This window comes from Anopheles stephensi, chromosome 3 (genome assembly GCF_013141755.1).
Source record: "Anopheles stephensi strain Indian chromosome 3, UCI_ANSTEP_V1.0, whole genome shotgun sequence".
NCBI lineage: Eukaryota > Metazoa > Arthropoda > Insecta > Diptera > Culicidae > Anopheles > Anopheles stephensi.
In genome coordinates this window covers 69,533,542-69,672,219 of record NC_050203.1, presented here as the reverse complement: position 1 = coordinate 69,672,219, position 138,678 = coordinate 69,533,542, and the positions used below count along the sequence as shown (strand labels likewise).

The window sequence follows — 138,678 nt, the reverse complement described above, 5'->3', positions numbered from 1 at the left end:
CTTAGGGCACCCAGAGTTAGTAGGTAGCACGGTAGTTCTCGTACCAGGACATCCCAGGACGCGCGGATAGCAAAAAGCGAAACAACCCAGGACGTGGAGCGTGGAGCATTACCGCTAGGCGCCACTCACACACCACTATCTCTCTAACCCTACCGTACGGTTCCAGTTCCGATGACGCCGATCATCGCCTTCGAGCGGCTGTTCTTCGCCGTGTTCGGGCAGACGTCGCCGGACGACATCAACTCGCAGCGCTCGTCCCGTCCCGAGTGGACGGAAAATTTGTTCAAAATAGTATTTGGCATTTATATGTTAGTCTCCGTAGTAGTGCTCATTAATCTTCTTATCGCTATGATGTCGGATACCTATCAACGCATCCAGGTTAGTTCCAGTATGTGTGCTAAAGTGCTGTCTCTTCTCTTTTCTTTTCTCTCTTTCTCTCTCTCTTTTCTCTCTCTTTCTTCTCTTTTCTTCCCAATTTTTGTTGGATCAAACAACAACATAACAAATACAAACCCCCGAATGACGCATGCCGCGACCCACACACACACTTACACGCTCACACTAAATTGGCGTTTAACATCGTGGGACTGAAACGGGGGGAAAGCAAATCAAACACCAACACTTCAACTCGAAACCTCAAACATACTTAACCTTATTAAACATGCCAACCTCAACACATAACCGCAACCAACAGTGCGCATGAATCCCATACTGTCATTTGAGCTGCTCTTTTTCGCTGTATTTGGTCAAACTACCACCGATCAAACACAAATTGATAAAATGACACCGAATACAACACGAACGCAACCCTATTGGACTGAGTACTTGTTTAAAATTGTATTTGGCATTTACATGTTGGTATCAGTTGTTGTACTTATCAATCTGCTCATTGCTATGATGTCTGATACGTATCAGAGAATTCAGGTATCATTGTCAATTAAATGTTCAAAGTGTTTCAACCCTACCACCCCTCCCCCGTCCCCGTTCTGCTCCCGCACCCGACGATCCCTACCTAACCGTGTGCTCCTTGTTTTACGTTTACTCCCTTCAAGTAGAGTCCTCTCCCTCCTTCCTTCCCGGTCCGATCCTCAGATAGATCTTCCTTCTCACACACTCACACACTCACACATCAAAAGTCCCGGTTTTGAACATTTCCGTTTGTAGTTTATTCTGGTAAGGGCGCACACGCTCTCAATGCGATGGGGATGGATGGATGGAACCGGGCAGCATCCGGGTCCCGATCCATCCTGCCACGTCGAAGGTGGGCGCGTTGGTGAGTCGGACGGCGCCCGTCGACGTTCCGAGCCGCCCACGTGCCCCGGAGGGTGTGCGTGAACATTGACCAAATAGAATTGTTTTTTTATATTTTTCCGTGTGTACGAATCTATGTTTGCCTAATCGCTTCCCGCGGCCACCATCGACTGGCTTTTTTTTTGCTGGATGGCGCTTGACACGCTTTGTCCTTCGAACCCCTTTTTGTCCAACATTTGTTTGCCATCATTTAATAAAAAAAACACACAGATAATATTAAACACAAAGACATAGAATAACTCCTTTTTGTTTTTCTTTCTACCATTCAAGTTGATCCGGTTTAGTTGGAGGTTTGATTGGATAGATCCGACCTTAAGTTTTGTTTCATAATTTACCATTAACAAGTGTGACAGAACACACTGAACCCCCTTTTTCCCCAATTCAAAGAAGAAAATAAAAACAGATTGGTTTGCGTCTCATACCGTCCTGTCTAACGTGCTCTTCTCTCACCTCTTTCCTGCATCGTACACCATCGGAACGTTTTAGGCACAATCGGATATTGAGTGGAAGTACGGTTTGTCGAAGCTGATCCGCAACATGCATCGAACCTCGACGGCACCTTCGCCGATGAATCTCGTCACGACCTGGTTCGTGTGGATTGTTGAGAAAGTGCGGGTAAGTACGGCCAGCTGGTAGGTACCGCTGGCAGAGATCATTCGACACACGATCATTATTCGCTCTCGTCGGTTGATCAGTGTGAGATGGTGGTAGGTAAGAATATTTGCGACCAGTTTTGATTTGAGTCTGATCGAAAACAGCATAAAGTGCTTGTACATTTTTGTAAGATAAAACCGAAAGACTATCTGATCATGTTCATTTACCATGTTTTGAAAATTTAACTGAGCAGGAGGCTTATAATTTATGGAAGGGTACAGGAAACCTCATTTCAACTATACTTTCTCGCTTTGCATATATTACATACATTAATATAGAATATGGAAAAAGAGATGTGATCATGCTGAACTCCAAGCTCAGCTCTGCTTTAACGTGTGCATTAAAAACTAGACTTGTAACAGAAAACTCAAGTTTCATCCTAGACTTCCATCTGAATCATCTCTAAAAACGCATCGAAGACCTATGTGGTGGCATTGCTGTACTCTATTAGCAAGTTGTCCCTAAACTGCTCCTTCTCTGGCCAAGAAATTGATGGAGCAGATCCTCTGTAGCAAGTTTCGCAGCTCGGTTCAACCTAAACTTGAGCATTATTCCCTCGCATTATTGCGTGAGCTTCGTCTGTTGTAAGCAATTCAATTTCTCAGACGATCTAGATCATATAGCACCTCCTCAGCTATTCGTTGTCCAAGTTGTCCAGGAGCAATGTGTATCTCGTCCAAGATCTGCTTGATAGATTTTATCGTTGATGATCATCAAATGGAAGAATCATTTTGTGTTAAAGATCATGTAAATTAGTCCCTGTTTTTTTAATGCACACGTTAGAACTCGCCCCACAATCCTACACAGCAAGCAGAGCTTTCGGAGTTCCGTTGTTCACATCTGTTTCATTCACACTCTGCTGCATGAACGAACGGACTTGCTTTAGCTAGGGAGTTACGTACCTACGTACCTACGATGTCGCAATCACGATCACGCCATCAAATCCTTAACTTCTCTATCCTCAACAGGCACGTATTGTGAAGAAGAAACGACCGTCGCTGGTGCAGATGATGAATCTTCACCGTGGACAGCAGAGTCCGCGCACCAAAGCCGGCGCCAAATGGTTGTCGAAAGTGAAGAAAGGTCAGGTGGCTCCTAAAGGTGTGCACAGTAGTGACAGCATGCGCTTGTCTGGTTTTACTAGATTCTATTTCGTAGCTGTTTTATGTTTACGTGTAAAAGTATTTATAATGCCTTTAAATTGCGCTTCGAACGTATCCTTCGAATGTGAACGCGATGCAAGTTCTCGCTCGAAGCTACATCGAGGCCATTCCGTTTTTGATTTGCGGACGAGCAGTGATGCTGTTTTCTCCCGCTCCCATGGTGGCTTTTTTATAGTAAATATAATTTTTTAGACCTTTAAGGACTCTTTAAACTACAAGTATCTTCAGTTGTAAGTACTAGTGTATGTAACGCGTGTTGGAGTATCTTTGAAGTGTGTTACCGTCATCTAGTGTGCTGTCGAGTGAAATCATTCCCGATCAAGGTGGCCAGATCGCTTAGACTTAGAACGTAGTTCGTGCATCGTATTGAAGAAACTCAGTTTCATGTAGAACTTACGAGCTGTACTAACATAGTTCCGTAGTACGTCCATTAGAAGTTGCTGGTTGACTGAGTAATGTGTTTGAGATGAGTTTAACAAAGTTGACAGCACCAACAACGATACTCTAGCGAGCCCTTCTAGCTCGTGATCTCCTCTAGATCCGATATCCACAGAAGGGCCCGCTTCCCTGATTCACCTAGCCAAACAGACATGACTTACACGGGGTTTCTTTTGGATTCTTTTCCAACTCTCTCGCAACCGCGTCATATCAACCACGTTCGACTTGGCACCGGTCAGCAGACTCGACAGCCCTTTCCGTTATGCATCTGTCTCCTCTTGGCTCGCAAGTCAGTTTCACCACTGTCAATACGACCCGAATCGAGAACGTTGCGGACTGGGAAGCGATTTCGAAGAAGTACCGTGCGCTGGTCGGTCACGACTCGGAGGACGGTGGCTCGATGAAGGACTCGGAGGGCGATAATCACTCCACCAACAATGGACCGGGCGGCAACGATCAGCAGCAGATGGGTAACAATGTCAACGCGAACAAGGTGTAGTAAGGCGGGCGTCGTCGTGTTAGGGCCCAAAACCAACCAAGACCACTAACACTAACTGCCAACCTGACACATAACTCTCGTAACACTCCGAATCGGTGAAAATCGGTGTAGACTATAGGCAGAGACCGTTGAGTGGCGCAGACAGGCTGCAGGAGCGCGAAACTGTAGAAAGCGAAAACTGTAGATAGATAGCGAATGCGAGCGAATTGGAGCGCGTCACGAACCATCGCGTCGGCGAATTGGAGTGGACACATTTTGTCCTCGGTAGATGTAAATATAGGTTCGATTTTATACCACCCATCGTGTAATAAGGCGATCATGGAGCGACCGGAGTTTTGACCGTGAGACCGAGAGCTATGAGTTTTTTGTAAACCGTTTCGATTCCGTTCGCTGTGTTTTATAACCGTACTGTGGTAAGGTAAGGCAACGACGCTACCTAGATAAGGCTACGCTGTAACAAAAGACAAAGATTGCACATGCGGGCGAGCGTAATTGGCAAGAAATGTAAGGAAAGGCAACAAATATTGCCCTTGGTTGTGTTTTATTCAATGTAGATAATTAAAAGGACAGATTCGTTTGTTTGGTTCGGTTTTTCGCTATGATAGGTAGAGGCCATCAATCGATCCGGGTCGCTCTACTCATTCGATGACGCAATGTTGTGAATGGAACATTATATGAGAAAACAACAGATGGAAAATATATTTTCTAAAATTGTAGGAGAAGCGTGTTTATTGGGACATGGAGTTGAGATATGTATGCTTTTTGTGTAGTTCCATTTTTTTGTTTGAGTAGGTTGTTTTATTCGTAGTATTAGTGCTATTTTGTTATGTTTTAATGTTATGCCACAATTATATTATTTTTGTATCATTGTTATTGTTATGTATTCTTAGCACCACGAAAATACTGACAATCTGATGGATAGACCACAGCCTACGAAGATGCACCAACAAAATTGCATCATCAGGAGAATTGCTTAATAAGAGTTAACGATTTGTTTGCAACTTTGAACCAAAATGTTCTAAAAATGAGTTAAACAAGTCTCATAAAGTTTGGCTTGAAATTTTGTGTATCAGTAGTTTAAGAGTTGTTCTAAAAGCAACACAGGATTGCATACCACCAGGGACATCCCATCGCGCATGTTCTAAAGTTGACATGTAGGTGGCGCTACTGCTTATGGTAATATTTTCGTTGTTAAGCTTGGTACGCTTGATGATATTCATAGAACAGGGTTTTTTTTAATGTTATTTATCAAGTGTTAGTTTAAATATTATTTAAATCACATTTTTTGATAATTTAAAGAGCAATAAAATTGCAGTTTTGAATGTTTGCGCTAAGTGTCTTCACTATTTTGCACTCATATGCTAAAGAAATATGTTTCAATTCAAGGGGTAATCTGTGACAAAAATACTCGAATTGGCTGTAATAATCAGATTTAAATAATCAAAAAAAATATTCATTCGACTAAGCTGCAAGACCTGAAGAACTGTTCACAAGACGTTCCATATAACATGCAATCCATCCAGTCCTCAGGTGGTAAGATTGTGAATTGTACCGCCGCACCTTGACGGAGGGAAAGTCAGGAAAAAGCGAGTGTTCCCTGTCTTATCTTTCTCCTCTTTTTCGTTGTCAAGCTAAAAACAATTCACCATGGTGGATTAGTGGATAATTGAGTTGATGAACCAGTTCATGGCGAAAAGCTTACCTGTGGAACAGGACAAGCTGTGTCCCGCAAGTTGTTTTTCTTTCGCCAACCTTAAAAAAATCAAGAAGAACCAGACATATATATATATATATATATATATATATATATATATATCTGATGCAAGTTTAAAAAAACTTCTAATGCTATCAGACAAATAATATAATCATCTCCGAAAAATCTCCTAAAGATTGTAAAGGTGCTGGTTCTAATCAGATTCGCTTCCGTAGACATGCTCGATCCGGAGACATCTAACGACAGAATGCGTTAAGATGATTGTCCCCATCATGCAGCTTCCCCCAGATTAATTCATCTTCAAGCACAACACAAACAAATCTTCAGAACATAATGTCTACGTGCGTCACCAGACCATACGTCAGCCCACAAAATCTTCTCGCGATTGATTTGTTTTGTTTGATTTCGTATTGACCAAACCCCAACCGGTTGGAGGCTTATGCCGGGAACAGGTTTTAGTGGAATGTGTTTGTTAGCGTCTAGCAGTCAGCTTCAGTCGGAGATGTCAACTCATCACACCGACAGTTCTTCTACGACACTCGTCCATATTGCGCCGTATCATTTTGCACAGCTCCTTAACACAATGAGTGCAAGGTTTCTGGCATGGATAGTGCTGCTGCTGGTGCTAGTGATCAATCTGTTCGATCCGTCCATGGCCCAGGGTAAAAAGTTTGCCTGCAGCTACTCTCCACAGAAAGCGAACTCGATCGGTTATCAGCCGGAGTACATACCGCTCGAAGTTTGCACACATGTGATCTTCAAATCGTTTGACTTCCCCAGCTTCGTCGGCCGTCAGATGCTGTTCAGTGTAAGTTATACTCCGTGTGGTGTTCACCGTTCCGTAGAAAGCCCTATTATACAGACTTCACCTTGCAACAGGATAACGACAAGATAGCATTCAGCCGGGTGCTTACAAGTGTACGCAAACGATCGAACGACGTTCGAGTGGTCGCGTCCATCGATGGGTCCTCGCGAGCCTTCACCACGACGTCCGGTACGCTTGCACGGAGAAAAGCGTTCGTGCAGGCAGCGACCGCGTTGCTGCTTGAGCTGGACGCAGATACGATAGAGCTTAACTGGCGTGTCCGCCACTCGTTGGATGTAAGCACGGATCGTGTCACGATGATCACGCTACTGCAAGATCTACGGCAGGCGGTGAATTCTGCCAATCGGAGCGTCAAGAATCGGAACCGTGAGCTGTGGTTACGTGGTTCGCTCGATCCCAACGCCATTCCCGGTACGTACAACGTGTTTGACGTCTGTGATCTGGTCGACCATGTGACGCTCGATCAAACCACGGCTGATTCCTTTGAAAATACACACGCTCCGTTGTACGGTACACCGATTGTGGTGTCCAAAAAAGCGCCGGAATTTATAAAATTGTTAGGAAGTGTCATCTACCCCAACACAGGATTGGTAAGGAAAAGAAGTAAGACAATGGTTTGGAGTGTTTGTTTACTCTCGTTTGGTTTTTTTTCCTTTTTCAGTATGAAACCACTCAGCAATGGCTTGATGATGGATGCCCTCCGAAGAAGCTGCTGCTCGGCATTGGCTTATACGGTGTCCGGAAGGAATATTCCGCGAGGCTGAGAGCGTTGGTAGGCGACAGTGCCACCATACGACCTGCCAAAGGAACATATCTGCAGCATTATGAGGTAATTAGCTTTCACTGGGTAAGTTCTAGCAGAACTAATCTTGCATTGCTCTGTGGATTGCAGCTCTGTAAAACGATACGTGAAGCGGGATGGACTGCTGGGTGGGATCAGTACGCATACATGCCATTCGTGACCAGAGCACTACAAAATGATATGGAGGAGCACATCAGCTATGAGGATCTGAACTCGTTACGCTTCAAGATGGATCTGGTGGCGCAGAAGCGCTTCGGTGGTATCTTCATCGATTATATACACTCGGACGATATCTATGGTAACTGTGGACAGGCGTATTCGCTGACGGGCTATCTCTATAACAGGGTGCGTTCGATCCCTTCCGATATTGGGTTCGCCATTGAGTGGAACTAAAACGGGAATTATGATAAATAGATAGCATTGAAGCAATATGTTGGATTTTCACTGATCGTGATTGGGAAGGAACTTGTGATATCTGCGCTGGTTTAGTCAATCTTGTGTTGCTCGCTTGGCGTTCAGTTAGTCACTGTATATTCGTTGTCCACTAAACATAATTCATTCGTCTGAGTGCGTCTTACCATTATTTCATACCAATGCCTAACGCAAATTGATGTGAAAAGCATATTAAAATTCCATCATTCCGTCCACCAAAAGGTTTACCTTTTCTAATTCACGTTGCTCTGGTAGCCGTAGGTTAATCCCCATCAGAATTCGACTCCTGAATGTAAACAATCAGCGTGACGCATCCGTACTTAGCTGCCTCATCTATCGTTGTTTACATACATTCATACCGCGTGGTTAGTGTTCCGTACTATTCTGATTGACCTAAGCAAAAGTGTTCCTTTAACCGCTTAAACCATTCTGCTCCTTCCGTGCGTAGCGTAACTACGTAACTTTGGCGAGTACTATGTGCTGCTAAAAACGCGTTTGTGGTGAAATCGCTCACTCACTCTATCCGAATTATTCTGATCGCGAAACGAACGTTCATCACTCATAGTCCTGTAGCGAAATGATGATCCCAGGACGGTTGGATGCATCGCACACTCAGATGGGCTTGGCTGCCCGTGCCGGCCACCAATACGCAGCATGTTCCTTTGAAGGAACCAACTCCGCTTCGAATTTCCATTGACACTTTTCCCTCGTTTTAGGTGGTTCCGCTCTATCTCAATGAATTTCAGTTTAGCGTCTGAAAACACGAAAAGAGAGGATTAATCTTGTCATACTCAGTAGAAGCTATGACCTTTGGTGACAAGCCGTTCACGCTCGCGTGAAGCTTGTTGTCACCCTCACAATCCTTTACTGCTGGAGGATCCAGCCTACTGTATGACACTGCTTGTCCGATCGTTGCTGCTGGAGGATTCAGCCCGCCGTGTAGAACCGCTACTGTTGGAGGATCCAGCAAGCCATGCGAAATTCTTTGTCTTTGTTTGAAACTAGACAACCGGTGAGTCTCATGCCGCACACGTTCCCCGCTCTCCTTCTCCGTTCGAGTGTCTCCGATCCGATGTTCCGTTGAAGTCGTCGTTGTCACATGATACAACCGCAAACTCGATGCTGATGTTTGGGAAGTATTCCCTGAGACTGTCCAGCCAAACACAGTCTCAATCAGCCATGGTTCACCCTCTGCAATAAATTTCTTTCTGCCACCGGTAGCTTCCAGAATGCATCGCCACCAATCACTAAATCGATCGTTCCCGGATTGTGGAATGTCGGATCCGCCAATGGGACATTTGAGATCTTCCATTTCGCTGTATCGATCGGTGCTGTTGGGATTTCGCTTGATGGTGTATTGAGGATCACGAAATCCATTGGCGCGGAGAATTGTTCTGTCTTGGGTCGTACGGTTGCTGTAATCGATCCTCTTACATGCTGTTGCGATTGCCCAACACCCAGCACAGAAAAATTCACTGGAGTAATTGGCGTAGCCAATCGATGCGCCAGTGATTTGGAGATGATGTTGCACATCGCATCCTGAATCGAATAGTGCTCTTGCCTCGTGCGTGTCACCGACGCCATCTTCAACTACGAGTGACACCGTTTCCAACAGGACCATCCTTTGCTCCAACAGGACCATCTCGTCCTTTGCTCGCACAGTCATTGCTGCTTTCGACTCCAAATGTAGCAGGGTATGATGACGAGCGTTGCACGTAGTGCAACTGAAAGTTGATTTGCACTCTCTCACTTGGTGGTTTCGTTGAAGGCAGTTCCAACACAATCGCTCCCTTGCGGCAATCTCACGGCGTTGTTGTACGTCCAAACGCTCAAACGCTGGACAGTTCCGTAGATTATGAGATTCCGCACAACCTATCATACACGATTGTTGTGTTGAAGCGACGGGAACAGCCCTTAGTGGTATCCTCGTACCACTCTCGAACGTTGTTACTGCATTCATTACCACTCGATCTCAGGAATCCGCTTGTTGTTGCCGGCCACCATTCACAACCCTTTTGCTGGCTTGAAAACTAAATGACATTCATTTTAAGGTTCTTTCTCCAATTTAGTTGATCAGAACATCATAAATAAAGCGTTTACAGTCTATCTGCTATCAAACCATGTTTAGTATTATATTCTAGCATCTAGACGTCGCTAAATACACAGTATTCAGCTTTGGGAAATTTCGGTCAAACAAAGGCAAAGATTGACTGTCTGTCTGTGATGAATGGTTAACATATTTACTAACTCAATAAGACAAATAATATAATCATCTCGGAGTATGGAATCCAAACAATCCCCTAAGGATTGTGCTGGTTGTATTCAGATTTGTTACCGAGACCATGCTCAATCAGGAGACATCTAACGACAGAATGCGTTAAGATGATTGTACCCATCATGTAGCGTCCCCCCAGCTTGACTCATCGTCAAGCACAACACAAACAACATCTTAGAACATAATGTCCACGTGCGTCACCAGACCATACGTCAGCCCACAAAATCTTCTCGCGATTGATTTGTTTATTTGATTTCGTATTGACCAAACCCCAACCGGTTGGAAGCTTATGCCGGGAACAGGTTTTAGTGGAATGTGTTTGTTAGCGTCCAGCAGTCAGCTTCAGTCGGAGATGTCAACTCATCACACCGGCAGTTCTTCTACGACACTCGTCCATATTGCGCCGTATCATTTTGCACAGCTCCTTAACACAATGAGTGCAAGGTTTCTGGCATGGATAGTGCTGCTGCTGGTGCTAGTGGTCAGTCTGTTCGATCCGTCCATGGCCCAGGGTAAAAAGTTTGCCTGCAGCTACTCTCCACAGAAAGCGAACTCGATCGGTTATCAGCCGGAGTACATACCGCTCGAAGTTTGCACACACGTGATCTTCAAATCGTTTGACTTCCCGAGCTTCGTCGGCCGTCAGATGCTGTTCAGTGTAAGTTCTACTCCGTGTGGTGTTCACCGTTCCGTAGAAAGCCCTATTATACAGACTTCACCTTGCAACAGGATAACGACAAGATAGCATTCAGCCGGGTGCTTACAAGTGTACGCAAACGATCGAACAGCGTTCGAGTGGTCGCGTCCATCGATGGGTCCTCACGAGCCTTCACCACGACGTCCGGTACGCTTGCACGGAGAAAAGCGTTCGTGCAGGCAGCGACCGCGTTGCTGCTTGAGCTGGACGCGGATACGATAGAGCTTAACTGGCGTGTCAGCTACTCGTCGGATGCAAGCACGGATCGTGTCACGATGATCACGCTACTGCAAGATCTACGGCAGGCGGTGAATTCTGCCAATCGGAGCATCAAGAATCGGAACCGTGAGCTGTGGCTACGTGGTTCGCTCCATCCCAACGCCATTTCCGATACGTACAACGTGTTTGACGTCTGCGATCTGGTCGACCATGTGACGCTCGATCCAACCACGGCCGATAACTTGGAAAATGCACACGCTCCGTTGTACGGTACACCGATCGTGCTACCTGCGGTAGCGCAGACATTTATAAAATTGTACGGAGGTGTCATCAATCCCAAGACAGGATTTGTAAGGAAATGGAGTAAGACAATGGTTTGGAGTGTTTGTTTACTCTCGTTTGGTTTTTTTCCTTTTTCAGTATGAAACCACTCAGCAATGGCTTGATGATGGATGCCCTCCGAAGAAGCTGCTGCTCGGCATTGGCTTATACGGTGTTCGGAAGGAATATTCCGCGAGGACGAGAGCGTTGGTAGGCGACAGAGCCACCATACCACCTGCCGAAGCGAAATATCTGCAACATTATGAGGTAATTAGCTTTCGCTGGGTAAGTTCTAGCAGAACTAATCTTGTCTTGCATTGCTCTGTGGATTGCAGCTCTGTAAAACGATACGTGAAGCGGGATGGACCGTTGGGTGGGATCAGTACGGATTCATGCCATTCGTGACCAGAGCGCTACAGAACGATATGGAGGAGCGCATCAGCTACGAGGATCTGAACTCGTTACGCTTCAAGATGGATCTGGTGGCGGAGAAGCGCTTCGGTGGCGTCTACATCGATTATATACACTCGGACGACATCTATGGCAACTGTGGACAGGCGTATTCGCTGACGGGCTATCTCTATAACAGGGTGCGTTCGATTCCCTCCGATATTGGGTTTGCCATTGAGTGGAACTAAAACGGGAATTATGATGGAAATAGGATGGAAGTAAATGCCAGTTAAAATATTATCTTCATTTTGAAAACTATGCATATTAGACGATCAGAACATCATAAATAAAGCGTTCTCAGTCTATCTGCTGTCAAACCATGTTTAGTATTGTTTTCTAGCATCTAGACGTCGCTAAGTACACACGATCCAGCTTGGGGAAATTTCAGTCAAGGATCCAGAACTGGCAGGACAAACACTTTTCCATATTTCAAAAGCCAAAGAGGAAGTTCTGACAGGATTATCCCAACCTGGAAAACTGGTTGACCTTTCTGCGACATTTTATATGAGGGAGTGATGTATAGACAGATTGCTGGGCCTTGAAGTCGTCCGAAACTTCACCCCTCTGGGATCAAAAGTCAACGTCTACGTCTACATACGTCTCTGAGACATTTGGACCCTGTCCAAAACTGCGTTCGGGAGGAAGATGCTCAGTTGAATCTGTGGCTTCGTATGTATGGAAGGAACATGGAGGAGCAGTTACAATGATGAGCTTCAGGAGCTGTTCGATCGGTTTACCATGATAATGGCAGCGAGCTATTCAGCCCTTAGAATTCTATTAATTTCTCCTCGCGGACGGCAGAGGCATGGTAGCGCCTAAACGGCCGAGACGGAGTAATGCTGCTGATGCGTCCAGTCCAGAATGCACAGAGTAATGGCAATCTGGCAGACGACGACGCTTAACCGTGAGAGGCAGGCAAGGATTGTTACGGCAGCTCGTTCATTCCAATTGTTACTTTATGGTAACGACGCGATCGTTGGAGGACGGCACGCGCGCCTATTGTCAGCTTGTGCTACCGGCCGCGAGGGGGCGCGTTGCTTCGGACGAAATCGGCGGACGGACCCGAAGCGAAGGATGACGTGTTCTGGCGTGACTATCGATATAACGAGCAAAGGATCTTTCTTTTTGATCCTGACCAGCGGGCCAAGCGGGCGAATTTTTAATTTCGCTGAATAAAGTATACTAAAGAATCCACTCGCCTTTTTTATTGCTGGTCAGGGGTTGCAATTCGCAACACCAGTACAGTCTTGTTTACTATTTATTTTGATAGTTATTTAATAGGATTTGTTTAGCTTTGAACAGGAAACAATGTGAAAACGCGCATTGAACCTTAGGTTAATTAATCTTAAATAATTAAAATTAAAAATAGTAAAGTTAAACACAATTAGGAGCTTTTATAAATCACACAACCTTTGACCTATCGTCTATCTTCGGGATGACTGTCAGTACCGTGCTGTTGTTTAACATGTTTTATTCAAAATTTTACAATTTGTATGGACAGGAAACTCAATCGCGCAAAATGGCCCCTTCCTTAATGGCATCTTTGCATCATTTAATTACCTCACATCACAATACCAAGTCGGCGGCCGTTTAAAACAGCACGTGTGCTACGTGAACGATTTTGCATCAAGTCGATGGTCGACATTTGAGCTAGAACAATTATGTAAATGCAATAAAATAGCACATTAAAAGGCAAAACAGCCGCGAGAGACACGAGAGCTCATTAATTTTGAGATTTTCAAAATTACACCCCCCGAAAGTCCTCCCCTTCCATCGAAGAAACTCAAAAAATCTTTCAACTGACCACATACTACCGAGTTCTGGGCTTTCCGCAGCTGTCGGGGACGTTTTTTTTCCCTTCTTAATGTACAATACGCTGAGGAACCCGGCTTGCGGCTGATATGGAATGGTCATTTGGTGGGAAATTAGCAGCAATTAATGTAGCAGAAAATTAAAAGTATAAAGCAAACAGCTCGCGTGCACGGTGGAGTTGAGATTCGATTCGTTTTTTTCGCTCGCTCGCTCGCTCGTCAGAGGAGCCATTTTCTATCAACGGTCGTTGGTACTTTGGCCACCAACGGTATGTTTAATTATGCTCGAGCGATAGGAAATTGGTCACCCGTTAAAAGAAGCTCCGAAATAGCAAACACAGCTATATTTACGATCAATCGCAGCATTGTGGGGCTGCACTTATGCTGCTGATTGTCTAGAAATGTGAAATGATTTTATTTCGTTTTCCAGCGATGCAATTACGTGGTTGGCAAATTAAAGTCTTTTCTTATGCTAATCGAAGCTTCCCGGCTACTAATATTTGACACAAGAACTGTGACAAAGACTTTCCTTCTGGTAATAAACATTTAATCCCACTCCCAATTTGCATACACAAACAGACAATCCTGAATGTGAGGCCCGAACTGACAACAGCAAACAAACAGTCTGCTTGAGCTAATTGAGCTCCGGTGTGCGCCATTACTCATCTAAAGCGAAACTATTTTACTCCATATTAGCTAAGCACCAGCTTCAGACCCATCTCAGTGCAGCCCTATCCGATGCAGCGAGTGCGGAATAAATCTTCCGCGGTTGCAAAAAAGCGACCATCGAAGGACACACCATCTGACGTGCCAGCCTGAAACAGTGTTAAAAATCGTATTTACGGAATTGAGAATTTAATAAATTTTATTCAAATTTCATAATCCACCAAGCGCCGGAAGAAGCGGAAGGGCCCACCGCACACGAGCAACAATGGTACGGCTGTGTGAGCATAAATAAATGTCGTCCTTATGTGTCGTCATCGTGCACACACACACACACACAGAAATAAATCCCACCCTGGTAGGGTTCGGGGTCACCACCCCAAAAAACGGCCTGTGTATTTAGAGCATGGATTCACAACGTGGCACCAGCAGGCCTGGCTTGCGGACGGCTAAAACACCGGGGTCTAGGAAGGGTGGTGAATGGGGTGCAGGGAGGTTTGGCGAGCGGTATGCAAATTCCATCCGATCCGATGCCTCTAATTTGCCTAAACAAACATTGATTGAAATGTCAGCTTCCTTCCGCGCGCGTCAGCTCGGCTCGGAGCAGTTGGCTGCGGCAACTAGGTCTTGCCCCGTCACACCGATTATCATTGTCTGCGCTGGCTTCCGAATCGTTTTGTAGCCCAAAACAACAAAAAAAAGTTTGAAAGCAGCGAAAGAGAGAGAGAGAGAGAAAAAGGCCCTGAGTAATGACTTATTACAGAGATATTTATTTATGTATGCAAATTAATCAAAACATAAATTGACTTTGCTCGTTCGGAGTCGGGCTTTGTGGTTGCTGTCGGGTGTTTTGGGTGGATTTTGTGTCCCAGTGTCACACAACACATGTCGACGTGAGACTTTGTGTGCTGGTGCCGTTTTGATGAAAACGTAATGGACAAACATTGACTGCTATGTGATAGGAGCAATACGGGATGAAACGGGGATGGCATTTTGACACTAGGGAAAACAAGTTGTCATAAATAATCTGACTAAATAGTAAGATCTTTTTTTTTGGGTGTGTGTTTTGAGACAAATAGAAGGACATATCCAAGGGTATCGACTGAGCGTTCTGGTTGTTGCTTCCTTTAAGAGCTTTAAGGGTAGAACTAACAGAGTATGTTTGTTGGCACACTGTCATAGACGTCAAAGAGACTGGTTTCAAATCTCATCCGCGCTGTTCTTCCGTAAGCAGAAGTTACTACCCCGCTACTGGCCAAAGAATGTTCATCATGGCAGTGCTGCGTGAAGCATTTAAGGACCTGACGACAGGCCATGTCAGCTCGAGATTTTAGTTGGGTAAAGTCCACGCATGGGGCAGTCCGATGGCAAGTACTACAGCAGCGCCGGTCTACACACGACAGGAACGGGCTTTAAATCCCATACAGAAAGCTTCACTCCAGAATCCAGATATTATCCTTGGAGGATCCAGAATCTTCTCCGCACGCAAGACTGACTGCCTTGCTACGGGTAAAATCAGTCAGTCAGTTCTTGAGCAGTGCAGATAGTTTCTAGACAGTTTCAGAGTGTGTCAAATCTGCTGGAAGGACTATATGAGTATCTCAATATGCCGTCTAGACCTGGCAACAGTACAGTAATGTGATTGTTACAGGCTCGATACAACTCAATATGATGATTAAAATATATTGGTAATTTTAATGCTCTACTCAGATTTTAGTATTAAACCCCAAAACTTCAATACGAAACTCAGAAACTCACAAAAAAGACACAAAAACATTGCATACAAGTTTGACAGCCTTTCATTCAACATTGCATACAAGTTTGACAGTCAGGTTCCAATGGCGGTGAGGGTTTGTATTTTCATTATTGAATTACTGTATCTTGATGACCAAATTAAATCTTCAATTGAGTCAAATTCAGATAAGCGTTATATATTGACTAATCACTTAAGATTATGGATAGATTCCTTATGAGATTGACTTCTAAATTCCAATACCTTCTCTGATACATCAGAGATCCAGCGCTTGAGCCTAGCGTAGCTAGCGAAACCATTTCATTAGGTTTTTTTTAACTTCATATACAATTAAAAATCATTCATATGAAATTACCATCGTGTTATTAAAATCTAAAATTAGCAACATAAATATTTTGGGCAGTAGTAAGTATAAACAAAGTTGTATAGAGTCTAATAAAGCTTTTTACTTCAGATAAAATAGGTACAATTGCTGTGAACTCTATAGAATAATAAAACAAATCATAAAAATCCCAATCAAGTTCGTCAACAGCTTCAGGAAAAGCAGGAGCTTCATTATCCCTAGAGACTCTCGTTTCAACGTCATCAACACCGCACAGCACCATATTGGAGGATGAGATGGAACGAGTGCAAAAGCGCCTTCTGAGCTGGTAGCACATGGATCTGTCGAAAGGGTAGTAAAAGAAGACCGGTTTGATTGTCAACAAGAGTCAGCGAACCTTGCTGATGGAGGGAAGCGCGGATGAGTCTCCATAATGCCGGACAGCGACCTGTCTACAAACAGAAGCCCTCATATATTTATCCGTTCAGTGTGAATAAAAATGTAATTGCTTTACAAAATTGTCTTAAAATGTGTTAAATGTTTTATGCTTTTACTTTAAATATCAAAGTGTATTGAGGAACCCACCATAATATTATTTACTCTGTGAGGTGTCAAAAGCAAATAACCCCAACCCTCCAATAACCAATCATTCTGATTTTAACACTTCAGCACGAAATTTCCCCGTGGAAACCCCCTCGTGGTAACGTTCAGCGTGAGTCATTCCCCACTCACCACACTTTCTCACCCTCAGTGAAGTGAGGGAAGTTTTTCCCGTGAGTTACCCCTTGAGTGACCGCTTCCAGTGAGACAAAGACAAATGAGACGCAATCTCCCGCTGTGAGTGTTGCACCACACGCGAATGAGCACCGGCAAAAGAAGGAGAAAACAAAATGGATGACCACGCACAGTAGGCGGAGCTAGGTGGGAAAACCAGTTTTTTCCTTTAACGCTTTTCCCCTCTACCGTCGTTACCCAACCGGGTGTGTGTTGGTAGTGGTGTGATGCCGATGAGGGTTTTCGCTGCACTTTCTGCAACACGGCGAGGTGGTGGTGGTGTGCGTGTGCAGCTAGAGCACCACAGACGAAGCGTGCGCGCCAGTTGGGTTCGAAAGCTCATTCCGAGAACTCGTTGTTTGGGCAGCAGCGCGCTTGCATCCATCGCTACGCACGCGTTGAATTGTGTAGCCGTTCGGGACGAAACCGGGGCGGGGGCCAACGAAAAACGTCACCGCGATAACAATACGACCTACCCGCCCCACCTTCCCCTTCCCCTAACGGTCGCGTCCAGAAGCAACATAGCCAGCATAAGGAAACACAGGTTTCAGAATTAGGCCTCACTTGCCTTACGCGTTAGTGAATGAAAACGTTAAAATTTTGCTAGTTGATTCCTTTTCCGGCAAGCATTAATCGGCAGTGTTGCATAGTTTCAGGGGCTAGCAAAGGTCGCCGAGTGCAATGCGTTCGTTCCTTTCGGCCACAGTGAAAAGTGCGTATCATTGTTGTGGTGTTTGAAATGTGCCGTCGGTGTTTTCGAAAAACGATCGCAGTTCGATAAGCATGCCCGTGAGGCTGTGGTGAACAGTGTGTTTGCTTACGGATTTTCGCTCCCTAGCGAACTGTCAACGGTGAACGGGACGCGCAAATCAACCGGCAAAATTGAGAGACACAAACGCAAACGTCGTGACCTCGCGAGTGCGGTGCCGGTGACCGAGAAGTTGAAGTGTGCGAGACGCGGCGGCGCGGGTAGTGCGGGAGCGGCCGGTAGTCCCGCGTCGACCCCCCCTTCCCCACAGTCCGGTTCGGGACGGGATCAGCAGCGGCGACCCGTGGCCCGAATGCTGTTGGATCCGGGACCAGCCAAGAGTGTGCCGACGGATGATGGGAGACCACCGGGTGGTGGTGGCCGGGGTGGACCACCGGGCATGGGGTCAGGGTCCGTCAGTACAGCTGCTGCTGCGGCCGCCGCTGCCGCCGCTGCTCTATCGGCTGCCAAGGGTGCGACGGATTTCTCGATAGCGGCGATCATGGCACTGCGGGAGGGCTCCAGCAGGAGCCCTCTGGAAGCAGTTTTCGTAAGTGGCAAGTTTGTTTTCGATTTTCTACCATTCCACCATCCCTCACCTGTTTGGTTATTCTTTTGCTTAATCGTTAGTGGATACAGTTGAAACAGGCTTGGCTATGGTCGGGTTGCTGCGGGGATATAGAATTCCGAGAGGATTGATTAATTTTGTTGTGTCTCAAGAGTGGTTGCGTCTAGGGTTAGGGTGAAGTATTCGGCAGGTTTGCTACAATGTCCTGGAAGGGGCTTGTTGAGTAAATCAACTATTTGCATTGACGTTTTGCGGTGACTGGAACGAATAAAAAAAGCAGTCTTCTTGTATGCACAAAGCCTAATCATTACAACGATTTATCTTTAGGTTGAATTTATCTGTCTCATTGATATTAATTAGTTGCCAATAAATCCGATTATCTACAATAGAAAGACAGAATAAACACATAAAACAAGATCGAATTAAAATATATATTTAAACGGAACGGTTAAACACAAATCAAATAAGAAAATAACAAATTACACCAGACGTGGACATAAATCAGCTAAATGACTTCACACCCAGCAGGACAGATTGTCTGCCCACAGGAAGATGATCCATTACATTAAAACGCTCGAGATAAGCATTCCATTACATGATAAGAGAATGTGTCGTTTATGGAGGGACAGAAAAACGTGGCAGAAGTCTCAATTATCCCCGACAGCCGGCCCAGGAATAGCAATGCTATCACTATGCTCTAATTGGCGTTGACGTGAGCGTTTTGACAGATTACTATTATCCCGCACTGGACCAAACTGACTAATGCTACAACTAAATAGGATGCTGTTCATTAAACCTCTCATAGAGCAGCTTTAGGTTCGAAGCCCTTTTTTATAGCTGCAGCTGTTTACTAATGAACCTCATCCAAAGGGGTTCTTTTTAATGTGCCTGTGGTCCGGAGTCTAAACGTGGTCGGGGAGCAGGGGGGGGGGGGGAGGTCTGGTTTTTGGCGCACTTTAATCAGCACCAGCAACCTACCACACAAACTGTCACCGTACGGCGAAACACGGACAAAACATACCTGAACCGCCCCCTGTTGACAGTGGCCTCAGCCTCTTATAAGGCGCTGAATGACGCCTGAGCCGGGCCGTGGGTTGAGCGAGAGGACGATGGCTTTTGCAAATTCCAACGGCAGCAACAACGAGGGGGGCATTTTAAACCATTGCATAACAACGCTGACGTTCCACGTACGTGCGTGTGTGTGTGGGTACATTTATGTTGCAATAGACACCTTAATTGAATTGCGCCAGTCTGGTGGACGGACCACCCACGGTAGCCGGGTGGTTTTAATCGAGCCGATAATCTATTTAAAATTGATTTATACCCCTACCGTGGTATATGTTTATCGCTCTGTGTGTGTGTGTTTGGAATTTGCAGTACACGCGTGAGAGATGCAGGGGACCACAGGATAATGGGTGGTGGCGTTGCTGGGTTTGGGAAAGAGAGTGATATGCAAACAACCGGACAGTAGCCTGTCATAATTCAGGTTGCAATCAGCAGCACCAGCACCAGCAAACCGACCGCCCTAATGTTGCGGAATGCGGTGAATGGTGTAGGGCGCGGAAAGGCTCTAATGAACTCAGCGGGTGGATTTGGTAACGGTCGTCGATTGGTGGCTGTACACGGTGGCCGTGGTTTTGATCGAACGGCTTGTGTACGTTCTCGGTGGCGGTTGGCGATACCAAAAACTCAATACGGGGGTTTGGAAATGTGAGGAAATGTGAGGAAATGTGAACCTAGCGCCCAAGGGTTTTTTGCGCCTACCTTACAATATATTTACTCCAAACATATTAAAAATGATTGCAATTATAATTTCGTAGGGCGTAGCACGGCGATGAGAGCTAATGGAATTTATTATTACATTCCTTTTAAAAAAATATTAGAGTTTGTAAGTTTTAAGCAGTGTATTTTTATACTGGGGTGGTCCGATGGCCGAGGTTGTCCTTACACTGCAGCACCGGGGTTCAAATCCTATCCAGACTAACTCCACGTACGCAGGACTAACTATCCAACTATGGGTAAGCTCATGTCAAAAATACCAGGCCGAGACATCTAAAGGGTGTAGAGCCGAAAAATGAAGAAGAAAATTTTTTAGCTCGTTGTTTTACATGTAAAATTGTACATGATGTATTTAAATACAACTTGAACTCAACAAAATGATAATATGGTAAGACTTAGACTATTAGAACCTTTATATGGACAGTGGTGGATCAAGCCCCTTGGAGGCTCTAAGCAGAATGATAGTTCACTTCAGCAGAATGATGATAGAATGATAGACGCCAAATCTGCAGTTTGGACTAGAGCCTGAGGCGAAGTAGAGATATTATGCGAGACCCCTTTATAGAGTTCGGATCCCTCAAAATAAGCAAGGCTCTCAGGACCCAATAGGCTTATAGGAAGATACCCTTGAAAGCTCGAGGAATCAAGCATCTGCTTAGTTTGTTGAAGAATGATAGAAAGGGGGTGTATCGACAAGAAGAGGAAAAGTAAAATACAATTGAAGTTTGCTTCAATAAACAAATAATCTAAATATGAGTACATTGAGCAAATGATGCGAAAAGATTTTCATTAAAAGATATGAAAATACCTAGATAATTTGACAAAAACTTAGATTAAAAAAAACAAAATTGTATTAAAATACGTAACAAGTAGTAAAAATCTCAATTATAAAAACAGTATCACAACATTTTATTATAATATGATCTGATACACTGCTTGGTTCTAGATATGATATAATTACTTACTGTTGCTACTGTAATGTCTCAGGTTCTTAATAACACTTGACATTTTGGATAAATTTCTTATACAGCGAATTTCACACAAAATTTAATACCCAACCTCTTAACAAAACCTCCCGCAGCTCAGCTCCGGGATCCGTTAGTATGCTAAATTCACACTCATGGCACTGTGCGTGCCCAGCACACTTCACGCCAAACTTTACACTTAATTTACTATGGCGAGTTTACCGCCGAGTGCGATGATTTCTCTCCCCACCCGATGATGGATTTGGTAAGATTTTATTAGAATTCTCACACCTTCTGTTCGCTGGGAGGTAGGGAAAACGGCACGCAAAAACCTCGCCCCCCGTTCTTGCTGCTGTCGGGATCTGCCGACAATCGAGAGGGCAAACAACCCGTTCGAGGTGTTTGCTGCATGTTTCCAACCCATTTTCCCCACCGATGTTGGTGCGAACAATTCGCACTTTACACAGGTGCCCATCATTATCATTATCGTAAATCGTTCGGAGACTCCCGAAAGAGTGCGCAGAGTTACCTCGGACGCCACAATGTCTCACGTCTACCAAACAAAGTTACTAATACGCTGACGCCAAAGAAACAACAGCAAAAAATGCATGATAAAACACATTTAAAACCTACATACGGCCCCTTTCCAGAGGAAAAGAGGTAGAAAAATAGGAAAAGAAAATCAGATTCGATTTCCTTCGGCCCCGGGAAAGGGTTTGCCGGGAAAAAGAGGGAGTAGGGGCACAAATGCCACCCGTTGACAGGGACCAGTTTTTCTTTTCCATGCGTGCGTGCCTTCTGGTACGTGCGTGAGCGTATGCGTGTGTATGCTGAATGGGATTTTGGGCTGGAAACTAAATCCTGATTCTTGAGGAAATGGGAAACGATCGGAAATGGCCCTCCCCACAGTTTTCCACCAGCCGAAGCTGATGAAAGCCACCTGTTTTTTCGAAGGACGTCCGGACTGCCTGCCGTTGAGTGATCAAGTGTTGAAAAACTTTCGATACCGGTAATGCGTGGAAACTTACCGAAAGGGGTTCCTTTCGCGAGTCATTTAACGTGACTCTAACCGACTACGCCGTACTTCCAGTAATGTGTTGAAGGATTGTTGGGTCAAAGTGTTACAATGTTTGCCCAAGCCGCTGTTGCGTGCGGGGGAAAGCTTACGCACAATTCCGGTGCAAAGAATGAACCTTCGGAAAAATGATTCCTTTGCCAGCGCGGTGAACTTCACCTGCCAAGCGCTAGTGTTAAGCTTGTCAATTAAAAATGAGTTGTAACGTCGGGGGGGTTCGGGATTTAACTCATTGACTCGATATGGATCATTGATTGTGTAGATTGGTGGATCAATATTGGTTGTTTTTATTTTTGTGCCACAACTCCATCGTAACGAGCGAAAGTGTGATGAACGGTGGGGCCTCTTTGGGGACAAAAAACAAAAACAAAAAAACGGGTGATAAATGTTGTCGCTCACTGATCGAAGATGGCATTGGAGAGAAACTTTTGTCCGGCTTCCGGTTTACCACTGGACGGCATTAATTTTCACCGATCGAATGTCGATTTACACTTGATTGGGTTTTATGGGGCACACATACACACACACCTTGCACCTTCCATACAGGATCCATAAAATTCGCCCGTCATAAACTGGCTGAAATGGAGTGAAGTTCGTTCGTCGTTTTGTGAACGGCTAGAGGAAAACAAAACGGAAACAATTATTATATAAACACATGGTCATTTTATTGCACTTTCATAAGTTTCACTGCACGGATTGGAAGCGTTACAAAGAAAAAAGCAAAAGTAAGATAAATAATAGGAACCTGGTTGGAATCGGGTGGTTCCTATTCCTGTGTTTAATGGCATGCTTCGTGCTGTCCAGCGTTGAAAGTACAATTAAAGTGTTATTGAATTGAATTTTAGATTGTAGATTTTTTTTTAATTATGGCTTTTGTGTACGAAACTGAATAGATGATAGAGAATTTTTCACTTAAACCCTAGCTTCTGTCTTATTTTATCTCTTGCGTCCTTGTGTAAGAAGGTCCTTTCTATGGCAAAGTTATTTTGATGAAGACTTTGAAAATGAAGCTTGAACGTTGCTACTTCTCTCATTTCAAGGCCTCTCGGTAAACAACAATCTATTTACTATAAGGTCTCTTGATATAGGAAGCTTCTTGAACGACTATGTCTATTGAATGATGAGGTTTTTAAGAGGAGACACCCTTGACTCTTAGGATCCTTGGTAGATGAGGTTTTTCCGACTACAAATTCTATTGGCAGTAAAGGCCTTTTAGATTCCAGCTGTGTGGCTAAGGAGCTGTTTTGAAGTTCGCAATCTTGTGGTAAATGACAAATTCTCTACGATCATACCACCTCTTGGAATATGAGATAACTTGGACGACGACGTTCATTGGAACACGTAAGCCTCTTAGGTCCTTTTGCCTGTAGGTTCCTGGGTAGATACAGTCTATTCGGCTTGGATTCTTTTCCGCAGTAGAGGCCTCGGCTTTTTATTTTCTTTTTCTTGGCCTTAAGGAACGAGAACTTTTGGTAGAAGAAGATCAAATTATAAAGCCTGTAAGGTTATGAAACCTCTTGAAAAATGAGGTCTTATGAATGACTATGTTTCTTGGATGATCAATTCCAAGAGATAGCAATAAGCCGTCTTTGATGAATAAAAACAATCGAAGAGACCCTTTGACTACTGTGCCTCTCGGTAGATGAGGTCTATTCATCTACGCGATTGCTTGGTCTCGAGATCCTTAGGATTTGAAACCCCCTTTGAGCTATGCGATCTCGTGATAGACTCAAAGTCTAAGTCCTTTAGACTAATAGGACTTGGAAGATAAAACTTCTTGATCATCTTGGGCGTTGTGACAGCGAGACTCCTGGAAGTCGCTTCGATAGTAGCAAAACTCCGTCCAATTAATATTAATTCAACCCAAAACTAAAATACCTGTTAAATGCAGTTGGTTTTATATGTAAAGAATTGGAGTCAAAAATGTAGCAAAATAATTTTCATTACCACATCAGAAAGAATTTAATGAAAGACATTTAAAAACCCAAAAATTAGATTGTCCAATTTCAGACCATTACCACCGTCCTCAAAGCTGAACAATTGTTGATTCTGAAACGATAGTCTTAATAGTGCATTTGGACAACACTGTACCTAGTCAGCATTCAACCCACAAACACCACACAAAAAAAAACCCATATTAGTACAAATAATGGAAATATGAATCTCGCCATAAAGCATGTTTTGTGCTACCTTTATTGCTCAATAGCTTAGCTGCACCATCACCGAAAGGGTAATGTTTACCAACTAAATCCGTTGTGAGAGTTTTCCATGCAAAGGAAAACCAAAACAACAACAAAAAACCCCGCCAAAACATGGCCATTTTTATTCAATTAAGAGATGACACGATTTTCGGCAATAACCTACAAGACAAAGCTCCGTTTATCTTTCTGCACTACTGCTGGATGGAAACGAGAATAAAAGGGCATGCTTAGAAAATGGACAACAAATCTCTCGTCAAGCATGGAAGCATGGTTTGCATAAATACATTTTGGCCAACAACACAAACCCCTCACGGGCCACCCTCCGGTTGGTCCGGGAATGGTAGCGATGAATATTTTGATGAGCAAACCGGTTCACCTCAGTCTCTGTTGTGCTTGTTAAGCGAATGTTGATTTTATTTATGCCGCTGTTTTTTTGGGTGTGTGTGTTTGCTGTTTGCTAAATGTCTCTATTGTTATCGGCCAGGCTGAAAAGGGGTGAAAGAGAAACAGGCAGTACGCGCGCGTGTGTGTGTGAGTGGGAAAATTAATGTGGAAAGCTCTCCCGAGAGAGCTTCGACAGTCAAACCCGCTGCTGCAGGACCCATCTTCCGCCGCCGTCTGATGATTTTTCTGACCCGAAGCGCGGAAAATGCAAACCACGCACCACGGGCTGTGGGGCGTATTTTGTTTTTTATTGTTTCACGCCTAATTTAATGTATTTCATTTCCATTGGTGAAACGTTTCAATTGCATACAGCGGTTTCGGGAGGGCGGATGGATGTATCCTTGCATCCACATCCTCCACCAGCGCGGCTTAACGCGAGGTGAGCTGGGGGTGCGTTTTTTGCTCCCCTTTCCGGCTCCCCAACGCGTAATTGGAATTAATTTATGCGTATTAATGTTTGATTTATTAAACAAGCCGTAATCGCGGTGTTAATGGAATATTTAATTAGCTTCAGCATAGAACACACCGTTGGTGTGTTTCGTGTTGAGGATACATGAATGGGTAATGGGTACGCTTGATGATAATTTAAAGTAATGTGCTTTAATAATGTGTATTGTAATGTTTTAATCCCATGCCTCTGCTCTTTCCCTCCAGGCTCCGTACAAAATGCGTCCGTCGATCGGCTGTCCGAGGCAGACGATGAGGTGGACGTGGATGTGGAAGAGTGCAGTGATTCGGAGGAACCCAAGTCCTCCGACAGTGGCCGTGTGACCCACTCGCGTACGACCGAAACACCGAACAGCATATCCGTGTCGGACGAGGAACGACTTTCACCGGAACCGGCACAGGTAAGCAATCGCCTTCAGCTAGATGATCGTGGCGTCCTTGTGAGTTTTCCTTGTCTAATGTTTCTATTGCGGTCGTCGTTAGAAACGACCAACCATCGTAGGGTCTTGCAATTCGGACGACCTGCGGCCGGTCCAGTGTCACCTGGAGACGAAGGAACTTTGGGACAAGTTCAACGAGCTTGGCACGGAAATGATCATCACCAAGACGGGAAGGTACGTACAAATGAGGGATATTCATTCTACTCAGAAACCCAGCTCTTTACACCCGGGCACGATCGACCCGAACGCTGATCGTTATCGAACTAGCCCAGTGAAAGGAAGTGTCAGAGGAGTCATTTTCCGGGGGATTGGATTAAGGGCAATAAATCTTTAGGCTCAACATTTTTCGTTTCCATTACGTTTTCATGGGACGGTTTGGGTGTTTTTCCGGTCCGGGTAACATGAAGTCGCGGGAAAGTAAGTAGAATCGGAAGTGAGAGAGAAAAAAAACGGTGTAAGTTTGGTTAAAAGCTACACAGCTATGAATTGGTCATTAGACAGCATTATTAGGAGTGGAATTAGCTTGCACACATGCAGCTCCGGATTATGTCGCGGAGCGTGTGCAGCAGATGGAGCCCTGTTTCCTCGCTGGACACGCGCTTCTTCGAGGGCTTTTTTTTTGCTGGAAGCGATTACAGTAATTATGAAAGTGGTTAGGGGAGGATGTAATTTTGCTGCTGACGAATTAATCTTCGCTGCTGCTGCTGCTTGGGAGGTTTGCGATGCGAGCTATTTACAGCCCTGAATGCTCGCAGTGCTTTAATGATGCTCAAGGAAGCTTCAATGTCGCTGAATATCCTCAAATGCATCTAAATGATCTTTTATGATGATTCAAACTTTAAAAATGTATTTCTTGAAGTTGGATTCATGTTATCCGTCAACTTAAAAAGGATAAAGTAAAACCACCCTCATCCTCAGGAATTTTTAACAAGGCTATTAGGGATGGGAAACCTGGAGTAGAGTGATGATTCCTCTATAACTTTGTCTATCCGAGACAAGCCAGAATATCTCTCCGAATGCCTCCAGAATATCCGGAATATCTATTCTAGCCTATCAAAATTATTAAAAAAGTTAAAAGTACTTAACATTACCCTTAAAGATGGTCAAATGAAAGGACTGAACATCCACACCCAACTCCCGGAAAAATATGAGGCACACAATTCTATTGGTTTTGTGCTAATTTATAGCACAAAGCACCACCGAACAGCTGCCATCCATTCTGGTGCAGAAACGCAGAAGACTAATGACTGGCTGACTGACTGGTTGAAAGTCCGGAGAAGCACACACACACACACACAATTTTCCCCATTTGGCAATTTGTTTTCAATTTGAAAATTTAATGCCTTGTTTTTGCAGTTGCGATTTTCAATTACATCCAGCAGGCTGGGCTTTCATTCGTACGTGATTCGCGTGATATGCGGCCCTGGGAACGGTTCCACATGGAACCGTCCGTTACACGATGATGACGATGATGGGTCGTTGCGTTGGCTGCATTGGCAACGCTGTCACCCCTACTATTGGATGATTTAGCTCCATTTTCGACGGATGGCGGCTGTTTTTTTCCCATCCAATGAAGCGTTCGGGTTGCATTGTTGTACGCCGGCGAAAGAAAAATGGTTCCAGCAGCAGCGTAGGGGTCCCATTTGTCCAAAACACAACGAGCATCGACGAAAGTGTCACTCGAACAACTCCATGTTGCTTGTTGTTTTGTTTTCGAGTAAGATTCATGTTGAAGGGTGTGTATCGGTTTCTGTTAAAGTTGCTCCCATCGTTCTGCCCTCCAGTGCCGTTTGTCAGTTTGAATAACTGTACGAGAGTTTACACCCAAAAAAAAGCCCTTTTTGGGGTTGACTAAACAGTAAGGGTGGTTGCTGACAATGCACACAGAAGGAAGATCATTCTTCATCAAACCGAACACCAGAAATATTGGGGGAGGGAAGGGATACACACACTCAAACACACCTCGTTTTACTGACTGTTTTTCTTTTCCCCCTCCCGTTTGCTCATACATTGTATCGGATGACAACTCTTGTGTCTCTTGTGTCCTCGTAAGGGTGAGTCAGTGACGAATAGAAAATGGACGACTTTCTCGGGTGCGTTCTCGTGGTGGTGTGATAAGGGAGCGACACTGTCTCTAGCACATCGCACGTGATAATTTATGTAACAAACCCCACGGGTACGATTGGGGGGCCAGCTTTCGATTGAATTTTACCTTGCGTTCACGCGCCAAAGCGCCATGATTGACTGGGCACATGTTTGAGTGACATTAATGCTTAATGAGAATGGTGGCCGATGACGAATGAAGTTCGCTTTTCAATTTACGCATCAACAGCACCGGGCTGGCGCTCCCGATAAGCGCCCTGTAACCGAATGCAATTAAACTGCCAGCCGAGCTTTGTATGGCCGCGTTTCGCTGGCTTTCGTTAGCCTTCTGACCCAGAAGTTCACCCATGGAGCCCGCTTCTTCGATTAGACACCTCCGACACTAGTCGCCGGACTTGGACGAGGTGCGTGATTCTTTGCTGGAAGCTAATCAATAGTACACGGTAGTAGCGCCGAGTGTTTGTGCTGGAGTGAAATATTAACGCGGAAGAAAAAAGTGAAGCTCTGGGAGCTCTCATTCTGGAGCGAAAGATATATAGCGCCATAAGGTTACATTCTCAGACCTGTCGACATGTTAACGTTGTTTGCAGCGGGGCATTAAACGTCATTGGCTTTATTACAAACAGAGACGTGCGAGAGGGGAAACGAAAAAAAAACAGCGATCCAACTAAAGCCGTAACATTCATCAGCCCATGGCCGATGGACCAGAGTCCACCACGGCCAACAAAAATGGTAGTGTATAGCAACAATAAAACCCCCGGGCACACGGATGCGTTCTTTGCCACCCGCGGTGCACTTTAGGCTTGGGTCCTTAATTAGGCAAAAGGTGTTTATAATCGAAACCCGCGAGCGGACCGCGCCCGCTCCGGTGGGACGTTGGATTTGGATTTTAATTTACGCTACCACCCACCGTCCTTGCCACCTTCGAACCTCCCAATGTGTCCTGTCGTGCGGTCGTGATTGTTTCCAACGACTCCCCGGGTTTCTTTTTTCCTCACCTCTTTCACTCGCCCATCGTAAAGGCACATTATTTCAAGCCTGGCTGCCTGGGTTCGCCTCGAGAAGGTGCAATAAAAATTAATAAGATTACATTTATAACGCGCTCGTCGCCAGCCTTCTGGCAGGAGCAAGAGCCAGTCCGACCTCAAGGTTTGTCACCTGAAATTGCTGATAAGCTTCACGGATTTTTATGATGGTTGGGCAGTAAATTTAAATTTAATTAAACACATCCACCCGATCGCGCAACGCGGGGCCCCAGACGAGCCTTCCGTGTTGGAGTTTCGGCGCTGGAGCTGCTTTCGAATGCGCACCATTAGCCACCGAAGCAACCAACCGCACGGCCACGCACGGATCACGGGATTAGGTTTTATCGAATAATTTATTGCCTCTAACAAGAATTAAAATCAAAGTACCACAGCTCAGGTGCGTAAGCGCATTTAAATTAGTCAAAATGGAGATTCCTTTTCGAAGCTTGTCGCCACAAGGCTAGCCTGATTTTGACCCTTATCGGTGTCCGGATCGGTTGATTTGAAATATCTAGAAGAAAAAGGGTTTAACGCGTGTGTAATTGTATTGTTCTCACTTTTCACTTCCTTGATTAGAGTGAGGTGTGATATTTGATGATAAGCAGTTAATAAGGGGTGACCCATGTACTGTGTGGTGTGTGGAATCACAAGGAAGACCTTTTATCTTCTTGCTTTGTTTAATGTTGTCGAAGTGAATGTTTTATGGTGATTTGATGTACTTGGGGAACAGTTTGACGTATCAATTTAGCTCTTTTTATAAACTTACCATCAGCGGCTTTAACAAATATAGTCTCTTCACAAATAGGTAAGGAAGAAGTGTTTTGGTTTAAAAATGAGATCATCTAATGAGAATCAAGAAGGCAAATACAGATAAAATCAAGTCACAGGAAGTCAGAAATGCAGGCAAAGACAACTCTCGAGGTTTTGAAGTGCAAAGTCAAAGAGCAAAGTATACTATCGCTGAACCAAGATTTTTTAAATCAAGGAACTAATCACTTGCTATCTAATTATCCTGGTTTGATCAATAGTCTAACTCCAGCCCTTAAAAATTCTTCTATGAAGCAGATGAAAGAAATATGATTTCAGGATTTCTCTGGCATAATGCAATACGACATGAACTCAGAAATAGCTCAAAGGTTTCTTTCACAACGAGCAGTTAAAATAGTAAGGCTGTGTGCTCCATTAGCTATACTTCAAACATATTTTCTAAGTTCGTTTAACGAGAGGTTGTCATTCACAAAGGCTCGAAAATTATTATAGGAGACTTGATTCGGTGAACAGTGCTTTGGGCCTAGATAATCGAATCGAAGAAAAACTGACTGATCAACTATAAGACAGTGGATAAAGGCAATAAAAGAAGGATTTGCATATAGCTGAACTGGGAATACCTGAGAATGGTTTACAAAAGAAAATTAAAATGATAGTCATTATCTCCAGGAAACTCCAATCAAGTAGATAAAAGAAGTTTTTGAGTGTTCTGGATTTATGTAAATAGAAATATTTTAACGTCGAAGAAATCTTCAGTTTAGAATAAAAGGGATGATCATAAACAGGTTTGAGACACTGTTCAATTTTTTGTATTTGATATCTTCTGGTAACATTTTCAATATTGTTCTGTAGGATACACAAGATACTAGCTTGAAAGGAACAGTAAACTTCAGCTAGGCAAAGTTGCGTACATACGATGAAAGCTTCACCACACATATCCCCACTTTATCACCCCTTTCAATATTAATCGATATTTTATCGATCACGATAGCCCTCGCCTCCGCATCGCCCGGCAAGAAGATAATCAATCGCACACACTTTGCTCGGATCCACATTAATACGACAATGCGGCTTCGGGTGTCCGTATCATCGTCGTCGTCTACTAGCTTCCTAATACCATCCACGCCAGCAACTAATGCTCACTCGCGGATCGCTATCGTTAGACACCATTTTTTATGACTCCCTCGCGAATACCGCGGCTACCCCACGACGTCTTTTTCGCGAACGCCAAAAATCCGAGCGGCAGCAGCACGAGCAGAAGCAAACGGGGACGCAAAACGGTGGGCCCACATAACGAACCTGGAAGCTTGATTTATGGTCCATGGACACCGGCCATTATCTGCCAGGTCCCGGTGTATCTGGTGGGTTTGGTAGGTGGTATCGCCCGGTGTACAACACCAACGCAACGAGGTGTCTCTTCACATCCCATCCTCCGCCTTTCGTTCGCCTCGCTCATACGCTCATACATAAAACATACATCGTTGCGTCCCGCGTGTTCGATGGGTCCCTCGACACCCCATCGGGCTGGGGGTTCGGGAAGAAGCACGGTGCGCGTTTTATCGTGGTTTAATTAATTGAGATTAGTTTACTGTCGCCGAAATGAATCCGATCCACGATAAGCTTCCAAACGATGGTCGGCCTACAATGTTCGATAGGGACGTTACCGAAGGGGAAAGATGGAACGACCGTTGTCCGTTGTCTACAGTTTTCGACCGGGTCCGATTACAATGTTGGACAGCGCGAAGTATGCGTGTAGACAATTCGCTCCAAAACCGTTCCAGCCACGGCACCAATCCGGTGGGAGTTAAAGCCGGAAAAATTATGCTGATTGAATTGTTGGTCCATAAAATGAGCAGCTGTGGTTGATCGGATTTTGGAACTGTGCAGAAAAAAGGTGTCTAATAAACGGCGCCTCAACATTGCATCCTTTCGAACGGAGCTCGGGACGCGAACTGTGCGAGATTAGCGTTGCAGTCTCGAAGTCGGAACGATCGAAGCGAGGAACGAATAAGACATTATCCTTTAAATGAAGCCATTCCCAGAGCATGCTCCTGGCGCAGGCAACCGATCGACGAATCGATCGTAAATTAATTCAATTGCAGTAGGCTTATTGGGTCGATCGGTGTGTACGGGGTTTTTGGGCGATTGTGCTCTGGCACACAGGCACTACCGAACTGCCAAACCACACACGACTTAACCGCGGGCGATGGAAAGTATAAGCTGAAAGAGGCTGATGCAGGAGCAGAAAACCAATATCTACACTTCGACATTGATGGCCGCTTATGAGGCTTTTTATGCAAAACGACGCATAAAGTCGATCGTCTGGCAGCCTGGACTTGGAACGAACTGCAGCCTGCCACAAGAAGCGATTTGGCGAAAGATTTAGGAGACTCGATTGCTTTACGATCGACTCCCGCACGATCGATTGATTGGGCGAGTTTTTGGATCTTACGACATTAGAAGCATTAAGTGGCGTCCGATCGCGCTTCCTGTGCTCGATACGGTTCGAGACAAATTAGCAGCAGTTTATTGCTTTACTGAAAAGGTGATGTGGCTCGAGACCGCCGTGCCGTTTATTGGGGGGTTAGCAAATCCCAGTAAAGTTCAGAAGCGAAAGTCATTGGAATGGACAGTTGTATTCCATGTATCTTGATTGGTTTGGTCTGACTTTGAAGTTTGCAGTAGTCTCAAGTTGCTTAGAAGTTTTGAATATCATAACCGAAACATCAAAGAAGCAAACATAATGATTGCAAGTGCTTCTATTCTACTGTTCGCTTCTCTTCGCTTCTTCAAAGCCCAGCTAAAGCTCACCATTGATGCTACACATCAATCTTCTTCCAACCCTCGAAGACAGCTTAATTAACACCCTTTTTGTGCGACCAGTCGCCAGCCCTGAATCGACAAAACCTCGGAGAACGAATATTTTGAACTTCAAATTTGTTCAATCCATATGCCGTGGAACATTGGCCGGGCCCCAGTGACCCAAGGGCTAACCTCGCTCATCAATTACTGCGAGCCATCGGCCAACAGCAGAACTGGCGATGAGCCCTTAAGCAGCAACTAAAAACCTGTCCACAATGCTTTATGTTTCTCACTGTCTCACATGACTCCTCTTCCGAAAAAAAATCCTCGAACCTGATGACTGTTGGATAATCGTTTCCAATAAGCTGTCGATGAAAGTGTGAAAAATCGTAGCCTCTAATCGTTAGTGTCACCGATCCGCGGTGGAAGCTGGGACGATGGCGTTTTTTTTGTTTGGTTCCTGGTGGCTTCTCTAGCGGGATCCCACCTGTGCTATGGGATTTCGCTTGAGCACGGTGTTACGCTACACTAGGCCGATGCTTTTCTTGCTCAGCCGGACACAAAAGCATAAATTATGCAAATTCACCACTGTCACACACTGTCGATCGATCGATTGTGCGTCGATCGATCGCTGTTCGACTCGAGGGTGGCACATCGTTTGGATTGTTTGTTTTTTCCCCGTTTTTGTTCGTCGGGTTGGTCGAATAAAATGGCCGAGCGTGCTTCGAAACCAAGCGCAAAAGCGCTCATTATCTGATTAATTTGTAAATTCATTAATTTTCCATATCTCCCCGTGCTGATCGTAACGGCCTGTGGTCCAGGGGTGACAGCTCTCGGTTTCCATTTCCCTACCGGGGGGAAACGTCGAACGTACGTCGCACGGATTGATCGCTAGCCATCGATGAAAGCTGATACCTTCCTTCTGCCTCGCGAGAGCACCGGTAAACCGGGTGGAAGAAAAATCGTCTTTTGAACGAGTGTTGACAAAGTGTTGATCGAGTAACGATCGAATACATAAGCCCCGTTTCACTCCCATCCTCCGGGCCGCTCCGGGTGGATCGAGTGGATTAAGAACCGGAGAACCTGTTCGTCATAAATTACGACCCCGTTGTCAACGTGGCTGTGGAACGTGTCAGCAGGCAGTGTAGCGCAGGGCGGGGATGCCTCGGTACGGTGACACCCGCTGGTCTAGTGAGGAGCGGTTTTCTTGTTGCTGTTGTCCCGAACAGCTTAACAACAATCCTGCACAGTACGAGCGACCAGCATCCTTTGACCCTGAACAATGGGTCCTGTTGGTCTAGACTGGGTCGGTTGAGTGAAGCTTAACGCACACTTTGTTGCTGTGGCTTCCAGGCAGGCTCACGGTTCAGTGCTCACGGTAGGAGGTTTTTCTGGAGGGCACCGTTGTTCTGGAACCAGTTGTGAACGTGGTCCAGCTGTAGTACGTATGATAGTGATATTTAGCGATATCTAGAGTCCTGTAGGGTTATTGGAAAAGAACATTGTTCGTGCTGTTCATAATTGTCTAAAGTAGCTGTTTTTGTTCTTGGTGGTCTCTTGACTAATAGATATATCTAGCTGACTGATATCAGAACTAGAAACAATTGGCTTACAGTAAGCAGTCTCAAGACATTCTAAGCATAGTAATGGGTGATCCGATTCAGCCACAATGGTCTACATGGATGAAAGAGGACCATAAGCTATGATGTTAGCCAGAATATATGTTCCAGGATCCATTCGCTAACTCCTAAGGCTACTCATCATCTTTGCCAATTCGCTAGTGCCCTAGAAGCAACAGGATCCTGTAATAGCTCCCTTAGAATACGAGCTACTATGCGATCTCCAGCTTCTTAGCTCGGCATAGGAACCGATGAACAGAGTTCATAAAATCAGTTGTTAAACACTTGGATTTAAAATTCTCCTGGTTCTTCTGAATCTGGTCCCTAATGAGAAAGACTCCAGCGGTTCCGTGTGAAGCTGGGTTATACGATACCATGGCGTGTGGATAATTTTAAGAAATCATTTCTAAATCGACTGTACAACAAGCATGCTGGAGCAAGACCTCCAGATGATAGATGCGTGTGCGGCCCTTCGCTTGATAATGGGCAATCTTTTAGATTAAAGGTTTTCAAGGTGAGTTTTAAAGGTAAGATCTCACTCATCAGATCATATCTCATGTAATGCCAAAACATCGTACTTGCTTAGGACCAAGGAACCAAGGAAGGAATGTTTCAAGAAGGTTTAGTAAATTCATATTTCTCAAAAAAAAATCTTAAAGATCCAAACAAATAATGTGCGAAATTGGACAAGTTACCTATAAGAAGATCTACTGCTCACTGTAGGACTTATTTCCCAAAAGCGCTTTAGTGTGCCGCTTTTCCCCCAATTACCCATACAGCTTTTACCCCTTTTTTCTCTGTGATCATGAAAACTGGGTACCTAGTTTCCATCTCCAAGTTCCCCGACCAACAACCGGAGTTCACCCAAACACACGGAGCACTGAGCACAATTAGAGCATTATCGTTATTTATCGCACATAATCACCTTTCGTGTGGGAGGGGGGGGGGGGGTGAAGGATAGAATTGTCAACGGCAAAAAGTTGCCAACCGTGCTCGAATGAGCACATACACACACCCCCATTCTAGCAAGTGCGTTGTTGCTGCTGTCGTTGGAAGCCTTTGTTCGTAGCCCGTCAACGCGTCCATGAGCAAATAAATTACAAAAATTCGACACCACCCTCCAGCGGTCTCTGCCACGTCAACCGGGTTTAATTTTACTTTATGTCGGGTGTGTGTGTGTGTGTTTTTTTTTTTGCCTGTATCCTGTCGTAGCTGATGAACTCTGCTCCCCGCCATAGCGTGTTGATTATTCTTGCAGCTTTCTCCCGTATGCGCTAAGGGACAAGTGACATGAAACGTGTTCGGGAAATTATGTGAAAAGAGCGAACAGGGGGGCAAAAAAAAACAAGAAGCGAGAAACAACTCACCATTCATACCTTGTCACCAAATGGTAGTCGACAAAGTTGTGTGAAGTTGGATTATGTTTTTTTTTCTTCTGCGCACCATTGCCAGGTGATTTAGATTTTAGGCCAGACAGTGGCGAACGTATCCCCCACAGAGAGGGGGGAATATGAAAATTTTCCAACATCATGCGAATCGATCATTAGCAGGTATTCACTCAAATGCGGGCCACCATTGCATCGTCTTGAAGTCTTGAAGAACGAGGAACGAGGTGTAGGTTCCTAAATGGCTTCCCCGAGAACCCTTTTTTCCCGGTGCAAAAGGCCGGAATTGAAAGTGTTTTTTTCCCCCGAAGAAGAAGACTATGACTAGCGATTCGGACATTACCAATGTAGAAAGGGAAATAAAACACACTGTCGGTGGAACGTCCAAACCTGGACTACTCGCACCGGGACCACCGACTGTGAAGCTTGTTGATTCGGTGTGTCGATTTGAGGCCACGCACGGTCGGTAAGGTCGGCAGCACCTTGGCCGGGAGGTCAAATTAAGTCATTTGCGAGACACGACCCGAAACTGGAGCGCAAATCGTCCGTCAGTTTGCCAGAAATAGCTGACGGATGGAAGTTTTTTTGTTGTGACATTTCGGATTCCCAACGGTCCAGTAGCGCCCCTTCTAACACCAAATCGCAATCAGCAGTGTGACTTACAGCGTGCAATACTCCCAACGACGAAGACTTTGAAGCGAAACAAATCCACCCGAATGGTTTACCTTGCCTTATTTTTTTTTTTGGAAGGTCGCTCAGTCCAACCGGCTAACGCACGACACATGGATAAGATTAATCACCGCCGCGAGTGGCGAGGTTTATTCTCATCATAAATAAACATCTACTTAAATCCTTTCTTGGGAGTTCGGGTGTACGAAGGGTTCGAACATGGGGGAAAACCATTATTTGCGGGTGCGCAAGGATCGACTGTCCTGTGGTTATGGCTTATGGGCCCCCGCGTATGTGTGGGTATGGGGTGCCCCGACCGGGGCTTCTATGTACGGTAAAGAATAATGACTATTTTGACGTTTCAATATAGACACACAAATATAAGAATAACGATGCTCATTTGTTACGCTTCACCATGCTGCCCACTGTCGCTCGTGTGGTTTTGGAGAGCGAGAGAGAAGTTCTTCTGTTTGGACAGCGTAAGCGCATTGTTGTTCACAACTTCCCTGGGTGGTGGTTTCTGAACTCCGGGCTACCTTCCTTAACACGGTGAGGGAAGAAAGGTGCTAGAATTAATAAAGCAATCGAGTTATAGCGCTGAGTGAAACATTTGGAAGGCTTTTCGAAGTAGATAATAGAATGAGATTTCAACCTGAATGTTAGATTTGGTTGGTCGTTCAAATAATATCTCACTCATCAAGTTAATTACATTTAAACCCCGCTTTTTAAACAAGTTTGGCATCGTGATGAGAGAGAATGACAACTTCCTTCAATCGCAAGAAATATTTACTCCGTCTACCTCGATCATATTGGGTCCCTTATACTCCGGTAGAACTCCAAGCACAAATTTGTCAAACAGTAATTCATTTGCGTGTGTAGTTCCTTCCGAAAATTCTAGTGAACCATTGCTCATCAATCTAAACCAATTTAAATCTTAAGGAGCCAGACATGACGGGTAGGGCTAGACGAGTTAAATTGCAATTTGATCAATTATTCACGGGGTTTCCAGCAATTTCAAGGTAATTTCAGGATAATGATCTTTTTTAACCAAGGTTTCGGGGTATACTTGTCTATAAACAGCATTTAGGTAACTTACATCAAAATCTGGATTGGGATGATTATCAGATCGCTCATCAGATTGTTGATCATAGTATCTCTTCTCGGTGGCATTACAACCTCGAAAGGTCTCGGCGTGCCATTTATGGCTTTCTGTGACTCGTAGCAAAGCAGTACGGGTACGGGGAGGCGATCCGGATGGGATTTGAACCCCGGTTCCGTTGATCACCGGACCGTTGATCATAGTATACGCCAACTAATCAGATGCTTGGGACCGAGAGCTTTCAAAGGCTCCGATCATCTCTACTGAGGCGTTTCTTCCTATAAGCAAACTGAGCGGCACTGGATGCCTCGATCGTTAGGAGGGCTCTAATTCCAAATTCCAGGTCTCGTCAAATCTCACCCTTGCGTTAGCGGAATTAATACATTGAAGTTATTAAAAAAGGTCTTGCATTCTGATTGGGGCATCCAAGGGGCTTGATGGTGCGTTCCTTTTTATATGTATCTCACGAACTAACATAAAAGCTGTTTCTTTAAACCTAATATTTCTCTTTGATTAATTTATTTTTATTTAAACTAAATTTATTTCGAATAAAAAGTCCTTTCTCTAGGGAGATCTGCCGCATGATTTCATCCACACAATCGATCGCGTACGATCGTTCCGTCCACGACCACGGGGACAAATGCCCGGCTCGAATGCAGTAGTAGCGGGTGTATAATCGTATTATCCTGCATTTTTGGGACGTTTTCAATTAATTATTGTTTGGAATGTTAATTTCCCTTTTCCACCTCCACAATGGTCTGGTGATTCAGGAATCGGTTCACCGTTCCTACAGCTACGAACCTCGAGCAGTTACAATGTGGGCATCTTGAGCATTTTGTTTTGTGTTGAAAGTGTTGCAACACCTTCAAGCCCCCGGGAGGCTTGGATGCAAGCAAGAAGCAGCGTAGAAGCAACGCTCGGACGGTATGGTGAGCTGCATATGCAGCGGGAAGGCACAGACCATCGGTCGCGAATGGCCATTTGTAGCATTATTTTTATGGGCAGGCCAACACACAGCTTGGTGCGCGCAGCAGGACCGAAAACCAGTGGACGCATGCTGAGGTCCTGCTAGTGGTACAAACAGAGGGATAAATATTGTCACCTCGGTTTGACACCCGCCGGGAAGATGCAGCCGCACAGGCAACCTTGGGCTCCGGTAGGTGTGAATGTGCTCGGGAAGGGTCTGCCGTCTAGACGGGAAGTGTTGAGCGCCCGGTTCGTCCCGCAACCGGTGACGATGACGGTGCGGATGAAATCGAGCTCAATAAACAAATATGAAAAGTTGCATGAGCGGGCAGAAAAAAATGTACTCAAATTTATCACGCTTGTTCGAAACCCGCTTGGACCGAGCGTCTAGAAGCTGAAGCCCTCGCGCCTGAGGTGAGGTTAAGCAGTGAAGTTTCCGTGGCAACAAGTGTTGAAAGACAAACGAGGCCACCCACAGCCCCGTGCGAGGATGCGGACCACCGAAGAGCACACGCAGCACCGAACGGAGCTCGATTTGGTCTCACACTTTTAAAGAGTGTTTTGAAAAATTAGCTAAAATTAGAGGTCAAAATTATGGGTTTCAGGTTGGCTCCTCTTCTCTCTCACTCGCTCGTTCGCCACCAAATTCCACTGCTAGATCGAAGGAAGTATCGGGCTAGAACCATTGACGGAATTTCGGTTCACCGTACCGATGACTGACAGACCGAGGGAGTATCAGCACCAATCAGGGTGTTCCTGGAATGGGTTCCGAATTCCGGTACTGAAACCATCACTCAAAACGCCTCAGGCCTTCCCTCAAGCCTTCCCGATGGCGTTTCGGGAGAAGCAAAACGGGCTGAAGCAATCACCCGAAACGCTCAAGGGCAAAAGCAGTGATTACAGAGCAGTCGTTTCGATTTTTTGACGACTTTGGGAAGTGTTAGAAAAGTGTGTGTTTGTGGGATGGCGTTAAGATTTCGGAACGGTTCCCGCACCTCTGCCTCTTGGGTCTCACTTTATTATCATCAATTTCCGCTGCCGGGACCGACTTACGTTGCGTGATATTCGAGGAACGCAGTTAAGACATTTCCATCATTAGCGGGATAATAATATAATCATGGCGAGGGGGACAGCGAGAGGTTCTGTGACGCTTCTGGCGTCTATGATTCGGACTCGCTGTTGTGCTAGCCGTTGGTGTTGGTGGTCACCAAGGTCGTTTTTGACGCACGGAACATCTTTTGACACTCTTGAAGGCGAAGATTAAGAAGGGTTAAGGTGTTCATGAAGTGTTAAAGGACCGTTAGGACAGAGTGTTGTTTGGTAATATTAGATTCAAAGTGGGTGGTTTGCTTTGTAGCTTGAGAGTTATGTTATGCAACATAGTTTTCATTTGTATTTAAATAATATCCGCACTTGTAACGCCAGACCGACTCTATAACCTTCAGATGAGTCATACCCTCAACACTTCCTTGTGAGGATTTTTCGTTGGATTTGGTGAGGTCCTCATCAATCCTATCGTACAAAAGTCCTTGTAATACCTATGTAGTTGTTAAAGTTGGAGGTTACTGTAAGCTCAAAGGACTTTGGACATATCGTGCTCCTGATGTCACTAACAGTTGCTGCATATTGAAGAATAATTGTTGAACAATTTAAAGAATGTGTGTAAAGAAGTAGGTATACTGTTGCAAAAAAAACCCGAACATGTGTCAAGTCGATGGGCATCTCCGTTAAGCACTACTCAATATTCATGTGATAGCTCAAAAGCAATTCGAAAACATCGCAATGCGTCATTAACCGCCCAGATCGCAACTCGGACTGGCTTTTCCACACTTCATAATACCTGCCGCACAACAAACTATTCGTTCGGTTTGAATTTACAAAGTCGTTCATCATCCTCCGTGCTGTTCGTACCGGGGACGAAATAACTTCATCAACGCGTCCCACCAATTCATTACGTAGCGCCCCTCAATAGTTTCTCCGTCAGCTATTTGGGAGTTGTGAAAGAAGGGAAGAAAGACGGGTCATAACATTCTTCCAATTCCGCGGTTGCCGCACAGACGCACGAGACAAAAACGAAAGGAACAAAACAGAGAGCCACAAAAAATAAGAGCGTCCTTCGAGGACGCAGAAGCACCGATGTACGTATGTGGGAACATGCGTTACGGTTTTTCTTGGTTTGGTTTCGTTTCCAAGCCACACGCTCAGCTCGACACCTTGAAGCGCTCGAGTTGCCTGGCGAACATTGGCCAAGCATTGGTGCAGCATACATACCTTAAAGGTCGTAATTAATTTACAATGCACCTATCACACTATCATCAACCGCGGAACTACGGACGATACGGCTCGATTGCTCACGTAAAAGGGCACAGCGGAATGATGATCCCGATTGCTGCACCGTTGCACCATCGTCAGCAACATCATCATCGCCGGCCGCAGCATGGTACGCGATTATCGTACGCATATTTTTCGTTTAATGCGTGTTTTCGGTTTTTATGACACAGTGGATATTATTAGCGCACGAGGTAAAAGTATTCCACTTCAGGTTTTTCTGTTGTTTCTGTTGCTACTCCTTGCCCTTTCTTGTGGAATGATCGGCAGCCCTGCGAGCAGTTGTTCCGACCCTGGAGCCGTTTAACATAGTACGAAGTTGTAAAAATTTGTTCCATTTCAATTTTTATACACTGGCAGTGAAGTTTCGGTTTGAGAAAAAAAAACAGGGGGGGACCCGGAACACGAACCACAACGATCGTTATCGAGTGCGTTAATAAATGTAAAATGCAGCAAACGGAAGGAATTCAGGCAAAAAAAGTTCGGGGGAATTCGGTTTCCGTTTTTTTGAGTTGCGTTCGGTTCGTGGTGCTTTGTAAAGCCCTTGTTTTACCACGAGCATGGCCAGGCATGATGAGCCTTGTATGTAGCATCTCGTTTTTACGCCTCAAGATTCGTATAATCCCATTGCTTTCAGGGAGGTCAACGCAACCGCTCACGAAGAGCTACCGGACAGGTGAGTTTGCGTGAAGCATCTGGGTGATGTCAAAATCGTCGTTGACAGACTGACTTGAACTAGCTGAGTTTTTGTGACGATTGTCTTGTTTTTCGCCAATCCTTCGTTGACTCTCGCTTCGTTCGTTCGTTGAAAGATCTGTGTGAATCTTTCGCAGAGTAGTGATTCTTAAGGCAATTACGGTGGATCTCGTAGTTATGTAGCAAACTAAATACCTGAAACCCTACACGATATTGACGTATTCTACAAAAATATTGCCTCTTATCAACTCCTAACGGCAGCATACTTTTATTATCGTTTAATCTACCAACATTGATTCCGAACGACGCTTTACGAATTATCTGATAAGTCTTAAAACTAGAGGATCGTATTATTAGGATAGAATTGACAGCGGCGATGGTCGTCCTCTTTCGTGAGAACTGATGATCAAACTATGTGGTAAGAAGTATTGTAGGCAGGCATTACATAAGAAGTCGATCAAAAGAGAAGAAGGAGAAGAAGATCTCTTCAGCTCTCTTTAATGATCAGGTTTGACTCTGCTTTGAGTAGCATTTGATTAGGTCTTTAAGAAGACGTTTAATGAAACTATGTTATAAGTCACCACTGAGGAGACTTAGTTTTAAGTCTCTTAGATCTTCAATGCGGGTATTGTCAACAAGATGTGTATCACTAGCGGTGAAATCCCTAAGTTAAGAACATATTGAGTAACTGCCACATCTATCACCTCGTCAGACAAAGACAGCGAGTTTTTCATGATCTCGTCAATCCTGTCGGCACCTTTTTTCACAATGGACAGCTGGTGTCTACATTTTACGACGATAAAACCTTAAAATGATAATGACAGAGTTCCTCGTAGGATTTCTATGACACTGTTCATCAATCCTATAACACTGATGTATGGTCAGAATCTGTCTCTTACTAGATATTTTAGACAGTCACTAGAAGTTATAAGAATTAGTCTTTATACTTCAAGCGTGGTGCAATGGCTAAGACGATAGAAGTGCCGGCCTTCACACGACAGGACCGTGAATCAAATCTCATCCAAGACCACCTACTCAATTGTAAGCTAAAAAAAGCTTTGTAAAAGAAAGCCAGATATGGGAGGCCAAGACATTTTTCCCAGGTTGTAATAACGTCCAAAGAGCAGCTCTTACTTTAAAAAATCCTCAACACAGAGATGCATGTTGTAAATTTGCCACTACTGTTTATACTATACGGTTGAAGTTTATTTTAAATTCTTTAACAACTCAGAGAAGCCCAAAAGAGTTGAAATCTCCTGCATTGTAAATCGCGATTGATGGATCCTGCCTTAAATCATAAACAACATTTGCATACAACTCAAACACTATTCTCCGTAAAATGCAACCGAAAACAAGTGGCAAAAACAACACTCATCTTCTTATTCCTGACGTTACTCTTCTTCACTCTTCTTCAGTGGTGATGCAAATTTTTCCCTCTTTTTGCCACCGTGCTGCCTCGCCAAAGGTGGCTAAACGATGATGGCATTTAATTAATATATTATTTATTATAACTAATTTATGATGCCTTCGCCACACCGGTACGATGCAAACGAGTTGCTGGTGTTTTGCATGTGCATTCAGCTCTACCGGACCGGATCAGTATGCTAACAACGTGCAGCCATGCCATGGGTAGGCCGTAGCGTGCACGTCGTGCTCTTCTTGACTGTCGTGGTCAAAGGCTTGGTAGATAAAAATTTATGATTTTCCAAAACGAACGCTAAGCAGGGATGGCGAGAGAAGATGGCTGTTTTGTTAAGGATAGTGTGCGATTATTTACACCTTGTCGACGAATTCTTTAAACGTTCTTCAGCCACACGCTACCCGTATCGACGCCAATTTAAGATAGTTCTGAGCGGACTTTTCTCGATTGGGACGACGACACCTCCCACTCTCGCCAGCTGCGTATTGTAACATTCGAGTAGGTTTTTAATTTTCCGCACCATAAGCACCAACCCATTCCCAACGTGCTACACTGTGTAACGACAGATGGTTTCAATTTTCCGCTTCCCGAAATGGGTGGGCCGATTGGATCGCTTTTCACGGTCCAGTGTCGTCGGAATTAACTCGTCATTAGAGGCATTGGCTACCGGGCGGCGTCGGCGATGATGATGTCGATGGTTGTGGCCGAGGTTTGATTGAATCGTTTTTCTCACCCTCCCGAAGGGTAGTCGGCCTATTCTTCATCGCAAGCTAAACTATCGAACCGGGGATAGATTTTTAATGTTTATGACGTTCGTGTGGTGTAGTGTAGTAGTTATGGCAGCTGTTGCTTGGTCATGTTTCGAAAATTATTGATTCTACACCGACCGCAAACCGGTTGGCTCTTTTACCAGCCACAGCTGAAGGTGCAAAGCTGTAGAATAAGTAGCACATTATCCAATTTGATGTAGTTTATCGATAGCCGCATGGAGGAAAGATCTCGCCTAAACGATAAGACGCGATTGTTTGATCCTTCCCCTCCATAAACCGGGGGTTTTTGTTCGCAAGATCAAACGCACCAATTCTTTCCCGAGCGACTGCGAATGAGCTCTGGTCGAAATCAATGATTATGTTTAATCATAATCATTTCGGATGGGGTAAATTGAAAATGGGGAGTTCGGTTTCGCTTCGGGTTGCCGGTGTTTGCAGCACCGGACAGAGCTGCAATATCCGTTTTATCCGTCGATAAAGCACAACGGTGCAACGTTTGGTCGGAGCAGATAATTAGCCGGATATTGCAATGTGTTAAATCGAGGGAAAAAAGAGGAACGTTCATCGAATGGGAGAGAATGTGTTCGAGAGTGTGTGTGTGTTTGTGTGTGTAATAGAGTATGAAACTGGAGTAGTTATCGGAATGTAGAATGAGAAACCTGATGGTAGTTTCTGGCGCAGTTGAATGCTCGTGTTCTTGATTAGAATTTTAATCCCCTGTCAGTCCTTGAAGTTTCTAAAGACTGATTTAAAAATAGCAAATGAAGCCAAAAGCCAAAATACTTCTGTAGTATAGTAAAATAAAATAAAAAAACAATAAAAAATAAACTTTAAAAAATTAAACGATAAAGAAGAATATCAAGTTTTTTTTTTTTTTTTTTTTTTTTTTTTATTCATAAAGAACGGCCTGGCCGTATTGCTAAGAATATCAAGTTAAAAAATAAAAAAGTCTATTATATGGCAAAAAAGTATAAGTTTAAAGTATAAAATATAAAATATAAGATATTCGTCAAAACATAAAAAAGTACCAAATAACTAAATAAACAAAAAACAAAAAAAGACATTAAAAGAGTAGAAAAAGCCCCAAGAGAAGCAAACCGAAGTAAGATTTAAAAAAAACATAATTATAACAGATGAAGTGAGATACACATAGTAAGTTGTGAAGCAAGATGAAAAAAGGAGGAAAATATCAAAGAAAACAAGTAAACAACTTCTTAACACTTAAGTAAAGAAAAGGGATATCACACGCAGAGATTAAAAAAGAACAAGACCAAATTAGAAAAATTACAAAATTTTTGCTACTATCAGATTTGATACAGTCTATCATACGGATAACTGTTCGTATAAGTGATAATCTCCTGCTGCCCTACACAGGCTTATGCCTTCATAAAACGTGTCCATCCAAGCAATCAGCTTATGTCGTCTTGTTTGCAACTTGAAATCAATTGACACTGGCAAAATATTCCAACCAACACCACGCTGCACAACATGAGCGGCAAAACACAGCAAACCAACCCGGCACATAATAGCGGCTCGCTTAGTTGCTTATGCATACGAATAATTGAAAATTACCAAGCCAATTTACGTCGGCAATGGGCGCTGCTCGTTTCACAAATCCATCCCCTCCCCGCCCCCCCCCTTTCCTTTCCTCCCTACATTGTCCACGAACTCACCAGAAACCAGTAATCCATCCCTTCCAGCAGGGGAGGGGCCCGCCTTTCCTTCGTCATTGCAAACGGTGGTCGAGCCGTGGTCGGGTGGATCGCGACGGAAGATCGCATCCATCAAGAATCGGAAGTGTAAGGCTTGGATAACGAAGGATGGAAGGGTAAGAACAGATAAAGATCAGCTCACTTTTCGCTACCACATCCGGCTCGATGCACATCCATCCCAACCGTCCGTTCATCCATCCGTGCGAGCGACTCGATAATTTAACAACCTGCGAATGAACCTGAGTTGCAATCGGTATCATGCCGTGCATGCCGAATCATGGTGGGATCGTGTGCAGTCTTTTTCGGCATACAACAAAAGCAAACACCAACAACAAGCCGGATCGGAACAGCCCTTTTCGGTGCAACACTGTTTTGTGCTAGTTTTTAAAATGCTCGTAGGCTAATTTTGTTGCACCCTTTTGCGAGAAGAGCTGCCGAGGGACAACCACAATGCCATTGTGCAACAGCAGAAGGCAAGACCCGGGGTTTTTCGGAAGTCGAAATTAAAGCAGGCAAGACGCAAAAGGTGGAAACGAAATTGAAATTAGCATAATTAGCTTCCGCTGTCCGGCGTTCGGTGTCATTTGTTCGCATTAGAGGAAGAAACAGTGCGCATTTGGGTGTTGTTGGTGGTTCTTCTTTTGTATTCGATATGCAGTTGCGATGCATTCTACTCACCGAAGTTAAGCTCTTTTGAGAAAGACTTAAATTGGGGGAAGCGTGTGCCCCGTCTGCTGTATAGGGGGAGAAAAAAAAACGCTGGAAGCTCATCTTAACCTAAACTTCCTGGCGAGGCTAAGAGGTCAACACTAAATTAATAGCCGGCCGACGGTAGTTTAGGCTGACAAATGAGCGAACCGACGCAGCGAGAAGCAAGAAAGCAAGAAAAATCGACCAGGTTGTGGACGGTGTTTGATTTTTCCTTTGAACATTTTCACGGTGTTTGCGAATTAAGCTGCGGCAAGCTTGAAGTTCAATGTACGGTCAGCACATTTTCTTGCGAGAGTTTGAGCTTCCGGCTTATCTTGCCCCCCCCAGAGTCTGCCCCAGCGCAGTCCGCCATCGAAGCGGCACATGAAAAATGTCAGCTGGTCGATGATTCGTGAGCATTAGCGGATGTCATCCGGCCGCGAGGTCTGTAGTTCGGAAGGTTTGTTTTTTCGGTGTCCGCACAGCCGGGTGTTTGAAAATTCATAGCTGCATGGGACAGTGTATAGAGGCTCATGGTTAAAATATGAGCCAGACCATATAAATCATTGGCCAGCTAGACACCCTCCGAGGGGAACTTCATGATTGGCTGAGAAATGAATGAGAGCCACAGCTATTAACGGGTTGTGTTGATTTGAAATTCAACTTCACCGGTGTAGCAGTGCTTGCCTCTGCCTGCTGGAGAGATGAAGACTCTAGTTTTTGGTCAACCATTTTGACAACCAACCAAACAAAGAAGCACTTTATTTGACGAAGTGACGTTGAGCTTTAATGTTTTTCGAAGCGAAAATCCCCGCCAACGGAAGATCGCAAACTGTCAGCGTGTCAACGCAAAAAAAATGTTGGACGAACTTCGCCATTTCGGTTCCACATACACAATGAACTTGTTAAGATGTTTTATGAGCCCTTGCGGTGAGCTGCATCACCGTCTGCAGATTCGTAATGATATCAGCGCGGTGGAACCTCCAAACTCGCATAACTGTTGATCGTCGCTACCCTGAGTCGAACAAGATGGAGGTCGGTTGCAATGTCGCGGGGCTCGTTCACATCGTGAAGTTCACAGCTGACCATGGTCGGACAGGTCGGAAAATGGTAGCTACTTGTGTTGGACTTAATTTGGTGTGTTTGTCAGTTGGAATACCCCTGATTCCCAGCTCCACTTGGTACCAGCGCTGGGTTCAGTTTTTAATTGGAAGTCTTCGCCGCCGTCGTGGTTGGGTGGTGATTTGGTCAGCTTGTGATGAGATGAAATTGACTTACAAATTAGTAGCACCTCCACGCAGCCCTCAAACCCCCTTCCAGCGTCCTACTCGGCTGTCAAGACCCAATCAAGAGCGAGGGAACGGCGACACTGGAGTAGGTTTTCCGCGGCGAAGGTATTGTTTTCCAGCCCGTAAAAAAGCAGCCCGTCGTTGCTTTTGTTTGTGCGCGTGGAGCGCGGATTGCGTTGATGAGGTTGATAGGCGGCAAATGCCGTTGCTGATGAGTGTCGCCCACTAATTATCGCGTTAATTGATTGTTTCAATTGAATCGTACTCTCGTGCCTGGCGATGGTGTTTATTGCCCGAAGCCTTGCAGCTTGGATAAGTTTTTCGTTCGGCTTTCCCGGCCGCTCGACGTGCAAATGTTGTCGAATTAACGGGCCGAACGGTCCGGCGGTTTGTGACAAAACAAAAAGCAAACAATTTGCTGACAGTAGTGCAAACCATTACAGCGTACGGTGGAAGTGCGAAAGAAAGCGTTCACCATAAACAAATGAGTTTTTGCTTACGAAAAATAAGATCTGGAATTGAAGCAACAAAAAAACACTTCAACGTACATTACACAGAAATTACAAGCAACAAAAAAATGGCGGGTAGGAAATCAGGCCACAATGCATTCCACACATAATTATCATCATCATTACGAGTAATCGCCCCTGCCAAGCGACGAACCTCACAACAATCACCCAAAGCGTTCTGGCCAAGCCGTTTCCCCTGCCACAACATGGGAAAAGCGATAGCGATTCCGAGGCATAATAAGTGCGCTGCAAGTGATGAATTTTGCAACCACCAAAGGAAGCGAAAAACAAAAAACGGCCACCCTTCCTATCTCACACGAGCACCAAACAATCATCAACCGGCGGCAGAGTTAAGGTGATAATTTTTATTCGATTAGCACAGTAACCTGCAACGGAGCTGCCGTCTAGCAGAGCGCCGAGTGTGTGTTCTCACCAAAAACTCGATGGAAATTAGGTGAAAAAGAGCAAAGGGAAAGTGAGTGCAGAAGTTTTGCACATTTTTCAAATATCCACTCTGCCGTAATTCACACCTTCGCGTCTGTCATCCGTTTTATGGTTTGCTTTATCAAGCACAGTGTTGGGTCTAATCGAAAACATGGGAAGGGTCTGCTTGCGTTTGTGGGGGAAATGATAGTGGGTTAGTGTGTAGTGGTGTTATTAGGTGTGAAGAAGAAAATGGGAATGGCACATACGAAGCATTACGTTAGAATTTTTTGATTAACCGTCACAGTCGTGTGATATTTAATATCGTGAATTGAATTCAATATCGACAATTCATTGTAAAATGACGATATCAGGCATAGAACAAAGTTAAGGTTAATTTTGAGCACTCTTAATTGTTTTTAGGGGAAAATGTTCGTTGTGCAAACAGTGATAGACAATAGAATGAGACAACCTAATTTTAGTAGAAATTAGAATTGAGGTTTTGGTGCAGATATTCAACGGAGCTACTTAGTTTTTAGTCCTCTTTATTTACTTTTTTGGGAAAAAGGGGATATTATTATGTCATCCCAGAATCTGATCCTGGTTAGGTTGTTTGATTAAATTAGGGAGACTTTGAGTCTTCTCATTGGGACCTCTCAGTCATCTCGCAGGGACCTCATTCGTCTCACAGGGAATCATGTGAATTCTGATTCTTAAAACATAGCTAAAATACGCGAGTCAACAATATAACACCATGGTTTTACGAGATGAGCTAATAACCTTCGAGACATTCCTAGGCTCTTAAGGTTAAGAACACTTTGCACTGGCGGAACTGCAATCTGTTGTATATTTTGGGATCTGTGTAAGTTACTGACGACTAGTCTGAAGTTTAAGTGGCCAAATAGCAAATATTATAAACAATTCCTCGGAAGAATAGATTTTTTATGAAATATGTTTAAAGTGTATTAAATATTAAAATGAAAAGGGCCTGGACGTCCCTCAAGACAGGAACATAGTATTTACAACGCAAACAAACCTTGTGATCTCACTTTTTTATATTATTTTATCCTAATAATATTGAACTTACTTGAGGGCTCAACTTCGTGGTTTATGCTTCCGATCTCTTTCTATATATTAAGGATGTTCAATAAATATTGTTAGTGAGAAAACAATAATTCTAAAATTGTATAATATAGTCTTATAGTTTTGCCCGTCACTGTAGAGTGACTAAAGCTAACACCACTACAACCATCCCAGCTGGAGGGGGGCACCTTAATTGAGCCCCATTTCCTGCCTCACCCATATTTTTCACTTCAGTCTCCCAACCTCACCGATGCACACCGGCCAGTAAGCTCACAACCAACGCATAAGGGCTTCCTTAATTTCCCTTTGACGACTGGCAGCTCGTCTATCATAACTTGCGGATCACTGGTTCGAAAAGGGAGAGAGAGAGTAAGATAGAAGCTTCTATGTGTGTGTGTGTGTGTGTATACACCAGCCAACGGCTGTGTGAAACCGGGTGTTGGTGAAAATTAACACTGCAAATCATTATCGCGATCGGAAAGCTGTGAACAAGCGGCAAAACATGCTTCTGCTTCTGCCTGCATCGAAGCACGAGGTGTTTGCTGTTTTTTTTGCGTTTCGAGCTACCTCTTTTTTTTTTGCTTGCCCCGTTTTCTTCTTACATACAGGTCCGGGTGGTAGAATATGGGTCTTGGGCAGGGTCTGAAGGGCGGGATGGGTCTAGGTGGTAGGAGAGCGAGAAAAAAAGAGTGTAACTACCGCATTGAAGCATGCGTGGCCAGCGACTACAATAACCGTTGGAAGGGCACACACACACACACACACACACGCTGCAAGTAAGTTCTAAAAGCAGTCTGTTGCGTGTGTTGCAACGGCCACCTCGACGGCTTCCTGTCCAGTTGCCTCTGGTGCACCACATGCACCAAGAGAGTCCATGATAATGATGATGATGACGACGACGACGACGATGCATACACGGCGTCAGTAAGGTGTTGCAATGATACGGGCACCCTTGGAGTGCACGATTGGTGCGCACGGTTGGTGTGAAATTATTTCGCGATCACCAGTTCCGCACCTTCTAATCTGCGGTCCTTACCCCAAAGGGCGAGCGGGACGTCGCTTTGACACCTCCAAAGCAAACCTGGCCGATGGCTTCAGCTGAAAGAAGTAATTATTTTGATTAAGTTCTTCGCAAATGAAACGAATGAGCCGTGTTCGGGAGGGATGTGGTGGGAAGAACAGAGGCGGGCTTGAAACACTTTGATTGATGACATAACTCTTGAGGCACTTGACACGGACGTTGCCCAAGGGTTGCTCAGCGACGCTGGTGAAAATGTGTCAATTGCTAGATAATTGATGCGCATAATGTCATCCGTTTTTTGTGTGTGTGCCGTGATTCTAGCAGACGACTGCTGGCAAGAAAATTAACGACACTTAATGAAGATGAAGCACCTTTGCCAGGGTTTTTTTTTGTTTTGGCATTCTTAAGTTTTCGCTAATATAGGTATACGCTTTATTGTCTTTTTTGTGGAATATATTGACCGCCTAATTAAAGGGATACAAGGATAAAAGGAGTTGAGTTAAAAGTTGTTAAAACTCTTGCTCTTCATCAGTCCTCAGAATCCTCGTTAATTCTCAGCTATTTTGAAGCCTTGAAGTATTATCATACAATTCGTGAAGGTCTCGATATTCATCACCTGCTCAGCTCATAGTTGTCCGTTACTTGCATTACTTAAAGATGCTCTGTGCACGCCTAGAGTCGTCAGGAATTTGTTTCAAATCTCAAACAGCTGCAAAGCATTGTAAAGGTCTGTCTGACTGGGTAATGTGATCACGAGCATGCTACGTCTACATATTCAAACTATTTCTAGTTTAAATCACGATATCAACCCAAGCCATCCTGCGGGCGATTAGGCAAACAAGAGTATTTCACCAAGGTTCCAAATCTTATTATAAAGTCTAACGCAGGATTAAGTTGAATAACGCATTGGCAGTGTTCTATTACAACGGACAGTGTTTTGTTTGCAGTGTTGGCAACCGGATCGATTTCCAGAGCTCTTACTGCCATTTATACTCTCGATTGAGCGTGTGTGATGAGCCGCTAATTGAATTTGAATTAGTATCATATGCTTTCCTAAAGCATCTTAATCGATGGATATTGATCTAAAAACTAAGAATTATTAAACCAAACGTCTACATTCAGCCGTAAATTTAAATGAGCTATTGCGAAGATGAAGTCATTAACGATTTGTTTGTTTCTGATACAATGTTCAAGCACACCTAAACACCAGGTTCGATAGGTCGCCAACATGGATGGTGATTAAAACAACGAATCGTTATGTATCAACTTCATCAAAAGATGGTCAGCGAGCGAGCCCCACGTCCTGCCTTCCAAAGGGTCCAGCCGTTGATTAAGCTAATGTGATAATTTTTTTCCGTTTGCCCATCTAATTTATCACCACGCACGTGGACGGACGGGCAGTCTGGTTTTGTGTTGCCTTTAATTTTATGCATCCATTCCCTGGGTCCCGGTCCCTTGTCGATCGAATGCAGGGCTCGCGCCGTGGAGCTTTGCTTCATTAGGAATATTTTTATCACTTGTCCAATAAATAATAAAAGTTTTACCGCTGAGAGCAGCAGGCACAGGCAAGGCCACGGTTGAACAGACCCGCCGAAAACTGACTCACGCACACACACACACACACTCTCGCTTGCACACAAGAACAATGATCAATTATTCAGCGGGCAGGTGACATTGATTATGCTCGCAACAGTCGCGCCGCATAACCGACGCCAGGCAGGGCTCGGTGACACGATGACGCTGGTCGCTTAATTAAGTGACACCCGGCTCAGGGTTTGCGGTGTTCTTCTTGTTGCCGCTTTTTTTGTTGTTGTTGTTGCTTTTCTTTCTCGGCTCCCTTTTTGGCCGTCTGATCTTGTGTCGGGCGAGATGCCAGCCATCCCACCCCACCGGATGGATGACATTTTTGCGCAACACGCTCGCCGCGCTAGGGTGCACGGATGAAAAGGCCTCGCGACAGCCTGTCAGTCATTTGTCTAGTTACGCGTCAAAAACCGCACGGCAGCGCATCGCACGGCCGGCCGCGGTCTGTCACCGTTGACACTCCCGGGAGTGTCGGCTGTCAGTGGGTCGTGGAACGCGTCCAGGAACCGTTGAGTTGGTTCATGCGGGAGGAATGTGGGCGATGATTCGTGAGGCAATTGTTGCCGGGTGGTGGTGGTGGTAGTGTTTGGATTTGAGCAGGAAGCGAGAAGTGCATGTGCGGAAAATCACATTTGACACGTTCAACAATAAGTTTAATTGATCCCGTTTCATCCCCGGTTTCCAGACGACGAGACGACTTTGTAAGCGTTGCTATCAAATGGCTGTGAAGGTTCGCTGTTTTTATTGTGCATTGATGAATGTTTTGTTAGACAAAAGCTAATTGAATTGGCTTTGAAAAGTCCGCAAGATTATATGCGTTTTAGATCGTTTACAATGTAAGCTGCTTTGTTGCTGCAAAACTTGAATGCAACACTTTGAACGTATCTACAACCAGTTAAATCATAACAATTCTTCTGATCAGAATAATTCAAGCCAACTAGAGAACATTTAGAGATGCTTTGAGTTCCAATATGGCGGTGCAAGGAGAGCCCTTTTGTACTCAGCAGTTATAGCTGCAGATCAGGCATGGCTTCAGATACTCCTCAGATGTTAAGATCCATATTACTCCAACAAGACTGAGAGTGATAATAGCTCCTCAACGTTTAAGAAGAACCTGGATCTATTCCCAGGGGGGTGTTCGGTGGTCGAAGCAATAACGGTGCCAGTCTTCACATGACAGGACCGGGGTTCAAATCCCGTCCAGACCGCCTCCCCGTTCGAATAGCTGACTACTTTGCTGCGGATAAAATTAAGTCACAGGAAGCCAGAATTGGCAGGCCGAAACCTTTCGAGGTTGTAGTGCCAAGGAAGAAGGAGAAGAAGGATCTATGCCCCGTCCAGAGATATCCAACTATTATTAATGAAAATAATGTTTTACTTAAATTTAGCATGAAGTAAATGTGGATATCTGAGAACAGAAGAATGACTTCCTAGCAACAAGAGCAAGGATATATCTTTAGCTATTGATATCTCTCAGAATCCTTGAAGCATTTGTAAGGGAAAATGACAATCTCGAGTCAAGTTATTAAGTCAGTCCAGACATCTTACATTTTGTTTTGCTATTTAATGAATACTTTAAAATAGCAGTGTTATATGCCTTAAACAACTTCAACCCTTTTTTTCAATATCAAACCTTATCTAAGGACTATTTGTGTAATAGTCTTAGAGAAGGAATATATGTGTAATTCGCTAGGTTTGGTTCCTTCTGCTTCTTTCTAGCCAATAAGATATCCAAACTATTTTTCGCTGATGTCGAGCATTTTCCCTACCCCGTGGAACAACAGTTGACAAATCTGGACAAATTTTATGGTGTCATGCTATCTAATGCTTTTACACATTCACAAGCGCCCAGCAATGATGCTATCACGCAATGTAAATGTTTTTCGTAGCTCGGTTTTATTTCTCCGTGCGGCAGGACACACAGAAACCCCAGCCAGGAAATTACATTCAACTGAATTCGTTCCGGACTGACCCTGATGGTTTTTGTGGTTGGATTCTCGGCCGGCACTACGTCGGCTGGCGAGTTGGGCGAGGCACAAAATTTATGACCAATGTACGATAATTTCGTCCAATAATCATAACCCAGCTAATCTATGTAGTAAAATCTTTATCGCTCAATACGGTCCACTGTTGGCTTCTGGTTGGTGGGTGGTGTCAACTGTGCGTTGAGTGTGATTAGTAGCAGGAAGCAAAAGTAGCAACATGACGATTGTTGCTGTTTCGTCGAGCTAACCATCAAAATAAGGACCAACTGTGCAAGGGCACCTTCCTGCTGGTTGGTGAGGGTGACTTGTTACACTGAGTGGATAGGAACACCACCCTTTCAATTTCGATGCTAAATGTATTGGTGTCGCTCTGGCATACCATCGACGCACCCGGAGTGAGGACATAAATTTAATTGAATAAAATTTCCCCATCGGGAGCCACGCTCTCGCAGTTACACACTCGTCAGAGGGTGGTTGTGTTGGACCCTGGTTAGTTCGCTGAGCAGTGAGTTCGCTCGCTAATATCTCAATCTGGTAGAGAGCTTTAGATTTAGGATAGGATTACTGGTGGCTAGGATCGTTCAGGCAAAAGAGGGTGTTTTATTGTGTGTTCTGCCCAGGAGAATTTATGTTCGCTAGTTGACGTTTTAGATAAGTAAATGCAATGCAGCTTGAGTTTACGGCTAGAACATAAATTAAGAGACGAATGGAGTCGTAAGACGCAAAGACTCAGTTAAATAACTAACTAAGCTATTCTAGCATGAATTCGTTTACAATAAAATAATATGTTTAGTAATAAAATGACAAAATATCAGTTCTCGCTTAGCAACGCAAGAGTGATTTAACGAGGTTCTTGTGGAGTTAGCGAGATACGATTGACTCTACTAAAACTTTAGAAAGACTAAGTTAGTGCAATTGAGAATGGACAACCTATCGTGGTTCCAAGAAGGCAAGCGAAGCAATTGGATAGCTAATACTGGATAATGTGGTAAACGAAAAACCCAACAGCCAACTAAAATATGGGGTCCAGAAATTCTAACCCTCTTCTTATAAAAAAATCATCCTATTGAGAGTGAGTTTCTACAATTTTTTTTGGTTTTACGATCAGTTATACTATGCTGAACATTTCATAAGGTATTACAAGCTAGAGCTATTGATACTAAGCAGCGTTATAGTAAGTCTTGCCATTATTGCAACGATCTGAAGGAGATTCGTTACTTGGTTCCGCTGTGTGAAGCTCCAAATCACAACAAAAGCAGTAAAAATAGAACTCATCAAAAAAGCTTTTCTTGATTTTGGCATCGCGTCAGGAGCAAGATTAAATATAGATAAAACTACATCTATTGACATAGGACTAGTATCGGAAAGGAACCGAATCACTGTTGATTGGCTTGAAAGCTCGTATAAAATTAAAATCCTTGGAATAATTTTCACTAACTGTTTGAGACTCACTATAAAACTGAACTGGGAAGCGACAACCCATAAGTTTGCGCAAATAATAAGACAGCACAAAACAAGAGAATTAAATATTCAGCAAAAAGTGATACTTGCAAACACGTACCTAACGTCTAAATTATGGTATGTTGGTTCCATATTGTCAATTAACAAATACTTTTTAGGGCGTATAACAATGATGCTAGGGTCATTTATATGGTCTCAGGGAGGACTGAGAGTAAAAATGCATCAATTAGCTTTACGAAAAGTAAAAGGAGGGCTTAACCTTCTAGTACCAGAACTAAAGTTGAAGTCCTTATTGGTAAATCGCTACTTAAAAGAAAAACATGTTATGCCGTATACTAATAGCCACATTAAATTTGACAACCCTCCTAACATTCAAGACATTCCCGCAGATTATTCTTGCTTAAAAACACTAAAAATGGAAATGGCATATCTTGACAAAGCTACATTAGACCAATCATCAGCAAAGCTTTTACATAAAACTGTACTTGATTCACTGCCGGAACCACATGTGCAAACCAAACACACATCCTTAAATTGGAACAAAATTTGGAAAAATATCAATAGCAATGCACTTAATTCGAATCAAAGAAGTAAATATTATTTACTAGTAAATGAAAAAATATTAACACAAGAAATAAAATATAAATTTAAGATTAGTGCAAATCCAAACTGCCATGAATGTGGTATGGTTGAAACCATAGAACATAAGTTTAAAAATTGTAAAGCCTTATGTAACATTTGGAATTTATTCTCCAACATAATCAGTGAAAAGATAATGCCCTTACCTCCATTCGAAAATCTTATAAAACCTGAACTAACTGGAATGAAGAAAAAAGTAAGGAACTCGATAATGTCTGCCTTTATAAATTATATTATAATAATAGCAAATAATGAATTTTCTCACTATAATTGCATAGATAAGAATCATTTGATTGCTATGATATTCTAAGACTAGTACAAAATTAGACCATAAGCAAAATAATATTGTAATTTTGTAAATTTTGTAATAGAAATACAGTTTTGTTTATTTTACTAAAAAAAAAAATAAAAAAAAAAAATTAATGTAAACTGAACTTGACTGTTGCAGTTGTTTTCGAATCCTCTGTAAACCTGTTAATGACAAGAACTCCTCAAAATTGTGAGCAAAGAATCGTTCAGTGATAATGATCCAGGCCAGTAAAAAAAAGCATGAAATTGATTCATTCGACTGTAGGAACTTCAGCAAATATCGGCAAAACATTTCCAAGCACTTACACTTCACTCGTCTGTAAAGATTGTATCGATCGGTTGTTGTCAAATTCATAACTAGTCATCGCCAGCAGCACTGTAAACGGTCACAACGTAACGGTTGATGTTCGGTTTTAACTGACTCTTTCCTCATTCATTCTTTGTGCCGCGATAAAACAGCAGCGAGTAAAAGACAGAGAACAGCCCCTTTTACCCACCTATTCCGCTTCTGTCGTGCACGTGCAACGCAACGAAGATGTGCATCGTGGATGTGGGGAAGCCTTTGCGCATCAGTTGCCCCAACGTAGTGCGATGCAAAGTGTCGATTAAAGGCATGGAGCCAACTGTATTCTTTAGTTTATATTTTGCTCATTTTTTGCACCACCAGTGGGCTAGGGGGTACTATCGCCCTCGATCGAGCAAAAAGCGAGCTCGCAAATTAGCAATTATGAATTATGTTGCTTATCTACAATTATCACGCTTTAGCAAAAGCCTTAGGAATGGAACCAACAAAATAAAGTGAAGGCAAAAACAACATCATGTACATGAAATGTTGCCTCTTCCTGTCGGTTGGTACACTTCACTAGATAAAATTCGTGTCCTTTTTTCCCTCCTCCCCGTGGCAAATTGTTGACTCGAAGTCTTTGCGGGTGGCCTGATATTGCGTGCGCACAGGGTGCTGCGTGGTGAATCGTTGGACCAGCTTTTTTGACATTCACATTTGGTGGGGTGGCCCAGCGTTCGGGGGCTCCTGTCTAGCTGCTTTGCACGTGGAACAAACCGTTGACAGACGCATGCTCACGGTGAGGTGCTATTGGCATTCCAATAACTGGTCGCTTTCTAGCGTCCCGTTTTTGCTGGATCAAAGTGTAACAGTTTGCGAGAGCATTATTGACAGTTTTCTTATTGGGTGCCGCTACTAACAAGCACAGTAGCCAGTAAATCAATAAAATATTGAGGGTAAAACGGCTCTCGGTCGGTGTAGCCTAGTGCTCACGGAATGCTCATTTGACAGGATAAGTGTTGTTGCTTAAACAACGTCTCCTCAAACACCATCGAACACCGTGCTGTGCGGCACGCAAGCCTCGAACGGACAACCTGTACGCCATGGGTGGCAGGATCTCACCACTCGGAGGGATAGTTGTATCTTCGCCGTGCCCACACCAACCACATGTTTTGTTCATCTGCTCATACTCTCTCTCTCTCGCTCTCTCTCTCTCTCTCATCCACAGGCGCATGTTTCCAACGGTGCGCGTTTCCTTCTCCGGTCCGCTGCGCCAAGTTACGCCAGCCGATCGGTATGTCGTGCTGCTGGATGTGGTCCCGGTTGACAACCGGCGCTACCGTTACGCGTACCACCGGTCGGCCTGGCTGGTGGCGGGCAAGGCAGATCCACCGCCGCCCGCCCGGCTCTACGCCCACCCGGACACCCCGGTCGGGGCCGATGCCCTGCGGAAACAGGTTATTTCGTTCGAAAAAGTGAAACTAACCAACAATGAAATGGACAAGAATGGTCAGGTAAGTCAGATCATCGCTCAGAAACCGATGTCCGATCCCGGCAAGTACCAGGCCAACCGCGAAAAGTTGCGAAGGTACACCGAAGAACGGTTGTTCTCTCTCCATCATGCGCACGCGTAATTTGATACGATCTTATAAATCACGACGAAACGCTAGGCTGCTGGAGATCGCCCAAACAACCCCGCCCCCGTCACCAACAAAAACCTCACCGCGAAACCAGCAACCAACCCCCAAAGGTGTGCTGATGCCGTTGAGCGTTGTGGAGGAAACGGGGGAAAAAGTTGATTAATTTGGAATCATTAGCCGGTCGACAGGCACAACATAACCTTCAGAACTTCCATCCTGAACCTGTGGCGCTCGCCGGGTTACGGGGAAAGGACGTACCTTTTTGGAGGGGCCTTAGCCCGCGACCCTTCGCGGACGGGCAGGGAGTGAACGAAAACAAATTATTTACACGATTTTTGTCTGTCAAATTATTTCAAACTGACTTAATTCGCCTCTTTAGCATTGAGATACGCTGACACACGGACGGCAGAGACACGACGGACGATTAGGTTAGGCCGAGCACCCGCTTCTTATGTTTCAGTCCCTAGTTTTTTTTTTGCTGCTGCACCACGGCACCGAAAGGGAGTACCAAGTTACGGCGCGGTCCGTCCCGCTTTTTGTTGACGGACCCCAACCCATCAACAGTTGTATCGGTGGATGAGCTCCCGATTCCCCCCTTGATTTGGTGTTAGGGACCGTACGATACACCCACAGACCGCGCACCGGAATATCGGTAGTTGAAGCTTCCCTTTGCTTCAATTTGGGATGAGTGAAAAATTGTCTCACTAGACCCCGGGATCGGGACAGGCTTCTGGGAAAACAAATCATACCGGATCCGTTGTTGCTCGGTTTGGTTTCTCAGAACTATCATGAATGAAGGAATGTATTCCCCGCAGGAACTCCAGATGCACTGGCGACAGTGTTTGAAGTTTGTGGCGCCTGGCCGGTCCTCGAAACGATACGACTGAGTTCATCTGTTCGCTGTTTTGACAGATGACAAGTGCATCGTGACACGATTCATTAATTATGAAATGCACTGGCACTAACACTCACACACACACCCATTCACTGTCAGACCGCTTGGATAAGGAATATTGGGGAAGATGTTTGATGTGATTTCCCTGCACGCCCGGTTCACTTACGTTGACACTACACTTTCACTGCGGTTTGTGCTGGAAGTTGTAACGATGTTGGTAACGTCTCCAGACGAAGACGATAGACAGTGCATGGAAGAAATGTCATTTATAATCAACCTAATTAGGAACGGGAAGCATCACTCGCCATGTGCCATAATTTATTGATGCGGCAGGCTCTGATTGACGATGAGCTATGATGAAAAGGCTAGAGATTGATAGATCCGTCCAAGAACTCGTCTAGATTTGTTTGTAACTCGCAGCTTGGAAATCTTAAGTGAATTTACCAAAGAAATTTCAAATCTTCCTCCACAACTCAGCTGCCTTATTAGGCCACACACAACTCTATGGCAATGAAGAGCTAGGCTGTTGATAATTACGAGCCCCAACAATATATTGGACTAACCCTAAGACACACAAAACACCTTCCATAACAATAATTCAATCAGCCGGGAATGGAATCGATTCCAGCGCGGAGTTTGGATCCGTTGACCACTTTCTTAATTTGTTTTTGACACTTCCAACAAGCCAAAGCTGTATGCAAAATAGATTGTTAATTTGCAGTAGCCTCGAAAGCAAAAGTCACCACCAAACACCACCCATACACACGTACAGCGTGATGGGTATTATTTATTTATTTAAAGTAGTCACCCATAAAATGGATAGAATTTCTCGCACGCTTATTTATTCGCTGAAATATTAACGCATCGTTGGCGAGCGTCCTGGGTCCCGGGACGTTCACTCTGTGGCCAGTGAGCACTGGACCACACCAGCAACCAGGCGAGAAGCGTAAATGGTGATTTGATGAAACCGATATCGATCTTTTCGTCGACTGGAGAAAGGCCAACATCGTATCGCTGTAGCGGATGTGTGCGGGAATGGACGCGAGAAAATAAATATCAATAATAAAGATATAAATATCTAAGACATCGATACAGTGTGCGAGGTATCATCGTTCATGTTTCCAATTTATGACAACCTTCTGCTCCTCCCCGGCACTTCTCTCACAATACTTCTGCCCTATCAACGACATTTTGAATCGAAATCGAAACAGTCCCCTGGCTGAGGCGAAGAAAACACTTTGCAGCCGATGCCAAACCGTTGGCAACACATGTGCTGGTGGTGTTGGTGTGTACGGGGGGCTAGATTTCGCTGGGGATTAGTTGGGATGGTCAGATTAAAAAAGAATTACGTTCGCCCGGCAACAAATGTGAGGATATAAGCGAGCTAATCTAAAACAAACTTTCTCTCCGGGGAAGACATCATCCATTAGTTTGCTCCTTAGCTGTGGTGTGCAGAGTGAACAGTTTGTGGTGGAGAATAGACAAGGACTAGGGTTAAATATGATAGAAGGTTTCATAAGAGTTCTTTGGTCAACTTATTATTCAAGCTAGTTCTTGAATGTGTTATGGTCAATACTAAAGTGATGTTGCTAATTAGCTTTACATCCCTTATCCACACGTCATTCGTTGAGGTATGTTCTGTCAGGCTCCTTATAGTACATCATCATCCCCTAACGAACGCCAACCAGCAGGTAATTCCTTGAAGCAGTAGGGGAAAAACAGGCCGTGTACATTTAATGCAGCCATTGCCCCGAAACACATTGCAGACATTGCGCTGGGGGAGGCGCTCATCTTCATGCTGTTAATTCAAATGGCTCGAGGGTGATTGATTCTCTAAAGGCGCTCCAGCTGTAACGCTGTCGGAAACGAGCAAACAAACAAACAGGCTGTTGTAACTGAGATCACTAGCGCAAACCACGGGACAGCATCAACCTATACAAACACAGCTCCGCCCTATCCCGGTTGTGTTTGTTTACATGTGTTACCAAAACCCTCGAGGGTGGTTTCGCGCCTAATCGTCGATTGAACGCGATAGAACGAGTGAACGACCGACGATTCAGCCCTTCGTTTTTTTTTGGGGTGGATGTAGTACGCACATTGGAAGAGGGGACCAAGTGGTTACCATTACACTGTGACAGAATTGAATACAATGTAAAAGGAAGCTATTTCGGATGTATTGGGTTGTAAAGAGGGTGTTGAACATGTCGGTGAGGCTGAATTGGGTTGGATGGAAAATATTAAATGGGTTATTTTTCCAACCCAAAAAAAAATGGCGTCAGACGTAGAGTTTTTTTTATTTGATGATTAATAAGATAAATAAAGAAATGGAATATCAGCGGCTGACCACGATTACAATCTTCCAGCAATTTTCAATAACTGTGAAATCACATTAAACATTCTTCAAACCTTTTTCCCTTTCACCAGATTGTCCTCAACTCCATGCATCGCTACCAGCCCCGGATCCATCTGGCACGGCTCGGACCGGGCCAAAACATCCCCATCACACCAAAGGAGCTGGCCGATGTCGACCACAAAACGTACGTGTTTCCGGAGACGATCTTCACGGCAGTGACGGCTTACCAAAACCAGCTCATAACGAAGCTCAAGATTGACTCGAACCCATTCGCCAAGGGGTTCCGGGATTCATCGCGCCTGACTGATTTTGATCGGTAAGTAAAATTGGAAAATTGTTCCACCGTTTTTACTATTGCTAATTAAATCTACCGACGGGATGGGCGAATGGTACATTTCTTGCTGTCAAACGGAAGAGATCGAACTAGCCGGGGCTTGCCGTTTCCCAGAGAAAGGAAATTGTGTATTGCGAGTATTAACGGGATCGGGTAAAGTTAATGCTTTACGCCATCGCCAAACCTATAATTTTCTTATCGATGCACATAATTTTTCTAGCTTTCGTACGATTCGATACACTGAGTTGGGTGGATCGGCAAACCGTCGAACTGCATCGTTTCGACTAAATCCACACCGGTACACGATCATCGGCAAAAATCAATCGAATCGGCTGAGCAGTTTCGCTTGCTCAGCAATCGCTAATTGGCCACGGAACGGCACGGACCGTAGACAACTCAACGCATTTGCAGCTGTAACGTTGGACTTTACACGGACGCAAACATTCGCGTAAAATCGTTACATTTCAAGTGCTGTTTGAAGCAGCGTTGAGACATGATAAAATTAATTTACTTGCATCCGTTTGATCTTCAAAAACAAAACAAACAAAAAACACGTCTCGAGCAAACAATCGGACCATCGCAGACTCTGCTGAGACGCACGTCTGGCCGTGTGGTGCAATGTTGCTCATTAAGTGGAACCGGGGCTTCATAAATAAAGCGGCGGGCCGCCAAAGCCAACCGATCGAAATATATATCATAACACAACCACCGGTCGGATAGCGAAACGAGTTAAAGTAGATAGACAAGAAAAAAAAGCTGAACACAAAACAACACCAGAAAACCTCAAACAAATCATCAGCTCGAGTTGCGGCCGTTAATCATTATCCATCCATCAGATTGCGGACAGGTTGGTGCTTGGTGAAACCGTTTTTTGAGCTGATGATGAATGCACCTCCCACTTTTTTTCCTATGTTGCAATTTCGCCCACAATCGGTCCACGTGTGGGAAGCGCAGACGATTACGAAGCGATTACGATTAAATTCGCTCGAGAATGGGTCCTTGGGTTTCTTGGAGACTTGAGGAGTTGTCTCTAGAGATAATGCGCCAGACGATCATAGTGACAAAAATTCAAAGACATGAGAATAGCATAGAAAGGAGAACTATGAAGTTTTGTGGGTCAATTCAGATAATCAACGATGCCGATTATTAGTAGTTGATTCTCCTTATGAAGGAGGATCTTAGAGATCACTATCAAGGCTCGTTAAATGGAGTACAAGTAGGAATATTATGAGAATGCTCTATTGACAGTTAAGTAGTGCCTTAATATATTCTCAGCAAAATAAGTGAATTAGTATCTTCTAGAATAAAGCTCTTGATAAAGGAACTTGACTAGATGCAATTGGTTTCACGACCTACCATAATGACCACTACCAACTTAGAGCATTGCTAAATGAATTTTAAATTTGAAGAACTTCGAATTTTTCCTGCATATTTAATGGTTTGATAAAGTTCCAATGATTTATTATAATAGTTAAATAACTCAAAAGGTGGAAAAAAATTTCTCCATCTCAAAAATCCATCCATCACCATCCGGACAACACCGGCCAAGTCTAGATGGGTTTTTTGCTTCAGTCGCTCCGATGCTCGCTTCCATGAAGCGCTCGTCCTCTCTAAGCTGCTGATTTGTTGCACTCATGAAACATTGAAACCGACGGCACACACACACACCAAAAACATCGTCAGCAATATACAGCACGGACAGGAAAGAACGGCACAACAAGCTTGGCGTTGCTGGTGTTGCTACCTCTGCCGGCCGCTCTGTAATTAGGCCCGAAAAGCCGCCAACATCGCGGAATCACTTCTTGGCCTTCCCCCCATTTCTCCTGCGCCGCTTCTGGCTCCGTCTTTTTGCACGAGTCGGCCAGTTTCGGCTGGTTGAATTTTCATGTTTTCATACGCCTTGCTAGACCTTGCTACAATAACCATAAATATAGCCCACCGATTCCGATCCGGCATCCGATCGACTTCAATCGGCGGGACGAACTGGACGCATTTTCCTTCACGGTTAGCAGTGTCTCTCTCTTTCTCTCCGCCAAGGAACCCAAGGTGATTCAATTTTCCACCGTGCGGCAAGTTTGTTGCTTGGGTTCACTTTACTCAACCCGGTTTGATGCGAGTTTTTCCGGTTCTTCCACACCGGCCTGGGTTCGATTTTCCTGCTCAATCGATTACATGGGTTTTTTTTTTTTGTTGTCCTACCGATAGCTTGTCTTCTGCTAAAGCGAGAAGAAAATGAATATCATCAGCTCTTCTCTCGATGGCACGAAAAGAAAAGCGAACATTGATTAATGGGGGAAGGTTTGCAAGACAAAAAGTCTCTTTTACCCATACCGACATCCGGTTGGATGGCAATAAAACTCGTCGAACTCCAATGAAGTCATGTGAGTGCGTCAAGTACATGGAGTCATGTTGACTCCAGCGGCGTGTAAAACAATTATTTTGCAATGAACAACCGTTTCACCCGTTATCGAATCATCCACAGAAAGAGAGAGAGAGAGAGAGAGAGAGAGAGAGAGAGAGAGAGGGTGAGAAAATTTCCATCAACTGTGTCGCTAAGTTTGAGCTGGGGCCCACCGCTTTGGTTTCTTCGTCTCTTTGAGATCGAATCGCGAAGAAACCGACACCGATCGTCCCGGGGGGCGGCCAGCAAAATGGAGTGGAAATGCCGACACTAATGCCGCCGGAGCATGATTTATTGGGCCAATTAGTATTATTGATTGCTTTCTGATTGTTTTCCACTTTTCCGTGCGATTGTGTGTGTGTGTGTGTGCTCGGTTGTTCGCTTTTCTTAGGGGTTTTCTGTTTGCTCTGGTACGTTATTCGGTGGAGGAGGTTATTTTTGGAGCCCGAAGGAAACTGATGGTAGCTGAGTGTGAGACGGTTTTTGTTGCCTGGAATAATTTCTCAAGGGAAAATGTTCCGGAGTTGTTTCTTTTTTTCGCGTCAAGCGGAAGAAACCAATGAAAAGCCATTAGCTAGAGAATTTAAGAATATTCGTCTTGATTGTATTTTCATTGGTGGAATAAACACTGCACGAAATAGCAAAGGCACCACCGTGTTTTTTGGCAATATTTTCATTAAAAAATTCTTCTCTATCAGTTTAGAATGCTCAAAGCCTACTTTTCATTCTACCTAGGAACGCTCAATCAGTACAATTTTCATGAGCATGAAGCTCAACGGGAATGTTGTGCAGTGTAGTCACCGGTTTTTTGAAAGGAAAGACATAACCAGAGCTTAACTGGCAAATGAACCCTTCGACATCTGAATTCTAAGTGTTCATTTGTGTTCATTGAAATTTATTTTCATATAAAACTTCACTCCATGTTGTTGGGAATAACATTTAATACATCATGTCCATATTCTTGTCTAGCTCCCATCATACGGCCCGAGCAAAACAAAATGTCTTGATGTACATATGCCTTCACGCTTCCTCTACAGATTAAGCTATTTAGTAACATTTCACTGTACAATAATTGTTGTGACACCACAAAACCGCTTCGTTTGCTGGCAGCAGTTTTTGTGTCGGCAACATCAAACCGTGCAGTGTCCTCCCGCTCGTCCAACTGCATCCCGTACGGTTGACGGAACACAATTTGCTCAAATTTGCATACCCTCACCATCGATTTACTCACGAGACCGTCCCCGTCCGGTTCGTGCGGGCTCTGCTTGTGCAACAAGCCAAGCAATCTGCATGGCACACTGTGAACTTCCGATGCTGCACTTATGCACTTATGGAGCGGACCTTCACCAGCACGAACGGCACAGCCGACGAAAGGAGTGCAGATGAACCACTAAATCAGCTCAAAGAATCCGCGCGTGAAGTGTTAATTTGAAGAAAAATGGCCCCCAGAAGCTGGTTTGAAGGTTTCCCTTCCGAGGCTTCGCTTTCGGGAAAAAAACCCGGAGCCCGAAACTGAGCACAGAACGCGTAATTAACGCGTAATTTGAATAAATTGTGAACAGAGCTAAAAGCTAAACTACGAGCGTAAAACACGTTCTGGAGCATTGAGGCGCACACCAGCGGGGACCGAAATCGACCAGTTTGCATGCTGCCACGGATCGATTGATCGCTCGGGTGGGACAGACCGACCAGCACACCCTTTTTACATTGTCGGTTCGCGCGTTGTTGATGATGCATTTTGCTACACCTTTCGCGCGGGTCTTCTTATGAGGCGAGAATTATGAGCGGGGAAGTGGACGACGACGTGAGGTTGGAAGCAGAAACAAAAAAACAACGCTGATCGCTTGGTCATCTTGCTCGGCACGATAGCGGGATTTGTAGCACCACCTTTTCGATGTTTTTGAACGATCTGGCGTTTCGGTTGTTGTACGTATGCCTGCCTACTTCCGTTGCAACGGCAGAAAATTATGCACCACGCAACAGTTCTTCGCCAGGCAAGAGATGCATCAAGGGTGGGGATAAAAGAAGGCAAAAAACGTATGTGGGGAAGGCAAAAAACGAGAGGGTGAGCCGTGTTTTTTTTCTTCTTGCTCTAGTTTGAATTCAACTGAGCTTCAGGTTATAATTCAGGTTGAGAAATTAACATCAACATGAACAACCATTAAACTTTCACTTGATGATGACGTTAGAACGCACCGTCGGAATCGGTGCTGCGGTCCTTGTGGGTCGCTGTTGGTCCTACCGGTGAAAGGTACAATGATGTAATTGTGCCTGTATTGCATGTGCTACTGCAAGGATAACGATCGATGGCTCGTCACATTGGCAAAGAACACAGTGGAAAAAATTGCCGACGTGTAGAAAAGTATTATACTTTTCCTAAAATTGTTTAAAAAAAAGAAAAGAGGTAAAGAGATGTCTTTAAAGTTTTTAAAAACGTGTTCAAACATGTGTCTGCGTCAATCAAAGCATTATTATAGCAAACTGCGTAGGTTTCTAAATCACAATTAGGATAAGAATGTTTGTTCTTCTTCTTCTTCTTATGCTCCATAACCTCGGGAGGTCTCGACCTCCCATTTCTGGCTTCCGGTGACTTGATTTTACCCGTAGCTGGATAGTTAGTACCTGCGTACGGAGAGACGGACTAGATAAGATTTGAACCTCAGTCCTGCCGCGTGAAGACCGGCGCCGCTGTCGCCCTGGCCAACGGTCCGCCCGAAGATTGTTTCAGAGCGACTTAAAGCATAAAAGTGACAATATTTTAGGGTTTCAACCATTTGTTCTCCAGAGGTTTTGGTGAGAGAGAAAATTGCTCAGACTGAAGCTGAGAACGCATCCTTTGAAGTTAGATTCCTAGCTGTGTGTTCCCGATGCTATTTACTAGCTCCTTTAAACCGGATGGATAGAAAGTTTAAGACTTTAGGAGTGATTAGGAACTATGACTTCTACTAACTGCATTAGAATATATGAAGTAGAAGGGCTAACTTGAGCCTCAGATCTGCAATTTTCATCTTCTATGAACATCGGAATAGGCGACAAACCTTGAAACATCTGTTTTCTCACCACCAATAATTAAGTGTATCTCAGGATCTATTTATACTATATGGTGACTTTTAAGCCTTAAAGTCAGTCAATTATCACCCAACCCAAAGGATTTAATGTAAAAATGTGTCTCGTCCATCTCAGCGAATATCAGCTATCTATTGGTTCATGAACCCCATGCATGAATTGGTTGAAGAATCTTGCAAAACTTGGGGACATTTAGAATAGGACATGTGATAAGTACTAGCTTTAAGCCTTGCCTATCTAACAATTTAGTAATTCACAGACTATAAAGATATTACCGTAGATTATGAAGTTTAAGAAACCGCATAAAAGAGAATATTGTTGATGGAGTGCCAATATAATTTATTAACAATTTATTAATTGTTAATTTATTTATTAGTTGTATTTAATTTATTTATTTATGTCAATTTACGAATGACATTGGATATCATCGACTCATAGGAAAAAAAAATTACCTTAGTTTTAAACGTAATTTTCCAAAATCCCTGAAACTACAAAAAGTATATTTTGACCACCAAGCAAAAGCATCCGAGCCCACTGTTTATTAAAATTCGCCGTCAAAGAAAGCCCGTCCTTTTTCGCACCTTAATTTCATTAAATTTTCACCTCTTTTCGCACAAACGCACCGCCACCGCCATCATATATGTGTGTGTGTGTGTGCGGGCCACGCCACGCCATCGAGTTCACCCCACCAATCGGTCCCGTCCCCGGTGCATTGTTTTGGCATAAATGCACTCGGGCAACAAACCACTTCAAAACTTGCCCCACCCATTTCTCCTCCCGGGAAACCTCCCCCCACCCCTCCTCTTCCCCCGCCACGAAATAATACGCGAACGTGGTGAAGTTCATCCTTTCCAAATGTGATGATTACAGGGCGGCATGCAGCTATCAGGGTTCGGGTTCGCCCGGGTACTTAAATGGTTGTTAAAAGTGGTGCGTAATTATTCTGACACTTTAGGGCCGCACTCGGGCTGTCTTCGCAAACCCCGCTCAGCGGATGACAGGCTCGACGCCTTGGCGGGAAAAGGCCCCAAAAACACAAAAACAATACCCGAAAGGTAATGTGATGCAAACGGCAGCAGTAAACGGCTTGGCAGGAGATGCCGAGGAGATGAGTGACGAAACGTACGAAGAAAAAAAAGTGCAACAACATAAATTATTATGTTGTCCGTGCACCATCATACATCATCAGCGCACCATACCGTGGGTAATGATTGATAAAAATGCAGGCGAGTCTTTCGCGTTACGTGCGTCCGTCTTCGCAGTAACCCGAAACCACCCGAAAATGCTGATGAATGCTCATTTTCAGCAGCTTCTGCCCGGGCCAGCACACACACACACACACTCACGATGTGTGGGTAATTTATTCGAAATTGATGAATTTTAATGCAGAACTTGTTTTCGAGCCCGAAACTGAGCGTACAGCGAGCCATTTGCACCCGGTGAATGTCGATGATCGGTGTGGAACGATGGTGGAAAAGTGAATGCAGAGTTCATGGTCGAGAATGGCCGTAAGGATCTAACCCGGTAATTTACTCCCGGGAGCTACGAAATGACGTTGGAGTATGGTACGTCGGGAAATTGCGGAAGAATTTTTCGAAAGTTCAGCATCGACGATGCTTTCGAACCAGACGGAGTGGCGCGTCTTCTTGGGATGCGAGGAGTAGGAATGGGAATTCGCAGACGGAAAGGAGCTTTGAAGCAGAGAAGTATGAAGATTCAGATGGAGCTGAAAGTTCGTCAAGTCTTCTCAATTGTACATGAAACAGCTCGCTACAGACTTCAGACATGAAGCTCTAAAGGAGAGTTATTGCTAAATGTTGGAAGTTAATCAGACAACATTCTCCGGAATCGAACTTCTATATCTCAATCCTCAAGGCTACACAAGGTTTGAACTATCTAAGCCACCGACAGACCAAACTGAGTTAACTCAATCTCAGATTTACTAAAATGAGCCCCATATGCTTATTTGATAAGCATATATTATATATTCACAAACGTCTTGTTGGAATATCTCATAGCTTGTATCATATTCCTCAACTCACAAGACTAACGCAAGTAAAAGGATACGATTTTGAATATATTATAAAAAGAAAAGCCATCAATTTGGTCCATCTTTCGCATTCGAACCATTCAGCCACAGTTTGCACGACATAAGCCGCTGGCCATCTCAACGTATCCTTGGGTGTTGACGATAATGATGAAGATTGGTTAGGTGTGAAGTTGTCTACCGCACGCAACTCTACCACACCGACCAGCCACGAGAGATTGGAAGCTTAACTAACGCTTGCGAACCGAGCATGATTTGAAACGTCTGTGGCAAAATTGAAAACTGAAATAATGAGCACGTGCAGACGTGCCTTTGCTCTGCATCGTCCGTGTTCTGCCCTATCCTGTTTAATGGTGGTGAGGTTGACTCCTTCCTCTGGATCATTAGCTACGCACCGCTGGAAACAGCTTTCGACTGTTCGCTACGAGACATTCAGGCGACGAGATTGCTTTCAGGAAGGACTCAAAACCTGCGCCAATTTTGGAAGGGCCTCCACTCTCAACATCCTCGCTGCCGTTCGGGAGCGTGAGCGAAACGCTCACAAAAATGCAACGAATCGATACCTCCGGGGCATTGTCCATCTTTACCTGTTTTTTTTTTTTTAGAAACGAACCCATTCTGAGAAGATTTTTCGCGCCGAAGCGAAGACTTCGTAGCTGCAAGAGCCTGCGGTCTGGCCCTGCCACAATTGTTGCCTGTGGAAAGAAGCTGCAAGAGTACAATTTCATCAAAGGCCAACTGCGCCGCCCTGTAATTTACGCCGCAACTGCCGGGATGTGTTCGATCGGTTCGCCCATTTTGCCGAAAGGGTGTCTCCAAGGGTTTCCCGGTCGTGTGCTCCAACCCCGGCCGGTGTGCCCTGCTCATCACGTCAGCATCCTGTGTCGCTGGCTCGAGGGTTGCAAAAAACGCAACGAAAGCTTTACAGACTGTTTTCCTGCATTTTATTAGTGGTGAAGCTAGCGATTCTTCCGGCGAGGGCCTTGAACAGTTAGCCATTTTATTGTCCGTAATTGCACGAATTCAATGATTAACAGCTCACCTCATTACCATTCGATAATTGCTTTCATCACTCACGCTAACCGAAACGTCCTTTTTTTTTTCGTTTCTTCCCATCCTCCCCACTGGCAGAGATCCGATGGATGCCCTACTTTTCGAGCAGCATATGCGATCTCCGCTGCGCATGTTTCCCGACCCGCTGATGGCCCAGTTCGCAGCCGGTCCGGGTCCTGCCGAGCTGTCGGATGCGTCGTCCGCCGCCCTGCTCGAGAAAGCACGCCAGCACCTGCAGATGTGGGGCCGATCGCCGTACAGCGAGCTGCTGCTGCCCCAGATGTACCAACGTCCCCAGAGCCTGGGAGCGCTTAACCTTGGCGTTTGGCAGAACGCGGCCAGCTGGCCCGCCAGCCCACAGCTACCGCCCGGCTTTCTGCCCAATGCAGCGGCCGCTGCGGCAGCCGTTGCAGCGGCAGCTTCTGCCGGTAGCTCCCGGCACACCTCGCCACCACCGCCACAACCACCAACCCTAGGACCTGCGACGACGTCCATCATGTCACCAGCGACTCCACTGACACCCACCAGTTCTTCCGGCTCGCCGTCACCGGATCCGCGGGCCAAACACTTCACACGCTTCACACCATACCAAATACCATCAGCAGCGTCGCATTCGCAACCTCAACTACAGCCGGCCCATCTTCCACCGGCCGTTTCGTCCTCACCCGGTCCGGCCCGATCACCGAGCAGTCCCGCGAACTAACCTTTCAACGCAAACCTCCCTTATGTGGGCGTCCTGATTAGTCATGCGATGAATGATTTCGATTCCGAGGTTCATCAGTATTAGGTGAGGAACGCATCGTACGTGTATTTAATTTATTTAGCAGTTATGTTGTTCAGCCTTTCCGTTCCTGTTACTTACTCAGCTGTGTGGAAGGTTAGGCTAAGAGGTGGATAAAATGAAGGTAATCAATAGCCGTTGCAATATCTTAACTACCCGGAAGCAATTGTATAGAAGAAGAAAAGTCTTGAAACTGATTAAACTAGCAGCGGACGATGCTTTGTAACTCTTGCAGCAAGCAGACAGAACAGTGAAAGCGATCCATCGAATAATTACCAAAATTGTTATACCAAGTAAAACTTACACTTAAATAAAGGAGTTCTTTTCTGTTTCATGTATGTGTAAGGCTAGACTCTAGTTGTGATGGACTCATCGATGACTCAGTACTTCGCTATGGCAGCCATCCGACAGATTGGCTGTTGATAAAATTCTTCTGAAAGCTTTCCAAGATTCCTTCCAATAAAAATGGCCAATCGAGTGTAGCCATTCCAACGATCAGAAGCCCAGTAAATCACCGTCTGATCGTATCGTAGCATCTTAATTTATTTCAGCAGTTTAATGCACAAGGTAAGTCATGCCTTAAAACCAGGCTTGTCCACACGACTTAATCGTAGCATCTTCTGCAATCGAACAAACAAATCTCGGTGCTACTGTTCAATGTTACTTCGGATCACTTGCCCGTTGTACAACATCTCCAACTATCTAAGGAAAAAAATCCAGCCATTCTTACAACTTCCATTATCCCGAAAGTCTTGGTAAGTTTGGTGGCAAAATGTAAGGATCGATCGAACAGCTCCAAACTTCACCGCATGATAAATGATAGTTCGTTGTGCACGACTGCAGCGGCACAGCATGATGTGCGATTGCAAATGTGCAGCTGAAATCTGATACTTTTACACCCGAACATTACCGAAAATGGCTTTGGACAGGATTAAGCGTTCGCTTCCCCACATATCCATTCCCAGTGCTCCGTCGGAAGCTGAACAACGAAATTGGTGTGTGTGTGTGTGTGCGTTAAAAACGTGTCACATTGACTCGAGTTGACTTTACCCAAAAACCGTCTGCGAGACGATCAGCACGATCACGTTCCTGAGTAGTGGGGGAGGTGTTGCGAAGCCGGACCGGAACAGCCAAAAGAAAAAGCTACCCCGGACTCGTGATGATTGATGACAAACAATTAATCAACGCAGTGAACACACACTGCGAGTAGGACCTCTTTGCTTGTGGGACAATCTTAAATCAGAAGATTTTGGGCCAAACAACAACAAAAAAATACAGCCAAACACTTTATATCCATTTAACGGACGCTTTCTGACAAGGCGAAAGTGAAAGAAGCATCGTTATCCGCTGAAGTTTCCTTTGTGCTGGAACTGGAACCGATGCTCTTCATCTAAAAAAACGGTCGAATAAACCTGTAACAGTGAATAGACGCGGTTTGAAAGGGTGTTCTGACGCGTTTTGTTGTCATCTTTTTCGTGCCATTCGATGACAGGGAGCTGATAATTTCATCAAACTCTCAAACTCAAACGATGGCTCAGTTCGATCATCGATCGTTTGTGTGCCCGGACTGCCCGGAGTCGGGCTAGAGATGGTGAATGGATATGGGTTTTTTCAATCTATATGTTGAGTGAAATCGGATGAATGATTGCTTGGAGTGACAATTGAAGCATTGTTAGGCGCATAAAAGCGGGGAAAAAAGTGGCTTAGATGAAGCGATCGTCAAGACTGAAAAGGTTGTGCGGTGTAGACTTTCACCTAAGGGATTTAATAATTTCTACGTCAGAAACTGGTAAGAAAAATCCAAACGAACGAAATTTATTTTTTGATACTTGATTTGTTCAATAAAATGACTTATTTTTACAAGCTGTTTGCATTCGCGTTTGCTTCAAGCACAATCCACATCAAGCTTTACGATGATAAACAAAAGGTCTTAAAAATGGCCGCACAAATTATGCACGGTTTCGCAGAAAACTTGAGACCGTGAGCTTTAATAGGTTCTCGTAACGAAAGTGTTAATGGCCATTTCCATTCCGCTAACGATCAGCGAACACCGTACGAACTTTAGCCGAGGCCTCTCCAAGCCTGCGTCCAGGCAGATCCACAACCGAAACCTAACGAACCCAGAAATTCCATGAACGGGCTTCCCGTCCCCCGCTGGAGGTAGGAACAAAAGTAGATGAAATTGTTAATATTCTGGCCACAGTGTTTGATACAATTTTATTTCCAACCCCCCCTCTAGTTCGAGCGCCAATAATGGACGAGCCCATGGTACGGACTCTCGTCGTAAAGGCTAGTAGTAGCGGTAGTAGCAAAGGACGGACAATTTGTTGAGCCTTTGTTGAGCCTGAGTTCCGACGAACGCCTAAGATGTAGCCGATGCGCCACACCCTGCCACCTGCGCGTATCGGCAGGGTTAGCGACGCGAGGCGAAAAATCGTAAAATGCAATAATTTATACCGGCTAATTTGTACCGACGGAGGCAAGAACGCACAGCAAACGGAAAGGGGAAGGGGCGATATCAGGCCATCATCGGTATCTGCGTCCAATTTAGCTTGAACGCCGCCACCAGGGCACCGTGCAGCTTGGCGGTTGGCGTCGCGGTGGTTTGTTAAACTGCATGTTTTGAACAACTTTATTTAATTATGTATTTCTGAAGATTTTGAGCATCAGTTTATAAATCAGATTTGCATTCGAACATATTCATGTATTGTTTTGCACAAAATAATGTTAAAACTAGATTTCAAATAGCAGTATAAAAAGTAACAAAATTTAACATCGATTCAAATGTATTAAAGCTGGAGAATTCCAAGCGAAGAAAACAACAGAGCGCTACTGAACCACTGGAAAAATGTAACTAGGAGCCTTAATCGATATTTTCTTGCTAATCTATCCGCATCATTCGATTAAGCTTTTTTTTCATGTTAATTTGTGTTCAAATCATTTGATTTTTTATATACTTACAAGAAAATGGTCCAAAGAACAATTAAAACAATCAATAAAAATGCAATGTGAAGTTAAACGTTTCACTGATCCTCATGTAAAACGCTAAAGTACACAAAGTAGTGATGGGCGTTCCGAGTCGGAACTTCCTGGTTTGGATCCCGTTTTCGAATTCTATTCCGATACCGATTCTGTTTTTAAAACCGATTTCGATTCCTTTTGAAGAGCCGATTCCTTTTCCGGAACCTATTCTGATTACGGATCCAATTCTAGAACTATTTCCAATTTCATAATCAGCGATGCGAAAAAAATCAACATCAGCACAACTGGTTGTGAACATACTTACTGGAATCGATTCCGGAAAGCTTCAAACCGGCTGGAATCGATTCCGACCGAAAAACATTATTTTGCTCATCTTTAGCACTTAATTCTCGGCTAGACGGTCCCAGGAAAAGCAAGACCAGAGAGATAGTGTATTATAACCTTTCGAAGATGTTTTGCCGAAAGAGGTAAATAATACAACATTTCCGAGACAAAATAGTGTTTCTAAAACAGCTTCTGGTTAATCCCTGAAAAGATGAAGTGAAAGTCTTTTCTTCTTCCGGGAGAGATTTGAACCCCGACTCTGCCGTGTTGAGACTGGCGCTGCTATCGCCTTGGCCACCAGACCACTCAAGTCTTGAAGGTGTTAATTTGCAGTCTTATTTGTCCAGAGTGATGTCGAGGATCAGTCTAGATCAACCAGTAAATTGTCAATTTACTACAGGCCCAAGTCTATACCATTTAATTGTGGAAACCCTGTAAAAGTTCACAAGAAATAAACTTAGACCAGAATAGTCGAGCCATGGAGAAATAATTTTTATTCTTTTATCTAGGTTTGATACCTATATTTGTTGGTTCATAACATGAATCACATACAGGATCTCAAGAAAATTCTTAGAGAAAAGTCATTCGAATTTCATACTCATATTCCTCTTTGTGCTACATATTTTAAAGCCATAATTTTTCCGAACATAATTTTCAAAAGCCAATTTACTGTTTTAAATAACTGTAAGAAAACAACTCAACCACATGCTTAAAACAATTCCCAAAAATACGGCGTTCAGTTAACAACAAACTCAATTTGGATGAAGCTCACACTATACATGCTACAGCTGTTAATCCGCGACCGTCTGAAAAACGTTGCAAATACAGATTGAAAGATTGCTTCACACTTCTTTCGCTGGCTCGAAGCTACTTGTCATATGTAATCCATTCCAAACATTTCTCCAGCGCGAAACGTAACCCACCCTCCCTCCGTACTTTGATTTCTGGCTTCGTAATCCGTTGGGAATTTGCATCGAAAGAAAGAACCGGAGGATGAGCGATTAATTCACCCTAACACACGGCTCGACTGGGTCGGATTCCACCGAGCGAAAGGACGATCGGTCGAGCTCCCGGGCAGAAAACCTTTCGAGCGAACATCCACAACCTAACACCATGCGCGCGTGGTGCCATAAATCGATTCGCTGTTTATTTTGTATAATTTAAATATCTCCCGAGCTCGAGTGCGGGGCTGCGTTCGTCTGCTCCATCGTTTGAGAGGTCGCTCCCATTAGTTAGGTGCTCCATGCGCCATGTAAGAGAGCCCGGGCGATGAGATGGCGATGTAATGGCTTCGTTTTCTTGCGGGTCGTACGCGACGCGTTCACGTTCTCTCAAGACGGTGGCCACCCGTTGCGCAACGCTCAAACGGGGAAGCGATTCACCAAAATCATCATAAACATCCCGAAGTCACACACAGCTCTGGTGGGCATACGTTCACTGGACTCACTGGAAGAAGGTGGATACGTGCGGGCTGGCCCCCATACGGTGATGGGCATGTGTGTGCTTTTGCTCAGTTATGGTATAGAAGAAGCTCACCATGCTTATTATTCTGATCGTTGGGTTCTTTTCTTGTTCGTTCCAGGTTTGGACCGCTCAGTATCAGGTGACGCTGGCCTGGATCGTCCACTCGTTCGATCTGCATGACCACCTACATGCGTGCTCATGCGAGAGAAAGGCGATCAAAAATGCACACACAAGATGTCTACCGCTCCTGCTGTGTTGGGGTCGTGGACACGGTGAGAGAAGCTTCAACTCTGAATGCTAGCACGAGGAGCTCTGATCTGATTAAGAATTTTAGGGGGTTTTGAGAAATCTGTGTAAACTTTACTCAACTAAATCGATAATCTCTGTTAACATTATTTTCGAGTTTTCCCCTCTGCAGTTTCTTTATTCATCAACTTCTTCGCAGAAAATCACTGAGTCAACCGATCAGCTTGATAGATGTATAATGCCCCCCCCTTCCATCGGAAGACGAACAGCAAGTGCGACAGTTGATTGACAAAACAATAAAATAACAGCACGCACGCATCGGCCTGGTGCATGCCCGAGATGCATGCTTGCAGCACAATTTCAATCGATTGACTAAGATAAAAGAGCCATTTAATCATGGCCACTCGGTGTGAACTCGGCTCAAGATTGTCGGGCTCGGTTCCGCCTTCACGAGTGTGACGGTGTGAATTCCACCTACCAATGACCGTGCGTCGATCAGATGGACGTCACTGTGACATGACAAATGAGCGTTATTCACGCTCATTTACACGTAATTATTCACCCTCCCCCATCACCCATCCACCCGCCGGTGTTGCATTCCTTCCGTCGAAGATAACGCAAAACTACGCCCGCAAACTGCCGAACCGAAAGTGCATTTGGGGTTAGGTTTTATTTTGTGAAATTCGTCGTGAGGCATTCAGCGCGGGTTGGATTTGATTTTTGAGGGTGAGTATTACTGTCGCAAAGAACAGCTATTGAGCTTAAGTTAAGCTGGGGCTTATCTAAAGGTAGAAGGTAAGTTTTATTTCACATCAGTGATTTTTTTCAGCAAACGGTCTGAGCATACCGTTTAGTGACTTTGATGCATTGAAGAATTTATGTGATGTTACAAGCAAACAATTCGGGAAGCTTAACATAAGGGGAAGAATGGAGAAAAATATTTTATGTAATTATCGATAAGTTGATTGCACTTCATTGGCTAGTGCTCATGAATCCATCTGTCGTTCATATAAATAAAAAAAATATATTATAACACCGCTGAAATCGACATGTTTTACATTAATTACAGAGTGTGATAATGCAATAATCTAAAGGGTTTCACACCAATGTAAGCTAAACAATTGCTGGCCTAGCCGCAATGATGCTCGCCTGCATTCGCAACAATGTAACGTCTTTTGTTTTTTCTAGACATTTTTCCCGTGAACCTCTCTCTGGGTCACTGCGCATACATTTTGTTCTCAGTAAATAGCGTTCAATGATGTAAACGTAGTTTAGTTATGTTGTGTTGTGTGTATTTAAGCTGCACAGTGCAAATAAATAGATGAAACAGATTTTCTTTTATAAAATTATTAAATATCTTTAAGCAAAAATCTGATTTAAATTTATTTATTTATATTCTTCACATATTATTTTTAAACCACACTAAAAAAAATGCTACATACCAAGCATAAACCTTGTACCGTCGTAAGGGAGTAAATAAATAAACTCCTGATCGGCCTCTCCTGATCGGGTGGGGCCATATAGGCCTATCATGAGCGTCGGTGACGTGGAGGACCAAGACAGCGATAAACACGGCACTAGCCACAGACCACCGTTTCTCTAAGGACGCCAACCCCAGGAGCTGGCTACGGGTCTCATAGGAAGGATGGAACTGATAGCAGAAGCCTAGGAACCTACGGGTAGCTTGTCTGGTAAAATAGCGCTGCGCTTGTTCTAGCTTGGCGATCCAAACAGAAGCCAAGGGACACCAGATGATGCTCCCGTACTCGAGGGTGGATCGAACCAAGCTATGTATATTATATTAACTTAAGAAGTCATCAGTATTGTTACCTAGAGAGCTGAAGACTTGTACGATTTTCATGAAATGGTCATTTGCGCCTAAATTAGTCGTTCTAAAGCCTATGTTTAAAAATGCCCCAGGTGTTATCAACCAGCTAAATTTCTGAATGCTGGTCTTCTCTAGAATTGACGGGTTGTTAATATTACCACTGAGTAGTTTATGTAGCGTTATGCTTCCATTTTCGAGCGGTTCTAGTCTAAATAAAAGGGCTCTGCTACGATATGAAGGACATAAATCGACACGGAACCATTGAAGACCTTGAAACACAATACTTGTAACCTTACGCTGAATCAATTGCATTCTGTTAATCTGTAGTGGTTTTTTAGTGTAAATCGGCACTGTAAAAGGACGCCTAGGTCACGAACTAAATTTGTACGGGGAACAGACGAATCAGCTGTTTTGTTTTCGAATTCTAGAGGTAGTATTTTTTTTAATTGTGTCAAACAGTTTTGGAGTCGTTAGCAATCCGCAAAGTAAGAAATTGATAAAAATATCTTCAAGTCCCCTGTGACCATGTGACTCCATTCCTGGGTTTTCTGTGACTTGATTTTAACCCTAGATGAACAGGCAGTCCAATCTACGACAAGGTGGTCTGGGCGTAATAAGATGGGCCTCGACCACCAGGCAAAATACAAATTGTCTAACATCGTGATAATTTTAAATTTTCACAATATTCACCACATCCTTCGTTGAAATCCAATTATCCAAATAGCAAAATTCATCCTTATAAATACAATTGTTTTGTAGTTTCGTAACATCATGTAAACAATTAAAATTAAAGCCAAAAACGATACAAAGAAACCAGTCCCTCCTCCCCAGTGTAGATTAAGAACAGATTTACCACTAATTACTCGCCGGGTACAAGTCAAACAACGACCCGTTTTTATAAATGATGCCTCGTTCTGATGTCGCCCGGGTGCCACTTGCACCCTACACCGTTTAATCCCCTACGCATCGGAAAACATCCCTGATGCCAACAGCTCATCACCAGCTAACCATCACCATCATCGAGTCCGCCCCGGAGTCTATCGCCGCCGTATCACATGTCGAGGGTGTCCCAATTACATAAATTACACTTGTTCCCTAGTTCTCTTTCCAGCGCGGTGCACGAGCCTCGACACCCTAGCAAAGTGCGATTTTATTAACTCCTGTTCCAGAAACTCACAATCGATGCGCTGTCGCTCTCACTCCAGTAGAGCACATCACGACCAACAAAAGGGATATCTTCCTTCTCCGTCTCGTCGTCGACCGGGTGGCAGGGATCTGTGATACCAAGGATGCTGTGGTGACTGGCAAAAGGGATGCTGAGTCCCGGGCTACGAAGGACATCCGGGCACGACCCTACTACACAGCCAGTATCATGCGCTGTGCAATTTGTGAAACCGACACTGATAACAATCTACCATCTCAATCCGAACGCCTTCTGTCCTCGATACGGGGTGCGTGTCTCAATTTGTCTACTGATCTGTTCTGTCCCTTTTTTTCCCCCGGCCCACTTCCACCCGAACATGGAAACTCATCTCTCCAGGGGGTCAAATCCCAGCGGAAACGAAACCGTATTGTGCAACTTCACTCTATAAGTTCGACGGTCGGAGGGAACCGGCATCTAATAATGTTGTTTTTATTATCGAGAGTGAGCACTTTTCCGGTTTCCACTTGACCTTTTTCCACCCGCGTGGTGGTGCGTTCGGATGGGCCTGTATCGTTTGGCAAAAAATTACCAAAACAAATGAAATTAGTATGGCAACACGGCGACGGCGAAGTGTTTTCCGAAAGAGGCCGAACTTTAGAATTTGTCCCAATAGCATCAACCCGGTCGGTGCGCACTTGATTCAATTGTCTAATCCCCTTCGGAATCTTTCCCCCTTTGGCCGGATGACTTTTGCCGCTCCTGTTCTGTGCCGAGCTGCCGATGCTCATCCTTCCGCAGTGACAAAAACTCCATCTGCTTGTAAAAACAATCAGGGCTCTCTGGGCTGGTCTCCGGGCCCTTCCAACGACCAAGCAGCTAGGATGAGTTGGCAAATGAGAATCGAAATAAGTGTGATTTTGTTTAATTTTATTACCATTCGGAGGAAATAAATTGAATACAGGCCTACCGATGCTGGGATGGTTAGTCGAATGCATTGGGTGCTCGGTGCACGGATCGGACACGTCTTTGACTCGCAAGGGACCGTGTGCGTCTGCTTGTGGGAAGACGCGTTTTCCTCCAGGCTCCTGGGAGTGTAGCGCTTGGGACAACGGACGGAATGACATGGAAAAAGCGTGTTCGGTTAAGAATAGGTACCGCAAACGAAGCAAACGTGTGCAGCACTATGCAGTTGCCTGTCGGAAAAATGCCTACCCTGCTATCGCTTGGAGCGCTTGGTCCTCCTGGGCGAAGAAAAACAAGCGGAAAATATCGCAATTTATTATCAATTATTGCTTACCGATAATCCACAATGCGTTACTAATTTTATTGCTGGTTGAAGCTTTGTGTACGAATGCATGCGGGCAAGGGGCCTTGCAGTGGGGTGCCTGGTGAGACTTGCTGGCGAACGTTGCTGGTTGGCAGAGTCCGGTGGTCTAATGCTAACTGTTTCGAGAAACATGCCTCTATGCACCGCATAAACTCTTTGTCTAAGGATTATTGGCATGATTTAGGTCTTCGGAGGCTGGCAGTTGGTCCATGTCCAGCTCAAGATGATGGTCCATAAATTTTCCATTTAAGTGTGTGTGCTTGTAGAAATTGATTCTTGCTTAATATATGAGTTTGTAATGTGTTTTATGCTAAAATTTTTGAGATTCGTTTTTAAGTTTAGTTAAGTACCAGTCAGTAGTTTCGATTGAGGGCTCACAAAAAAAAATTAGAAGACTTAAAGAAGACTAAGAATGTCTTATTTATTGCATATATTTAAACGATTTGACGAATTACATCACTTTAAAGATGTCAAAGGGAATATTTGGAGCATAATACTATAGAATGTACATCTTTAAATATTAACGAAACATCGATACGAATCTTGGAACAGAAACCACAAGTCATGTTCACCTTCAACAATCTGTTGGGAACTAGTTTTTAATAACCCTTTGTTTGGTATCATTACATTAAAACAGGAAGGGAAACTTCCTTCAGACATAGGCTTGCAGGATGCCACCCGCTTTGAAATTACAATTTTGATTGACAGATTGATTTCATAACTTTCATACGCTAGCTAACCAACAGTTGATCCTTTTTATTCGGAGATCTCTTCCACCTTCGAGAACCTTAGTTCAACGTGCCGCTTAGAAATCCTGCACAGCATTTGATGTCATTTTTGATGATAGATTATGGAGAAAATAGAGCTATTTCGTGTTGGCTGAAAACACCTGAGGAGAAGTTCCCATGCGTTTCAAGAATCCTTCATTATACCAGATTCACGGTCAATCCAAAAAAAAAATCAATAGAACGATCAAGTGAGTAGCGCTTCACGCTTCTAAAAACCCAACGATCTTGGGTGATCCTGTTTTCTTTTTCTCACGCACACGCACTATCAGCCCAGATCAGATCGTTCTGTTTAACACATGTCGGTAGGAACTCTCACCACCAACAGCCGGGATTCCCGAATCCCGAAGAATCTGAAAGAAAGGTTTGGGACCCACGTATTGATGAAGGTTAGGGTCGGAAGTGATAAAAGGGAGCGATGAAGAAGTCGAAAACAATGTCACGAGCAAGCAACACACGAGAGATGCACGCACTGCTTTAGTCATACAATCTCTCCGCCAAAGATCCCCAACAACCGAGCTGCGCTTGTCCGCGGTATGAATCCGCGCGAAAGATGGCTTGGGCGGAAATTACCCACTAATTAAAAATTATCGCCACGCTTAATGACAGCGACCGACAAGATTTACGATCGCGTAACTATTCGTTCAAGGAAAATGCGCTGGTCGGTCGATCCTTGCCTTTTCTTCGATTGTTGCTTCACCCCCGTTTTGTTTGGGAGATCCCATCCAGTCGGGTTAAACTATTGCGGAGGAACGTTTCGCAGACTGGTCGACTACACTGACGCCAGCGACGTGATCGACGACCAGCGGCATTTATGTTTTATGCTTTCTCGTGCACCCTGGTGCCACCGACTGTTCTTTCCGGTTGTGACGATTGTTCTGCAAGTGCGTACAATGTAGTACAATGAATGTGACGCGCTAGGGTGTACGCAATGTCGCGTCCGGTTAATTTTGCACACATGTGCCCGTTCGACAATGAGCACGGTATGGATGTTGCTAATGATCGCAGCAAGTGGAGTAAAAATTCATTAGCAGCCGTTTGTGTCGTGAAGTGAAGGAAATGAAGATATCGAGAATGTCAGTGCTTTACTTGCCCGTAAATTGGTGCTTGCAATAGCGGAAGAAGTAATTTAGGACTGAGACCAACTATGATTGTGTTGTGATTCTGGCAGGATTTCCGAAATTAGCTCATAGCATGCGAACCATTCCTGGATTTGGTTTAAGATGAAGTAGGCAAGGTAGAGATCAAAGTGCACAGAAATATTTCTCGTTCGTGATAGGGATGATCTTTCCAGCTCAACCTAGAGACTTTGGGCAGTGTCGAGAAAGTGCAACGAAGTTCAGCCTTAACTCTAACTTGTCTAGTTCAAATTCAGCAATAACTTCTCGAATAAAAATGCCTTTTCGCAACGAACGAAGCTACGACGGTAAAGAACATGTATAGTTCCAGTACTCACATACGCCTCTGAGAAAAGGACTCTGTCCTAAACTGACGAAGTCCTCTTAGCCGCATTCGAGAAGGAGATGCTCAGAAGGATATCTGGTCCCGTAAGTGTGGAAGGACAATGGAGCAGCCGCTATTACAACGAGCTCTATTAGTTGTACAGTAGACTGGTCATGTCATTAGAATGACACCGGTCAATCCAGTAAAGATGAAGTGATGGGGCTGATGCTTCATCAGATTTGTCGGGATAATGGATTGGCAGTTGACGGCGCTGGACCGTGATACTGCTCACCGTGAAGATTGTTGCGATGGGCCTATACCACGAACCGGTTGTAGCGTCCAATACCTAAGTTAGTATGTGAGTTAAGTCCAGAAATGGACTGAACATTAACACTTCACTTCAGAACAGATTATTGCTTAGTCCTTTCAGGTCTTTGCCCTTCAAAAGAGAGTAAAAGCCAATCTCATCATTAAGAATCCAATATTTAAGTTTCATTCGAAGAATCTTTCTAATTCTGTCCTTTAAATTGATGTCCCTTAAGTAAACAACTTTATTTATTTTAAAGAAGATGACCGCAACTTAATTTTTATATCCCACATTCTTGTAAGCTATATCACCGCGTTTGCCTTTTCTATCATGTCCCAAACATCAGTTTTATATCTAGAGCATCTAATTCAATAGGCATTTTTATTGCGTTTATTGCTTGCGGCCCGGGTTAGCCAACCACACGCCATCACTTATTAACGGGCTGCTCAATCTTGTTTGTGATTTTATGCGAACGATTAACGAACTTCTCCCAAAACCGCTCAAATACGCTCACTTACAATCGAATTGCCCGCACGCGTTACTCCAGTATGTGCGTTATATTAAATATCGACTCTTGAGGTGGTCATCGATGCCGTCCAGTACCGTACCAATAAACTATTCACTTTATCCCAACCATAAAGTAATCGCAATCCAATAAGGAAAACTTCCCACCAAAACAAAAAAAAATCTGCCCACCAAAATCGACCACGGTCACTTCCCGTTTTGGGGAGTGAGGCTGTAATCAGATCGGGAAAGAATTATCCACCTTTTTTCTGTTTGCTTTTCCCAGTTCTATGAGTAGAGTTTAATAAAAAGAAAAAAAGTACCGCTCGTAAAAAGTTTCGTGACTCGAAGAGAATCGAATTCAAACAAAAGTCGTTATCTTTCGCCAAAGGAGGGAAGCAAATTGAAGAAAGCAGCCACCAAACTGAACCCAACATCCAATCAGCCGTTGGAAATGTGCAAACGGACCTCACTGCATTACCGAATCGGGTAACGCGAAAACGCGAACCACTCAAGCGCCCTTTCCAGGAGGACTGGTCGGGAAAATTAGGTTCAGCACAGTACAATAGACTGAATTGGAGAGCAATTTCGAATAAAATTTTACGATCCCAAGCCCAAAAAACCGCCCAAACTAGGGGAACGTTCGCACGGCGCTTCAAGCTTGATTCGATTATCGAAACTGAACGGTACGCGTTTGGCCGACGCGACTCCGCGCCTCACTCAACGAACTGGCCAAAAACTCATCGGGAAAATCCGGCAGCGCATTTTCGGGTGGAAAAATCGGAAAAACTGCGAGGGTTTGGCAAATAACAATCGACCACAAATCGATGAACGGAAAGCGATAAATTATATCTATCTTATTGCGAGCGGTTGCGCCGAGTTTTCCCCAGTGAAAATGGCGTTTGGCAAGCCGCGCGTGTGAGCATGCTAGAACTGCAATCATTATTTTCCTCGAAGTCGTCCTCGGCTTTCATACCGAGGAACACACATAATCTCGCGAGGTTTATTGAAATGTATCCACTTTTACGGTTGGGAATTGAACGGTGAGCGCTTATCGGATTGATAAATTAATTACGGGAGAATGGAAAACCTTCACTGGAGGGAAATGTTTTCTTAGGTTTTGGGATTTTTATAATATATTGCATATGTGAACCAATTTTCCTTCTCTAAGTCAAATTAAGAAAATGTCCAACACATCTTCAACAGCAGTTAGACTCATCTTCTAGTTTGAGATATTTGCTTCGATCCGGAAAACTGAAACATTTTTCTTCATATAAACTCGATGAAGCAAAGCTCTTGCACGAGGCAGTGGGTTGCGGTGCCATAAAACCCACACTCAACCCAGCGACACTCGGACACGTAAACCCTCGTAACACATACACACCTGCACACGAAGCCATCCGTTTTACCCGTTCATTTTCACACTGCTTCCCGGCACGTTATTGGAACATTTTCGGATGATAAAATTTTATCGTCCCTTCGGCCATCGTGTCCCGTTTCTGGCGCTGGAAAACCCACCTCGCCCGATGAGGGAAGTGCACGAAAGTGCAGAAAATGCGAAAAACCGAAACACTCCCCCAGCACGGGGCCGCCAAAATCGCCGAACGGTGCTGAGCATAAGCGAGTGAGCATAAATTTATGATTCTCACACGTTGCGCGCTCGCCGTGGGCCGTGAACTGGACGATGATGCGACGAAAAGACGGTCGTTGGAAATCCGCGCTGCTAATTTTCGGTAGTGTTGAGGGTCATTTGTACGTTTTGCGTGCCTTTCGGTAGTGTGTGTGTGTGTGTCTGCGCCACACTTGACACATTTTATGCCACCGACATAAATCGACACGGTGGAGTGCGAAAAGAGGGCATAAATTATGTACGCACCCGCCCCGGCGATCCTGCTGCCCGTGTGTGTGGTGCAGCAACGCCTGGGCACGATTGGGCTGGAAAATTGGGACTCAAGACGCCAGATGCAATCGAGCGGAAGCAAAACTGCAAGCGGGAAGATGATCTAATTGCCCACGGATTGGATGCGTTTAGTGTGTTTGAGCAACACTATTAAGTCCTGTGTGAGGCTGAGTTGAGGATCAAATTACACACACACACACTCGGCGAGAGAGCTCGATGGTCCTGACCGCGTTAGTGGTAAGAAATATGAACGAGAAAGAAGCATTTGTTCTCAGTTGAGATGGTGGCACGGTAGCGGAAACGTAGACAAATGCCACCCAGGACGATGGGAATTAGCTTACACAAACGAGGGTATTATATGAACAATGTTTTGATGGCTAAGAAAATACAGTGATGGACAACTAAATGTTATAAATATATAAATAAATACATAATTACTTTTCTAGCTAATTAAATAATTTATAACTTTCTTCCCAAAATAATTTCAATTTAAATAAATAAGAAAATGGTAAAGTTTTATTGGAATATCTGCCATGGTTTAGAGCATATTAAATATTCTTCATTTTCGTTGTTTTCACTCAAATAAACTCAAGAAGCTTGTCAACCAAGGTAAGAATAAAAACATTAAAACACAAATAAGATAAAAACATTTTCTTGAGATCAAGTTTTTGTATATAGCGCGTTTCATAATTATGATTTTAATGGTCTTTTAGGGAGCAAAATATTCCTACGCGACTTCCATGCTCAACTTTATGCTTATTTCCATGTGATTAATATGTCTACAATTTTCTAAGTTTAAAGTAAATCCCACTTTAAGTGACAGGCAATAGATTAAGACCATTTATTTTTTTACAAATATTTCTACAAATCTATAAATCAGCTAAATTATTTTATTTTATTAAAGATTCTGGGAAAACAACAAAATAAATGTATCGATCAAGAAATCAATTCTATATGTTTTAATCTGAATAAACAAATTTATAAAAAAACAGGACTTTATAACGAATTCAAAAATTAATATAATTTTTATTAATTATTTTATTCATATTTTCCTTTTACTAAACTTTTATTTCAGTCTGATCAGGTCGTTGTTATGGAATGAGAATGATGTCTTTTGATGTTTCTCATTCTCACGAAACGATTTTTAAATTTTATTTTATTCTAAGCAGAACAATACAGAAAATTCAAATGTTAATCATACTACTTTCAAATTTAAAAATAACCGAGCTCACCCGGAATAAGGTGCCCTTTCACGGTTTGAAGAAGGAAATGTCTCCAAACCATCGTGAATTGTACTATTATTTGTTATTTAGATTTAAGCAATACGGCCAGGCCGTTCTTTAAAAATAAAAAAAATAAAAATGGTTAATTTTAGAGAAAAAAAAATCTGAAGCATTATTTTAATAATCGGATATAAAAGTGGTAAAATTCCATTGTCCATTACTGTATTTTTTAATTATTTCGAACGGCTCTATTCCTTTCCATCACTGTACATTAGAGTCTTATTTTTTCCTCATATTATTTTATACAGGTTTACGATACTCTTCTCGAATTTAGCATAAATTTTTTTTTATTTAAAGCACTCTAACAACGGCTAATGTGGCATTTCTGTTACACATTATCCAAAAAAATGCTAAACGTTTCGCCGGAGCTTTCAGCATAATAAATCAACATTTGCTAACCTGATGTACGAAACAAGACTCCACCTAGCTTCCTGCCACAGCTACACAGCCTAACGTTGCAAAGCACGAGACACAGACACGCTTCCGTAGGATGCTAAACGTAGTCACCCGCGAGCACGAGAATCGACCGACCGGGTCCGTTACATAAATATTTTTATTTCGCTGGAGTGTGAAATTTTAATAAGACTGTCTTTTTCAACAGTTTTTCAACCTTAACTCGAGGGCGTGCGCAACCCGGCTCCCTACCGAAACGAACCATTCGTACGCCACTTTGTGGTGTCATTTTATAACTTTTTTTTTTCTGTTCCTCTCAACGTTCCCTTTACCATGGTGAAGAAGGTGAAAAACTTCCCGCTCCACACAGCATCAGCAGCATCTCTTCTGCGCATGCATCACTTGCAAACAAAGGCATAAATTTTCCTGACGAAGGTTGTGCCACCCGCCGTCTCCGGAGTTTTTCTTTTCACGCTCGCGCTGCCAACCGATTGTCACACTGGCGGACGGTGGAAGAGACCGTCGTTTCCATTTCTTCCATCGAAAACACAAGCTGGCAGCATCTTAAATTTGAATAAGCAATAGTCCAGTTGATATCAGTGGCGGTAAGGCAAGGTTGGAAGTGGGTGTTTTTCTTCTTCTTCTTCTTCTTCTTCTTCTTCTTCTTCTTCTTCATTTTCTAATACATTTTCGCTCTGTTCAAGGTCTTGCTTTTCGTCAGCAGCGCAGGATCTTGTTATCTTGTTTGTTATGCTTTCCATGTTTCACCGACCGCTTCGACTTGGTTCTCTTCGCTCATTAGAGCCTCTCCATGCTTGTTATGATATCAATCATGTTACGGAACATGGCGCAAAAAAAATCAGACCCAGGGACTAGGGACTGTAGGATAAGGCGAAAGACAAAGTGAGTAGAAGAAAGAAAAAAACACTCCAAAACTGATAAATAATGCTTTCACAGCCTTCCTTCTATAGAAAACTGCTCGTCTCAACCACGGAGAAAGCAAGCAACCTTGCTTCCTGTTCCTGCGAGGATATTATGCCCGCAACATATGCCACCCGATATGGCAGTCTAGTTAGCTCCTGCAGATGCGCTGCTCACACACACACACATGCAACAACGGTGCAACACAGCACCTTCACCGCCCGACCGACATTTGTTCGTTTCGGTTGCATTTGTCATCTGGTGTAGGGTGTGTCTGAGGGAATGTGCTGATTATGTTGCGTTTGACAGCTCGGCGGTTGTATTATATATTGGGCGTGTAGGATCGCTTGTTCCGTCAGGGTCGCTTGCTTCCGGGAGGTCCGTCGTAGGTGGTTCGCGTTTGTATGGTAAGCATTTAAGAAGAGCAACATCGGTTTGTGAACCAAATACTACAAGCGATAGATGGCGCGGTCCGGTGGCAGAGGCGATAACGGCGCCGGTCTTCACACGGCCGGACCGGGGTTCAAGTCCCATCCAGAGCGTCTCACCGTACACAGGGCTGACTACTTTGCTACGGGTACAAGCAAGTCACAGAAAGCCTTAAGAAAGTTGCAGAAAGCTTTAAGATGTAAGCTATATATTTCAGGCACTTATTTTACTGAAGTGGAGGAGGAGATATTGAAATTAGTTTAAAGAATCACGATTTTCTTAAACTGTTGGACTATGAAGATGTCCTGACGGAGATCAACGCCAGAAAGGATACGAAAGTTGGGATAGTTTGCGAGGAACCCACACTCATCAGGAAGGCCTATCGAAGTTGAGATGTGAACATGGGTTACCATGAGCGAAGCTCTGAACCTAGTTTTCTTGATGCGGATTGAAGACCTAGCCATATCTCATCTTCTCTTTCTATCTTGGCCAGCTCATATGAAGCACGTTTAAACGACATGGCCTGGTGTCCAATCCGTCTCCAGGAAACACGGTCCTTGGCTGCACTCCTCCACCCCGGCTGCATCCGATATCCCTCAGATCTGACTCCTCCTGATTCAGTCAACGAGCTCGCTGTGTGCTCCTCTACGCCTTGTGCCGAACTTTCCTGATAGGGCATGAGACCGCTTCCGGCTTTCATCGCCAAACAGCTTTGCTAGCTTGTGGTTCATTATACTTCTCCACATGCCACACAAAGATAGTCCATAACATCTGCCCTATGGCCGAGGATAGGAGTCAGGACTCGTGCCCGTAGAGGTCTGCCGGCCGCATCACTGTTAAAAGTCTTCTGGATCGCTGGAGTTTGTTGTGCCCATAGAAGGCATCATTAACCCGAAAAAACAGCCTCCAGATTTCGCTGCTTAGGTTCTTGTCCGAAGTTACGACAACGTCAAGGAAGCATAACTCCTCTACTATCGCAAGTATAATTATTTGCAATAATTTATAGAGAAAAAGCAATACATTTGTTTCCCATTTGTAAGACGACGAATTAATTCTTTAATTCAAATTCACATTTAGGAATGTTTACGATTATTTAAGTTTAATACCTTGTTTAAAATTGAGCTAACTTCGCCTTTCAAGATTTTGATTTTAATATATTGTATGAAATGGAACAAAAAGAAATTATTTTAATATTCCAAGAGATGTGCCTGACGCAAATTAACCATAGAAAGTATATCCAGCGCAGCTTAGAAGCCTCTTCTGTTTAATTAAATCAAATGGGAACAGCACAACAGCACACATGCCAAAAGATCCATGATAGATACCCCGAAATTGGTATTAGAATATAGCCCATAAAGCAATAAAAAAGAACATTGTTTTTCTCACTCACCCACTCACCCACTCGCCAACTCGCCACCGAGCGGCGTAGCTTCCGTTTGCTCGCCGTTACGACTTTTCCTAACGACTGCAACCTCATTTCGACGGTAGCGAGCAAACTATTGGCCGCTCAGCGGCAAAACTTTATCATCTCATTAGATAAGTTGTTATATGTTACCAACCCCACCAAACCTGACCCTCCTTCTTCCCATTTGCAACCTAGTTCCGCTGGGAATCGCACCCGGGTACGAATCACGGGGGCCAGCAGTAAAAATGATTGTATAAAACTTTTAAACCGACATAAAGTTGATCCATCGCAATCCGTGGCCTGCTTGCTCGCCATTGAACGTCCATTGTTGTGTTTGTGGGCGAAATCCCCATTCCGTTTGTCAATATGGTTATGAATCGAAGGAAGTTTTCCACGCATAAACACACCGCGAGCAAAAGTCGTGAGTGAGAGTCTTTTTCTGCTGATTAAGACATTTCATTTGTTTGATGAGAACATCACGGGCAATACGCTGGGCCCGAAGAAAGGAAAGTTCACGATGATCGTAAAGCAATGGCAGCCGGCACCCGATTGGTAGGAAAATAAAATGAGGAAAAACAAACAACGGCCCAGCTGCCGAACTTTTTGCCATTCCTTTCCGCAAGCAAGCCCGCAGCTCACTGCGGAGTTTGTGGAGAAGTTTTCGGGGCGCACACACTAAACTAGAACTAGCGCACACATAAAACAACGACGACGAAACAGAACTACGAATTGCACACACACGCGCGCGAAGCAAAGCGGAGCGAAGGAATTAAAAATTTACACTCGAAAGTTTCATTCGGCAATCATAAAAACAAAACATCAGCCAAGGAAATAATAATAAAATAAAACATATTTTTACGAGCCTCGTGTTCAGAGCTCGTCTTCTTCTTTCGCCCTTTCGTTCCGACGGGATCGGTCGCCGCAGTTTTCAATCCATCTCTGTGAAGCTAAACAAGGGCTTCAGACCGCTGAATCGAGTTTCCTCTGATCTGCCGCCCTCGATTGAGGTCTCTCTTTATAGCTCTGTCGCTCGCTCTCTGCTGGAAGAAAAATCAAACTGAAGCTGCCGGGAGCAACCGGAAGCAGCAGCAGCTACAACCGCCAGGGCGGGGGAAAAGTGTTCGACCCTCGAGGCCACGGGTCGGAAAACCAAACGCGCACGAACGCCCGACCACCAACGCCCTCAGGTCGCCCCATTGAAGAAGCAGAGGAGCAGAATGATCATTTCCTGGCGTACATGTGTGCGGTGGCGGCGTTTGTTTGCCTGCGTGTATCATGTTTTTATGTGGCCATTAGAAAATCGCTCATTCATATGCATGACGCTGACGACGGCGGCGATGATGATGATCACGATGATACACACAATTATGAAATGGATAAGGCTCGCGTTTTTCCTCGATAGGCGGGACGGGATAGGCTAGGGCTACCTCGCTGGTGATGTTTGCTGAGGTCTGTTTTTCGGCTGTTGAACGCCCCGAACTGTGGTTTTGTCGGGTGGGTGTTCTGTGATAGATTTACGTTTGATGTTAACGTGTTTATAAATATCGTCACGTTGGCGATATGCCGTTTGATGCCACTCCTAGCGGGCCAGATGCGCCGGTAGGTCTGCGTTGAGTTGTTCATTATTTTGACTCCATCTGGGACGCGTTGTAGACCTGGTTTAATGAGTATGATTTCGGTGAAAGATAGGAAGAAATGGAGCTTATCTGCATCAGCTTTTAAGCTGAAGTAACATAGGGTTGGATGGTTAGTTGTATTCGCCATAACTTCAGTCAATTGGATCTCATCCACTTTCATGGCACTTTTGACATTTTCTCTAGCCTGTGCCAGATGGCCAAAAATCAAAGGTCGATGAAGAGACAAGTCACACCACGTACTTCTGCCCAATTGCCACAATTTGCAACGCGCAACAATTAATCACAATTTCATCCACCGGCCTTATACCTTAAGCAATGGTTGAAAGTATCAGATTACGCTCTTCGAAGTCGAGACCAGCGCTAGTGAGTGTTAACTGGTAGACAGATTTTCATAAGCTGCTCCAATTTTCCACACTCGCTCGCTCGAAAAACCCCGTCAGTTCGGAAATATGTTCGATTTCATGCTCATTATCGACGAAAACATATGTTGTTGGAAGACGTTACCGGCCTGGTGAGAAGTTTCGTTCGTTCGACTGACGAAACTTGGTTGGTGCTAGGGTTGATGGATGTTCGAAGATGGGTTCGGTTGCGTTTCCCCGATTCATCGTGGTACTCGGATTTCTTCAGAGAAAGTATTCACTTCCGCAGTGTGGTGCACAAGAGTCTTAAGAGAAGGACGTGGTTGGGGTTAGAGAAAACAGTTCCGATGTTAGGCTCATTCCTCCAAACAACACAGGGCATCTGCTATTGTTAATAGTTAAGTATAAAATTTAATGGACTTAAACATGTTATTACATTTTAAATCATTTTTCCTCATACTTTAATATAACAACTGCCTCGATGACAACATTTATTAATCATTCTTTACTCTTGACTTGACTTGACTTGACTCTTAAACTTTGTTTATATTTAGAAGTGTGAGCTCATATCTTTCTCACCCTGCAACCGTGATAATTTACTGAAATCAAACTGAGGAATAGCAGACGCAAAACCGAACTTCTTCAAATAAGACGTTGAGTTGATTATGTTTACAGTCGGGAATTACGGGGGGGGGGGGGGGGGGGGGGAACTAATATGTCTTAACATTGTAAGTTGTTGGACCGGTGAGATATTTAGATAGGAATTTTCAATTAAAATAACTTCCTTATAACACTTTTGATTTACTTTTTTTAGCTTATTGTTCGGAAAAGGGGGCCTTGTAGACCGTCGCTGAAAATCATTATTGATGCTAAGAGACCTTTCGAAATAAATTTCCGTAGATGTTTAAAAGCATTTTCTAAATAAAGGACTCAGGCCCGGGCTTATTGATATGCTCATAATTGATAATAGGCCTTAAACAGCTTTAAATGGTTGTATTTTTTTTTAATGTGGCTTCAATCAATTTCACCTCCCAAATATGTAAATAGGCGCTAACTTTATACTTAATATTATATACGATTGTTCATGAGTATTTCCCAATCTAAGATTATCTGAAGAAATCACTATTACAATTGCCATTCTTAATGCTTCAACCATCGATTAGCTGTGAACCGGGGAAGTACTTGAAGCCAGGGGTCTATTCCGTTCCAAAGATCTCGTTAGTTACATGAATCAGGAACACCAAGTATTTCAATTTACCATGAAGCTTTAAATCTTGAAATGAGCGTAAAAGGCACTGACCATTCTTGAACCAGCAATATCAAAAGACGTTAACAACCATCAACAATTAGCTAGGAAAATATCTGTGACGTGCTCTTGTGGTCTGAAAGGTTAGTCGCCGATATCAGAGATCATAGAGGACTTATATATCCAGACCATAAATCAGTATTTTGCTACGTTACCTTTGAACACTATACTATTTAGTTTGTTGATTGTTGAAGTCCACTCAAAGAATCCTTCAAAGCTTTTATTCTATTAGCAACATGCGACTTTTGATCAGCTTTCACCACCAAGCGTTTATTTACCATTGTCATTATCGTTAGTGACATCGTTACCTGAAGCTCATCACACCTGTCTGTTTTAATCTCGTAGCAGCGTCAGTGATGCAAGAAAAAAGAAAACACATTACAAAATAGTGACCTGGCCGTTGGAAAACCCCGGCGCCGCCTAGCGAAAGATCCGTTCCGAAACCATATCTCAAATTCACACGTAAGTGAAGACGTTCACATTGAATAAATTCGCCATTTCAACAGCTTTCGTTCGCTCAAACGATGCTTCACCACCCTGCGAAGGGCCGGGCCACCCAGCGGTTGAAGCGGTCTTGCCTCCTCGCTCCACCCCTTGTGCTGCCCCTGTATCTAGCCGGGGAGAATGTCTAATTTACTAAGCAATAAAATTTACATTTTAATCACATTAACAATCAACCTCGGTCTCGGTGGCCACCATCGTCAATGTCGTCGTCGTCGTCGTCGTCGTGAGCGCCATGTTGGAAGCCATTAGCTGCTGAAAATCGGACGATGAAAAGCGACGATTTTCTCCACACACACACACACACTCACACAAGCAACAGCATCCAAGGGAAGTCAAAGCTGGTACGCGAGTGGCAAAAAGGACGATACTGGGCACTGCGGTGTACGGTACCATCCCGGTACTCCAACTTCTGCCGGCCATCAACGGTATGGCCGTGTTAGTAGGGGCTAATTTCGCGCAAGAATCATCTTGCTCCCTGCCTGATGAGGAGGAAGGGTAGGTGTGTGAAGAATTCGCGGAGTTTCGGATCGATGTGTGTTGCAATATTTACCAAGCGTCGTGTTCAGATTCCAAATTCGAAGAGAGATATAATTGTGTTTCCTGCCCTATTTATAAACTTTCTGAGTGCCCCCCACGCGAGCGACACTCATCCTTACTCACTGTATACTTGAAATATTTCGTTTATCAAAAACTTGACGAAACTAGCTTTCGTCAAGTATGGTGTGACGTCTAAGCGTAAACAAAACATCTAAACGTAAACATACTCCCCCCCATGACAGAATGTCATAACAAAATAACTAACACGCGGTACTAACAGGACGGTTTCGCAACAGGTAAAACGCAAATTTTCGTAACAGGACGCGTGACTAATCCCTTTGCCGTTTTCAGCTTCACTACACGAGTAAGCTGATTCTCTCCAGGGTGTACATCAATGATGCGCGCCAGTGGCCAGCGGGTGATGGGGAGGGAATCGTCCACAAGGATGACCAGCCTGCCGGGAACGATTTCGCATCGAACCGCAACCTTATTGTCCTTCTGCATTTCCTGCAAATACTCGGTGGTCCAATGCTTCCAGAAACGTTGCACGAGTAATTGCCAGGTTTGTAGTTCATCCAAAGTGTAGGTCTTCAGGCGCGTGTAGTCGGGAACGGGGACGGCGTACATGGAAGTACCGATCAGGAAGTGCGCAGGAGTAAGCGCGGCCAAATCGTTCGGGTCATCCGTCATCGGCAGCAAGGGACGCGAGTTCATCGCCGCTTCTATCTGCTGAAGAACGGTGCTGTACCCTTCGTAAGACAGCCTCGAGCTGCCCAGATGCCGGTAGAGATGTCGTTTGGCTGTCTTCACCGCAGCCTCCCACAATCCACCGAAATGTGGAGCCTTAGGTGGAGTAAAGTGCCAGGTAATCCCCATGTCAGAGCAGTTGGTGGCGATGATGTTTTGCTGTTGCTCACTCTGAAATAACTCAAAAAATTCTTTTAGCGCGTGTGACGAACCTTCAAGTTGTTTACGTTGTCGGAGTGTATATCCGACGGTAGCCCGCGGCCAAGCGTAAAGCGGCCAAGTAAAGCGGCCAAGAACCCTGCAGTGGTGAGATCGCTGACCAGCTCCAGGTGAACCGCCTTGGTTGCAAAAAAAACGAACAAAAACAAATAACACTTGGCAGCGGCAGCTCTCTTGTACGTCGGCTTAAGACAAAATGGGCCGGCGTAATCCACTCCAGTAACAAAAAACGGCCGGCTCGGAGTGATGCGTTGATACGGAAGTTGGCCGGTTTGTTGTTGCACTAGGGCGGGATCCTGTCGTATGCAACGAAAACAATTACGGACTACTCCTTCCACTAATCTCCGTCCGTCGAGCGGCCAATATTCTTCTCGAATCTGGGAAAGTAATAGTCTTCCCCCGCCATCCATCAGCTTTTTATGAAAGTGGTATGCGATGAGACGAGCAAACGGATGTTTCTTGGGAAGTAGGATAGGGTGTTTGAACTGGTAGGGAAGCTGTGCAAGCTTCAATCGGCCACCCACTCGCATTATTCCTTCCTCATCGAGGAATGGATTCAAGCGCCGTAGAGGTGAGCGCCGCCCTATAGTTTCTCCCTTTTTCAGCAACCGGATCTCCGATAAAAACTCGTCTTGTTGCGCCAGGATGCATAATGTGAGTTTAGCTGCTTCCAGGAATTTAGGTGTGATCGCGGATGAAGTAACTTGTGACGATTGTTGTGTGCGTGTCCGACGAATTTCAATATCAGCTTCGGCCGCCAGCAATGAATTCGATATTGGCCAATCAAAAGCAGGTAGCCCCAACCACTCGGGACCACAAGTCCATATCGACCTTTTCAGCATGTCCACTGCTGACATCCCACGAGATACCAGGCCGGCGAGATTTGTTGAGCCGGGAATGCGTTTCCACTGACGAGGACGTGAATAGTTCTGGATCTCAGCAACACGATTAGCCACAACGGTTTTCCAGGTGTTGGGTGGTGACAAAATCCAATTTAGCGTGGTAACGTGTACGTTACTCGTCTTCAAACTTAGCCGTTTAGCGAGTCGGTCGCTAGTAAGATTCGACTGCGATGCGCTGTCCAACAGCGCGCGCGCAGGATGAGCAATTCCGAAATCATCAATAATATTCACGAAAGCAGTTTGGAGTAATACCTGCTCGGGTGCTTGCTGTAGTGCTGCTGCAAATGTGCGTTGTATGTTATCGGTGGCTGTGTGATCGTTAGCGGTGTTGTGTGTGTGATGTGGCGGAGCTGTGTAACTAGGGCTATTCGGTGTGAAGTGCAGTTTTGTGTGGTGTGCCAAATTACAATACCGGCATTTGTAGTGCGCCGGACAATCACGAGCCGCATGATTCTCGCGTAAGCAATTTGTGCATAAACGCGCGGTCATCGCGAAACGATAGCGATCCTTAGGCTCCATTCCTTCAAATCGTGGGCATTTTAGCAATGAATGCGAGGAATTGCATAAAATGCAATTTGGCGTTTCATGTGACGTGGTACCAAAACTAGTTTGACGCGGAAAGGTTATTCGCCGCGATTGACTCAGTTCGTGACCCTGTGACGTATGATGCGCGATGGTGGGAAGCTTGATGCCCTTGAGTGAGTTCGATCCAGTGCTCGGGTGCGCGGTAGGAGCTAGCTTTGCCTGCAGTTGAGATTGGACACGAATCAATCTATCCTCGAAATTCTCTCGAAATGCAGCATTCTGCGTTGTTTCTTCCAGCGTGGAAGCGGAATCCTCTAATTCTTGTTGAACACTCTCTAGGTCCTTGCATAATGTTTCGAATTTTCTTAAGCGAACCTCCACTTGTACTTGATCCCGTGCGTGAACGAAACTATCCAAAAATTTCTCGTACCGAGTAAGGGACGCCAACAAAATTGTCCGACGGGACGCCAAAACAACGGGTGGTACGGGCATTGTTCAATCGTGTGTGTGTGTATGTGCGTGTGAGTGAGTGACCTGCAGTGTAATGCGTGATGCGGCAAAAACAGCTGTACGGTGCACGAAAATCCAAACGAAATGTGGTACGACACAGAAAACGGTGAACGATGGGTCGATCAAACTCGCGAAAGCACCAGAAATTCGAGCTATGTATCCTGGTCACGGCACCATGAAGAATTCGCGGAGTTTCGGATCGATGTGTGTTGCAATATTTACCAAGCGTCGTGTTCAGATTCCAAATTCGAAGAGAGATATAATTGTGTTTCCTGCCCTATTTATAAACTTTCTGAGTGCCCCCCACGCGAGCGACACTCATCCTTACTCACTGTATACTTGAAATATTTCGTTTATCAAAAACTTGACGAAACTAGCTTTCGTCAAGTATGGTGTGACGTCTAAGCGTAAACAAAACATCTAAACGTAAACAGTGTGCTATGGGTGAAACACTCCGGCAGGCAGACATCCTCGGGAGAAGGATTGGACTCAGTGCTGTTAAGCATAATGATACATTTTAGACCAGAGCAAGCCCAACCACTAACAAGCGCACCATCTGTGAACATCGTTCAAGCGATAGAAAGAGAGCGGACGTGATGCAGTCTGCCCTACGAAAAAAGAATCTATATCCACCGAACCCCAGGGATGTACTGAGCAGTCGGCGATGGTTACGAGCTCATATTTTAAAGCTCACGGTTATAGGAGCCGGGAAAATTGATCGACTCCCAGAAATGGACTGAGAATGAGATAAGTTGAATCGCTTGTGAGGTTGCTTGCTTTATGAGATTTCTTTGGCGAAATTAGCGACCGATTCTACGCCACTACGCATCGTTCGATTGATTTTTGGGATTTAATATAAAATTCAACTTCCAGGCAGCCAGACTTTGCATTCCTTAAAGTTGCTACACCTCGTCAACCTTTCAGCGATGCATTCGATGCAGCTGCAGAGAGGGAAGAACCGGGGTAAACCACAAAATCACCACCACCCAGCTCTGGGCGAAGCTCGACTAATCCTTGCCCGATCCTAGTTTTTCGTTCCTTAAAAAGGTGATGAAATTTTACACTCCCATCCCACCTCGTCGGACTGCGCAGCTATACACTACACCAATACCACGAAACAGCGCCCCAAGAACCCCCCCGAGGATGTAACTAAACAGTGAGTGCCTTGTAGCCTCCAACGACGGCAACCAAGGGCTGCCCTGATGAAACCTCTGCTTTCCCCAAAATCCAATTTAACTCCAATAGTTCTGATGCTATAGGAGCTTCCGCCAGTGCTAAAAAAACCATCACTCATACAAACAAAATCCATCCCCGTACTCGTGCTACAAAATAAGGTTCCTTGATAGGCGGAGGCGGTCGGTATCGCAGGATCGCAGGCAAGTGGTCCCGATGGGGTAGGAAATCGATTTCATCACTTCTTCCTGCCAAGTGACTAAAGTGACCGGTGCGCAAACTATCAACGACTCAAGCAGCATTCCAACACTCACACACAAACACTCCCCCCCCCCCCCCCCCCCTCCAACCACATGACCCGTTCGGGTATAGTTCGTATTTCGCCTTTCTACGGGCCTCCATCATCATCACCACCACCATGGGCGTTGAACGGAGGGAGCCTTAGCCCTTAGCTTGGGGGATGCTGTCGGTTCGAGCTGCTTCTTGGAACTGACGAGCTCGAGCAGCTGCTGCCATTTTAAGCTGGGGGCGTGGCCTCCACGTGAATCCAGACTGCTGCGTTTCTGCGAATCGAGGTGCGTTTCTGCGCAAGCGCGCTCTTTAGCTTCACCTGTTAATCATGCACTGCACACCGTCCGCTGCAACTCATCGCCGGCTGAAGGTCTAACAGCAGCAGACGGAAACTGGAAAGTTGATCCAACCGGGAGGAGAAATTGAGAAAGAGAACTGAGCAATGACCGAAATTTAATTGGAGAATCGAACGCGATGAAGGTTCTGAATATGAGCTGCCGGTGAGTTGGGGATTGAGCATTTTGAGTCAGTGAGCTGTGTGCTGAGGTGGTGAATATTGTAGGGTGAGATGATAAAAACGGCGTAAAAGGATGCGTTAAGGTGTGAGCAATATTTTCAGAGATTCGTAGATTTTTTTCTGATTTTTTGTAGTACAAAAGCTAGTCCAAAAATAGTTATTAAAACCGCAACATATGTTCATTTAATAAAGAAATGGATAAAGCTTCGAATGCTCAAAAAGCTGTCGAAAAGTAATCGCAATCTGTTGCAATATTTGTTTTAAGCCTGCAATTTGCTCTTAAATATTAGGGGAATAAATATGGTTAATAAACAAACAAATAACGTGGAACCAACGGCGACACATTTCATGCCAGTGTGAAAGATTGTTGCTCCCTCTAGGATTTCTTCCGTCAGGAGTGTTGATGCCGCTACCATCAGGGTTGATGCTATCCCTCCCGAGACTCGACGCATCGTTTGACACCGGTGGAAAAGCGATGAAGTTCGCCCGGGAGCATCGTCAAGGGGGTGAACAGATTGTTTTATGATTTGTTTTGAGCGGCTGTTTGCGACTGTTTGTATTATTTTTTCGTCGCATTTTTTATATTTCGGTCAACAAATTTAATACCGTGTCTTAGTATGTGGGAGTGAAATAAAATATGAAATTAAAACAATTTTTGTCAAACGATAACAACGGTCGATTATGGTAAATCGACCAAGCATGACGAATAGTTTTTTTGTTAATTTAAATATTGTGAAAGTGTTTTTGGTGCACAACTTAGTGTTAAAATGGACTCAAAGTACATAATATTTGAAATATACATAATTTTATCAAAAATTAGAAAGGATAATTCATTAAATCAATTGGTTTAATTAGATTGTTCTGTGCATTAGTAACTGATTGACTCAGTAAAAATAAATCATAAAATTCGTCTTCGTATACATTTTACATTGAACAACACAGGATTCCTCTGATTAAAAAGGCGAACGGGATCTCATAAGGTAGAGAGGAATGAGGACTTAAAGTCCTTATAAAAATTATTTTAAAAAGATCTCTTTTTCGTATTATTTATTTAATTTATTTATTGCCCGTAAAAATTATACTAAAATTGGATTTTAATTTTTTTTAATAACTGAGTTGGACTTCAGTAGCAAGTTGCTACTGGGGAGTCTTATCGTACAGCACACATGGTTTCCAGAGCGTATTTAAGGATGTTACGGCCCTTTTCCCTTATTGCTTTTCTTAATCGTTTTTCTTATAGAGGCTTTAGGCGTTTGAGACCTCATTCACCATTTTTTCTCTTGCCGCTGTATGATGAGCCAGAAGAAGTACAATCTGATGCCCTACCCTGTGGCTCTAAATTTCTCCACTAAGTATGTACATGGACTTAAGGACTTCAGTCTTGTCAGTCTAACAGAAGATTTACCAAATTTGAAAATATAGTTTTTAAAACCTTTTCTCTAAAATATTTGTACAATGGTTTTTCTTACTCGATATTTTCGCATTACGAATTGCTGCTTCTTTGGAACATCTTCTTCGAGAAGAAAAAAGCTGTCAGTAATGCTATCAGGATCTATCAGGATCCTTGCCAGAACTATCAGGATCTCGAGGATAAAGTTATTTAAAGCAAGAATATAATTCTATCACTTCTTTGACTGAGCTACGTACTAATGGTCTAGTACGGTGAACCTTATACCTTAAACTAAAAGAACTGAAAATTTTTATATTTTATTTTTTAATATAAATTTATTCCTAAACATAATGATATTAGATTAGGTTGCTTATTCTAAGTTCAAAGCCACATGTCCAAAGGTGTTGTCAAGAGCTTTGTGAGATGCAAACAAAAAACCACCATCTCCTGCACGCATGTTTTGTCGATTGTAAAACAATTTTTGCACCTGTCGCTTCCACTTGACATCCTGTCGCGATTGATGCGCTGCAGGACGCGCATGATGATGATTTATCTACTTTTCCTTACCCTTAATCTAGAAAGCATAAGCGAAATGTACTTTCCACCGTAAGTGAGGTTGTAGGAAAAGCATAGACCAACATGAAAAAAAACTCCACAAACGACTACCACCGACCACCGGCTTCATCAAAAAGCGATCAATCGCGGTCAGTTCTAACGGGAAGCTGCACGGGAAACAGGTGAACCATGGAACGGCGATAGACAAAGACCCGCCATCCCGTCCGTCTGACCTGCTCAGCGAGCTCTGCTGCGTTCTGCTCACACGAACAGCACCTCATCACCGATCTCTATCCTGACCGGGGAAACGGTAATCAATATAAACAAAAAATTATGTCTAATTATATGGATTAGAAAAAGAGGGCTCCGTTGTGGTTTCGTTTGCTTTCAGAAACGGCCACGACCACGGTTGCAGATGGGTTCGGCGTGATAGGCCGGTTCTGCTGACCGTTTCGGCTTTGGGACACATTTTATTCAGGTGTCGAATAATTGTACGGATCGGGGAAAAAAAAAAAGGTTGCATCGCAACCGGTGGATAATTATTTCGGGTAGAGTGGTTCGAACCCACCACAATTACGGATATTTGTCTAGAAAAGAAATTGCTTGATGTGCTCCCAAACAAAAAAAAGGCGAGACGAAAAAACAAAGTGGCCCCGATCCCGGGGTGCCTTCTGTTTGCGCACGATCAGCAAACAAATATTATTTATTGGATGGCAATCAATAATTGACATGTGTTTTTGCTAGGGTCTGGGCCATTTTCCTTGGCCTGCCATTCGTCCGCGCTCTTTTAGAGAAGGTGTTTGAGGTGGGAAAAATTATACAGGCCGGCGCAACAAAGTTTCGCCTAATTATTTCTTCCGAAAAAATTGATCCAATTTCATCAAATTTTGGCCCGCGCGTTGGCGGCCTGTTTTGAATTGTCTGACAGATTGTTTCTCGCCTTCGACAACACCTTGGTGCTACCACCAGTGCTTTTTATTATGGCGGCCCGAACCCGATCCGTCCGGCGGGACTCTGGACAGCCTCATTTTGGCCTCACTTGGCTAGTGATTAAAGTATTTATCAATGCGCTCGAAACAGGACGTCCAACAAAACCGTTTGGCGTAGAAATGGGGCAGAAAAACTAGAAAATAACTCGCGCGAACAAAAACCAGGCACATGTGGCCGGCTAAGTGGCCCTTCGAAAGTGATGGTGCTGGTAAAAGTCAAGTGTGCTCGAGCACGAGCCCGCATGAATGAGTGCAACCTTTAATCGCTTTGCCGGTAGCAGGAAGTAATCGAGCGCGCAAGCTTCTATCTCCTCATCCTGCACCACTCCGGCCTATGAAAGAAAGATCTGACAACGTTAAGGTGCGTCGAGTACAGTGCGTCAAAAACACGAGCAAGCGGCTGTTTAGCCAACCAGCGAGTGCTCTCCGTTAAGCGATCTCTGGTTTGTTTCAATTTCACTCGCCAATAAGCCATTAGACACGTGTTGGCGCATGATTGTGTTTTTTTCATCTTGTACATTTGGCGATTGGTTGTGATGGAAATCGAAACCCTGTGGGGTAGACTCTGTCGTTGAGATAAGCAGTTCATCGGATCTACCAAGCTTCCGGAATCGAGACAATTATTTCCGCTGCTACGCACCAACTTAATGTGAACGGGTGAAGTGGTTAAGGAAGCATTGGAGAACTTCAAATTGGATTGCTTAAACCGTTTGTCACAACGAGACTGTGTGCTGGAGAAAGAAAAACCGAGAATGATTTAGTTTCATCCTGGGGCGGAAATTACTTCAAGACCTTTCTATAAGTTTATGGCTACGTTGAGAGAATACAAAAGTATTTAAGATGAAATAAGGCCTGCAATTGAATATAAGATTCTGCCATTGTTCATCTACCAAAAAATTATGTTGTATCAAATTTTGGTGCATTGTCGGACAATTAAGAGTATCTCGGCCCAAAGATTTCGAAACTAACTTACTACTAACTTCATTAACATCTCACGATTTAGCGCCAAAGCGTTACCCAAAGGCCTTTTTGGCGGACGTACAATGCCATTAACGCTCGGCCGAAAAGGACCTTATTGGATGGGTCGTCCGGAGTCATTCTCATGACATGACATTAAACGCTCATTATTATAAGACTTCAAGTCTTAGTTATAAGAAAGTCATAGTCGCTGAAATTGCCCCGTTGTGAGGACTGACTATCTAACTACATGGTATCGTAATACTGCGTGGAAATGACAAGCATGACCTAAGAGGTGATTAGGCCAAGAAGAGAGGGAGAGAGTCATTGGAATTGTGATAAATGTTCTGCACAAGTTCTATACAGATTCTGAGCATCACTAATATGAAGTCCAAACCGTGGGGATCGAATTGAGAATTATGAATATGGTGACCTCCCCTAACTTAAAGGCCAATAACTGACCAGTGTCTGCAAGCAATACTTCCTACACTACTTCTTCTTCCTTGGCACTTCAACCTCGAGAGGTCTCGGCCTGCCATTTCTGGCTTTCTTTGCCTTAACTTTACCCGTAGTAAAGTAGTCAGCCTTACGTACGGGGAGACGGACTGGAAGGGATTAGAACCGCGCCCTGCCGTGTGAAAACCGGCGCCACTGTCGCCTCGGCACCGGACCGTACACTAACTAAGTTAAATTTTGACATCAATTTCACAAGGAGAAGCTCTCTAAGATTTTCTAAAAAAATTGTGTTGCGAAGCATTTTGTTCTCTTTTCCATTCATTATAACTTCAGGATGTCCTGGACAGTAATTTCTGGATTCCCCTTGTGTTACTCTAGTTTTACTTTAACTATCTGGAAGAAATTAGAAAAGGAGGTCATTTTGGAAGCGGTTTAGTTCGGATTTGAACAGTAAATACTTGCCAAAAACTATCATGAAGTGTAACATGAAAAAGGATATTTTATTTAGTCCCGACGTTTTGAAGCTCATCTAAGACTCCTCAGCAACATCCAATGTGAAGTTAAGTGGTGAACTTAAAATCAAGTATTTGCTCCAAGAAACTGTTAAACAAAGCTAAGGCTCACCTGATAGTGGTCACAAAAACCTGCTTATTATACTATTTGCTTTGACCATTTGAACAAACCTGATCATACATTCAATAAACAATCGAGTTGTGTAAGAAAAACACTAACAAATAATTTAAAATAGTTATACTAATAGTTTACTAACTCAACCACTTAATGCCACTACTTCCAGACTGTTTCAATGTCATATCAAGACCTGGAAAGCCTCTAAAAAAACTCTAACCACATCATTCATTAGGCAAAACTGATAGAACACATTACACAACTGCAATTTACCCATATATCGTGAGCAGCAGCACTAGCAGCAGCAGCAGCAATCATACTACACCAAACGAATCGAGGTGCAATTTCAAAGTCTCATCCCATCCTGCTCCCGACTGCTGCTAAGTTGTCAAGATACGTGTGCACAAACCTCGCCCGTTAAACTGACTGTTGATAGAACGAAGGCTCAATTATCTGTTCGTTGATCGGAAGGCCGTGTGTGTGTGTGTTTGTTTTCAGCTACCGTTTTGTCCCGTGGCCCAGCGCAACATGCAATCAGTGGCATTTAGAGGTGATATTATGTTTGTTCAATGTGCCACCTTACATCACCAAATTATCGTCGTCGACGTTAGTTGCAAAGTCCGTCAGCATAGAGCACTCGCGGGAAAGGTTTAAGGTTTAAGAAATTGAACAAGACCCTGGGTTGATTATTAATTTACCACGCTGGGTGTAATTTTCCAGCGCTGACAAACCCGATGTTCCGGGTCGAGGACACATCAGCCTGGTTCGTGCTGGGATGATAAAGAAAAATCAATTGAAACGTTACGATACTGCACAAACCATACGATCCCACAGCTCCACCGAGGCCACCTGCTCCGTAAGAAGTTGCACAATAAAATGCAACAAAAGGAGCCGCCGCCACCGTTTACGACGATTGCAAGGAAACTCGAAAGCACTGAAAGGAGAAAAACTAACATCAATTTCGCTACCGTAACAAGCCAATAAATTAGCCGGAAAGATAAATAAAACAAGCTCTGGCTCATTATTTGATTTTGTGCAGCTACAGGAGCAGCCAGTCAAACACGGCATGAAAACAAACAATGCAAACCAATGGCCACCGCGCCATCCTGACAAACCGTGTGAGAGTGTGCGTGTTTGAGGTGGATGGGAAATAATTTGCTTCTCCATTTCGCCTAAACCGTTTTCCGATTTTTAACGACTTTTCGGGTGAAAGGCAAACATGCAAACGATGTCCGCAGAATCTAATTAGCTTTGGAGCGAGAGAGAGCGAGAAGAAAAAGCAACCTTTTTATAGCGAAGATGAGTGGAAGGAAAACCTTTTCCTTTGGTAAATTAAATGATCACAAAAGCTTTGCGGTTCAAAATGGAGTTTTCCGCTCTTTTTTTTCCTTTGTCATTTTCAAATTAATGAAAAGAAGAGGGCCACTCTTTTGTGAGGATGGCTTTTTTTTTTCTTCTCGGAAAAAGGAAACACGATCGGGAAAATGAAAACATATAATGAAAATTATCTCTTCAACAGGGGACAAAAGAAAGGAAACCAAACAGGCGAAACAGGAGGCAGCGCCATTGCTCCGAAACTCCGTAAGCAATCGTATCGCCGTTTCGGTTTCGGTTTTTTTAATCGAAGGGCAGTAAAGTCAAATCCGGACGAAATAAAAATCTTCAATTACACGCTACGCTAAGCGCACTGACGAATGGTTAAATCGACAGAAGAAATGCCGATACTCTGCGGGCAAGAAACGAGCGAAGGCGGTGGGATGTTGCTTGCGCCTAAAAAATAAAAATCCAAAACCAGACGAACGAATAAAATAAAACGAGCTTCGAGCGTTTGGTTGATGAGGTGGTGTGCTTATGTTTGATTTTTTTTTGTTGATCTTTTAGTTTTAATTCTTAGCTCGTTCAAATTGAGATGCAGGGTTTTCAACAAAAACAGAAAGACGGCCAATGTGATGGCGCTGGGCACATACTAGTCCTTATTACCATGCTCGATTGTTTGAAAAAAGCCTTCTCAATCGAGAAATCGATATTATGGTAGTCGAATTGGCTATCCATTGGAAAAATCGCAGAGACCCTTTTCTCTAACAATCGCATACAGTTACCAAACGGAAACTCGGTTGAGACAAAATTTTATTTTAGAACATTTTCGAAGAACATTACTTTGACGACTGGGTTCTCTCGTCTTGACGAACGTTTGACTTCTCTATCCCGAAGCAATAATAGCAATCCACTCGATACGTGATCAGAGAAGGTTTGTTTAAGAGTTTGTCTGTTAGAGAACGGTAATCAGCACTATAAATACGAAAGACCCTCTCGGGGTGCTCAGCTCTTTCGGTAGCTCTTTCTCCCTGTTTTCCCCGTTGATTAAGCACGCGACATTCAACGCCACTCCAAAATGGTGGCTTCGGGTAAAACACGATAAGCTATCAAAAACCCATCCGTAAAAGTCGTTGGAACGATGGGTCCAGCAGCAAGAACCGTCACGAAGGGACCTCCATTTTGTGACCAAATGTCACCGGGACCGTGTCCACCCACCGGGAGGTGTCCAACGACCGTCACATGCACCAGACCAAATAACCACCAATGGCGACCGGCGATTCTAGGACTAGGATAGCATGGGGGGAGGGGGGCGTAAAAAAAGGAACGCAGGAAAATACAAATCGTTTATGATGCTCGGCCAAGGGTTGTTTGCTGGTTTGCATGTCATAATTAAGATTGCCGGGCCGTGATATCGGTTCGAGGGAAATTTTCTCCGAACCCATTTGAAGACGACGACGACGACCGATTACCGCCGAGGCAACAGCGCCACAACAAACAAAACCCGAATTACCTACCACGGAGTATCGGGGTTTTTGGGCTCCCATTGTAAGGTCTCGTTTGGCTCGTTTTCATTTCATTCCACCCAATGGATTGAGCTTGGAGCTCGGCTCCTGAGGTCTTGCCCACCGGGAGGATGAACCCACCGAACGGAGCCACTGAGCACGGAAATTGACGATAATTAGTGTGTGCTTCCTGTGACACTTTGTCCGCCTTTGCTTCGGGTCGGTGATGGTGACGCGAGGTGTGATTTGCCGAGCGGATGTTGCCTAACCATGGCCAAATAAATCACATGGCCGCGGCTGGCTCTTGAAGTCCTGGTGTCCTTCGTGTTTGACTGAAGGAACAGTGGGGAACGGAGTCCCAATTAAGTAAGTTATAACGTGAAAATTTTAATGACACCTGCTTTCGCCGCTTCCGAGACGAATTATCGAGCCCTGAGAGCTCGATCGACATGCACCGACTAATGATGATGTTTGGCTGCTGGTTGGGTCGGATAAGTAGGCAATACTAAACGGAGGGGGGAATCAGGCAGCTCACAGACACAAAAACCAATCGCTTAGTAATGAAAGAGCTCCAACTTCAACCTCGCGCTGAAATAAAAAGAAAATCTTATCACACAAAGGAAATGGTGACCTCTTTCGGTTACTTTCTCTCCCCACTGACTGTTTCTTTTTCAAAGTTAATGCCTTGGGAGAAATTTCCTGAAGCATCCCGTGGCTTTTTTTCTAGCTACACCCCCCGGGAGGGTTTCAAGATATGATCCTCAATGTCGATGGCGATTAGTTGAGTTAATTAGGTTGAAAACGATAATTTGACTTTTGGGTCTAATTTTTGTCGGTTAAACAGTGTGTGTGTGTGTGTGTGTACTTTAGCGCTAGATTCGTGTTTGTTTGTTTTGGGAAGGTACCAAATCGGTTGAGTGTTTGAGGTTCGGTGCTATCAGCTCATTTAGATCTCAGTAGCGGTGGTATGGTATGGTTTCCGCTCAGCGTTTCATGCAGCTTCATTCAATGACAATTAGACAATTATCTATGTCTCTTGGCTAGGTGACCTCGTTGAGTGGTGGGAAGGGAGAGCTGGGGAGGGGCTTCCTGCTGGAAGGAGGCAGAGGTAAGGAAACTCATTTGTTTGTTCCTTTTTTCCTGTCAAATTAGAGCGATGGAAAATGGGCAAAATGGCTGCTGATCGTCGTTACACAAATGACAATAGGACGAGCTATTTTGGGTCGGAAAACATGCGCTTTATTTGATGAACTTTCCTATAATGTTTGTTTGAATGTGTTTGCTTTCGTTTTACTTAACTAAAAATTTATCTTATGAAATTTCCATTTTTTTGGTGGACTATTTTCAAAATTGCATTTTTTTATTTTAAGCTTTATATACATAAACCATGATTACAATTGACATTTGACATTGTTATACAGTGGCTTTTCTGTTAATTTTTTCTAGAAAAAAATAAAAAAATTTCCTTCATTTTTTTAGCATCACAACTACGAAAAGTCTCGCCCTGACATTTCTGGCCTTCAGTGGCTACAGGAGTAGCAAAGTAAGTCCTGCGGTCCGAATGGGAATTGAGCCTCGGGCGTTTCGTGTGAAGATCAGCGCCGCTGTTGCCTCTGCCACCAGACTACCTCAGCATTTATTGTTATAGTTATAAGCCATAGTTTTTAATTCAAAATACTTACATAATGAAGTGCCGCTGGTTTTTAGATGACAGAACCAAACAATGCCCATTCTTCGAATGCCAAGGATTTACTAATCGTGGATATTAGAACAAACAGGTAAACAGGTTTGAAGATGTTTCATTAGACTATCGCAGGGTTATTGAACAAATAGACTAAATATTAGAGTCTTCAACGTCATCACTCCTTCTCAATTTTGTCCAAGGATACCTTACTTGATCGTGTGTGGTCTTCAAATCAAAACACCGGGCTGGCTTATCCGGTGCTATTCTCATGACATGACTAGCCTATATAAAACTGACGAATTTCATCATGTAGCTTGGAGAAATCACCCAACAACGGATAGAGTTCGTTATTGTAACTGCTCTGTATTATTCTTCCACATAAAAAGGGCCATAACCATCTCTCAACAGGGTTTTGGTCAATTTTGAAGTTGCTTAAGCTGATACTTTATATATCCAACCAATACCTGACCATTGTACCATGCTTATACAGAAGAGTCTTTATATCTCTTCAACCATGCATCGCTCGTACAACGACAAGCACTTAAATGTACGCCTTCCCCAAAACAAAAACCTCCCAAAACATGTGCCCCCACGAAAACAAAAAAAAACATTGAGCTGAAATGGCGAAACGCATAATCGATCGAGACCACCGGGGCGGAGTTGCAGTGAAGTGATTGATTATGTGTCCATCGATGGTAAAATATTGGTACACGATCACGCGCCATATTTCTCGCACGGCCTTGCCTCCCATCTGATGCATTCGGGCCGGCCAATTCGTTGCACCACCGCTCGCCCATCGTGCCCCGCTGACGGCTTGTCAGGCGATTGTGAAAGAGGGTAATTATCAGCGAATGTCGATCAGCAAAAGTACAACGCACAGCGCTTCGGTTCGGCGAGAGGAGTGGTCTGATCGAATGCCACGACCCGTACGAGCGAACGATCCCCCGATCAGTTATTAATGAATGATTGTCGATTTTTATCGGCAAGTAGCTCCCGGTTCGTGTGGTCCAGCCGATAGCTAACACCCTTCAAAGCTGTAGAGGAGTGAGGGAAAGAGTCACAGCAAAAAGAGGGGACGCTAAAGTTGAAAGATGAAATTCTTGAAGCATATCAATCGATTATAAACATGATCGAAAGGACACATTGAGCCGCTGCAAGCAAAGTAGTTCTAATTCTAGCGTTAACCACCCGCCGAGCGTCGCGAGATCGGGCGCGATCGTGAATGAAATCTGCTGCCGAAATGCCTGGTTGAGCCGCCGGTTGAGCTTATGTCACAGCGGGAAGCCACACTCGAACGCTAGACACGTCCCGGAGACGAGAATCGGGCTCAACCGAACGAATGGAATGGAGCTGTCGAACGAGTGGAAAATTATGAATTATAATTTAATAAGCATAAATGAGCGGATGTTGTTATGGGGTTCACCGCTAATCGAGAACTTCCCACAGGTAGGGAGAAGTAGCAAAATTTTGGTGGCATCCATGAACAATCGCTTATTTCTTTGGATTTTGATGCAATATATGTTCTGGATACATGCGAAGTTTGAGCATTTTAATTGCTGTCTCGTGCATCACCCCACGATTGAAGGCGGTGTGAAGCTTGAATACTCGATAACAAAGTACGAACCACGACAGGAAGATATAATTCAACACCTCCGTCCAACACCGACCGACAGCAGCCTATTAACACCGAACACTATCAATACGCTTCGAAGCCGATCGGTGTCTTGCTCGAAAACGCTCTCGAAAAAATATGACATTAAAATAAAATACCAATTCATAAATAAATGATAAAAGCCCCAAAACCCATAACCCGAACCACGGCGGGCAGCTCGCCTTTAAACGAGCCCAACGACCGATCGATTCTTCATCCTTCTGGTCAAGCGGGCTGCTGTTGGCTAATCAACCGAACCTTTCCGAGGGTGAAGAGCCCGCCGTGCTGTGGGTCCCGGACGGGGTTGGGATTATTTAAATTTGGTGCACCCTCCCCAAAACAGTCGTCGAGATCGTTTTCTAGTCGGATATTTTAATCCATCCATAAATAATACCGCAACAACAAACACACACCCCAAGCTCACCCAAGCTCAAACTTTCGAGTGGGCTGCTGGTAGGTACGTTAGGCGATGCTGATCATTTTTAATGCCATTAACATTATCATCGACAAAACGGTTTCGCTTGCTCACTCTTACGCACACATCGCTTGATTTCCTTTTCCGGATTTCCATTTTCGGTTCTGTCACTGTAGGTCATTTTTGAAATAACTAAATTTTCATAAGTCCTCCCAAGCAACCATTGGGCCATGGGTCCACAAAAACGCTAAGAGAGCGGGAAATGAAATTCACACTTCGACAAGTGCGCATTTGGTTGGGCCTGCTTGAAGCTCACTGTCCATGCTCGAGAGCTAAACCGCTGGAAGTGTTCAACAAAGATCGCCTTGTTGGTAGCGGAGGTTCCATCCATCGGTCTCGTCTGGTCGAGGTAGTAGGATTAACATTTTTGTCACCTCTCTTCACGTTCGAACACACATCGAACAGTTTCGATAATGAGATTAGCGCGAGGCCGGAAGTGGGCGTTGATGTCCCGCGGCGCAACGAGTGGCTTCTTGGACGTGGCACTCCCTCCCAATAGCCATAAACCATTTGTGAAAGATACGTCCATAAACTCTTCGGGGTGCTGCTGAGGTATCCTCGGCGTAACTGAAACTGTTGAACCGATTAGTTCGATCCTCTGCGCAAGGGTGGCTTGTGACATGCTGCCGGTTGACATCGGGAAGTTCATTCATAAAGTTTTTACTTACCAACATGACGACGGATCGGCGGGTGTGTGTGTGTGTGTGATGAAACGTTTCGATGAGGGATTTTAATATTTTTGTAGCTTTCCGTAGAAAAAAAGGCATAAGCTTTACGGGAGAGGAATTCATTGAGCAACACGAAACCGGGAGCCTGGGTGTAAAGCTGATGATCGACTTTGTGCGATGCGTGATAAAGCGATGCAAAAATTTAATCCCACCTTTATGACAGTGCTAAATATTCGTTGCCTTTCTTGGTGGGTCGAATGTTGAATGTATTGAATATATCAGCTTGGGAATAAGCATAAATTGTGAGTGTCATTTCATGTTGTGTCCACTTAGGTGATTAAACATGGTAAGGAACTGATGAAAAAAATTGAGGCAGTTTAAAAAGTTCTTCGATCAAAGCTTCTTCCAGACATTTTTACAGTCTTATATTGATGTTAGACAAAATGAAATGTATCTCTCCAGGGACCTGCTAGACCATTATCTGTAGCGAGATCGGACTTTGTAAGGAGATCACCAACGTATGCTTGGCTTATAATTGGCTTCTTACTAGATGTAAGAAGTTGTCGGTTGCTGGATACAATACTTGACAGGTGACTATAGGTCACTAAGCAATGCTGAGTAGTCATAACACAGAATCTTCATCTGAACTTGCCATTTGACGCTGAATGCTGAAGAAAGTTAAATGTAATTCTTCATGGTGTTTGAATTTGCCAGATGATGCTTCAGAAGCGCTATTACGGGTAAAATCAAATCACTGAAAGCCAGCAATGGCAGGCCGCGAGACCTCTCGAGGTTGTAGTGCCAAGGAAGAGAAAAGCTTCAAAAGCGCTTGTTAGATCAAGAAATCCTAAGAACCCAGAAAAAGGACTGATAGGATCAAATTGAAAGACTCAACAACCTTTTATGACTTTGTAATCCTATTTTATTGATCATTCTTGTAAAAACAAATATTATATTCCTTAACACAAGGCTCAAAAAACATGTCTTACATTTGCTTTCATTTTTTAAGTTTATGTAGACATTATTTGTTCCACTCAATAGCGAACCCAATATCCGAAGGAATCTGCTTCAACCGCTGCGAGATGTAGTTAGTGAGTGGATTCTGCGAGCCACAGAAACCCCTAAAATCGTCATAGTCCACATGCTGCAGTATTACACCTCCGAGCCGCTTCTCCCGAACGAAGTCCATCTTCACCCCGATGGAGTTGGTGTTTTCGTAGCTCATCCACTGATTACCCCGGACGGCAAACGGCATCTGAGCGACCGTATCATAAAATATGTTCCATCCACTACGTATCAGCAGACAGAGCTGGAAGGTAGAGAGTTTTTTTTTTGTCGTGAGATTCTTTACGGGAAGGCAACAGCTCAACCTTACCTCGTGATACGGATAGTAGCCTTCGTAGTAATACTGTCCTTCCGCTCCAGGACCAACCGTTGGAGCACCCACACTGTACACCGCTGGATTGGCTAGGGTGTGCGCTTGTCCAAACAGTCCTATCCCCAGTATCAATTTCTTCGGAGGACATCCAAAGTCAATCCAGGTCTCCACACCATCAACCTTTTAGTGTGAAAGATACTTAGACAGGAGTTCGATCTTATAAACAGTGTTCGGCTATCCTTACCACATTTGCCTTGGCACGATCAGCCTCCGTCTCGAAGGACCGATTGCGCATTGGAGAATGCACATCGGCCACATTGTTCGTGTGTGGACGCAGATCAAATGTAAACAGCGTCACAAAGTCTACCAACTGGCAGATGCTGGTCACTCGATAAGATTCCCGCAGCACCTTCGGATAGATGGCGCCGAAGAACAGGAACTCTTTATTTCGACTTTTGAGCCCAGCCCGGACATCTGTAAGCAGCGAAATCAGAGACTCACGGTCACCCGAGATACCGCCAAATTTAACCGTAGAGCCCGGCCACTCCCACGCAATCTCGACGCCATTTATTCCATACTGCTCCAGTAGCTCCAGTATGGCCTTGGCGAATGCACGGCGCCGTTCGGGAATTTCAGCCATAATCGAGTACGAAGGCGTTGCTATGCCTCGTTGCAATACAGTCACATGGGTGCGCACCGCTGACGATCTGGACTTAATCGTGTAGATGAAGGCGCCCAGCCGTTGTATTTCTTCGCTCTGCAAAACAAGTAACACATTAGAAGTAACAAATTGTTCCTGGAGACCACCAAACGCACGTTGAAAGCGTAAGATCCTCGTTTCCACTCGGGAAATCCAATGCCACGGTAGATCACATCCGTGCACAGTTGCACCGGAACTTCGTTCGCTGTGTACCGGCCATAACCTCTCCCTTTGGGCGAATTGCTCGAAAAGTAACACATCAGCCGTTTCCCACCATTGCACTCGACGTAACACAGCACTAAGCAACACCAAATCAACAGGCGTAAAAACATTTTAACCTTCGCGTTGAGGACACTTCCAGAGGACTGAAGCTTCGCTGTGCAGTATCGAACCTGGCGAAGCGCGTTCTTCGGGATGTCCGGTGAGCTAAACCTGTTCTTCGGTGAGGCTGAAATTGGCCATAAAAGTTGTCTGATTATTCAAATCCAACAGTGTGAAGACACGTGACGTAAGATTAGCGGGCCAGCCAGTAAACCAAACTGGTTATGCGAGTGTTGGAACTGTTAGAATGTTTGTGGCCTGTGGTTTTGTTTACAAAAAGCGGGGTTTGACGTAAATCTTGAACAGAACTCTGATCGATTGTATTATTTACTTTCAGGGATGTTTTATCTTTTTTTTATATTTTGACATGCTTGTGTAAGTATGAATATAGATTTAAAATATATAATAAACCCATCTTTTCTGGAAATAATTGTTTATTATATCTATTAGGAAAAACCATACCCACACACTAAACAATCCTTTCCTTGAACCAATGCTGCTGCCGCATATAAATTTTCGCAAAACACTCACACCGGGCATATTGTTTATTATTCTCTGGTGAGTTTTACACATCGGCCGGAAGCTGCTCACAAAACAATTAAAACGTTCGGAAAAAGGATTACGCAACGAAGCCCGCCCAAACAACAACACGGTGCACGGTGCGAACGCCAGGCTTATGCCTACGACGGCTGCAACCTGCAACTGCATCCAGACACAGATGTGAGGTTAATGTTTGCATTGCTGTGCTCCATGTGTCTGTTTGTGTCCCTAAAACAAACGATATCCACTGTACCCGCTGGATGATCATTATTTCCGAACACGAACTTCTTCACACCATCGTTGGCACTGACACCGCTGGCCACGATAATCGTTCCGTACGTCAGCGGATTCGACTTCAGCACATGGCACATCTAGTGTCTCGCCGTCGTTGTCGTCCAACAATGAAAAGAAACGCTGGGAAGGCTACTTTCAGCATGCTGAGCATGTCGAGCAAAACGGCCCCAAACACACACACACAACGCACTAGCGTTGCCGCGTCGTGTGATCACTTGCAGGCCGGTGGACATTCGGTAATTTATTCGACATTTTATCACCAAATCGTTAAGTAAAACCAATAATCATTTGTTAGGCAGAGTCGTTACGAATCGACGGCAGGTTTGGGGCTTTTCTACAGATCCTGCCGTGGCAATCCAGAGGCAGAGCGAACGAAAATCTGGCAACGATTTAGGGTCGTTTTAAAATACCGAAACAAGCCATTTGCAGGGTTACAGTGCGGTGCACGAAAAGATTGAAGATATGGATAGATAAATCTGCACGCTGTACACTGTCCTTAATGAGAAAGATTGTGAAAATAATTACAATTTCCTCGTCGTTTAAATACTTCAAATTTTAGTGACTTTAGGGATGAAGTGGAATTATTTCTAATTGTTATTAAATGATTTATCATTTATTTATAATTTAATGGTTGCATTAACATGATTCGCATCACTGTGAAAATTGCATCCTCGATGCACTTTCAAAAACAAAAAATCCGTTCACCAGAGTTCCGCGCTCAACAACTGGCCAGGCGCCTCCATCTGCGTTAGGATTTGTCAATGAATTTCTTCACATCGCCAACCTTCCGCATCAACCGTTCCTGCACCCTTACGGCTCCCCCCCCCCCCCCCTGCGTTCTGCACAAAGGACATTTGTTTATCTTTGCTTCAAAACACTCTTTCCCATAGTTGTTGTTTGAAACCATACCGCTGCCGAATCCTTAATCCGTTTGGCGATCATGTGAAGCTTGGAATGTGTTTCCGTATCCCATTTGAACGGTCCTTTTGCAATTTTGTAAAGCTCCTCCAATGACATCCAGCATGGAGCATTCCACTATACCATTCCATTGTTTTGCTTTCGGTTTGTCTCACTGAAGACCGAGAAGTTGATAGAAATAAATCCCCCACCGAAATGGAACCCGGAACCGAAAATGTTGTTGTCGAAAAATAATGGCTCTCATTTGTTGGTTGGAGCTCGCGTTTACAAAAAACTCGATCGATTGTTTCGATGGGCTGGCAACCGTAGCAGTTCGATTCGCTTCTGGCACGAGGAAGAAATGATGAAAAGCACCCCTTCGATCCGGGCCTTGGGACCATGGACCCGTACCGAAAGGCAGCCAGCAGACAAGCCGGGTTTGCTTCTTGCCGTCGCATGATCAGGCCACCATCAATCCGGTTCGAGTCGGTCGGAAAACATCGGAGCACCGGCGCGGATACATCGATCGTGGAACGAAAGGCGATGGCTTCAAATTGAATCAACGAAAGATAAACGCCCGCATAAAGCAGCTGCGATTTTGGCTGGCCTGCGTGTTGCCCCGACCAGCCCAACGGGAAAGATGGATGGATTTGAATATTTTAACCCTGGCACATCGTTTTATTTATTGTTTTTCATATTCCTTTCCGATTGCATTTATGTGACAATAAATTTGCCCCCGGCCGAAGTCCCTGGTTGGGTGGTCCTGGAGTACTGTAGGTTGTGGGGAGCCCTTTCATTTCGCCCTGAGAAAACTGTGTGTTTGTCGTTTCGAGTTGAGTTCGGACTCGGATATTGGTGCGGATCGTTTGCCGGCAGCCAACGGTTGTCGATTCGCTGGGAACGGGACTGTGTTAGAATGTGGACTGGTGAGAAGGGTGAGCAGGAGGAGCGAGAGCAGTGGAAACATACACGACTCGTGAAATATAGTGCACAGCAAGTACAGCCCGTTAGCACAGACGAGCACCAGCAGCGGTAGCAATTTCGTTCGACAGTGAAACAAACAAACAAATTCATAAAATGATTTCAATCATCATTAGTCACAGCTGCGGCTGGTGAAGCGAACACTTTTCGCGGACGTGGATGATAATGCGAACAAGCTTCACCATCGTTCGATGGAAGAAAAATGATGGGAACGAGCAATATGTTCCAGTTTTTTTTTTTATGTCCCACCCTCACTACTCTGGGAACTGTGCAAACAATGAGCGTTGCGCTGAATGCGTTTATCGATTGTTAACCATAGGTAATTTATTTGCTAAATGTTCAGTTGAACCGATCAATGCTTGGGGTTGCTCTCCGTGATCTATTTTACAAAGGTGTGTGATGCATGCAATGAGCATTACATTTATTAGTATGAATTTGCAATCTATTGCTTCAAATTTGAAAATGCCATTATTATGTGCTTTGAATCAGCTTAAAAAAGCAATACTATACAAAGTGTTCTAAAGCTGGTTAACTAATAAAACATAAAAGAATGAAGAATGTTTAAATTTGGTGAAGGTTATGATGGTTATGGGTATGAGAGTGGTCTTTAACCCTTGATTGGCACTTCAAAAGCTTAATTAAGATGAAGTATTGTACTAAACGACAAGATCCTTTCGCGCATACTCTTCTGCAGACTTGCGCCCCTTGTTACAGATTTCGTTGGAAGCTACCAAGCTGGATTCGTTGAAGATAAATCCACGACCAACCAAATCTTTACTCTACGACTAGATCCCCACGCACCACCTGTTCATCACCTGAGAGTGTCGAACATGATGTCGGAATCGTTCGAATCTTACCGGGGACTGCGGAAAGGAGACGGACTCTCCTGTTTGTTGTTTAACATCGCTCTCGAAGGTGTCATGCGAAGCGCGGGCTTCGGCATCCGGGGTCACCCGGTCTCTCCAATTCTTTGGCTTCGCGAATGACATTGACATCACCGGACGGACATCTGCGGCGGTTTGCGAGGCGACTGAAAAGCGAGGCCGATAGGATTGGATTGAGAATCAATGCGACGAGGATAAAGTACCTGCTTGCCGGAGGCTCTGACGGTGATAGAGCACGACTCGGAAGTAGAGTATTAATTGACGGCGACGATCTTAGGTATTAGAGGAGTTCTGCTACCTTGGCGAACGATCGTAACTTCGGACAACAACGTAAGCAGCAAAATGAGCAGTCGCATGGGGAATCGTGCCTGCTACGGGATCCACAAACTCCTGAGATCCCGAAGACTCCTAAAACGCACGAAATGCGCCATATATCGCAGCCGGTAGTCCTTTACGGGCTCGAGTCCTGGACTATATTAGCAGCGAGTGCTACAGACTCTCTTTAGCGGTGTGGGCGAGCAGGGCGTATGAGGAAGAAGGATGAACCACGAGCTAGCTGAGCTGTTTGGCGATGCAGACATCCTGATAGGTTGCCAAAACCGGAAGGATAAGCTGGTTAGGGCATGTGATGAGGATGCCGGACTCATGCCCTACCAGGACGGTACTCGTCAGCGACCCGTTCGGCACGAGGCGTAGAGGAGCGCAGGCCTTGTCTCTTAGACATGCTCCATAGGAGCAGGCCAAGAAAGAAGAAGAATAGTGTACCAAACGGCATATACAGACCTCAAAAGCCCTTTGGGAAAAAGAAAGACTTAGAAGAACCTTGGAAACTTCCGTGATTTTTTTTTAGACAACATGATCCCTAAGAGAACAATGTTCCTTGATCGCCGTTTCCCTTCGGACGATAAGGTCCTTTGAACAGGAAGTTCATTGTAAGAATGGCTTCCTGAGCAGAAAGTTTTCTGTTTAGACACGGCCTTATGAACGTAGAGTTCACTTGGACTACGAGGTCTCTTTTTAGAGAAAACCCAGTGTGCTGCGAGGCATCTTAGACAACTATGCCTCTTGGTAGACTAAGGCCACTATGAGATCTTTTATCCTGAAAACTGCTTCCTACGTGGTTTAAAATTGCTACGTGGTAGTATCCAGATATTTTCAGACATAATACAAGTACTAAAAAACTCCGACAAGTCTGGAGAAAGTTTTCATTACATTAGACATCTATCTTAATAATAAAGCATGCTCAAAAAATCCTGTGTTAGATTTGACTAGATATGCCACCGTAATCTATAAAAAGTACTTGGCAAAAGACTTTTCTGTTGAAATCATGTCAATCCAGGCAAGGGTTAACCACCCTAATATTAGTTCTTAAAGTGCATCTTTTACTGATTGCTCTATTGAGCTGCACTACACAAAGCACAGCCGAATCTCCACAACACCACAATTTCAATCGAACGCCTCATTATGCATTCACTTCCGGTGAACGGAGCATTATCATGCTTATTTTCCGCCCCGGAGGCGTTACTTGCGCAAACCCACCCGTTGTACCATAATGTTGTGGCTAAGCTGACTTCTTACCATCCATGGGAACGTAGCAACTGTTGTCACTTGAGAAACGAGCCCGGTGCAGTAGAACAAAAAACCGCAGCCATCGCTGTTGTTCTCGGGACCACAACCCCAAAGAGTTTGATCAAAGGTTCGTATTCCATCGCGCGGGTCCTCACTAGAATAACGACTGTCTTCCCGAGGGCTTCCTTTGGTGATCCTTTTTTGATCGGTTTTAAACCTCAGCCATCATCAAACCTTCGCTGTGCAAGTGCAACAGGATCACACAATCGCAGCCACTAGCCACTCGGATGATGCGCAAGGAAGCATCGATTTATCTCCCTTATTTTCGGTAAGGTGTTAAGGCAAAACCACAAACGCCGGCCTGTAATCAACCCCGCTAATAGGTTGTGTTTTTGTTTTCTTTGCTCGCCCTACCCTACCGTACACCCCATTCCTGCCCGCCCGCAACCAACCCAAAAACGCGACCGAAGGGGCGCAACCGTTTTCGCCCTAATCGGAGAACCTAAAACTATTAATTATGCTTCGATTCCGAAACATTACACCCGCTCGGCTTGTATCGGTGTTCGTGTATCTGGTTGGACCAGGGGAAACAGATTTCTGAACCCAGCCTCACAATGTGTGAAGTTGTGAGAAGAACTCGTGAGAACGGTGGACGCAAGGACGTGCAACCGGCGGAGCGTGAGGCAACGGTGAAGTAAAGTACGTGCGTGCGTGTGCGCGAGCCTTGCGCAACAAAAGGCATAAATAATGATCCGTTCGATATCATTAGCCAATCATTGGTTCGGTTCGCGACGCGATCGGGCTCTTTGTTCTCTTGCCGACCGACCAAAGGCGCGAGCCGCCGACCGACAAAAAAGGTGAACGTGATCGTGAGCCCTTTCGGATGATCTTGTTTCTTCCTTTCGCGTGGTCGCACAAGGAAAGTCTCGAAGCTGCGCTTCTGCTGCTTCATTTCTCCTGACGAGTGAGCGAAGATCTGGCAATGGAACAAAGCAGCACCACACCAACAACAAAAATGGCAAATTGATCATTGCCTCCCCTTTTTTCGTGTGTTGGTGTAGTGGCGGAGTGTGGAATAGCTCTGGAATGAGGTCTCACTGCCTTGGGAAGAATTATGGACAACCGGGCAGATATTGGTCTCTCTCTCTTGGAGTGCAGAGGGCATAACGTTCATGTGGTTGTGGCCGCAATACCCGAGCTGCAGTTGCACGTGAGATTTAGACGAAAAAGTAACCAAAACGAGAGGTATTTTCAACCGCGAAAACAAGGTGCCTGAAAGCATCGATCGTCCGAACCGGTTGAGCATCCTTTGACTGGCGATCAAGAAAGGCGTGGTTCGCAAGCCGACAAAGGGGTTGTCGGTAACTCTTTGTCTTGGTGATATGCTGTCAATGTTTTGTGCGAGTTGTGGTCAGAATCTGTAGTGATAAATAGTTTACTGAGGCAAAAGTTAAAATTATCTTGAAATCTAGACCAAAATAATAACAAGCCATCGTCTTCCTCCGATGTAATACTTACGCAGAAAAAGTTTGATTGGATATTTAAATTCCTAATCCTTGCGATAAACATATTTCTACACTCTACCATTCTTCCAAGATACCTATGCTACAGTCCTCAGTTAATAATGTACGAGTTCTCCAATTCAAGATCATTAGAACCATCACGATGCCACGCTAATGAAGGTAGTTCTCGGGGGGTGAAATTAAAAACCCAAAAAAACTGCACCTGCAGTAGCATCCGCGCTTCAATGGCGGCCTTTTCCTTTATATCTGACCGCGAAAGGATAACAACTTCAGCTGCGACCGCATTTCATGCTGTTTCATTGATTACCATCACCCTCGCCCTTCCCCCAATCGATGCGCTTCTTTGTTGAAGAAAAAGGGGTTGGTGGTGAACCTATCGAGTGCTTTTCAATAATCATTATCTCTATACGACCAGCTAAGCCGTTTCACCTGCACCTTTCTTTCGTGAAGCTAATTTTTAGCTCTGACTGATCGGAGTTTTATGCAAATCTTGTCGGTAAAATATGTTTAAACTGTTCGAACTTACTGCTGCTTCTTCGTTTATCAGTTTTTTTCACAAGCTTTGTAGTGCTGGCTTTACAGCTATCAAACACTTTTGAGTTAAACAAATAAAATTGACTATAATTGTAAATGTCTACGTTCTCTTCTAAAATCGAATAGAGTTCAAAACGTAGAATACGAAATATATATTAGAAAACCCATATGGAGAATATTAAGTACAATAATCTTTAAAACTATCCAGGAATCTCTTTGTTGTCATTATCTGACTGTAAGAACCTAGTTACTAAGCATACTTTAAAACCGCTGATAACGCTCCAAGAATCCTGGGCAACTCTCACTGTGGAGTGCCTTTGTCTACCAATAAAATATAATGCCGTGTTTGGGGAATGCAACCAGTACTCCTACTTAATTTCGTCCGACCACGCGAACTCAAATAGTTCGTCCAAGGAAGTCTTTAAGGACTAGGTCATCCAGTGCCATCCTCAAGACGTGAGATGTCCAAGGCAAGTAAAAATATCTGTGCAATAGTATGGTCATCGTACAGCTCATAGAGCATCCAATATGGGACCAAATCTCATTCTAAACATACCTTTCTCTCAAAGGCGTATGTAACTGCTTCTTCTTTTTCCTTGGCACTATACAACCTTGAGAGGTCGCGACCTGCCATTTTTGGCTTTCTGTGACTTAATTTTACACGTAGTAAAGTAGTCAGATCTGCGTTTCGGGGAGTAACGGTCTGGATAGGATTTGAGTCCCGGTCCTGCGGTGTGAAGATTGGCCCCGCACCTCGGCCATCGGACCACCCCGTATAGCGTATATAAATATCTTAACCAATATTATCCTTCCATTTAAGTTTCAACAAATCTAGGATTTCATACACCACTTTGTGCTAGTTTTATTTTTTCTTGGTCATTTTTTCCAATACTTCTCTGATATCTACTTAGCATTCATCCATATTTGATTAATTATAATAGGATATTTTGGCTACACCGAAAACCCAACGAAAAAAACATCTTAAAGCATGAAAACAATATCTGCAAAGCGTTGGAATTGATTAACCATTCAACCATCGCGTTCAGTAGCCGGGGGTTCAGAAAATTGACTGTGAAAATGTAACCGCTGGGAATAATAATGAAACTCATTAAGCAGTTGCCATCCGCCATTCTGTTTGCCGTATCGTGCGCATCGCTAACGCATGCCACCAAGGTCGCGATATGCGGCACTCTCGAAAGCTCAAGCACGGTTAAATTATCGTCCCTATCATCTGATAACTGTCCGGACCGGGAAATTTGCCTACATCCACATACACGCAATGGAGTAGACACCGAAGGCTGGCCGGTGGCCGGACATAACGCGAATGTTCGCTACACCCGCCAGAGAACGCAACCGAAAGTAGGCAAAAGATGGCAGCAAAAATAATTACAAAACGATCATTACCCAAGGCCCTGTTTTCGGTAGGTCTAGTGACACTCGGTACCAAACTCGGTTTGTGAAGTCAAACGGCTGGCCTACACGTTGAATCGCTACACCGTACTTCGCTGGTAGATTGAGTAGATTGTGTACTCCAATGTGGACTTCCCGGATGGTAGCTTTAAACCCAGCACACTCACCATCATTAGCGATCACATTTTGAGGATTCGAGTAAAACAAAAAGCCCAACCCAAAGCGAGACGCCAAATGGTCAATTGAAATGGTTTAAAAACGATCAGAATGCATTTGTGCGAAAGAGGCGAACCGAGAACGATTCTTGCACGGCACGGGAATCGCTCCGATTCCGTGGGGATTTGAACGTTGATTTCAATTTTACATTTTCAATTAAATTGTTAATGAGAACACGAGGCTCCCAACGGGGACCGGGAAGCGTAATCTGATCAATTATGGTTTTTATTTACTTTCAATTAAAAAGTGAGACACATTCGACCTCCCCCGTTCGGAGTGACCATCGAATCGGAGCGTAGGCAATCGATAGTTTGTTTGGTTTATTTGTGATTGTCAATCGATTGGTTTATTTGCAAAAAAAAGGTTCGCTTTATTTAATTTTAATTTTAAATCCTTAAATGGTGGTTTGATATCAACGTTTGGGAAATAATTTCATAGAATAGAGCACTCACCCAAGAGTGCTAAAACTGTCAGACTTCAAGAGATATTTTTGAAGAACATCATAAAACCTAGAACGAACTGAAGTACAAGATCTTGTACTTGTGCGAATTTTTCCTCCAATTAATGACTATCCTGAGAGAGAGAGAGAGAGAGATCCTTGCGAACAAGTGTTTCAAGAAAACTGTTCGAATTGAATATAATCTTTGTGGCATGAAATCGGGCAATAAATCTTCCTCTACCACGCCACAAAGCATAGCAGATGACGCTCAATTACTTGCTCGTTACCGCGGTTTTTCTGGCTTCTTCCCGCTCACCAAAGAAGAGGAGTTCCTGGTTCCAAAAGTGATCTCCGTCCCAACGAAGCGAAGAAGAAACAAAAACAAAAATATTAAACAGGTCAAAATACACGCTTCCTAATGATTGTGGCGTGAACTACGTGGACGTCTTATGCCCTCACCATGTCCACTGGGTGCTCCTTTCGTTCCCCGCTATCCCACCCAACGCCACTGATGCAAGTGTAGAAAGCCTTCACTCATGTCTCACTACGATGATGGTTGCGATGCTGGTAAAGGGAATGAAAAGAAGAAACCGAAACGGCTAAACAGCGCCAGCCTCCAGGAAGTTTGAGGGCACCCGTCGGTCCCGGGGGGAGATTCACCCGAAGGAAACATCATCCATCCGCGGCCATGGCGCCCATCGGCGGATGGGTGTTAATTTAAGCTGTCCTCCGCTTTTCAAACGCTAATTCAAACCCGACGCCGACTTTGCGCAGCTTTTTTTTTTTTTGCCTCCTCCTTTCGGCCCAGAAACCGTACACACCGGTCGCAAGGGTATTTGGGACGAGCTGGGCCGATGATTTATGATATGTTGAGATGTTAACTTAATTACATTACCCTTCCCTTGCGTGGGGTGATCGCGGAGGTGCCCATCCTCCCGGGCGACACCAGCGGCTGGATGTATCGTTCGAAAGCTCCGGATCCCAGGCATTCCAGGCGCAGGCTAATCGTTTTTCTATGAAGCCGCTTCTTTTGCTCCTTTCTGCACCTTTGTTCCACATTATCTCGGGACCTTTCATCGTCCGGACGAAGATGGAGCTGGAGTCTGGAGATGGAGCGTACATGCAAGGTTTCACCAACCTCGGAATGCAAAATGAAGCCTTGTAGAATTCAAGTCTTTGAGGACTTCTCCAGGGGTTTCGGCCACTTTTTCTTCAAGGAGCAAGGAGAACAAAAAAACGACACGTTATTAAATGCATTATGAAAGGTACCCACGTATACCAATATGATAATCGAGCTCGCCCTTATCACCCCAGAGGCAACGCATTAATGAGTATACAATTAAACATTCGCAAACCTACCGGTCGAACCTTCGACCGCTTCCTTTCACAAAAATAGTACACGAACACGAAAAAAAACACCCAACCCCCGGCCCCTTATGCTTCTTGTCCTTCCGGCAGGCTACAATCAGTGGGAAGCAGTTGGAAAATAACATCGAAAAGGTGTGTGTGCGTCTGTGTGTTGCTTAAACCGCAAGCGGAAAAACGCCCCGATAAGGCTAATGCTGCCGATGGGCTGATTTTAATAAGAAACGACAGCACGGCACGAACAGCCCTGCGAAACTGCACTTGCAAATGCATCCCAAACCCCACACCGGCTGTAGGTTACCGTGAACTACACACACACACACACACATGCAAGCTAGCGAGTTGAAACATGAAAGCGCATTGCGCATCGGGGGTCCGATTTGGGGTCCGATTTGCGCAACGCGATAAGAATGCTCGATTTTATAGCGTGTAATGAAGGGTAATCAAGGATCGACATTTTTATGTTCACAATTTATTCAAATTATGCGTTAATTATGTGCATTCGAGTGACCCGGTAATGGAAGGGGGAAGGGGGGAGGGGGGAGGGGGGGCAATATTTCTGCACGGACTGCTGTAGAGAGGGAGCGAGTGAGAGTGGGCCCCCTTGGGCGATGGCGGTACATTAGCTTTGATGGTAATGGGCGCTTTTCCTTTGGTTTCCGTGGTGCCAGGATACGCAACAGGCCGCAGGATGCATTGTAAAGCGAGCGATGAATCCAAACCGAAGCTAATGGGTTTGTGCAGTGCGCATTCGTCACGGGACGACATACCGATGCAAATGCATCAATCATACCTGAAGATATTGAAAGAAGAGGTGCATATTGGATAAGACAGGAAGCCATTAAAAATATGGAACTATATGCGGTTTAGTCTGTTGGGCAAATATAAAATTTTAATTTTTTTTTATAATTATATTTAAGAAAATATTGCATTGTTCTTCTCGAGAGACATTGACCCTTTATTCATGGACTTATCAGACTTTAATGATACCACGTAGCCAGAGATTCAGTTAAAGCTGTGGAGGGATGGCCCAGACAGCTCTCATCTGCTGTGTGAAAGACCAACACTCCTGACATCTCAGATTATTTAGAATTACTCTTCAGAATAGCGAATGTAGTGAATATTTTTAGTGGTTCCTGACTGATCGCTTAAATGAACTGTAGAAAATATGCTAACCTTGTGGAGTGGTGAAAACACAACTTAAGCAGATACTACGTTACTTTTAGATCGTATTTTAAATAAAAAACCTGCTGCTTCTTTAATGTTTTGCCCTATCAACTTGCATGGGCATGCCAACCGTGTCGTTGGATAAGCAGTTCAAGGTAATCTTCTTCTTCGTCCTATCTGAGCAGTAATGCCTTGGTACGACTAGGGAATCTAGCTTCCTGGGCCTTCCTCAGCTACTCACCTGGTATGAGAGAGCAAGGCACTGCTCAAGTCTTCTACTTCTTCTTGGCCTCTTAGGTCATGCCAGCCATTTCATGCTCACTAGCCTTATTGATGCCGCATAGTTGAATAGCCCGGCCCTCACAATGGGGCCCAGATGGGTTTTGAGCCCCGGTCCTCAGCTGATGCCCAAGTACTCCCTCCAAAAATTATTTGAGGGCCGGCAACTAATGGTCACATGTTAACTCAAGCATTTCGTGCATTTCATCAAGCTTTTTTTTATAATAGCATTAAGTGTTCTGGTTGATGGTTTTGTCTCTAGACGATAACTTCCATAGCTGACTAAGACTTCATGAAGTTATCATTCAAGTAATTGCATACAGAAACAGATTTTTCGAGGCTGCGATAAAATGGCCAAGTATAAGGGGTATGTACCACCAATATTCTTAAAAATCCTTTTAATTAAAGGGTCTGCTGGATTTTTTAGTGCTCAGTTGGCGCTGGCTTGATCCAGGCCTGTCAATGTGCCCCAACTAGAGCTCACCATTTGCTACGTGTCATATTAAATGCTTTCATTAACAGTGACCCCGGTGCAAGCGCCAACGATCGAATCGCACCTCATGCACTCACCGCACACACACACAGAACCAAACATTCCCGCAATTCACTTCACCCGGATATTAATGGTCTGCTGGCGGTGCAAACGAGCGCGATAACCCTCATCGTCAACCCGGGTCTCGGCTCGGTCTATTTCGTCCCATCGAGCACGAGATATAAACCGGTGACCAACCGGCAAACCGATCCAACGATCGTGAAGCTGGAGCGTGAAGGGACCGGGGGAAAAGGTTTCAAGATTAATGTTGCCTTTGATCAACGGTCCAGCAAAGTCGGTGCAAGAGTGCGAGCCCGGAACGACTCGGCTCACTTGGCGGCCGCTCGTGAACGAAACCGGTAGCCGTAATCGTTGTCAATGCGGTTGTAAACAAATGTTTCCCAGATAAGCCGAATCCGGCGTCGTGGCTGGGCGTCGTGCAGCTCTCCTTCATCCGTTCCGGCCGTCCGTCCGGCAGGATAGCGATCGTCCGTCCATCCGTCCGTCCAAGGTGCGGTCCTTATCTTGAAGCCGTTTCGTATCGTTGGCGTCCGGAGGTACAAGATGCAGACGAAGCCGAAGACGACGGACCCGCAGACGTAGCCCGTCAGTTGCTGCTTGAGTGTTGGTTCGTCCGAGTGATAAATGGTGTTGCTGCTGCTGCCGGTTTAATCGTGGCATCGCCTCATCACGGTCATCAACGATCAATTCCGGTGTCGTTTATTTGTTGCGGAGGTAAATTTCGTGAAAAGATGATGTCATTTTGCAGGCCGAAGAGTTCTGCAAAGAGAAGCGTTGAAAATAACTCTAGATACAAATGAAAACAATGGAGTTTTTAAACAAGAACAAGAGGCTAAAAATAACAAAACTTTAAGATATTAAGGGACCATTCAAGTGCTGCACGTGACACACAATACTCCAGCGTAACTGGACACCCTTCAGTTTGTTGAGAAAGCTTTCTATGGGATATCCTTTTCTTTACCTTCTGAAACTGGTGATCTAGTACCGCTCCAGAATGTCTGGACCTCGTCCATAGCGCCGTGGCACGCAAACGCAAACCCCTTCCGACCCATCGCGATCGTCGTGGATAGAATCGGCAAACAAAACCACCACCCGAGCTCGGACCTTTTCATTATGTCAGTCCGCGCGCTGGAAGACATTAATTTGCTTCTGCCGGTGTGAAGAGGTGTGAAAATATCCTCCCCCCGTTTGATCTCTCGCGTCGATCTCTAATCTGCCGACACAAGCGGCACCGCAAACCGAAAGCGGACCGCAGCATAACGATCGCCCAGAACGGACGAGAAAAGCCATTTCGAAGAACTTACCGAGTTCGCGCATTTTCGGCTGCTTCCGAACACTTCAGCTGGGTGGAAACGGTCGAAAAGCTAAAGAACAGAAACAAAGTCGAACATTGGGTAAAAGGTGAGAACGACCCCGCGACGCTAAAGGGCGACCTTCGGGTAAGCGTCTTAGCGTCGCGGAGATCGCGTACACACACAAAAAAAACGCGCTTCATCGAATCGATCGATCGGCGGCTCGCTAATTACAGGGCAGCGAATGTTTTTTCCCTCCCATACTTCTTGTGTGTCTCTCTCTCTCTTTCTCTCGGCAAGATGGGTTTTTTTGTTGATGAAAAGTGCATCCAACTGACAGGTTTCACATCGTAAGACACTGGGACCCAGGAACCCAGAGCCTGACAGGGTATGGACGCGTGGATGCGCGGACCAGAGAGTCTTGATTCATTCAGGCAACTGCAGCAACGATACGATTTATGATCGTGTGAAATCCACCTGAAATGAGCTTGGGCAGCTTCTTCCGGAGTTGGCAGGACGCAAGAAGACCGTACAACAACTACAAGAACATCATCTAGTTTCATCATTGTAATCACACAGACACACAACTGACCCAGAAGCTAGCCTAGACCCTTTCTCTTCCAAACGAACCTACCGACGGAAAGGTAAGGTTTAGGTCTTTGATCCGTTTATAATTTTTCCTCATCGATCGATATCGCGAAACACTCCAGCTCCGATAGGTATCAGAAATTATTAAAAAGAAATTAGGCAACGTGTTGTTGCGCCGGTTTCGCAGTTTCTGTGCTGATTGCTTCTTCGATGCCTTAGATTTATCTCTTTTTGGGTTATTTTTGTTCCCTTTTCCTTTGGCTCACCTTTTGCCAGAAGCCAATAATTTCGAGATCGAAGATTACGATCGGGAACTGGGGGTTGTGGTGTTGCTCTCCCTCGGCTCGGCATCAACTCCCATTTTCCGATTGTATCGACCGTTGTTGTTACTTTAACAATTAAGATTTCTGGATCACCGTTCGCTGTGTTGTCCTTTTGTTAGCGGGACGAGTTTCTGCACTATTTTCTACCTGCTTTTGTTTTCTTAAGATGGACAATCTAATAAAATGTTTACAGACAAGACGTCAAGATAATGATCGAAAAATGCATTTACTGTTAATTAGTATCCAGGAAAGTAAATAAAAATAGATTCCGAATACCCATTATTTAAAAGGAAGTGCAGTTTCATTTAGGGCATTTCTTTGTGGGTTTCAGTGTTTTATAACAATTTCAAAATTAGTGTATTTTCCTTTTCCGTATTCAAAGAGGCAATTATTTTCTTTGACAAGAAAAAGATTATATCAAAAATACTATAATACTTTTTTAGTAAAAAAAAATATTTCAATTGTGCATTCCATACATCAACAAAATTAATAAAGATCACTCACACATCATCATTTAAATCACTTTAAAAATATCTTCGCATTTGTACGGCTCTGAAAGAGTGTTGAAAACCAAACTAGGAAAAACAGAAAAAGTTTCAAAAATATAGAAAAATTAAAATGAAGATTGGAATGTGTAGATGTCATCACGCGGCATTACTCCCCGTACGTAGGGCAGACTACGAGCTAGCCGAGACGCCTCGAGGTTGTTTTGCCGAGGAGAAAGAAGGAAAATTTCAGCAAAAAATCATAAACTAGCGTCACATGTAAAAACAACAAAAGCCAGGAAAAGAAATATTCTAAACAATAGATAAAATCCTTCAAACAACATAAAATAAGAAGAACTAAAAACTATTAAGAAAGACAGAAAAGTAAATAAAGTAGACGAAAAATAAGAAAATAAAAAGAAAAACAAAAATATAAAGCAAAGAACACATTTCAAACAAAACAAAAAACATGAAAAAATACACAATTCTGATAAAACAATTAAAGATAACCATCGGCTCGAGACTAGAAGCTGGATATTGTAATATTTTTATATCTAAAAGAACAGTTTGAGAGTACCATATATTTTTAGTTTTTTTAACTTTACACAAGCATGACAGTTTTTTAACTCGATTTTTAATTAAATCGGGTTTTAATTTGTATCTGCATATCTTCCTCTTTGGCACTACAACCTGGAAGGTCGCGGCCTATCATTTCATGCTTTCTATGACTGGATTTTACCCGTAACCGGAGAGTCATCCCTCCGTACGGAAAGTGATCTGGATGGGATTTGAACGCCAGTGGCCATGGTGTGTGAAGGCGGGCACTGCTATAACCTTTGGCGTTGGATTTCTCCATATTGTCCTATTTGAGTATCTTAAGAAAAAACTTTTAAAGGACATTCTAATTTTCTCACAATCTAATCCTACTAGATTATTTGTCAATGAAATGACATTAATTAGTGCATCCTTCCATTGGGGTGGGCTTGTTATAAAAATTATAATATAAAGTGTTTATTTTTCTAGATCTAATTAAACCCGTAACGATTACTTGTCACGAACCGGGTGTCGATGTCCGAGTCCCGTGGGTGCCCGGGTACTCTCGCAAATGATAAGTAATTTATTAGAAAATATCTCAACTTCATGATTGAGTAAGTCAATTAAGGGACAGGTTTTTTTTTTAATACACACTGCAATACACCCGTGTGTGTCGTACGAGGATAGTTACCGGATTGAGTTGCACATCTCCGAATGGAACGATGGAACTTGTTTTCTGCGACGACCAGCGGACGAGCGTTGGCACATTATTTTTCACACCGTTTCTTGTGGCTGGAGGTAGAGAAACAGGTGCAGGTGGGTGGAAGGCGATGGTGGCAACCAGAAACGATACGCTGTGAGGGGCAAGACCTTTGCGCGGATAATTACTGAACTGAAAGCTTGGGCCGACCAGCACCGAAAGGTCCTTGCTCACTGAATTACCCGTGCGCACGAAGGGACGACGTGTTGATGATATTCAATCAGCTGCGTAGCTGGGTGGACGGAAAACTCGTTTGCCTTTGAGAGCTTCAGATACTCTTTCCGCGTGCAATGGTTCCCATGCAGTGTCTCCGTTCCATTGTGGTATTTAAGCTGTTTCTTCTGGATAAAGTCATTACTCACTCATCAGCCGACCGCCCGGGGGCTTTCGTGTACAAATATTAATATTAAATCAACATTCGAGCGCTTGCACCCCGAACATTGCCCATCGCCAATTCGTTGCTGGAATAATAACAAGCAAAAAGCCCTTTGCGCGGGTAAAAAAGCGTCTTGAAAATGGTCTCACCGAGAAGAACCGAGACAAGTGGGTAAACATTTTCTTATCAGCATTTTCCGAGACCTTCAAAAAAAACGCCTAATTCGTTACGCACCCCTATACGGCTTTTTGCCAGCTGGAAATGCTGTCCCGTCCTCCAGTCCCTCTAGGGCTTATGGGAGTATGGCTCATCCGTACTTTGCATCCCGCTGAAAATTGTTGGCAAACAAACGGTTGCGGCCTTTTACGTGCTGTTTTATTGAGACTGAGTGTAAGAGGCTTTGTACGCAGGCAATGGTCGCTGCTGGATACGAAACACCTGGGGAATCGGCGTCCATTGGAATCTTCTTTTTTTTCGTCCGCTCGGCAATAGGTCCTTAGCGCGTAACAAGGCACAGCAAAAATGGGATGGAAAAGACCTTTCAACCGGAGTTAGCTGAGAGTGTTCTAAGACTATAAGGACACGAATATAGAGGAACCGTTGGACGAGTGAGAAAAAAACTCATAAGACATCCCCGCAAGACTGGTTGGATGCTGGTCACCGATGGAAACCCCTATCTCAATTCCCCAACTCCAACATACTCCACAGCCGCAGAAGAAGCACAAAATAATAGTAAAGCAACCGTTCAGCTAACACTGCCAGGCCCAGGCCAAGCTGCTGCAAACGACTTCAAAATGTGAATAACGTTCACCACCATCCGGTCAGAGTTTTGCCAGCGTTCTGCCGGACGCCTGACGAGTTAAACTAATGAAGAAAATGAGTCCCTCGTTCCATCGACCAAGCAGAAAACACACAAAAAAAAAAAGCAAACCGTGGTGAAAGGCGACAAAATGACATCCCGAAACGAGCGCCCGAAACGAGCGACGGTGGAATAGGATGAGAAATAAATTGCTTTTTAAGCAACCGCACAGCATTGCGTGCGAAGGTCCTTTCACAAATTGTCTTCTGAGATTGCATGCGCGTATGTGTGTGTGAGTCGCTTTTCCTAGATGTTCTTCCTTCTCACCAAGAATTCTCCGTCTCTCTTTGCTGGGTAACGAGCGAAAAGAGTCAGCAAATAAATAGGGAACTCCGAGCCGGTCGAGCTCAGCCGATACTCATCCTTAGTGAGCAGGGATGAAAAAATCACAACAGGGTGAGAGAAGGCGCTCACTCGCAATCTCTCACTAAGGCGCTCGCATCGGTAGCAGGAAACAGCCTGTCAATCAGTAGGCGGAGTCTCGGACCAAACAAGTTTACAAGGGTAGTTTTCTTTGCTCTTTTCCGTGCACACCGTTTATTCCGTCACGACAGTGTTTCCCCTTCATTCGTGTGTTTGTGTACACGGCCGCCTTCTCGGTGTGTTGCAGTGCCACGGCACACAGAAGGTTTGAATGCCAGGGCGATGATGAATGAAATTTAGTTCCAAACTAGTTGTCAGTCCGTTCGTACGCGCCTCGGTCTCGGAGTTTCTGTTGAGCCCACCGTCCGTTGGCTGTGTGCATTTCGCTACGTGGTGTTGCGTGTTGAAGGAGAGTGTGTCGGAATTGACGGTGTGTGCGTGTGTTGTTGTTGGCCCAGCAAGCCTTCGAGACGGACCGGAGTCGGAAAACCGCAGTCTTGGAAAACGGTCGTGCTCGGAATCAGTCTGCATCGTATCGGAACGTGAAACGAATCGTGCTTAAAGTAGTCTGAACGATACTTCAAGAAGAACGAGATATTCTGAGCAAAACGTGAGCTTTTAAGGTGAAGTGTTTCGATAACTAGTGTTTGTGTGATGAATAGTTGAAGCCCCAGCGTGTGCACACATGATAGCGAAAAGATTGTTTTGTGAAATCAAACCCCATCTGCAGCACCGCAATCGAATTCTGTGACCTTTGGTGGTAAAAGTTCACGTGCAAAAATAGCAATTCCAACAAATAAAGCAAACTGTTTGTGAAGTGAGCGAAAGGACACGAGCTCATCGTGAACGAATCTTGGAGGAGAATGCTTCTGGAGGCGGCCCACGGCAACAATCACAACCCGCACCATCTGCTGCAGCCACCCGTACCCCACCCGGTACACCACCCGGTACATCATCCCCTCCATCCGCAGCATCCACACTCGCAGGCCGCAGCAATGGTGGCGGCGGTACAGGCGGCTGCCGCCCTCACGGCGGTAAAAAGTGCAACGAACTTCTCGATCGCGGCCATCATGGCCCAGGGTACGAATAATGCGACCAACGGTAGCAATCCGGCCGGAAATACCACCGCCAGCAGTGAGCCAACACCGGCGGTCAACACACGGCTCGAGGAGGGCAATTATCGTAAGTTTTTGCTGGAAGTTTGCACTTTTATTGTCCTTAATAACTGCAAAGTCCTGGACGATTGTTGTAGAAGCAGGACGATTAGCTGGTGGCAGGGGTGATTTTTATAACACCGTTGTAAAGGCATGTCCGGTACGAGGGCGCACAGGTGGAGCAAGCTTGAAATAACTGAGGCTCGCTGACTTGAAGTTGAGCCGTCGGTACTCTGTGGAAGCGATGACTTGCGTTGTTTTGGTTTGGATGCGAGTTGATAACTCTAGATTTTCGTTCGAGGGTTAAGTGTTTATGTTGATAATTCTACTGAAATCAATATCTCAACAAGTATCTAATGTGAGATGTAATGTTTTCACAAGAAGAATTAGACAATGACGTTATCAGTCCTGTACATTGAAGAAAGCTTAATCTTATTGAAGTTTTTGAACAGCTTTTAATTAAAAAAATGCATTTAAGTCAAAGCAGACGTTTCAATAACTTCTGCTCTGGTAAAAGTACAATGAACATTGAAATAATAAACATTTTCTTATAATGAACTTATAAGCAAGAAATATTGTTTAGTCCTTCAAAACTTTAAAAAAGTGGTTCGATATTCAAATAATTAAAAAATAAAATCAAATCGAAAGAAGAAGAGTTGATTTAATTTGAAATATAAGACTTTCAATACTCTTTAGAATCTTAATACCTTTTTCTTTCAATATTTTTGTCATGCTCGAAGCATCTTGAAGCTTCAAACAAAATCAATTTAAACATCAAATTAATTATCAATTTAATCATCTGGATACTAATTTAAAACGCAATAAAATAACTTCATATTCTGATGGGTAAAACAATACAAATATATTGCCATTTAATCCCATACAAACAGAGCATACAAATAGACAAAGTTTCTCGAATGTCTATATCAATTTCTACCACTCGAAACATTTCGAACAATAATCTGCACATGATAGAAATCCATCGCTAGAGTTATAGCCAATAGTTATCGAAGGCCTGCCCCAGTCGTAAGACATAACATAGATAGAAACCAATTTGCCAAACGTCTTTCTTCGCTTGTAATCAGCTCAGATTACCCGAAAGCCCAGCTCGTAATGTATTCTATTTCAAGCCACCAAACGTCAGGCTGACATGATTGCTCGCTTGCGATCGTTACGATCATCTAATCGGTTTTCGATCAAGCAAAACACACTTCACAAAACCCTAACTCATTCCGTCACACTGTTTCTGTTCTGCCTAGGACCCCGATCCCGCACGCCGGAACGTTCGTCTGAGGTAGCCGAAGAGGAAATCAACGTCAATGTGGAGGATTGTAGTGATTCGGAAGAGAGCACGGAACAGCCACGGGAAACACATTCGCGCACGGCTTCCACACCGGCCAGCGTGTCCGATGAGGATCGTCTGTCACCCGAGATCGCACAGGTACGGTAGGAGGACGATCGAAGTGTTGAAGTTTGTGATATTACATTTGGAGCAGCAAGCTCTAATCTTGAGTGGTTTTTTGGTTATTCTCATTTTGGTCTCTCAATAGAAAGCACCAAAAATTGTTGGATCTTGCAATTCGGAGGATCTGCGACCGGTTCAGTGTCATCTGGAAACGAAAGAGCTGTGGGACAAATTCAACGAGCTCGGTACAGAGATGATCATCACAAAAACTGGAAGGTAAGTTTCTATGATGTGCTTACTGATGTATTTCCTTTTCAATCCTACTCCAAGTTCTTTGCTAGATCTTCAAAGAAGACATCAAGAACTCAATTTGATTGTTTTCTTCCAATCTCCCTTCGCTTTAGACGTATGTTCCCAACAGTTCGCGTCTCGTTTTCCGGTCCGATGCGTCATCAAACTGCTGCCGATCGGTACGCCGTGCTGCTTGACATCATTCCGCTAGACAACCGTCGCTATCGTTACGCTTACCATCGTTCGGCATGGCTCGTGGCCGGAAAGGCTGATCCACCTCCACCCGCTCGCCTGTACTCGCACCCGGACACCCCGATCGGCCCGGACGCTCTCCGACGGCAGGTGATCTCGTTCGAGAAGATTAAGCTCACCAACAACGAGATGGACAAGACGGGCCAGATTGTGCTGAACTCGATGCATCGCTACCAGCCCCGGATTCATCTGGTGCGGATCGGTCCGAACCAATCGGTTCCTACGACACCGGCCGAACTTCAGGAGCTGGATCACAAAACGTTCGTGTTTCCGGAGACGATCTTTACGGCAGTGACGGCATACCAGAACCAGCTAATAACGAAGCTGAAAATCGATTCGAATCCGTTCGCCAAGGGTTTCCGTGATTCTTCACGGCTGAATGATTTCGATCGGTAAGTGTGAGAGGCTCTGGAGTTGATTGTTTAGTCAGAATTCCCAATTCTTCTATTGAGTCTAACGTTCCATTCTTATTGTCTCTTCTCCCAACAGAGATCCAATGGAATCGTTCCTTCTGGAGCAACATCTTCGCTCGCCGTTGCGGCTTTTCCCGGACCAGGTGATGGCACAGCTGGGCGGCGGCGGAGGTCCACCCTCGATGCAGTCGAACGATCCGTCCGTACTGCTGGAGAAAGCCCGCCAACAGCTCCATCTCTGGGGCAATCCCCAGGCCGCCTACAGTGAACTAATGCTGCAGCAGCTCTATCATCAACGGCCCAACTTTGGTCTCAACTTCGGTCCACTCTGGCAAAGCCAATGGCCAACCCAGCTGCCGCCAGGTTTCCTGCCCAACGTTGCACCCCCACCAGCCCACACACCGGCCATGCAAGGGGTGGCTGCTGCTGCTGCTGCCGCTGCCGCCGCCGCTGCAGCCGCCGCCAACTCCGGTGGCGGTGGATCCAGTTCCTCATCACCTTCGGCCGCTCCACCATCGGGACCGTCTGTCTCGCCGGAAGTGCGACCGAAATCGTTTGCCCGGTTCACACCCTACCAGATCCCGCAGCATCCTTCCTCGCCCGCACCCACCAGCCACCCGGGACATCCGCATCATTCGCCTGCCACCCGGTCCGGGTCACCCGGCTCGTCTCGATCTCCTTCGCACTAAACCCGGGGGAATGCATCAGTGGTATGCGTGTAAGTGTGGATAGGTGTCTGTGTCCGTGTGGTGTCTGTGTATGAATGTATGTTTATGGGCATGTTTTCCGACTGGCGGCGGAAAAATAAACCCCTGTACTGTGCGGAACACTCGTGATAGTCGTCCGTGGAGCGCATCCGCGGAAAGTGTATTAGTATTAGTGTGCACACCTAGAGAGGCTTCAGAAGAGACGGAAACAGTTAAGTTAGTGAGTTCGTTTATAGTGGTTGTTTATAATAAGGATTAGTTGTGCTAGCAGCATCGACATAACCATCTCGTAGCCAATGTTAATCGTCAGCGTCGCGACTGAAGCTCGTTTAGTTTTCCTTTCTTCGACCTTACAACTCACCTAGATAGTTGCGGGGAAGGGGTTAAGAACACGAACAGGAATCTTCTTATTCTTTTCCCCCAAGAGGGAGAGTGATTGTAGCTTAATGTTGTAAATACTGTCCTGTCTTCTGTACATATGTACGCACCGCGGTGCACGTTAAGCGTTGCTCGCGTATCATAAATCATACGAAAAATAAAATCATTATTTAAAAATCATAGTCAATAGAAATGAAGCGTCGTGTGTATGTGAATTATCATATTTTAAACTAAGGACATGAAAGAAAGAAATTATTTTACTTTTTACTGCGTTCAAAAATGCTTTTTCACCAATCCTTAGCTACGTAGCATTCTAAAACCCTTCGGAAGCTTCAACGCAGTTGGCTGGAATCTCAGCCTTGGACGCTTTAAAATACTTTCCTGATTCTTTAAGTTCAGATGCAGATTCAGAAACATTTTCTAACAGATGTTTGGCTGTGAGTTTTCCTTAAAAAATCTATTTGTCACTTGTCACAAAAATAATTTCACAAGCACTTTCAGCAGCCTAAGTTGAACGAATGTCACTTCAATTCTGCTAGATTTATTTTCGTTTGAGCCATGGATGACGAGTTACACTACATTACAATCTGCCCGTCGTGTTCAAGATATCCTTTTAGAACAGTGCTCCGACTCCTGGGTCAACGTTTCATGCAACCGTCACCGTCATCGTCGTTCAATAAATTCAATTTATTGCTATTTAAAGTGTTTTTCAGGTACTTATCATGGAAAACTTATCAATAAAACATGGCAACTCTCATTATTCATATTATAGATCATTATATTGTTTCTTACAATATTTTTGTTTCTTACAATAGAGATGATAAATGTATTAAGGACCGATGCGATACGGCACCACTTTTTCCACCAATGAACCGGGGTTCAAATCCTACCCATACTGTCTCCCAAATTTGTATAAAAATATAAGTCACTGTACTTAAAAAAGTTGTAACTCATATGCCAATTTGAAACAATACATTTCTTCATACGTATTCCACAATTGTACGTGTTATTATCATTTGATGCCTCTCAATTTCTAACACAGACACAATTTACCTTTCGAATGCCATTCTTGTTCCAGGAAAACACCATCTCTCCCATAACACTCACCTTCACGGTGTTCTAAATGCTTTCCTTCGTCAATCTGTCACACAATCGAACATTGAAACATCTGATGCTTTGGAGAAACATTTTTGTAGAATTCCATTAACCATTAGCATGCCTTCCCGTAAATGGTTTAGTGCTTATTGCACTCTTCACCTTTCGCTCGATTGCTTTATCACCCACTGAGCTTCTGAGCAATTTGTTTAATTGCTGACATGATCGTGTTTTGGGGGCTGGGATTTTGTTGGTAACTCGTGTTAATTTCCCTCCCATATACTCATCAGCTACTTTCTTGCTTAAACGAACCCGACCTTCTAAGTCGAACAAGTCAAGGTCCCTTAAAGGCAATACGTGTGCCTACCTATCATTTCTTCCCGTGTCCTTCGGCAATCTATTCGGCCTTGAATGGGAAGGTGGACCGAATAGCAAGAATTACTTTCTACGCGAAACAAAGATAAAGCCCGAAACCCGAGTGGAGACATTAATTTTCAAAGCTCGCCCATTCCCGGCGAACCTGTCCTCGGTGGTGTAGCGACACACAGGCGTAAACCTCCATAAAACTCACCTACGGTGGCACGTGGCACACAGAGCCTTGCCGGTACCGTCGGCAGGCTCGTGGACATTTTTATGGGACGCAAGTATCATCATCCAGCCCGGGGCACACGAACAAAAGGAAGGAAGGAATGTGGACAAACACATAACGTACATCCTTCACCTATTGCCACGGCAATGCACATTCGAGGCTAATGTTCGAGGTACGGTACCGATTCGATGCACCTTTTCCTTGGCATGGCCGTCCCTGAGCGTACCCATCGCGCGTCAAACCATTTCGTCAGGGTCGCACTCGTTCACCGCGCGTTAGTCGGAGCGCATCCTTGGCCCAGGGTTTGCCATGCTCGGCCCGGTCGCATAGTTATCCGCAATTTGTTTGGTCACGTGTCGATATTCAGGCGACCTCGACCATTCCTCCCGAGACCGTCCTTGCCAATTTATCAGGCTCATGATTTGAGCGTGAAGTAGTTTTGTCTACGCCCGCCTGCGCGTGAGATAATTGGCCGGGCGTTGCCCTTGCGATGCGAGTCCGCGTGCGTTCGTCCGTGCGGTTTGGGAGCATCCTTGCTCGGTCGTACGTGTGACACATCGCTGCCCGAGCGGTCTGGCACCA

General features: G+C 44.4%; 6 protein-coding genes across 9 annotated transcripts in view; 5 read left to right on the top strand and 1 right to left on the bottom strand.

The window, feature by feature from the left end:
• The window catches only part of LOC118512512 (serine/threonine-protein phosphatase 6 regulatory ankyrin repeat subunit B), a 44,368-nt gene extending 39,587 nt beyond the window's left edge, over nt 1-4,781 (top strand). The window contains exons 14-17 of one of the 3 annotated variants that reach the window (XM_036057030.1): nt 695-924; nt 1,798-1,926; nt 2,934-3,066; nt 3,806-4,781. In XM_036057030.1, the coding sequence (XP_035912923.1) occupies nt 695-924; nt 1,798-1,926; nt 2,934-3,066; nt 3,806-4,065 (752 nt within the window). In that variant the 3' untranslated portion in view covers nt 4,066-4,781. Of the gene's footprint in view, nt 1-166; nt 379-694; nt 925-1,797; nt 1,927-2,933; nt 3,067-3,805 lie in introns of all 3 variants that reach the window. The other 2 variants (XM_036057029.1, XM_036057031.1) reach the window with 2 other exon arrangements.
• Nucleotides 4,782-6,231: 1,450 nt separating this feature from the next.
• Nucleotides 6,232-7,838, top strand: LOC118512511 (endochitinase-like). Its single transcript, XM_036057028.1, has 4 exons — nt 6,232-6,587; nt 6,659-7,195; nt 7,267-7,434; nt 7,498-7,838. The coding sequence occupies exons 1-4, from the start codon at nt 6,243-6,245 to the stop codon at nt 7,798-7,800; spliced, it is 1,353 nt and encodes a 450-aa protein (XP_035912921.1). The 5' UTR covers nt 6,232-6,242; the 3' UTR covers nt 7,801-7,838.
• Nucleotides 7,839-10,212: 2,374 nt separating this feature from the next.
• On the top strand, nt 10,213-12,118 carry LOC118512510 (endochitinase-like). Its single transcript, XM_036057027.1, has 4 exons — nt 10,213-10,772; nt 10,844-11,380; nt 11,451-11,618; nt 11,687-12,118. The coding sequence occupies exons 1-4, from the start codon at nt 10,404-10,406 to the stop codon at nt 11,987-11,989; spliced, it is 1,377 nt and encodes a 458-aa protein (XP_035912920.1). The 5' UTR covers nt 10,213-10,403; the 3' UTR covers nt 11,990-12,118.
• Nucleotides 12,119-17,461: 5,343 nt separating this feature from the next.
• LOC118512509 (T-box protein H15-like) lies at nt 17,462-71,344 on the top strand. Of its 2 annotated transcripts, none has more exons than XM_036057024.1 (6): nt 17,462-18,429; nt 25,559-25,752; nt 25,835-25,965; nt 57,658-57,943; nt 61,389-61,633; nt 70,297-71,344. In XM_036057024.1, the coding sequence occupies exons 1-6, from the start codon at nt 18,186-18,188 to the stop codon at nt 70,919-70,921; spliced, it is 1,725 nt and encodes a 574-aa protein (XP_035912917.1). In that variant the 5' UTR covers nt 17,462-18,185; the 3' UTR covers nt 70,922-71,344. The 2 variants fall into 2 exon arrangements, with proteins under 2 accessions (XP_035912917.1, XP_035912919.1); XM_036057026.1 differs by having other exon boundaries at nt 18,230-18,422.
• A 40,755-nt stretch (nt 71,345-112,099) lies between these two features.
• Nucleotides 112,100-114,492, bottom strand: LOC118510032 (endochitinase-like). Its single transcript, XM_036051420.1, has 5 exons — nt 114,375-114,492; nt 113,377-113,708; nt 112,805-113,317; nt 112,558-112,740; nt 112,100-112,491 (listed from the first exon to the last, which is right to left on the bottom strand). The coding sequence occupies exons 1-5, from the start codon at nt 114,490-114,492 to the stop codon at nt 112,204-112,206; spliced, it is 1,434 nt and encodes a 477-aa protein (XP_035907313.1). The 3' UTR covers nt 112,100-112,203.
• Nucleotides 114,493-132,100: 17,608 nt separating this feature from the next.
• Nucleotides 132,101-136,609, top strand: LOC118512508 (T-box protein H15-like). The gene is made up of 5 exons (XM_036057023.1): nt 132,101-132,994; nt 134,226-134,407; nt 134,517-134,647; nt 134,776-135,306; nt 135,404-136,609. The coding sequence occupies exons 1-5, from the start codon at nt 132,676-132,678 to the stop codon at nt 136,014-136,016; spliced, it is 1,776 nt and encodes a 591-aa protein (XP_035912916.1). The 5' UTR covers nt 132,101-132,675; the 3' UTR covers nt 136,017-136,609.
• Nucleotides 136,610-138,678: the final 2,069 nt, after the last annotated feature.

Excerpts from the sequence above, each read along its gene's own strand:
- LOC118512511 (XM_036057028.1), top strand. The coding sequence starts at position 6,243 with ATGTGTTTGTTAGCGTCTAGCAGTCAGCTTCAGTCGGAGATGTCAACT. Across the intron at positions 6,588-6,658 it reads GCCGTCAGATGCTGTTCAGT|GATAACGACAAGATAGCATT; the intron begins GTAAGTTATACT and ends ACCTTGCAACAG. Across the intron at positions 7,196-7,266 it reads TCTACCCCAACACAGGATTG|TATGAAACCACTCAGCAATG; the intron begins GTAAGGAAAAGA and ends TTCCTTTTTCAG.
- LOC118512510 (XM_036057027.1), top strand. The coding sequence starts at position 10,404 with ATGCCGGGAACAGGTTTTAGTGGAATGTGTTTGTTAGCGTCCAGCAGT. Across the intron at positions 11,381-11,450 it reads TCAATCCCAAGACAGGATTT|TATGAAACCACTCAGCAATG; the intron begins GTAAGGAAATGG and ends TTCCTTTTTCAG. Across the intron at positions 11,619-11,686 it reads AATATCTGCAACATTATGAG|CTCTGTAAAACGATACGTGA; the intron begins GTAATTAGCTTT and ends TGTGGATTGCAG.
- LOC118512509 (XM_036057024.1), top strand. The coding sequence starts at position 18,186 with ATGCTGTTGGATCCGGGACCAGCCAAGAGTGTGCCGACGGATGATGGG. Across the intron at positions 18,430-25,558 it reads GGAAGCAGTTTTCGTAAGTG|GCTCCGTACAAAATGCGTCC; the intron begins GCAAGTTTGTTT and ends CTTTCCCTCCAG. Across the intron at positions 25,753-25,834 it reads TTTCACCGGAACCGGCACAG|AAACGACCAACCATCGTAGG; the intron begins GTAAGCAATCGC and ends GGTCGTCGTTAG.
- LOC118510032 (XM_036051420.1), bottom strand. The coding sequence starts at position 114,492 with ATGTGCCATGTGCTGAAGTCGAATCCGCTGACGTACGGAACGATTATC. Across the intron at positions 113,709-114,374 it reads AAATAATGATCATCCAGCGG|CCTCACCGAAGAACAGGTTT; the intron begins GTACAGTGGATA and ends GGCCAATTTCAG. Across the intron at positions 112,492-112,557 it reads GCTACTATCCGTATCACGAG|CTCTGTCTGCTGATACGTAG; the intron begins GTAAGGTTGAGC and ends TCTACCTTCCAG.
- LOC118512508 (XM_036057023.1), top strand. The coding sequence starts at position 132,676 with ATGCTTCTGGAGGCGGCCCACGGCAACAATCACAACCCGCACCATCTG. Across the intron at positions 132,995-134,225 it reads GCTCGAGGAGGGCAATTATC|GACCCCGATCCCGCACGCCG; the intron begins GTAAGTTTTTGC and ends TGTTCTGCCTAG. Across the intron at positions 134,648-134,775 it reads ATCATCACAAAAACTGGAAG|ACGTATGTTCCCAACAGTTC; the intron begins GTAAGTTTCTAT and ends CCTTCGCTTTAG.